The following is a 144,179-nucleotide window of genomic DNA, read 5'->3' on the forward strand; positions in this document are numbered from 1 at the left end:
TGCTCTTTGTTTCTCTTAGCAAAACATCATTGACATTCTTTGTCAGGCCACTGGGAAGGGAGAAGGTGTGTTTCAATTTCCGAACAGCTGTACAGATATATAGACATCAGCCGGTGGACTTAATGTACAGGCAATCGCCGAAAACAAGACACTAGACATGTACACACTCGCTGTATGTGCCCTGTGCCCAATTCTGGTTTTGCTTTATATATTTAAGAACAGAATATGGAAAGTGGAAACACTGACTTTAAGTCAGCGTCATGAAGGACCTGTGTCACTGTAAATTTCCCAAAACTTCCTTCAAAACCAGAGATAACCAGGTTCATTTTAGAGATGATAGTTTTCTGTCCCTTTTTAATTTGCCATTGATTCCTGTTGTCTTGATACATTCAGGATAATTTACATTCCCACAGCTTCATTTGCATCAGTAAAACAACATTATCATATCCTGCTCACCAATGTGTTGCCCTGGGTTTCTGCTTTCAATTGAAATACTGTGCTCACTCACTAATTATTTGCTGCTGGTTTCACATTAAAAACCTTCCAGCAACTCAAAGGGCATCATTTTTACCTTTCCTAGGAGGCCTTTAATGTAAAAAGTCTGCAAGAAGTATTCAGTTTCACTGAGAGTATAGCTTTCAACCACATTTGTAGTCAACTATTTGTATACCAGCTTTTATTTGAGAATTTATGGTAAATTTGATTGGCATGAGCACTGGTCAGTAAGTGGGAGAAATACATATTGACACACTAAACACAACCCGTTTTTTAAAGAGCTTATCGTGTACTATCTTGCTTCTGCTAGTGTTTATCTAAAACGGGGTTCTTTACTTCCTGCGATAATGCCACTTTCTCTTTAAATTAACTTTATGTTACTAAATCAGACTTTCTGCACCTGGGTCTCCCTGTGTTTTTCACATAATGATTCTGCACTAAATCAACAAATACTGGCCAACGGCTGCTACGGAGACAACATGTGGAAATGTGCAGATTTTAATGCATGACAGCTAGACAACAGGGATGTGTCTGCTCTCAAGTCCTCGGCCAACACAAAGGGTCATTGTGTCACTGTAATCCAAACTGCAGCATAAACAAGGTAGACGGCGCAACACTCTGCGTCATCTGACCTCAGCCGCAATGTGATGTAATTGAATTTTCCTCGTCCCTTCCTAAAAAACATCCAGGAAAATAAAACACAGAAACATTGGAGTTAAATGGCACATCAACACCCTCCCTGTGTTTTCTTTCGTGCTTTATTGACTTCCTGTTTATTTTTTATTAGAAGAAAACAAAAATAAGTAAAGCTAAAAGTAGATGTCCATTTACACCCATTGTTGTAATAACTGTATTGTGTGGATTGTTTGTTGAGATCAGAGATTCCTGATTAACCTGTCTTTTAAGGTAACATGACTCTGTTAAAGCTGTATGGTAGCTGTGGTTGTGTAATGCTAACAGTACAATTACTCCTTTGTCTTTGTTTTTATCAAATGATGGAGTGTCCAAATTTGACTGTCCTGTACAGAAGCATAAAGCAGTTAAGCTCAGAATGTTCACTGAACATATTTCAGATGAGGTAGACCATATCCTTGTAAACCAGCACCTTAGGTTGTTTGTATCTAGCTGAAACTGATCTCTATAAGTAACTCTATTAGGACAAATAAAACACAACATACTTCTCAGGTTAGCAGAGGATGAGGTCTGAGCTTGTTGTATTGCGGCGCCACATGGCCTCCCTCAGCCTCCATAACATCCCAGCAATCTCCCCAAAATGCAGCTACCACACGCCAGGAAATGATTGGAGTCGTACAAGTTCAGGCAAGACCCGTCGCTCCTCAACAGCTGTTTCAGTCCCACACGCACACATAGATACAGATAGCTATGCATGGTCTGGAGCTTCCCATGCAAGTAAGGCTGAAGTATGGTAGGAATGCAGTAAACACTGGGAAAGGAAGGAGGCCCTGAAGCGGGGTGGGTAATGACCCCCCAGAGCTGGGGATGATGGGATGGCGAGCAGGATGAGGACTATTATGTGGTTGTTTGTTGTTGATTTGCTGGTTGTTGTGTGACCTTAAGTGAGGAGGCCCATGTAATTAGACCGCTATTGCAGTTATTATATGAGCATCTGGTTGGTGGGACCTGCATGAGGACTGAGTGCAGTTGGAAGTGGAGGTGCAGATGAATTTGAAATGAAGTCAAAGTCTGCAGTGCATTTCTTCCAAATACATCCATGTAGAATTATGCTGTCCCACAATACAAATAGGCAAACCTGTTTTAGTTCTACAGTTTTTTACAAGCCAGCATCCCATGTACCGAGGATGAGCCCTTGCTGCAGTGGCCCAGGGTTCGAATCTGACCTGTGGCCCTTTGCTGCGTGTCATCCCCCCTATCTCTGCCCCCCCTCCTGTCCGTTTTCAGCTGTCACTATCAAATAAAGGCAATAAAATACATAGCCTTAATTATTATACTCCCGCCAACACTGATTTCGAAAAACCCATGACCTCGGCCCTAAACATCCCCTTCGGGATGAACTAGAATGCTGAATACCAGCCAGGTTTCATTGCCTAACATTAGTGTTGGACCTCACTATTGCTCTTGTCCCTAAATGCGAACAAATCCCTGCAGCCACATTACAAAATCTTGTGGGGAGCCTTTCCAGAAAAGTGGAGGATTTTATAGCCACGTGTTAATGCCAATGTAGTATAGAAAGCAGAGTTGGGTTGCAACTGGTCTTTTATTGAAGGCACATTCAACTTTGTTTTTCAAAGATGGATAGTGTGAAGAATTCACATGAGTAAAGTTGTTTTGATTTTTTTAGATCCCTCTCAGACCCTTTGACACACATCACATTGTGTGCCTGCCAGCCAAAGGTGTGTGACGTCAAATCAACACAGTGGCAGCGTTTGTTGCAGCATGCAACATACCACACGTTGTAGCCTTTGGATTCATGGTCCTTGGGCTAAATAGGAGACACTAGATTTACCACTTCTAACTCGATGTATATTTCTCCTGCAAACATGTATAGCTCAGTGTTTCTTGCTATAAAGCAAAATGATTGCTCTATTATAAGAAAGGTTAGTTTAGCAGATACAAGCAAGACTGGAATCCTGGTTTGATAACATTTAGCCAAGGCCAGGCAAAGCTAGTTCATCTGTATAGCAAATTTAAACAAGGCAATTCAAAGTGCTTTACATAAAACATAAAAGGCACCAGACAAAATCTAAAAGCAACATAAGGCAACATTAAAGGACATTTAAATACAATAAAACAAGAGAGTAAAATGTACAGTGCAGTACCAGATATTAATCAAAATCCTTAAATTGTATTCAATAAAAGTCAGTGGAAACTTGAGAGAACTGAGAGTCATAGCAGACCTGCAGTTTTCTGGGAGTTTATTCCAGATATGTGGTGCACAAAAACTTAAAGCTGCCTCTCCATGTTGAGTTTTAACTCAGGGGACAGAAAACAGACCTGTCCCAGATGAGAGCTCTGGATGATTCAGAAGATCAGAAATATATTGTGGCCCTTCATTTAGTGCTTAATAAACCAACAGCAGTATTTTAAAATCAGTTCTCTGATGGATAGGAAGCTAGTGTAAAGACCTCAGAACTGGAGCAATGTGATCCCCTTTTTTGGTGTTAGTGAGGACAGGAGCAGCAGCATTCTGAATCAGCTGCAGCTGTCGAATACATTTTTTAGAGAGACCTGTAAAATCATATAGTTATAGTAGTCGAGTTGACGGAAGTACTACAAGACTACTTCAAGAAAGCACAGTATTCTCAAAATACTCCATTAATCATACTTAACAAAAAAAAAAAAAAATCAAACAGAAGTTTCTATCAACCATAACATTATGACCAGCATGGTGCAGCCCCATATGCACAAACTGTGGTGCACTGTGTGTTCTTTCTATCAGAACCAGCATTAACTTTTTAACCCCCCCACGTGCAAAGTGCTTTTCCTTCCTTGGATCACTTTTGATAGTTATTGACCACTGCCTACCGGGAACACCCCACAAGAGCTGCAGTTTCGCTCAAATCCTCACGCTAACCCATTTTTCCTGCTTCTAACACATCAACTTTGAGGACAAAATGTTTACTTGCTGCCTGATATAGCCAACCCACTGACACCTGCCATGATAACGAAATTCACTTCACCCGTCAGTGGTCATAATGTTATGGCTCATCGGTGTATATCATCTTTGTTGTTTGCAGCCAAACAAATGAAGGCCCGAAGCCTGCTCTCTTCTTATCAACCTTTTGCACACACTTGTGTTCCTATAAATTCTTCTTTTCAATTTTAAAATTTAAAAGCTGCGAAATCAGAAAATGCTGGGTTTTCATCACCAATAACCTAACATGACTCCTAAAAGCATGAAACAGTCAAATAGAGGCAGATCTCTTAAAGTAAACAGGGATGCAGGAGAGAAACTATACTTCAGAGATTCAGTTAAAGCTACAAAATTACTGAGAGCTGAACGTTCACCTGTACAGACATGAGCTGAGTCTCAGAACATGCTTGTTTGAGGGGGAGAAGGGGTTTATCATGGATTAACAGCAGTCAGCAAGACTTCACTAAAACCCACTTGGATAGTAATGGAAATGCAAATCAGTGTGGCATGGTTTGACTCAGCATGGTCAAAAGTGCCAATGTCCCGACCAAGATTTCTGGCTTGGTTTGTGGTTTTTAACATTACAAATATAATACAGCTGAGAGCCTTTAATCATTCTTTCCTGGCTCCAAAAACAATGACTTGATTTTATAGGAGCATGTCGATGTTGAAGACAGAAGAGGCCCCAGAATGGAGCTTTGGGGAACTCCACAGGTCAGTTTTGTCAGCTCAGATGTGTAATTACCTATAGACATAAAGTAGTTCCTGTCCTTGGAGTAGGATCCAGACCAGTTTAGTACTGTGCTAGAAAGTCCCATCCAGTTTCCCAGGAAGTCTAGCAATGTGTTGTGGTTCATTGTATCAAATGCAACACTGAGATCCAATAATACCAAGACTGAAATTCTGCCACCATTGGTGTTTAAGTTAATGTCATTGTAGACCTTTACAAACTCTCAACAAACAAAGTAATAAAACAACTGCAGCATAATGAAGAGGTTATGGTTAAAGGGACAGTTTACAAAATGAGTGTTCAGAAGACTTAATCATTTGTAACAGGATTTCCTCAAGCACATTGTTAGAAAGTTCAGCAGCTCTGACTGCAAATATTGGATTACCCTTTTGTGTTTGATCTCAGCTTTGGAACAGTTAAACAGAGACCACATCCTTTTCACTTAACCAGTCTCTTCAAAAACCCTAGTTACTGTTTATCTTTAGAAGCATATAAGACTGCTGACTTTGTTTTCTCCCATGTTCCTCAGAGCTAATTTCTTCCCCACCACTCAGTCGGTCAGAGGTCATCCCTTTTGCTAATTGTTTAAAAGGGGATGGAGTAGAGCAAGGCCTGTTCACCTGGACCGACTCCAGACATCTGAACAATGGTGACCCACTGTGTGTGTGTGTGTGTGAGTGAGTGACAGCCTGGGTGGCCCAAAGCTACACTACATAAGGGGGTAGTGGGGTCAAGTAAAGCAGAATGAGTTCTTGTTTTGCTGTATAGAGCAAACCCCCTACCCCTTGCTATCATTTGCAGAGCACCCAAAACCCTCCAAAGAGTCGAGTCAGGGGCACACTGACTGAGAATTCACCAAGGCATGAAAGGCTTGGAGTGGGGAGAGGAAGCCTGAAGTAGACCATATACATCACACATACACATCCGAGGTCTCATTAAGTCACAGAGTCAAAGTCAAATTTGTCTTTGATTTAAACTAAAGTTTTAAGTCTCCCTAATCAATAAGATGTAACAAAATTGTTACATGTCATTGCTAAAACCTACAAATAAACCAAAATGTTTTTCAAGTTAAATTTAAATTTCAAATTCAACGGAAAAAGAGGGAAACAAGTTTATTATACAACTTTATTGATCTGTTGAACACACTCAGTTCGTTGAATGCTGAGGTGATTATTGGTGGTCCAAAAGGAGCTAAGAGAGCCAGCAGATTATTGGCACTGAACACAGCTCTCGGCTGCATGTACCATCCATTTAGTGAACTTTATTGACAATTTCAACTTTTTCTGGGACCGCAGATATACTGTTAATCTCTTATCTATTTTACTTCCTGCGTCACCCATCTGTTCTCTCTGCCAAGGACACAAGAGACAAGAGGAATCAAAACAAGAAGACATAACAATACACAGGTCTGGAAGGAGAGGCACCTCAGGCCCTGCCGGAAGAGAGCTTTAATCTTAAAATACATTAGAGCTGAGTCTCCGCCCACCTCACCAACAGCCACTTGTAAGAATACACCTTATCCTGAGTCTGCTCTTAGCTCTTATTAATGGTCTTTAATGGTTTAATGGTTTTTCGGCTACGGCTATCACCAGCGAAAGGCATCATGTTTCCGGGTTGTCCATCCATCCCATTCTTAGGAATCTCAGGAACGCTTTGAGGGAATTTCTTCAAATCTGGCACAAATGTCCACTTGGATTCAAGAATGAACTGATTAGAACTTGGTGGTCAAAGGTCATGGTCACTGTTGCATCACAAAACACATTTTGGACAATGAATTGGTGACACCTTTGACTCAAAGGTCAACCTGTGACTTCAAAATGAGCTTGAAAAAAAAAACGTTATACCTTTTATATAATTACTTTAAACTACAAGTAAACTGAATTATATTCAGTATAATTCTAATTATATTATTCCTCTGCATATTTCTTCAATAAGTGACAACATTTTGAATATTATATATATGAGGTGGGTTTTTGAGGACATTAGAAGTGACAAACTTTAATCTTGGTTTGTTTTTGTATTAAATATTTTTTAACATACTGTAGCTAATACAGATATGTTCATCATATCAAAATCGCAGAAATGATAGAAAACAATGTTGACTTGAAATTGAGACTGAAAAGCCTATCAAAAAGGTTTAGACCTAATCCAAAACTTCCAACTTACATTTTACACCTGGTGTAAACAAAAGGGATTACTTGGATGGGATTTCTAGAATAATTTTGCAGCAAGAAGCCTGTTTAACACAGACACAGTGTAATAACCAGAGAGTCAGAATTATTGCTGAAATACTGGGATGTCCCAGTGGCTCAATTAGCTGTAGCACACACATTAGTGTAATTGTGTAACCGAACCACAATGCACAGGGGTCCGTATCTGTAAAGTGCAGACAAATGTGATTGCGTTGTTAATACCTCTTTAAATGTTGGTGTTTTTTTATTGAATTTTTTATTCTTTAGAAACTTTTTGAAAATAGATCTAAACTGCATTAAATTGGCATAAAACTATATTAAACTATGTCCTGAACAACCTAATGTCATGTTTAAGTCACCTGGCCACAGAATAATCCTACTTTGTGTCACTTTTATCAATTGAGACCTACAGTACATGTTAATCTGTAAAGACATGGTGTGTTTAAATCCACTGACAGCAGATTTCCTTTCTGCCTTCCAGCAGCTGTGACAGTGACACACAAAAACAGTGAGCAGACGGCCACTTTACGCTAAGAGTCGACAGCCATTAGCCAAATGCCCGAGCTGCAACGATTAGCACTGTCACTGCTCGGCAACCTGGGCCACCAACTGTCACCACACTGAGCCACATCACACACACACACAAGGTGGGCCGGCACGTGGGCACACACACACAAATCGGGTACAGACAAATGAAATAAACCAGCCATCATTGTCATTATGTACATTTATCTTATAGTGCACACAATCATTCATTCCACTCCATGAATAACATCCTTTATAGTTATTTATATGTCATATTCATCAGTCCAAGGACATACATGCATTTTCGTTCCCACTGTGGCTGAGAAGCCTAATCCTCTGCGTCGGCGCACCATGTCCAATCCCACCCCTGCACCGGTTATATCTGGGATTTGAACCAGGCCAGAGTTGGCCATGCTGGCATATCAAGTCTTGCCAGCCCTCCCACTTTCTCACCTCACCCCCCCTCCCATATGCCTGTGCGACCTGACTCCTGGCATAACCATCACGCCCTGGCTCCTTCAATCCCATCAGCCCCGCATAGGGCCAGCTGCCCACAGGTCTCGTGCATGGCCGCCACATCTTAAAGGATCTCCCTGCCACTAATGCACTTAAGCACAAAGCGCTTCAGCCGAGGAGGGCTCAGCGCTGATGGTGCCTCCCTGAAGATCAAACGTCACCATCCCACGGCCGGCTGCTCGCTGGCTGGCCCTTTGCCCACTCAGCACACTACAGCAAGCTGCCAAAAAAGGAGGGGTGGGGGTTACTATACCACAGCCAGAGATGACTGTATGTGCTATAGGAGGCTGTCAGGAAACAAAACCAGGCAAACAATACTGAGGGGTGATGGGCGGTGATGCTGAGGATATCAGAGATTCTATAGCCTGTGTTTTTACCTACTTTTTAAAAATTTTTCTGGCCTATGTAAACTTCAGATTCAAGTTATAAAAGGATTGAATTGTTAATGGCTTACCGTTTCCACTTTATGTTTCTCTAAGGGAAATGGTGATTCACACAAAGTTAACTGAGTAAATAGCATTTTCTCTCCAAAGACAAAAGATTGCATTTACATTTACTGTACCTTTTACATTTGTACAAAGATGGATACATTCAGAAAACAGTCGGGCAGAATATTTTACCTTTGCTGGATAATAAGGCCAAGACAGACGCACCACTACTAGGGACTGATCCCTGGTCTCTGATGTAGTGAAGTGTGTAGTGAATGAGTGTTTCCCCTCTACCCTCCAAGCAAACGGACATTCATAAACCTTTGGGTACACATGTCGACTTAATACTTACATTTTTTGAATGAATTATGAGGCAATTGGAAGCCAATTGAGTTTAACAACATTTGGCTAATGTGTTCTCTTAGTTCCAGTTGAAAGCCAACCATCTGCAAATGATTGTGATGGCCCTCCAGTTTGCCTCTTCCTTTTTGTTTGTTGTTTTGCAGATAATTGGTTGGCAGGGATCTTCATTCAGTGCAACTAGGAGCACCTGAGCCCATTAAAATCCACAATAAAAGTTGTCTCAGTTTCCTGAGAGAAGCGTCCTCTGTGTGCTGCCTTTGGTTTCTTTATTATTTTTTTTCTACAGTGAGTTACGTAACTTTCAAGATAATGTTTTGGGCTTGGCTGGGTACTCACAGTGCCTACAGCCCATCAAAACTGTTGAGTGGGCACTGTTACATGCTTATCATTTTTATTGTGTATGTTTATGTGCTTCATGTGAACAAACAGTTCTGCATCTTGCTTGAAAGTGCTGAATCTTTGGTGTTTATGTGAAAATTCACTTCCTGCCTTCCTGGCGCCTGATCACGACTTAGCCACAACACAGGCCTCTTTCCCATTTCCCCATTCTGTTCAGGAAGACCGGCTGCGAGGTCATGAGGTTACAGCCTGTTTAGCAAAGAGGGAAACGGCATGGTGAGACATGGCCAGGCACTCTGGGTAAGACAGGACCAGAGGCCCCCGATAAAAAATAAGAAATTGTTCATAAGTCTTTCATTAAATAAAGGGAGGAAACTGGGTCTGTACTAAAGGCTCACCGAACTAATACTCCAGGACATTTTACCTGGAGACACAACAATCTTTCTGTAAGTTGTATATTTTTGCTATGACAGTCTCAGTCTGGATTGAAAACATTTGTATGGTGACACTAAGGAAAGCGAAGACAATCTCATCACATCAATGGACACTTGTGCTGTCCTGCTATTACATTAACAAGTATAGAGACAGATGTTGGAGTTATACAACAAGTTTTTAAAGACAAAATACCTTTCTGGAAAACCAGAACAATCTGGAAACATCAGAGAGTCCATGGATCAAACATCCAGATGAAAATAAGATATCCTGGTAATAAAATCTCCACAAGGACGACCAATGAAAGGGGGGGGAAGAATGCGGTTATCTTGGGAATGAGAGAGGAAGAGACCTAATCAAATCAATCAATTCACTGAGGAGGGATTCCCCTCCTTTGGTCATGGTATTGATGGCTTTACAAACACGTGGAATCCGCTTTGTGCTATCAATCACTGATTGATCTCTGGTCCAGTGGGACCTCTTTGATGTAAAGAACAAAGGGTTCCTATTGGGTTACACAGGTCAGGATTGATGATGCATGAAATCAAGGCCTCTGAGGGGGAAAACGGGGGAAGACACTTATCTTCCCATGGGAAGATCACCATTTCTCCAAAACATGCCTTTTCGCAAAAGCTCTTTGGAAAACCATTTATGTCTACAACGGCTGGCAAACCATTAGATGAAAGTGAACTTCAAAGCAGGACTTGAGGTTTAGGGTGTTATGTTGTTGGCGTAGCAAGGATAAAGGTGGCTGGCTCCTTTCCTGCATTAAAGTCACCTGACATGGGGCGTTCACTTCCTGAGCGAATAAAAATTCCTGCTTTTAAAATTCAGGGAGATAGGAGCCATTTTTGTTAGAGACAGCCTTCTCATCTGAGCCCTTTGGCTGCTCCTCTCGCTTTTTCTCGTCTATCATCTCCTTCCTCTCTCCCCTCCCTTTCACCAGTCTAGGGATAGACACGCTGACAGATGGACCTAGGACATCCGGACCCATGAGTGGGGAGGGTGGAGTGCCGAATAGAGCGAGAGGAGGGTGAGAAGGGTGGACCTGGAGGGAAAGAAGCCAGAAGAGAGAGAACAACAACAGCGGTTGCCAGATGCAAAGTGTTTCTTCACAGCTGAGGGGGACATGTCCAATTCCGGGAATGGAGGGATGATGAAGTGGTGGAAGGAGGAGAGGGCTGAGAGGGTAGAGGGTGGCGGTGTGCAGGCTTGAATTCACTAACACCTGGTGAGGATTATAGGGAGTAGGATGGGTGGAAGATAGGGGGAAATGTAGATTAGAGGCTTGGAGTGGATGTTGAGGAAGTCTGGCTTTTCCAAAACAGTTGCACACACAAACAAAAACATCAGGGTTATTAACAGTGATGTAGTTCAGAGAAAGATTATTGCTTCATTGTACATTTCATTGTAAATTGTCATTAAAGGACCAGTGTGTAGGATTAGCGGGACCTAGTGGTAAAATAGCAGATAACAACTCTCCTCTACCCTTCCCAACACGAAGGAGAAACTATGGGGACAGTGAAATGCACGAAAAACGCTAACCCCCCTATCTATACCCAGTGTTTGGTTTGCCCCTTCTGGGCTACTGTAGAAACATGGCGGCCCAACATGGCGTCCTCCACGGAAGGCAACCAGCGGCATCTGTAGATATGAACTTCTCATTCTACAGTAACAAAAACATAACGATTCCTAATACACTAATGAAAACATAACTATGAATTTTATATTACATTCTGATTACAGAGCTTCCTAAATGATACACACTGGACCTTTAGAAGATGAGACAGGTATTATTCTATATTTTTCTTTTCAACAAATCCCATTGAAACCTAAAACTGCCAATGTGTTAGCTGTCTCCCAACACTTTAAGACTTCCCTACCCTGTCTGTGGCACTTTTAATCAAATAATCTGGATATTTATTAAATTATTACACATTTTCATTTACTTGTAGTTGCCATGGTTGCATACTTTCACTCACCATTGTGGAGCAAATGATCCTGCAGGAACTCCTGATGGTTCTGTTACTAATTTTAGCAAAATCAGGGACTCTGACCAGAGCTTGACGTGGGGACAAGATGAGGTTATTTATGTTGGCGAGGGGACTTTCTAGGTTACAGCAGAAGATTGGGAGTGACTTTGCTATTCTGACATTCAGCGGAAAGGTCAACAAACCATTAGGGAGACGGGAAGTAGCAAGCTGTGGCCGTGACACCAAAACCGTGCTTATTAAAATCCATCCCTTGAGCACGAACCTCTGTCATTTTGCATCAAGCTAAAGCAGAACGTACATAGCTGTGTTTGAGATTTACAGCTCTGTTTTAGTGTGGACAGTTGGGCTTACAAAAAGTGCATTTTTGATAGTTGGTGACCTAGTAAGTACTGCAATGGAAAGTAACAGCCTAGTGGGGGAGTATCACCAAAGATTCAGCAGAACATTGCAGTTTTGGAGTCAAGATTTACTGTGTTTCACACCTTCTGCCAGCAACCTGCTTGGACCAAGTCATTTACACATGCTGCACACCCATGTTTTGCGTTCTTTTTATCATTTTAATGGGATGATTCACACCCACATTGAGCTCTACAAAAACACATCTAATTGCACAGCGGGAATGACAGCTGTATTCTTGGTTATGGCAGTGATGTACAGTAGGGCTGTTGACGTATAAAAATCCACAAAAAATGACTTCCCCCCCTCCCTGTTTACCCAAATTCATACTACTGTATACATCACAGTAAGTTGTAGCATGTATTTACAGTACTACATCGCTACAGCTAAAAGAGAAGTATGTTAAGAGGACAAACAATGAAAGGAGAATGAGAAAAGTGACAGTAAAGAAAAGTAGAAAAAGCATAAGAGCAGCAGGGAAGGACAGTGAAAGCGGTTCAGTAACAACAGAATGAAAGCAGGCAGGTGTCCTCTTAATCCAATCAGTGAAGGGAAGGAGGATGGAGGGATAAGACAAGTTGAACGAAACAAGGGATCAGGGCAGTCTGATGTCAGGAGACTCTACCGTCACGTACTGGGAAGTGGGCTATACCAGAGGTGCATTGTGGGAGCTGACCCAGAGGGACAAAAATGCTGAATAGAGGACTTAGTGCAGTGCTAAAAGTGGACAAACTGAACTGTAGCATTACTGCAGGCTGCTGGTGTAAAATTCTACTGACCATTATACACTATATCATTTATATACATTACATATTCATGTTGGGTGATAAACAAGAGCCTGTATTCATATATTCATGGTGAAAAAAACAAAACAATCACTTTTGTAGAATTAGTGTTAAGTTATTAGTATCAAAATAAGATGACTGTGCCCGCCCAAATGCCTTTATTTTGTATCCAAAAGGTTCAAGGTTACAATAACATTGTCATTTTTATATCCAGACATTTATTAAGTATATAAATATAGTCTGCTTGGAAGAATAATGTGTGTCTGATATGTTTTTTCTACAAAAATAGCATCATTTTCACAGCTATAAACAATATTTTAGGTTATATATTAGGTTTTATAGCAGACAAAGTTATCTTATAATGGTGAATTGTGGAGTTGTGTTAAAATTATTAACATTAAAAGCATTTTACTTTTTGACTCTTTCTAATAACACAATAACATCAGGATATTTGGACCTCTAATAATAACAGCACAACTGCATGTTTTTCATCCACTTTGGGAAGATATTTACTGGTACCTAATAAGAAAACTGCAATGAGATTAAATAAATCTATTTTTAAAAAGTCACCATTCTCTGGCTTCACCCTTCTAGCCTTCCTTTTTTTATAAATTGTCTTACTTTATTAACAGATTTTAGTACTGCCAACAACCACACTGAGTGAAACTGTCTACATCTTACTGCCCTTAACCTTTTAACATCATGAAGCAATTGTGATTCCTCAACATGCAGGTAAAGCCATGGCCCTGCTATCTTCACCTCAGAGGAGAACCACTCAGGGACAGGCTGTGACAGCAGGCTTAGAGAAAAACCATTAACCAGGAGAGGATCCTCGAGTCTGGAGCCAAACACATGACTGGACAGACACATGGAGGCCGGATGAGGGAGGGAGGAAAGGGATGGGAGAAAGCAAAGAAGAGACAGAGGGACAGAGATGATCCAAGTGACACAGTTACTCACAGAGAGAGTATCACACTTTCAAGATCTGTCAGGCTGTCTGTCAGTCACATAGCAGAAGACTACGTGTGAGAGGTCTGTTGTTGATATCCAGATACAAGCATAGACAAATTAGATTGGTAAACTAGTTCGTCATATCATCAGCCAGGTTAGAAATGTTGGTCTGTATAGTTTATTAAATTATTTTCTGCTTCTGGCACAGGGCCTACACGTACCAGCATGCACTATTCCTGATACTCTCTGTGAGTCACTATAGGGCTGCATCTAGTGATTATTTTTTATTATCAGTTCATCTCTATATTATTGTTCAACCAGTCTATGAATCTGCCCATCACAGCGACCCAGAGCCAAAGGTGACATTTTCAGATGCCTTGTTTTGTCTGACCAACTGTCCCAAATATATTACATTTACAATTAAAACAGCAACAGATCTTCACATTTGGGAAGATGGAAGGAGAGAGTGTTGGCATTTTGGATAAATTATTATAATGGTCCCCTTTTTTAAGAATAATAAGTTTCCCTATGTTTACCACATCCACACAACAGCACAGAGGTTGAAAATGTTGGAAAAGCCGCAGCAAACAGGATGCATTTTCACAAGTGTAGATGAAGGAGAGAGGAAAGAAAGAAGAAAATTAAACTTACTTCAGCCAAACTCTTCATGTAGTTCCTCTGGCATCATTGACGTCAGAAGAATAAATCACGGTGGAAGTAAACTGGCTGGTGCAGTTGGCTACAGAAAACACTGGCAGATATTACAGACATGCTATGCCAATGACTAGTACAGAGAAACAACACTGAAGTTTGACAATGTCCATTTAAGGTAAAATTGTGAGTAAGTTTTGGCCCAATGTATGTGCAGTATTGGCAGCATTATTGTGCATTTGAATGTATCAACTGACAGTCTACGCAAGTCTAGTGAGTAAAATATTAAAGTCAAGTAATAACAAGTTGTATAGACGCTAAACTAACAGAGACAGAAAAGTGAAAGTGCTCAAGAGGCTGCATTTTTGATTCTATGATTGAAACAAATTCCAAGCTGCCTTCAGAAACACAAAGTAAATACACATGCAACATATAAAATGTTATTTTCTCAAGTCAAATTAATAAACTATGAATGCAATATACCTCAGATTGGAGTGTTTGACACAAAATAAATACAGAATGGAGGCCATGACAAGAGTCCCACTCATCAAACAGTTTGAGGATGGCTAGGAAGGAAGGATGTATGATCCACTAGAGTGACCTTCGACCTATATGACTCTGGACCAAAAACACACCAAGTTGCCAGGAAGTCCACCTCTTTCTTATCTGAGGAACGGAGACTGTTCCCACGTTTGGCCCCTTATTCTAGAGAACAAGGAACCAGATAAAACAACTGAAAACTGAGCCATGCCGGAAGCCCGGCAGCATTTATGGGAAGGGAGTTGGAGGGATTTCTTTTTTCTTGGGAATAAGTCACAAAGCTGTTGAGCTCAGTCTTAGCTCTGCCAGTTTTTGTAGGCAAAATGCAGGTCAAACTGCATTTCAGGCCTCACAATGTTCTTTAAAATGGCACTGGAACATTTTTCTTTCAATATTGTCTTTTACATAACTAAAACACCTTAAAATGCATATGCCTAATAAATATTCAAAACATGCAGCTATACTAGGCTCTAGTTTCTTTTGTTTTTTTGCAGGACTGGGTCAAAACTTGAGGCTTGAATGTTTTTAATTTTGAAGTCATCTGAGTCAAGTCTCAAGTAAGTGTTTCAAGTGCTCTATTTTGTAACTTATGTCTGAATGGACCCATTCTCCAGCCTCTAATTTTGAATTTACTACTTAAGTTGAGGGCGCAAACTGTCACTCCAAAATCTGAAAACGCAGCCTTGTTGATATCTGTACTATAGTTATAGTAGCTGTGATTGATATTTTGAAGTTTCAGTGTTGTAGTGTCAAAGCTTTTAACAAAGTGAGCAACATTACGGATGTCTCTATATCCAAATCTTCCCAGGACCAAAATGAGTAAAACTGTAAATATAATCATGTTATGAGCTCCAAATACAGTGTATGGGTGAACATTCAGGTTCTAATTCCATCAGTTTTAAGAAAATAGCCCTCTATACAGCCAAAAGGTAGATAGAAATTAGAGCTAATGTAAATCCTACTTATTTACAGGATAGACAGTATAATAAGTGGAAGAAGCTTCCGGATCTGAAAAGTGAAGCCAGTGCGGAAGTGCCTTAAAACTGCATTATTTTTAATGATCAGCAGGGGGCGACTCAACTGGTTGCAAAAAGAAGTCAAATTGTATGTAAGCTTATGAAAAATAACACTTGATTGATTTATTACCTAAGTAAACAGTTTCCTTGTGAGTTTATGGTCTCAATCGTTAGTTTCAAGTCTTCTTCAATACAGCATGATGTTCATTTAGAAAATTGTGATTGACAAAACGCAACCACAGCATATCCACAGGTTCTTAGTCAGATCCAATCAGGATAGAGTATGGAGCGCGTATCCTCCCTCATCAAAATGTGGCCACCTCTGGCTCTAAAAAACAAAGATATAGCCAATCTCAAGGCTTCAAAATGGCAGTCTACAAACCAATGTGTCCTCTGTTCACTTTTCTGTGGTTTACAGTTGTTTTATGGTACGGTACATTCCCCAGTGAGCACTGATATGGTGATTTCCAGGTCAAAAGTTGTCTAGATTTTATCCAGGCTAATTTTGAAAGTAAAAGTTCTTGACACATTACTGTCTCTTCCTCGACTGAAATCAAGTACTCAAAAGCAGTTAGTTGTATGTTCTCTGTAGTAGCACAAACCGTTTGCTGACAGCAAAAAGCATACAGAAAACATTCCATGGTCACTGGACCTGTTATGTAATCTTAAACAAAGGTATGCAAGTAGGAAAAGGCATCCTGTGCTTAATACAGTTAATTAGTTTTACCTAGAAAACGACCAAGGATTGGTAAAGGATTGCGAGTAAAAAGCACTATATTGTTGCCTTTTTGGGGCTTACTGGACTGTAAGACAGTTATGAACATTAGCTGGTTATATGTTATGGAAGTAAAACTATTTAGGGTTCAGTACACTGTGTGTCCAGGATACAGGAAGTTTGAAAAGAAACACATGACATTTTATTGGCCCCACAAAGGAAGGGAACGGGTGAACCTGCTGCCAGAGGCCTTGTGTACACGCATCTCTCCGTTTCCTGTGAGTGAAAGAGAGGAACAGGAAGGCAGAGAGAGAGAGATAGAAAATCAACTCGGGGGATCAAATGACAACAAACAGATCACACAGGACTGGAGGTCCCTTTGAACCTTCCCTGTGCGGAAGTCAGCTTTTTTTTTTTTTCCCTGTGCTCGCTCCCTCTTTCCCCTCACTTTTTTCTTTTAATCCACCGCTCCCCCTTCAAACCGGAGATAAGCTTTCAACACGCTAAGCCCTGTAAAAACAGGCCACGAGTGTTTAAGCTGAGACCAGCCTGCAAAGATGTCCCAGCATGCTATGCAGCATCAGGCTATTGCTGCTCAGGTCAGCCTGTCCCTGAAAGAATGAGTTTCCTCTGGTTGTGTGTCATCGATTAGTCCTCATTGTGTGCTTTGTTGTTGCAGCAGTTATTATGGGAGGATGCAGCGTGTAAAGTTGACTAATGAAGAGACATGATGTTTGCAAGTTGAAAAGGTCACAGGCAGGTATAATTATAAAATGGACCTCAAACAAATGGGCAGACCTGCTGTCTACCCACTGGGCCAGAGTTGTGTAGATTGCTGGTTCCCAGTCCCAGTAAGGTCGCAGCAAAAGAATAGTGGTCACAAGACAAGGTTATAAAGCTGAAAAAAGATTTCTGCTACACAAATTGTGTATTTATGTTTGTTTTTCAAGACATTTTTTCTTGTGAACTACTGGATTGACTGAATTCATCTGAATTTGACCATTTTAGGCCTCTAAAAATAGACCTAGCTTTGGTTTAACAGAGATTCCCCAATTCTAGTGTTGTAGATCACTAGTTTTTGGTATGTTTCATTACTATTGATAAAGAATGTGATATTTCAATAATATTATGTTATTATATATTATAAAGTACAACTGATGCATCAACATTTTCAAAGCTAACTAATGCCAAATTTTTATATTGACATTACCAAAAATTTAAATGATTTGTGACAGGTGCTTGGATGCTGCTTATAGGTCACTGTGGGATACATTTGCTAACTGTTTGTACAGTAAGTCAGTTCCGGATGCAGGCCATAAAATACTGCCTTCTAACTGTTACAATTTGCACCACAAGATGTATACTGTGCATATTTGCCTCCTCTTTGTAAAGAGCAGGGATTGTATTTTACCAGATCAGCACTAATAACTTTAACTGCCAATCATGTAAAAAGGGAAACCTGTTTTGTTTTTTATGAGCGGGGCAACGGAAGCAGGCTGTTAAACCATTCTGGCAAACGGGCGTCTTTTTTCCGGCTGAGGAAAACTCAAACAGAGATATAAAAAACAAACAGAGGAGCCACTAGTTGAACAGTGTGCGGGTTGCACTATTTACCTGCCCCCTTCTGCACCTATTTGAACAGGTGTCACTGTGAGTGTGAAAAGGTGTGCACATTAGATAAACTACAATCGATTACTGTTGAGGTCATATTGTGAGTTCAGTGACACTCACCGTAACTCAATAGGCGTGAGTCTTCCTCTCCTGCCTGTCTTCCTCCTCTTCTTGTTCTTTTTGCTCGTTCCACCCCCGTCCTCCCTTGTCCCTGGCCTCCGTTTACTGCCTCATCCCCTAAGGGGGTCAAGGGGGAATTTCCGGAAAAGATAATCAGCGGAAAAGGGAAGAGGGGAAAGAGGAGGAAGATGAGGACGAAGAAGAGGAGGGTCTGTTGATTCAGTTGGGAGCAGAAGGCAATGTTTACCTTCCGTCGGCTATTAGGCAACAACTTTACCATTTTGAGTAAAATGGTGGTAGAAAGGTTGTGGACAGTTATTAGCTTCTGAATGCTAGCATTAAGAAGCCAGAATTTACTTGTCAGAAAACCTGAAGCAACCTCGAGAACCCTGGGGGACACTGACACTTTCCACTGAAACGCAGACTAACAAAATTCTTCTAGAATGAGCAACTCTTTGAAAGAAGGGTGACTTGTCTGATTTATTACGCTCAACTTTTAAACGAACCGTAGACATTGTTCAACAATTAAAGAGCCGGTACACCCTAAATCATTACAGATAAAACTGTTGATTGTGCAATCCGTAGAGTATTGTTTCTTTACTGTTAACTTTTTGAATGTAATTTTTCAAAGAACCACAAGCAAATTCCCAATTACCTTCATTGTGTTGGGGTGAGGGCTGATGTCTCAAATCCTTGACAAATAAAACCAAAACAATTTGCAGTGGAAGATACCATAGAGGTATGAGAGAAAATGTTTTTTTATTTTGTAATTTTGGTGAACTGACCCTTTAAATGAACAAATCTGAAAGAAATTAATATATCTATGCAGACAAAGACCAGAAGAAGAATGATATCTAATAAAAGGTAAACATCATCTTGATAAATCAATATATATCTCTCTAACACTAACAGATATCAGAACATTGCTTCCACGAATACTTCCACAGTCTGTAAACTCATGGACAAACAGGTAAAAACAAACAAACACAGTTCAGTAGGAAACTGTGAGCATGCATTCGCCCGAGGGCAAGTCAACAGCACCGGCTGTAAGAGCTCCTTCCTCAATATCAACAGGAAACCCCTTCTCCAGGAAGCTATTAACAGGTTATGGGATCATGTTCACAACGCACTAAAGAGACACAGACCCACGCACAAGGATTTACACCGCTCTGGTGTGTTAAACAAGGCCTGTGTGCACTTAATTAATGAGATTGAGTCTGAAGTGGAAGTGAAGGTGGAAATTGGTCATTAAATGTTCGCTCGTGTCTCTCTCTCCTGCTTTTGTACACAAAAAGTTCATTTGTGTGTTATTGAGTGGCCATGTGTATGGAAACAGTCTGAGGCCTTCAGGGGACATTGCTGCAAAGTGAGGTCATTCTGGCTGATTTTTAACCCTTCAAGGAGTCACTTTTGGTTTCACATACATATTGAGATAGCATCATTTTATGGTGTTTACTGTATTTCAAACTTTGAGGGCTTCTTGTTTGTGTTCTCTTTCTGGAGCTTTCAAGACAAATGAGTAAGTGGGGCTTGAGTCAAGCTCAATAACGACATTTTGTCATATAGTCTTGTCACTTTCCTTCTGATTGACATTTCTGAGTTCCATCTCTAAATAAAGGTTAGAATAAATCTTCAATAAGTTATTTCCTACTTTTGCCAGAATACTTTTAAGATAATTGGGGGGAAAATTGTATCATCTGTCTGAATACAAGTTTTGTGTATTTTGATGCATAATAGCAGAGCACAGGTACCTGAAATGGAAATGAAGCGGATTCTTTACTCTCACTTTACTCTTTAAAATTAAATTAATATTTGTAATTTGTTTAATATTGTTATTTAACAGAACAGACAATGGTCAATGGTAAATGATGTTTCAGTATCACTAAAATATTTGAAGTTTTGAAGTGATCAAATTAAAATAGCTGTGACAAATGTGGACATTTACATTTACGTCAGGCGAGTTGTCCAAAACTGCCTTTTTACTAGTGTTAAAGGTCCAATTTGCAATTTTCAATCATATAAATCTGATAAAAATCCAGGACCATAATTAGATCAGCATCAGAAAGGAGTAAGTAGCTAGAAACTTAGATTAAGTTTTTGTCTCATTGTTTTCCCAATTATAGGAAGAAAAATTTCCTCTATAAAACAACTGTGTGGATGTTGCTCAAAAATTATTCCGATTTTTATTCTGAAGTCAACGTTTCTGTGTTTGTTTTAACCCTTTAACCCCAGGTCTTCCACAAGCCTAAGAGAACTGGTCCCCTCTCTCAGCAGGCCGCACCACTTTATGTAACCGGGAGGGAGAGAAAAGATAGGAGGAGGAAAACCAGTAAAGCCAGAGAGGAAGCGAAGGATGTGGTGGGGAGAGCAAACGACAGCCAATGAAGAGCACCCCCTTTGTGTGGCTTTTTTACTGCTTCCTCCCGTCCTGGCCACATCGCTTACCACATCTCAGCCACTGGAAAAACACAAACGCTCAGCGAGCACAAGCCAAAACATTTCAGTCACTGGTGGAGACGAGATGGACACGTATCACATGAACAAGCATGACCACATAGGAAGCTATTATATGGTTCTATGGTTAGGGAGGATGAAAATTAGAATACTTAAATTTCAAGTTAAGAGATGAAACTTGAACATGTCACATAAAGTCTTTAGAAAGTAAATTACAATATTTCCCCTTGGCTTTCTATGTCAATTATGAGGCACTTAATCTTATACTAGACCAGAATTAACTTGCAAACTATTTGTGATGTCACAAATTACGTTTGTAGGCCCAGCCCCTTAAAAATCAGATTTTCAGTGAGCACAGAGAAACTTTCCATTTTCAGCAGATGGATGTGAAAACATCCTTCTAGTGTCAAACTCTGCACAGACAGCATTCTGCACAGTGAAGATAAAACATCCAACTGTAGGAACAAGAAGAAAACATATTTTTGAGTGGAGGAGACATTTTCTTGACCTGTGAATGCCGGGGATGTTATCAGCCTTCGTCAAAGATACAAGCAATACTAATAACAACAGTGAGATACAGCATCTAATTTATTCATATAAATAATATCCAATGTGTATTTGAGGCAATATGTAGCACCACTTGGTTTTAAAATGACATGGCATTATGTAAAAATGCAAACAGATTACAATGAAAGAAGTTATTGCAGAAGCAACTAACTGCTAAATAACATGGCAATACACAAATTTACACATGTAAACACACACACACACACACACACACACACACACACACACACACACACACACACACACACACACACACACACACACACACACACAGAGGTCATACAGCAGACAATCACCATCTGTTTTCATAGCTGCAGCTGTCCCGATTGGATGCAACATGTTTATCAACACACACACACACACACACACACACACACACACACACACACACACACACACACACACACACACACACACACACACACACACACACACACACACACACACACACACACACACACTGGAATGTCCCAGCCAGACTGTGCTTGGCTGTACAGCTGGATATCCTTGAGAGGTGATGAAATACATGGAGAATTGTTGCTATTACACACACACACAAAAACTCACTTTGACCCCGGCCCAAATCCTGATTAACCTACTGACCCCCGAGAGAGACCACCAAGGTGGAAATTTAGAATCACACACAGACACACATATTTACATAGACACATACACACACAAGCAGACACTCATGTCCAGCTGTCTTGGGGTCAACCAATACAACTCGGTCTGTGTGTTTGTGCTGCAGTCTGACAAAGGGTGAGGTCGTCCTCAAGTGAAGTGGACAGGTGATCCATCCGTCTCCTCGCTCTCAGTCCTCCGCCTCCCTCCCGATGATTGCACATCACTGAGAATGTGGGATTGGTGGAGGAGACACTCCTTCAGCTTGTCCTCAGTCAGGGTGAGACGCTCCTCCAGCACTGAAACAGTCTGTGTGCATGTAGAGGTGTGATGGGAGGGGGGTACAATAATTATAAAGCTGACATGGAATAATTATAGAAGTAGAAAATCAGAAGAGGAGAGATCAGTCTGAGTTGACATTATGGACAAATAAGTTCTTAGTTAGTTCTTTAGACACATCAGGGCAGCAATATTTTGGCCTGCAGAGAGTAGCTCAGCAGCACTGTTCTGATTCTAAAATTCTACCAAGCCTTTTTAAAGAAAATATTTAGAATGTCTAGATAGTTTTAAAGTTAATTATGTTTTTGTTTTTTTTAAGGAATTATCACTTTTTTTAAAGATGGGAAGCAGAAAATCCACAAAATATTTATCAAATATAAACTACAGCAGCAAATTGATTTGATTTTTCTGGGGAAAATACATCTATTTCTTAATGGGCTTACCATTTTATGTTTGTTGTTGATAAAGACATTCAATGTAAAATATGAAAACATTAAAACAGAGCATCAGAAGTTTTTTTGTATAGGTCAAATTCTGCACTACAGTTACTCTATAAAGAAGATACTTTGCATTTTATACTCATTCATTTTCCCCCCAATTCATCATTTCTTTCCCACACCTCAAGCAAATTGTGTATGGATATTTAAAGAAAGAAAGAACATAAAAAGTTAAACACCAGCCACAAACAATGCTTCATCAAGCTAAATCATTAGCCTACTATATCTCTGTTCTGCTACTAGTGGCACCTGTTCAAACAGGTGCAGAGGAGGACAGGTAAACCATAAAATCTACCTCTGGTGGCTTCTGTGTTTGTTTTTTATGTCTTTATTTGACTACGCCTCAGATGCTGTGAGTTTGGTGGAGGGGATTAATCACCTGCTTCAACCGACTTTCTCATTAATTAATCTACATCTAGCATCAAGGACATTTTGCTTGATACAGAGGACCTTTAACTTTTAACAGTAACCTGTTGGCCCGCCTCCCACACATTCATATTCATTTCTGCATTTTTATGATGTTTTCTGAGATTTCCCAACCTGCCAGTATCTTGAGTTGACAGTTTGGACCGTTACTAATAACTGACCTGCGTGAGGATATCCAGCTGTTGAACAATGTGCCGCAGGGTAGAGTCCAGACCCGATGGTTGACCGGAAAGAACTTCCAGTGGGTGCGTCTGCCCTCTCTCCTCTTCCTCTTCCTTTCTCCTTCCTCTTCCTCTCCCGTCGGCCCCAGTCTGGCTCCTGGCAGTCGCACCTGCCCTACTGGCACTTCCGTCTCCCATCCATCCTTCCACTCTGGAGCTGCCCACGTGCTGCGGGGGCAAACCGTTGGAGTGGTAACTGTTGGCGGCGGCCTGCGTGGGTGTTAATTGTGTCAGACCGGTTAAGAGCAGGAGATGAAAGCAATAGAGAAAGAAAGTAGTGCATTTTCTTTGACTTAAGTGCTCAGGTCTGTACAAATTTTGCTCTATCAAATGCATTATATTCCAGAAAAAAACCCACACTAAGTCACTTAATCACCACTGCGACACCCTGAAATGCCACTGAAAACAATGGGCTATCAAAATAATTCCCCATTAAAGCCGTCTGTAAGTGTCCAGCTTCAACACCCTGCTGGGAATGTACAGGAAGCAAATAGCTATAGGGAACTAGAAAAGGTAAGATCTTTCTGAAGAAAATGTCAGTGTGCGAGACATTTGAAACAGCTCGTAGGTCTTAAAATGTTGATTTTTTTTGGAGAATTTGAAATGTGTTTAACAACTGAAGTTGAAGAAATTTGTGTGGGAGCTGAAGTTAGAGTACTGAAAGAAGATGAAGTGATTCCTACAGTCAAAGTGCTGAATGTAATCAGCTGAAGAAAGGAAAAGGGTTAAAGAGTCACTTTCGGATTATGTTCTAAAAAGGAGTTTGACATGCAAGTTGAAGTGTAAGCGGTAAAATGAGCTGAAATAAATACCAATTCATCCCTTCTTACACAGTTAATGGTATTATTTTTTCAAGCCTCTTTCAGTGTGAACAGGCCAAAAACCATGGGAAATCTATAATGATAAAAAGATAGTTCTAGGAAATGCTCCCAGACCTCTACCAAGGAGCCAGCTCACTGAGGAGTGATGGGTAAAAACTGCAGAATGCAATCCTGATTGGAAGGAAATATTAATCAACTTTAAGCATTTATAGTGTATAGTATTTATTATGTAGCTGCACCGCTGTTGTGAATGTGACACCTGTAGTTACTGGTGGTAAATGTGGCTTAATACTACAGGTCACAGCCTCTTTCCATCATTCTGAGAGCAACCGTGATCTGATTTTATGCTGCATACGGAATTAGTTGGTGAAAGGTCTGGTTACCTGGCTGAGAAATTAGAGGCGTGCAGCGTCTTGCCCTATAATGATAATGTTAACACACCATAAATGGAGCACGAAACATGTAGCCAACTTTATTGCCCTGTTTGAAAAGTACAGGAATCATCGTTGGAGGGAGAATATAGCATTCAAGTATTAATTAGCCAGGCTAATATGAAATAGTGATACATAACTCTGTGCACGATTCGCCAACATCCTTCCTGTCTCATTGTTCTGTCAGTGGAGAAGGCCTTGAGCCTGTTGTAACTTGGCAGACTGAGGGAGGTGGATGACTCACGCTGCTGGATTACTGACTGAACGACAAACTCTGAGACTGACGGACTAACTTGCTGTCTAAAGACAAGTTCACGAGGTCATTTGCGCTCCAAGGCAAGGAGAGCCATAGCCTCAGAGCAAAACAGAGAAGATCTACTTTTTTATGACAGTTTCCCTTTATTGAGTGTTCTTGACAAAATGATTTTCCTTTTCATGGGTAAAGAAAAATACATGTTTAGCCAGACTGAATAAAGAGAGAGGACATAATGTTCAGTTTAACCAGGGAAACATTTCCCTCGTTCATCATCTATTCAGACAACTGAGCATGACTTCACATTTAAATAGTTTTGCACATGCACAGCGGCAGCTTTACAGAACAGCCAGTCTTCTATTGTTGTTGCTGAAGGACACATATACCAACATTTGGGAGTTTGCCAGTCAAACTACAGACTTTCTAGTCAAAAGACTTCTGCTCCAGCTTTGAATAACTTGACAGAGATTTTCAACCAACGTGACAAGCAAGTGAAAAGGAAAGAAAATCAAAAAGTTTCAAAAGGTAAAGTGTATTATATATTGACAAACTGACAGTTAAAAGTCAGCTATAGTAGGTCTAGAAGAGATACACAATTTGTTCTTACCAGAGCCATCTAGCTCTCCCTAGCATTGTTTTTTTTTTTTTGTTGACGGCTGTACTCAGGTCAGTGTCTACAATCTACCCACAGCACAAAAATAATAGTAGGGTCTTGAGGGAAAGGTGGTACATGGAGTGTACAAAGAGGAGCAGAAGGGGGGAATTAAATGAGGGATGTGTCAGGAGGATGGAGGAGGAAGGAAGAGGAGGGTGAAGAGGAGGAGGGTGTCACACATTCCTGGCCTAATGCATGGAGCAATCGATTCCCGCTTGCTTCCTGCGCACTGTCTTCACTTCAAAGAGAGCGTGGAGGGAGGCAGGAGAGGAAGGAGGGATGAAAGGAGGAGTTCATGAGTGTGTGTGTGTGTAAAGAAAGGAGGAGGAAGGGTTACTCTTAACTCCTGAGTAGAGGTGAACAAAGCCGTCAGTGTGCGGATGGCGAGCTTCTCTTGCTATCTATGCTTGTTTCTCTCTTTATTTTTCTTCTCTCTTTATCCCTCCAATCCCCTCCTTCATGGCCACATCTGGCCAACATCTGCTCAGCTCATTTACGCTCAGCAGATGCAGACCTCCATCCCTCTGTAGCTCCCCCCCCGGCCGCCCCGCCAGGAAGTTTGGGTGCAATCAAACATTTAACAGGCAGGGTACCCCGGCTGGCCTTAGTGTCAAATCAATGCACACACATACACATACACACACACACACACACACACACACACACACACACACACACACACACACACACACACACACACACACACAGTAGTCAAAAGACACACTGTAGATAATATGACACTAATGATCCCTGCAGCAGCAGAGAACTGGGAAAATGAAGAGTAGTAAGCATAGCATCTGATTACAGCGAAATGTTAAAAATGATGCAACAAACTCTCATCTAATATAATCTAAATTCTCTACATCTACATCTAAAGATCCAATTGGTAACTTTGGTAAGGTGATACTAGCTCACTTAATCAAATGTACTGACTAAAGCCCCTTTAGGCCAGCACGTTAGACAGAAGCTCTGTAAGGATACTGTGCAAGTAATATAAAAAGAAGTGTAATGGGAAATCAATTATAATACTTTCACGGCACATAAAGCTAAAGCATATCTAAAACCAGAAGCTCATAATTATGAGGGTCATTTCTGAGATAAAATCATTTCTGCTAAGATCTGGAATGTCAGGGTTAGCATGGTCAGTAGTGGCGGGAATGCGGCGATGGCATGCTGCCAGCCAGGGGTTTTTTTGCATGGTGGGAGATGAGTGGGTGGTTAGGTCGGGGTGGCAGAGAACAACAGAGTAGAAACTAGCCGCTGTGGTAATAAGGGGGCAGTGGGAGTGACGTGACTGTGCCCCTGTGATGACAGTGAGGCAACAATATCCACGTTGTCTCTACGTGGCTTTGGGAACGAAAGGTTGTTGTGTATTCTGTGGGATACAGAGGCTTGGTGAAAGGTTACCGGGGCTGGTGGAGGGAAAAAGACAAAAAACTAATATATTTGTTTCAAAATAATGGGTACGCTTTGTGTAGTAGTAAATTATCATGGAAATACAAGAATTGTTTCCACATTTTGCTGCAGTTCTTGTCTTTGCTTTGAAATGTTACTACATGGCAGATAATGGCATGTAAAGTGAGTGATGTCAATTGCTGACGACTCATTGATAACATTGTTGATAACCCTGTGTTACTGGAGCAAATTTACCTAACATGGCAATGTCATTAGAAGAGCAGCCCATGTTAAAATGTTAACAGTGGCTGTGATACTTCACGATCAAAAGGATTCTCAAGAGAAAACAGATCAAAATAAGCCTCCCATCCATTTCTGAATCAAATCACAGATGTCTGATCAAAAACACGATTAGCATGAGTACCAGAATTAGCTGCACTCTCTTTTTTGGCAGCAAACCTCAGATCCTGTGACCCTTACATAAAAAAGCTGTTTGATCTTAATTGAAGGACCTCTCTGATGTTGCGCCTCCCCTCCCCTCACACCCCCACCCCCCCATCCATCCCCTACCTGAAGCCACATACTCATCTTCAAAAAACTGCCTGATCTTTATTACTTAGTATTGAAAATCCTCCTTATGACATTACATCAATAATCCTTCTGTCAGATGTCAGTGCCGTTTAAAAATGACCAAAAATGGTGCATGTTTCTAGTTAAGAAAAACAGTTCTGTTCAAAATCCTCAGCACTCATTTATGTTCAACAACACAGATAGAAGATTTTATCAATAGATGTGACTATTATGCTTCAGGCTTGCTGCAGGTGAGGCTTACTTTTTGAGTAACACTAAATGGCTAAAATCTAAACTGTAAATAGAAATCAGCAGGGTGAGCACTGGGCTGTAAATTGGGAAGAATCTGGCAATACAATGTATATAATGATACAGGGGTTTCTATATATTCAATATATATATATATATATAGATATATTGCAATACAGTAAGCAAGACAACATGTTGCGATTTGAAAAAAAATTAAATTTGAGAAAAGAATGTTAAAAAAAGTTTTTTTTTTATGAAACCAGAACAGTGGGATCTGCATTTGTTCATCATTCATCACAGTCTCTGTAACATCCAACATTATAGCTCCCCATATAGCTTACATTTACAACACTGCTATCAAGACGTCAGGGGTCTAAACACAAAAGTCGATAAGTGTTTTTGAGAATCGATACAATATCACAGAACAAAATATTGCGATAATCAAGTGCATCAATATCTTCTTACACCCCTAGTGAGCACACCTCATGAGGTGGTCCGTCATGTTGGTCAGAGCACCCTGTCCCTGTCCCTGTCCATTGGAGAGGACACAAATGGGCTCTCAAGCATCGTGATGTTTAGTATTCACACTGAGCTTCCTGCCCTCATGATGCCAAACACTTGCAAACACTTGTTTACATGCGGACCACAATGCGACAAACATTATAAGCACTACTTAAGACAAGAGCGTGACCGCACAATTTCTATGAAGTGACACTTGACATAATCTATGTGACAAGGGGATTAATGGAGACATTCAAATGGAAATGATGAATAAAATAACCTCTTGCAACAACAGCTGTTCAAGGTTCAAAGATAGCATACAGGTTAAAGGCATGGGCAAGTGATAAACCATAAAAGGCAAAAATCTGGTAAAAGATTTGTAAATTTGTTACCATAAATCCTTGGTTTGGAGCTGCCTTTCTTTACTGTAATAAGCAGTGTAATGATGGACTGGGCCACATTACACACACTATTTCAGAGTACAGCAATAATATAAAGGGGCTTCAGAGACTATTCTTTTTTTTATAATCAATTCTACACAGAACAACCCATAATGACGAAACAAAAAAATGTTTTAATTGTTTTACTAATTTGTAAAAAAAAATCACCAAGTGATATCCCTCAATTAAAGAATCAGGATGCTTTCTGAGGTCACTGTGTGTATCTGCTGGAGTTTGATAGAATTTCTATAACTTCATGACTAGTAATTGGTCAGGTGTCTGTAATTCTGACTTTTAAATCTCCCATTCTGGCATGTTTTTTGGAATAACATATACATTCAGTACTCAGATCTTTAAGCATAGCTACGCTACATGATGTTTGCATGTTTATTGCCTAACTTATAGTTGTAGTACTGTCAAATTCTCACATTTTACCAATCAAATGTGTGAATACACATATGCACACACACACACACACACACACACACACACACACACACACACACACACACACACACACACACACACACACACGCACATCTATTTTCATCTCTTCACAGTTGAATTAGTAAAATTTGTGGGCTCTTCAAAACAAAGTAGCGTGAGCTCTTCAAACAATCAGCCAATCAAACAGGTCTGCGGGTAGTTCACTTTGCTCGCTGTGGTGCACACAGGAAATGGACTATTAGCAACTGTCAAGCTCCATCTGTTAAGAGAGTAGTAAATAAACCACTGCTTTACTTCCTCCTGAGCCTTTTTATCCAGCATTTCATGATCTGACATTGCAGCATGGCTTTATCTTGGAGGCTATGAATGCTGAGAGACGAATAAGAACGAATGAAATAAAAAATCTACTTCATTAAAGTGAATCTTAATTCAGTTCTAACAGAGGAGAACAGGTGAATAAGTGCAGTGTGTGAGCAAAAATCTGATACTGAGCGCTCTGTGTCATCTATGTTTATGCACTGGATATGATTCAGTTTACTAATTATGCAATGTCTTGAACTGATTATAATGTAACACTCTTATAAAAATGAATAATAATACAAACATTAAGAACTTCTGTTTTGATGTTTCAAAGCCTTTCCACCCTGCGGTCATTTAGAACATACCGGACACAGAATTTTGGCATCTGTCTTTGAAACTTTTGAGTAACTCTAGTGTGAACCCATTAAGTAACCTCGCCACTACTTTCCTTTATTAAACAGTTGGTGTGGTTGCTGAAATCGGTCCTGTGATGGTAAGGGAGCGTTTCCTGGTCACAGGATGCCATGTAATGTTGTTAATAAATCAGGCTCCATGGAGGGAGGAAATCCGTGTTAAGAATCAAAGAAGACATTATCTGGTGCTGGTTTTACTTTTCTGTTTTTGCAGACCAACACACTTAGACACGCGACGAAATGCTGCCATCCGTATCAGAAGACACACACACACAAACAATTATTTACTCAACAACCACCATCACACACCCAAACTCACACAGCTGGAGTTACTCTCCAGAATCCCTCCCTGTATTATTAACAGCAGTCAGGGCCATACTCTTCTCGACACACAATCACAAGGAGGCAGCCCTCGAGAACTTGGGGAGACTACAAGCTGCTGGTCAGACCAAAAATAGCACTGCATTGTGCACACTGTTTCAGGTACCAGTGAGACGAGGGAATATGATCCAGGGTGGCCAGTTTAACTAACACTTTCTTGAATCTGACAATTTAAATTCTTTAACAACACTCAGCAATCATTTTATCCTCAGCTAGGTCCACAGACAACCCTGTGTTTTTATGCCATTTACCTCCAGAGCAGGAACTGTGTGTAAAGGTGAGCCCGAAATATTTCTAATAGATATCCCTCTAGCTCCTTATCCAGAGAAGTGAGGCTACACGTCCAAAAAGTCAGCTTTTGTAAACAGTCAGTTTGCCAAGGCCCGTGACTTGAGGGTGGTGAGGCCCACATTGCTGTGAGAGAACATAGGAAATAAGATACATCAACATTACAATGTACCGTCACATCTCTATAATTCATGCCTTTTGTTTATGTAATACATGTTTGAAGCAGCAACAACAGTGTTTAGGCCATCATTATGATCATGACAATGAGGCCACTCCAATGATGCCGAAGAGGTGCCAACACATTCCCTGGGCAAAAAAAACACAAACAAAAAAAAAACATTCAGGATTGAACCTCACTCAACGTTTGCCGCAAGGCAATGCAACATCCCGCAAGGCATTGTGCTTGCCACTCAAATACACACAAACACACATCCCTGGTAGATTACTTTTGAACATGAATCCTGTACTGTTTACCTCACTTTTCTGTTTTTCACTTTAAGAAATTGGAAAATCCTTTTACTATTCAAACTCTGTGACAGGTTTTGGCATAGATGAAAATAAAACATATGGATTTATCACTCAGACCAGCCTTCCTGGATCAGATTTCATTTTCTCACCAGGACTTTAAACAATATGCCCCAACCTACACAGCCCCCATTTATTTATTGCAGGACTTTTTTGGTCTGAATGTCCACTTCAACATAGTAGTACTAGTATTAGTAATAGTAGTAGTGCATGTTTTTTTTTTTTTTTTTTTTTTTTTAAAGCCTGTAGCTGAGAGACAAGGGGTGAGGAGTTTCATGTGGCTTTGAGGAAGTGGCTACATCCTCTTTATTTCTCACCCTCCCTCCTTCTCCAACCCCTATCTGTCTGTGTCTGACATCCGCACAGCAGCCACCCACACACTAAGATGAAAATACCCTGCTTGGCGGTGAATTGCCATTAAATACAGTGTGTTTTCTGACCGCATCACACACACGACAGTACACCAGGACAGTAAACACCTCAACCACGGGCAGTAAAACAAAAAAACAGCACCAGCCTGGCTTGGTTCAATGGCAGCTGGACCGGATATCTCTACCACTGATTTACACATGCACACACACAAAACAGAATACAAAAGCCCTTTTAAACAATTACGAACATTAAAACACACATAGAAAGTAAAATAAAAATACACTCTCACATTTAGGCTTGCAAACACACACTACATACAATTCTCTGAGGCTTGCAATCGTACATGGAAGCACAAACAAAATCACATCCTGCATCTCCTCTCTCAGACAAACACAGTTGCATGCATAATAACACATACTGTAGAACTGCAACAACAGAATTATGCATACATAGGAGCCTGAAATCGCACTCAAAGACACCTTTACAGAAACACATGACATAACACGCACACACGCGTCAACCCAATAATACAATGTCTTAAGGACACATGCAAGCAATGAAATGTATTATGAGAAACCATGTCTGTGCCAAAACACACATACTACAACAACAACAACAATAATACAAAAATTCTATTAAATGAATGCAGTGCCGCAGCCATTCATTTATAACAAATCAATCACTCACTCTGAGGATTTATGTAACAAGTGTTCTCGTTGGCTCTGCTGTTGTATGACAGTGCCAGCATTTATTTGATAAGTTAGGTATAATTGCCGCTTCTGGACGGAAGGTTTGGATTCAATCCCAATGGCGGACATGTTCCTGAAAATGTGTGGACACCGCCAGATAGAGACAGAAAAAGTGAAAGAGCAAGGAAAGGAGACAGGATTTTATTATATAATAGATAAATAATTATATATTACATCATAATCTACAACCAGACAATAAATAATTACATTGTAGACTGAATGTCTTTTGGTTGTAAAAATGCATCTCCTGCACACTGCCATGGCAACAAGTAGGTTTTTACACTAGAGATATCATGAGCAGATCTTACATAGATATTTTAATGGATTGGTATCAGCTAAAATAAAGCCAATTAAAATGTGATTCTTCCTTTTCTGTACCCTGCTATGTTTTGTCCATGTCAGCCTGCTGCAGCACTGCTATTCTTAATAACAGCCAGGCTCTGCACAGCCATAGACTGTACACCGATCAGCCATAACATTGCGACCACCTTGGCCACCCTGGTTATACACAGTGTGTTGTGACACCTTTCTATCAGAAGCAGCATTAACTTTTTCAGCAGTTTGAGCTACAGTAGCTCGTCTGTTGGATCGGACCACATGGGCCAGCCTTCACTCCCGACGTGCACGTGACCCTGTATCCAGTTCACTGCTTTTCCTTCCTTGGGGCACTTTTGATAGGTACTGACCACTGCAGACCGGGAGCACCCCACAAGAGCTGCAGTTCTGGAGATGCTCTGACCCAGTCGTCTAGCCATCATATCAACTTTGAGGACAAAATGTTCACTTGCTCCAGTTTTTGTATTTCTTGACAATGCATCGGGATATAAGAAACTGGGTCCAGAAAGTGAGAAATATTTAGTGAGACAGACAAATTAAAATGATCTGAGTGAGACAAGAGACTGAAAAAGAAAGAGAAAGAGGAGGAATGCTGTATATTAGTGTGACGATGAACTCAGCACTCTGACCCACTTCTGTAAGATGAATGAGTGAGCATCTGTCGCCGAATCCCACCAAGAATGAAGATGACTCATCGCCAGGCACTGCTTTACTCACAGACAGAAAGGGAGAGAGAGGTAATGAAGAGATGGAGAGAGAGGTGCAACATCATCCCTCTAATCAATCCTATCACTCACACCGAAGAGCGGGATGTTCATAATGTTATCAGACGATGAATGTGTAGATAGGTGGGACCCTCCTAAAAATCAAAAAACACTCATTGCTAAAGAAAAAAAATGCAACTGAGAGTGCACTCAACAGCACACATCTCACTCGACATAACAGCTACCAGTATGAACCAAAAATACTCTTACTAAACACTATGTTGTTTTTTTTATGATGTATTTATAACAGAGTAGTTCTTAATAGAATTATCAGGATATTTCCTCAAAAACTTTAAAGAAGCATAAACATTAACAATTTACAAATATTAACTACTGCAATAATGTTGTCATTTAGAATTTGTAGATAATGTATCTGCAGTTTTAGATACTGTACAAAGGTTTCCGATCCTTTGTAGCTTAATGGATGGCTACAGGTTCTCACTCATTCTAAAAATGGATGCAGTGTTGACAATAGAGGGCTGAGGTTGAAAGCACCCTCCAAAAAAGGCGGGTCAGTGTTCATTAAATATGGTCAAGCACTTGCAGTGTTTGTGTGGAAACAGGCTTTGTTGGCCATGAAGTGGATTGTTTAGGGACCACAAGACAGCAAAAGCTATTCTACTCTCTCTTCATTTCCCACTACTGGTCTGAAGACGCCTTCAATTTATCCCCCCACCCCCACCCGCTTCAAGTGGAATGACTCACACTGGAGCACAAGTCGTGATCTGGACCACTGCTTGATAGTTTCAATTCAAGACATGATCTAAAGAAAAAGGCTGCTAATGTTCAAATATTGATAGCAGACTTGTGAAAGTGGTTAGATGCAGTCCTTTGGTAAAATAATGCTTAGAGTGGAAACAGACAACTTTTCGTTCCAAGGGCTATTATTGATTGCGCCACTGACGTAAAGACAACCATGCACTTTTCATTTTCCTCAGAGTCTAAGTTGGAGGGAGAGAAGCATTGACAGTATATATAATTTTCAGAGCTTCCGTATTAGTAGGAGGAGACTGATAACTGATATTTGGAACAGATTATGAGCAATTATTTTTCATTTATTAGGACAAAACTACTTTGGAAAGCCCTTAGTTGGTTCGAATTATTTAAATTATATTGTTATAAAACATGTGATAGCAGCACATCATTCAAAACCAGGCTACTTCATTACTAATGATTACTGATTATGCAATCAATGTACTGTATGGATTAACCATTGGTGGAAGAGGCACTCAGATCTTTTACTTTCGTAAGAGTTGCGATACCAGTGTAAAAACACTCGTAAAATCCCTGTATTCAAAGTCCTGACATTGTGTTGTTTTTGCAACTCCAGCGTAGAGGATTGTGATGTTCACAACTCTAAAATATCTACTGTAGCTCCAGTATGACAGCCTCCCTCTGGCCTGTGTCTGTAACACAGTAGCAGGCTTCAGTGTTGACTACTAGTAGTGATAGGTAACCAATCAGATAGTATTGTTGGCAGGACATTGAGTGAGACCACAGAGAGAAGTAGCTGCATTAGAGCCAAAGTAGTACATCTATTATCAATTTATTTTATCTGTGATAGGCTTAAAAAATATTGATTCTGAATACTGGATCCGACAATTGGCCCAGCTGATAAACGGTCACCTCTCTCACTTCTATCGTCATTCTGTTTTGCGTCAATGCTTCAGCAAAGCCTTTTTCACTCATTTTACAAATATCTGCGATGGACTACCTAGTGGACAATCTCCCCTTGCTCTGCCCTTCCTGTAGGCCTACAATCTACTGACAGTGACACTGCAGAGACACAGAGAGAGATGCTCTCTTTATTACATTCATTATTTTACACAGGCAGACTTACCTGTTTATAACTGCTCATTTAAAATCATAATAAAGTTTTGGGGCGGCAGACGCACTGTTTGGAACAATAATGTGCATCTGATATGTTTTTCCGTAAAAGCAAAAAAAAAAAAAAAAAAAACAAAATACAAAAGAAATTATATATATATATAATTTCCACTTTAAAGTTCTTAAAAAAGGATCTACTCCTTCTACCTCATTAAAAGTTTAATTTGTTCTATGAAGTTTTCCTGCCGGACACAAGATGTCTCCGACATCCCTGCATGGAGGCCATTCTTGGTGTATGCACTGATGGCTTCAGTGTTAATACATCTCAAGTTTCTACATACTGTATGAGCAGAGAACAATTTTCCACTTTCAGCAGATGAATGTGGAAACATCCTTCTAATGTCAAACTCTGCTCATACATCATTCTGTGTCTGACTGTAGGAACAAAAAATCATGGAGGAGGACTTTAAATGTAGGCAGCACATATTTCAACTGAAATAAGCTCAGAATTGACGGACCATACAATATATGCAGATGGTCTAGTGAATCTGTAATCAGATCTCAGTTCCAGTCAGCCAGGTGTTAGTAGTCAGCTTTGTAGTCTCGCCTGCCTTCCTATAAAAGTTGGCTGCTTATGATGTTGTGTCCCTGTGCCAGATTTTAAGAGTACACATTCGCTTACATAATAACATCATGTTAAAGATGAGTCAGTGTCATGGGACATAGGGGTTAACCTTCATGTAGCTCCTATGAAAGGCAGCAATGCTTTCATTTTATGGATGTTACAGAAAAAAAACACACAAGAACACAGAACTGCATACACAGACACAGATTCACACAAACACAGATGCTCAAACATACAAAAGCACACCAACTAGTTGATGATGGAAGTAATAAATTAAAAAACTTAAATGTAATGAATTAGAGTTTTTTACCGTATAAGTTAGTACATGTTATATGAGCAACGAAGTGCATTCATCATTTTTGTAATGTCTCAATTATAAACAGAATGCTTTATGGTGAGAAACAATGAAAACCTCCATTGTGCAAGTTCAACAAGTGTTCAGACTTTCTTGGAAACTACAACAAATATGAAGACTGCAGGGACACAACTACAGCAAGCACAGAATTTCAAATCTAAACTACAAAGTATATCTGCAAAATGAAGTTTGGTTGATGAACTCTACATTTACCCACACGGTAGATAATTGTGATCTTCAAAAGCAATTGAATAGCTTGGCATAATCTTGATGATGATTAGAACTAAATCATAAAAATGTTGTGTTTGTTTGTTTGTACATTTCAGTGCTGAAAACAGGTCATTCATGTAACAGGGAGATTAGGCAGCAGGAAATAAACAAGCATGTGTAGTGTGGCTATAATGCATGAGAGCAGGAAGCTATTAACATGGCATTACCAGACCAACAAGGGGCAGGAAATTAAATTTGGCTGACTCTGAGAAGGTTGTGTCCCAGCCCTCCCTTGTGGCGGGTAATTGATTATTATGGCTTTCCACAGCTCCTGTGTGCATATATATTTTCCACTCAAAGATTCCACATGTTCTACATTTTTAGACGGCAAAAAGTTATCACTCAGCTTCTTCTTCTTTTTTTCATTTTTAGGTTTTAGCATGCTTGACTGACCTGGACAAGCATTTGGAAAATGGGTCATACAGTGTGACAAATGAAATAAACTGGGGAGTTATGCTGTTTACTTAGTAATATCAGCAATATTGTAAACTCTGTACTGTATCACGTTGCATATTTTGTGAAAACAGAACTGCTTAAGAACTGACATCTGAAGAGCAGGAAAATATCTTTAATCATGAGATCATGAACAGTAAAATATACAATAATGATCACTCTACCTCTGAAACTGTATTAAGAGACAATTTTGTAGCTCCAGCGAAGACATACTTTACAGCAGCTCTCTCTAACTGGCAGTAAATATTACCTGACACAAAGCTTGTTGATCATTAACGCCAAACACTACTCAGGTCCAGTCACGACTTTCTTTACACCCAGATAAGAGGACAAAGCAAACATAACCTACACTCACATGGATTATGATGATGACAACAAAAGGGCACTGACATTTCTACACCAAACAAGGTGTTGATTATACGTAAGATTAAATGTACCGAGTCAAGGTCGCAACAAGACAAATAGAGTAGGTCAGTTGTAGTGCTGAAAGGCCTATGAAATCTGTGGGACAAATGTCCTTTAGGTCCCTCTGCAGTTGTTACTTTGATCTGACATTTTGGTTACTGTTCGCTATAAGTTAGTTAGGGTTCCACTATCATCAGAGACATTGATGACGAGGTTGAGACAAAAAGCAATAGAAAGTGGAAGAGATAGAGAAAAATAAGCCTGCCATTTAACAAAAGTATGGCGGGGGTGGGCGAAAATGTTTTTCCTGACAAGTTTGTATTTTACTCTGTAAACACCCACAGAGCAAATACACTCATCCTAAAGCAGACATGTGCTTTAGACAGCCTTAACCCCAATGGATCCACACACAGTCACACCTGGAACATTGGTGTACACACATGCATGATCACACCTATGCAAATACACCCACAGGCAACTCTAGCTTTTGTCCTGATGCTGTTAATCGTGTTTTACCATGAGGTACGGAGCCACTGTTTAACTTAAGCCATTTTTTTATTTGCACATTTCCCTTCACCTGTTACTCTGGACTGTGGCCATGACCAAGAGGGATTGACTCTGCCTTCAATATATCTTTATTTCAGAGTCTAGAGTCTTGTTAAGCCTCTGGTAGTCTGGGTGCTCTGTGAAACCAGCTCATTTATTGTCAGTTTGTTGGCTGTAAATTAAGTATCAGACAGCCTCCTCTACATTGAATTATAACCCATATCCTCCTGTATTATGGCCCTAACCTACCAAACTGACCTCAAATTGGTAACCCTGCAAAGGCAGACCAATCAAACATCTTCATCACATCCCATCTTCATTTAAAAGTTGGACATGAACACACTGCAAAGACTACAGTCAGCATCCAGCTAATGAGTGATATACTGAAGGTTGTGAGCCTGAACGACACAAAAAAGCAAGTGTATAGTCTGTGTTAGTATACTATAAATAAAACCTAAAGGGCCAAGATCACAAAGACTAACCAACTATTTTAATGTACTGAGTATACAGTCATATTCTTGGAATATAAAACGTAAAAATGTACCGTTGCAACTGGCATTGTGAGGTTTTTGCATGAGGTGTAAACCTAGTATAGACACTTAAGTAGAAGTCCCTTTTATGCATTCCTGTCGGGTATCTGGAGAACTGTGAAAATGACATGCAATTTTGCGTTCAGGAAGTCGTCTGCAAAACCTGTTTATAATATCAAAAAAACATTACAAGATACAAGTGGCATACAGTGCTTCCTTCAGCTGTGAATGAAGCTTGTTTCACATATTTGGCTGAAAGTTACCCTTTAAGGGCCAACTAGTGCCAACGTTGCTGGACACTATGCATAATCTACAGCTGATGGTCAATGTTCAATGACAGCCTAACAGCCATCAATGGCCTTGGTGTGTCATGGTTTTTATGTCCTCATTCAGCCTCTAATAAAATGCCAAAATGGAACACAGAAACCATTTCAACTTCTCTTTAGCTCTTACTTAATGTAATATTTTGTACAAGCGAAATTATTTTGAAAGGGGAAATCCTCTTTTAAACTGCTCCCCAGGGAGGTCAGAGGTCAGGGTTAGCAGGAGAACAGTACCCCTGAAATAATCAGTTTTGCTCAAGGACACTTCTGCAGGATGTTTACTGTCATGGAGACCTGAACATGAAACATGGCACTCCATGCTCACTTGTTGAGTGAATAGATTTAATCAATGTTGCACATGTGGATAAGACTTAAGATAGCTGTTTGCAAAAACGTGAACAAAAAACCCTACACTGAGCAAAGCATTACTTCAAGCACACACATTTAACAAAGCTAAATAAAGACCAACAATTTAAGTCATCAACCCAGACACCGGAGAACAGGATTATTTTTTTGCTTTTCCCTGTAACTTTCTGTTCCTTTTTTCTTTGGACATCCTATGAGTCAGTCAGCAACTCTGGTTCCTCTTGTTTCATCACGCCCTCATTTTCTCCCTCCTGTCTTCTACTATACTTCCCCTTTATACTTCCACTTTTCTCTCTGTTACGTGCCAAGTGGCAGTGGCACTTTAGGTTATCTGATTCCCTGTATCAGTGGGTACGCCCTAACCGCTTACTAATCATCCACATAGGACGCCTCTGACAAAACAACTGCAACAAAGTTAAACCATATTTAGAAAGTTGTAAAATCCTATGTGTGTTATGATTCATTACACTACAGTTCATACACTTCTTGCCACCTTAAACTTTTTAGATTTCTCATGTTGGGGTAGCAAGCCGAGTTTTGCGGTGAATGTCTTTTTGTTTCAAAGACACCACTATTTTTCAGGTTCTGATCATGAAAAAGAAAGACAAAGACTGAGTGGTTTAACTGTCTTAAGAAAAGAAAGCAGGGTCACTCTAATGCTATATGAGTCATTAGCTACACAGGAAAACTACTTTATATCTAACCAATCTGAACAGCATCGGTGTTGACGATTTACGCCTATAGCTTTAGTATAGCATTCCTTTAGATGAGCTTTGAATGGATTGAAATCACAAAGTAGAGATTCCTGAGAAAAGTCTCTTATTAAAGAGGAAATTAGCTTTTCGCTGAGAAGTTCAGTAACTCATATCCCAACCAGAGGTTTCTGCGGTTTCTTTCCCACCAAGTCTCAAGTGGAGGCGAGTCCTTTCACAATGAGGAAGTGAATGAGCGTCATTGTGGCTTTGCATGGGATTAGCCCATTTTAAAGCCCCTTAGTAAGATTTACCCACATTATTCACATTTTAATGGACATTCCCACCCCCACATACACATGTTGGCGAAAATCAAAATCCATGGCAATGAAATAAGGCTTAATGCAAGGAAAGACATTTCAAGGTTCACTGACCTCTCTCAAGTGTAAGTATACAATGAGAGTATTGGAATTATTAAAATGGTGAAAGCATAGGTGTTTTCTCTCTTTGGATGAGTGAACATGTACACATAAAAAGTAATTGTAACTCTTAAATGCCAAACAATCTTTCAGGGAAACAACATAAAATGAACTAACCAAAACATGGAGGTGAGAACAAGCCAGGCACACTAGCACGGCTCCACATGGACACACCGATACGGAATAACAGGAAGCCTCCCCACAAATTCCCACTAAGGCAGTGGGCCTTCTTTTTAGTACAGGCAAACTTGGTAATGTGGCATATAAAGGAAATATAGTATAACTATGTGAAGCAAGTCCTAACTATATGTTAAAATATAGTAAGTGAAATGTTGTGCTTGCTCATGGTGGGAACTGTTGGGTCTCTATAAATAATTTTATAAGGAGTACAGTCTACACTCACCCTATTTGAAAAGTGTCCTGAGATCATTTTTGTTATGAATTGGCGCTATACAAATTTAATTGATAATGCCTGAAAATTTAAATTTAAAAACTGTTAAAACAATGGTTATATTCATCCTTGACATCTACGAAACTATATATTTATGTGCCTCCTTAAAAAAAAGTTCTAGGCTGTCTGATTGGCAGATGGAGCAGTGGGGGGTTAGAGGTCATACTGTGCCTCTGCCCTTCACAGTGCAGGTAGGAGGGAGCAGAGAGAGCTACCCCAGGACCTGGCAGCCACAGGTGGGCTTTGTGATCTGTTATCATTGGTCCTGTAGCACCAAGCTGCCTCTCAGACCTCAGAGAGACCAGCAACAAGCAGGCTTATCTGTCCATTTCCATATATGCACGTGTGCACCTTTACGGCTGTGCTCCAGTTAATATTAGAAATAGCATAGCATCAGTGCAGTGGCAAGTTATGACAGAATGTGCTTTAAGTGCTTTAATGTGTACAAATGGTAAACATGTGTGTAGCCTTTCATTGTCTTGTATGGTTTTATGCCTAACTGTTTTTGGCTTTTACATAACTTTCAAGTTCCATGTTGTCTCTATGACTATGAATGGAGCTGAAATGCACAACACAAGAACTTGTTTACTGCAACATGCCACTTTCCTGTCTTGTCATCTCATCCTAACTAAGGGGTCCTTTTTCAAACATGGCAACATCTTGGTACTTTTGATATTTTGTTTGTTCTCTTCATTTTGAGCCTCATCTTCTTGAACATCCTACTCAGGGGTCAGATTAGACCTCAACTGGAAGAGCTAAATTAGGCTGACATCTGCTGCTAAGACCTTACATATCAAACAATGGGATGCATGAGGACCGTGATAGATTTCCTGAGAATGGGAAGTACCATGTAGAGTGTGTGTGTGTGTGTGTGTGTGTGTGTGTGTGTGTGTGTGTGTGTGTGTGTGTGTGTGTATAAGGCAGTGTTCACAGAAACTGTAGTTGACAACGGACAAGTGAAAAAACAAACACAAATGAAGGTCCAAGGTTTTTTGGGTCTGGGATCTGTGTTTCTGAAGAGTTGTATTTCAAAGAGTTGCGTTAACACGTGTAATGCAATGGGCACTACATTTGTGACAAATCAGGCACAATGTGACCCAAAATCAATTGCTGCAAAGCTTTAAGATGCAGATCTCAGTTTGAACAAAGCTCCTCCTCTGAGATGTTAAACAACATTTAAAGATTTGCTCCTGATTAAATTGTCTGTAGTTTTAAATGAAGTCCTGTCTGTAAACTGGTAAGCCTGCATACTATGTGCTTTACAACATTGCCAAAAACAGAAAGGTTAGCAATTCAGTGTTGTGCCAAAGCTAATTAATCCAAAAGCCATGCTCAGCCCATTTCTCTAAGCAGAACATTGCCACGATGTAGACTAGGACTTGACTTGAATTGACAATACAAAAAACTTAACCATGAAGCAAGAGTTATCTTTTAAAGATGCCATATGTGAGATTCTGAAGCCTTTTACATTTATTTTTATTTATTAACCACTTTTTATCACCAATGAGAAAACGGTTTGTAACATAACTTAAAAAACACAACCTCACACCTTGCATGTTGGATTTTCTGCAAAAATCCAAAGGATGTGACATTTATGTCTTCTTACACTGCTTCACTACAGTGTCGACAAACAACCAGAACACACCACAACACAGTCAACATCAGTCAAAGCTAATCGCTTACAAAGCTAGTTACTGCAAGGCTTGTGAAATACTACACTACACTAGTGTCACTATTAACATTGTTTTTGTAAAAGTTACACATAGAAAATTGAATCAGTCAAAAGAAGAGGCAGTGCCACGGTTGTGTAGACCAGTGGTTCTCAACCTGTGGTCCTTGAGGAGGTTTCAGGGTCCCCAAAAAATCTCCCAATCTACAGTATAGACAGTTATGGAATAACTAAATCCTATCAGACGGGGATACCTGAGACTACATCTTAGCAAATACAGGTCCATGGCCTGATCAATTCGGGGGTACTTGCCACCAAAAAGGTTTACAACAGAGTGTGTACATAATTGTATAGGTGTGCTCAGAGCCGAGTTGAGATAGAAATGGGTGGTAGGGGTGGGTGATTTTAGGAAGAAGAATCTTCTTATTGAATTTCTGGAGATGTGATGAGATTAGCCGGCAGAGGAGGTGTTTTTTTTTTTTTTTTTTGGTAACCCCAGTGACATTCCTGCGCTCATCCACCTCCTCTAACATCAAAGCCAGGTTTCTATGTAGGCGTTCAGTCTAAATAGCACAGGGGATGGTTACATCAGATGCTGTGTGTATTCATAAAATATCTCATTCATTTCTCCCTTCAAGCCCTGGACAAGAGCATCTAGGTTCTCTAGGTTTACCTGGTTTGCCCTGTGCAAATCTAATTCTTGGCACTATCAAAATTCCATTATTTGGACGCTAAATTGCTCCTTTGATAGTAGAAGTAATGTAGTTGGTTCACCAGTCACAAGATACCTGTCCTTGAATTTTAGCAAAATCTGACAATGCAGGACTGATGAGATGAAGGTATTTCCAGGTTTATGGTTCTTTCCTTCTTTGACTAACTATTGAAAGACAGTCCATTGCATGCATCCTCTACATCTGCCCCACACACATAAGTCAAAATAGACACATCGCAAGCCTGACTCTGCATCAATTAATTTCTGCAGCAACTCTGAGTCACTTTACATTCAAACAATATTAATATGATTGCTTATATAGGCTATATAATCAGCAAGTCTGTGGCTGGACACGTGTTTCAATAGAGTGGCCCACTCAACCACACATAAATGCAAACTGAAAAAACGATTTCAGCTGTGTTCACATTGGTCTGTTTGGAATGGGTGGGGGATAGGGGGGTGTCCACAGACAAAATCATTCAGACCAGTAATGTATGATATATTGTATTCACTTATTATTTTAAGGAGGGAGAAATGCATACTACAGACTCCAGAGGTAGGAGAGGTATTTCTGAGAAGCAGAGAAAAAACTTTAGACACAAAAAAAACATTTCAAACAGTGGAGCCTTTCTTGTCATTTTCATTGTACCACCTCCACAGGGGCAAGGGGTTAATGTCAAACAAGCCAAACATTCAAGCCCACTCTGTCCTGAAACAGGTGGATCAACAGACTGTCAAGTGTTTCCTCTTGAGCACTTCAAAACACCAAGGCTATTGTGCTGTACAATGACTGCTAGGAGCAGAGGAAATGTGGTTTATCATTAAGGCAGCAAAGTCCCACTGCTTCAGACCATAGACAGTAAGAGAGAGGTTCTGGAGGAGGAAACAGAGCTTTCCATAAGCGCATGCTGCCGGCCAAACAGCCGACTATTCATTTAAGTCCAGCCGGCTACTTTTATTAAAATTTAAACTTTCCTATTAGCTGTTCACAGAATAATGGAAAAAGGCCAATTATTGCCTGACTTCTTTATTAAAATGACAATAGTTTGTTTTTCTGATCCCAGAATAGTCCCCCTATTTAACAATGTAGGACACATTTTTTTTAAATATTGAAATCCAATCACTTCGTCTTCTTGTAAAACAAAGAGTGCTTAGGTAATCACAAACTAACCAATTTCAACCAATGACAGCATGACATTCGCCGCATCGATCTTCAACTTTCAGCGATACAGAGCAAAGATTCATTAGTTTAAAGTTAAAGGCAAAAGTGGTTTGGGGGGCCGGACCTCACTGATAACAGTACAAAAACACAACTTTATCAGTGATTGGGGTGAAACTGGATCATATTCCTCCAGCTGCTTTGCCTCAACTCAGCTAACTGCTGCTGCAGCTGCCACTCGCGTACAAGCGAACAGGGCTCAGCAGCCTCCCAGTGGACACAACCTCTGAGACAGACAGAGGCCAGTTTGAGGCCAACAGCGGCACTGAGGTGATTCACAGAGTTTCCTGTTCCTGTTGTTGTTAAAAGAAGCTAACTTCAGAATGTTAGCTGTCGTTAGCTAGTTAGCTCGCACAGCTGCCCCGGAGTGCCAAGAGGCAAAACAGGCGAAAAAACCAAAACACCTTGGTACTTTATTCCCTGCCGTCAAACTGTCCTTCGTCGTCATCGGACACTGCATTCAGTCCTGGTCTGGCCATGCTGTTCACTGGGAGCTACCAGCCCTACCACAGTCAGCTAATGGGTCCGCTACAGCTGCTTGACAGGGGGGGACGTAACACCCAGTGCTATTGGCTACCGAGACATGTCCCTCCCTAGCTGCCTTTTACAGGAAATACCTATATGCAGAGGCAAATAGCCCTCTGATTTCCATTTCAGGTGGAATTTAAAGATAATTAATGTTTCCTGCATTCTGTAGGTACGTTTCCAGAATTACAGATTTGAACCATCATTCATCAGTGAGCTGCTTCCTAGGTAGAGGAGCTATCTACTTATCATTAGGGATTCCCATGTTTTTTAGGACTCTAGTTGTAAGTAATAAAATTGTCTAATTAGGCTTAAATTATTTTTATTTTTCATTTCAAAGTCCGACCCCACAGTGTCTGCTTAGAAACATTATGGCTCTTGGACAAATGTAGTTTATTACCTCTGATATAGGCTATGCCTCAGCCTCACATTGTCACTTTACAGTTTAAAATGTCCTATAACACTTTTTTTATTGTGTTTTTTGCCATTGACTAATTATGCAAACTAATGTCAGATAAATGGAACAAATCAGCAAACATTCCCAACCAAAGATCAAAAAGCTTTACTTGTTGCTAAAGTAAGTTAACTGCTAGCCTCAGTTAGCCATGCTGCCCCACTGGGAGCCCATGTACAGCTAACAAATATCAAATCTTACATAGTGTTGCTTTAAAACAACAACTACTGCAGAAACTTAAGAAATAACATAAAACAGCATGTTACTGTCTCCATCTGCTAAACTCTGGATAAGAAGTAAAGGTCTACCACATACTGCTCTTCACAAACAATCTGTTGAAGAAGTAAACAGACAGTTTTCATGGGAACATATAGCATGACACCATATGAATTCAAAGAAAACATTTTGAGTAACTGGAATCCTGATACCTAATCCAATTGCCAATGCCACAGTAATGGACATCAATGTTTCACTTGTTGACCACACCTCTTGTCAATTGCTCTCACATGAGCCATTCCAAACATAGCTCCTGTTGTGTAAAACAAGATTAGTGGATGTTTCTTGACAAGGGCCACGGCTGTCAGTTCAGACCTTTGAAGTGGTGCAACTGATTCATCAGCGCAGCAAAGGGACTTTCTAAGAATAACTAACTGTAGAGAGGGAAATAAATGGGTGACTTCCTTTCATTAGGCTCACTTAAGTGTTCAAATATAGCTGGTCACAAGGGCACTTGCAGCACAAAGGTGGTATGTGGACATATTTACAAAGAGAATGGTGGTGGGTCAGAGTGAGGACATTTATGATGAGCTTTTCCCATTTATACATGTGATTTTTTGATTGGCTCGTTTTAAAACATCATTCTGTCACAGCTTAACACAGTAGTTAAATGTTTATACTGTAAAACTGAAGGAATTTGAGGATGTCAGAAGCACTGTTATCCAATGTTACGGTTATATTACGTCTATAAAGATGGTGCTATAATCTGATATATTTTCTTTGTTCCCCGACAGAAATTATACTTTAATTACTCTACTACTCTCAGTGTTGGAAAAGTTACTTTGAAAGCATAGCTTTGTAAACTAATAATTACTTCACACCATTTATGGCTCACAATTTCCATTGTCGTTTCAGTAGTTAATTATACAAAAAAGTAATTTAACATATCAATCAGACATTATTTGTATAGAAAGTAAGATTTAACATTTTACTTAAATCACTATGTAAATATGAATGTAGTTGAACTACCAGCAAGCTACTGCAAAATGTAGTTAAACTACTAGTTCAATTAGTTTAATGTAGATTAATAGTTCCCAACACAAACTACTCTTTTATAGAACGTGATTTTAACTGATAGTCTTTAAAAAAAAAGAATTATGGTTTCCAAATTCAAAATGTTTGTAAGAAGATAAATAAAATATGATGAGAATCTTTATTTACAAAAGATTCAAGCAGCTACAGACAGTAATTTGACATAAATGAAAAGAGGATTCTGAGCTTGAACATAAATAGCTGAATGGTGGGTAATAAAGAGAAGTCTAAGTCTAAGTCTAATTTTACACTTGTTTTCACATAAACTGGAGGTGCTGGCTGACTCTGGGAAATTCTGACTCTGACATTGAAATGTCTGTATTCTTACACCACGCTGCAGGAAATGAAGCAAATATTGCAATTATTAGATTTTGTTGCATCACTAGCTTTACACATGTAGCCGAAACTAACTTTTACTAATAAATATGTGGAAACCAAAAGCACATTTCTAAGTCCTGTTTCTTCTTTTACGCTGCATTAATTTAGATCCAGGTCGCATAAGCCAAACTTTACAATAAGGACATTCCACATCTGGTGAATTAAATACCATATTTAAATATATAATCAAATGGGACAAAATACAAGTTCTATCATTCTACAATGTTAAAATTAAGCATTCTCAATAATGTTTAACATTTTTCCCAGCAACACCACATTCATGTGTGAACTGTTAGGCAATAGTAACAAGAAGCCAACCAGACCATTCACAAGTTGAACTGTTCTTCTGAATGGAAGTTACATAATGCTATACAGATAAAGAGAGAGTTAATATCTAAAGAACTGTGTTGGGATCAAGAACATAAAAACATGGGTGAATGAATCGATGCCAGGATACAGAGAAAACCCTAACAGGAAAGTGAAGTAACATGGCATAAAAAAGCTAAATAAAATAACTTTTTTGTGTGTCTTTTGAGGTGAGAATTATTTAACCTTCTGTGGAATTTTTAGTGCTCTCTTAAAAACATTTGTAATATAATTAAAAATAAATACTATTTATACTATTTAAACTAAAACTGAACTAAAAGACGTTCAGGATTTCTATTCAAGGAAGAAATGTGTTGCCATATGGGGGCTTAGGTGTATGTAGGACAGCAGGAGGTTAATCTTCCCATGTAATCTTGACACATATCCAACCTTAAGCATGACTCATATCCTTTTATCTCTGAGAAAGCCAACCTGGAAATTACTAGACAGGTAAACAACTCAAATGAATTCAGTGAAAGGGTAACAGAGAGGATGGACAAACAGTAAACATGGAGACTTTCATGGAAAGTCCTGTATTTTGAAGTTCATCTGCTGAAAAATCACATGAAAGGTAGAGCAAGGTAGTACAAAAAGAGAAAACAAAAACATCTGAATGGGTTTGAATTCAGTCACTACAAAAGCACTAAATGCAAAAAAACAGCAAGATCTTCACACAAATATTAAACCTCCCATTTCAAAGACGGTGGCTCTCATAGGAAATTGCCCAAACAGGCGTCCATAAGGGAGATTAGATTGAGCTGCATTGCCGCGCAAATGCCTGCTAATCAGCTTTAGCACTTAAGCTAATACCAAAAGGACTGCAAAGCACCTGTGGGAAACTCAGTTGCCATTCAGTATAACCCCACTGCTAATTGCTAATTGTCCCATTGTAAGACAATGTGGGCTCAAGGCTAGACCTGATCCCACTCTAAGACTTATGCTAGTGAACTAACCTTTTCTATGTTCCCACGAATACTGGGCTCACAGCCACTGCAAACCACTTAAGCGTCTTGAAACGTGAACATTAAAACCTGAACCTTGACAAACAATCAAACAAAAAACAATACTAATATAACGTAAAGTTATTCCTACTCTGAATCTAACAATTTGAAAATGTTGTATGGACACCATAATCACAGCTTTTGGCATGAAAATTTTATTTCTTTTTTGACTAAGTCTGATCAACCTTCTCAAAAGATCAAAAAAGGTATCATAGATGGGATTGGGTGGCAGGTTAACGTAAGGCTGAGTTCACGACTGACCATAAAGTCTGTCTGGGAATGTGTGCTTGCATGTATTTGACTGGCCGACAAAGTGGGTAGCCAGATGTTGTTGGACTGCACTAAAGCAAAGGTCAAGTTAGGATCATCTTCACTGCTGGATAAGCCTGCAGCAGCAACCCACTTGCAGTAGTAGTGGTAAATGAGGATTCAGCATCTTTGTAATTTACAATATGGGACACTGTAATGAGGTCCCCGATCCTAGAAGATATTTTAAAAAGAAGTCTGGAGTTCTGAAGGTTTCACTATGCAATCAAACTCGGTTCCTTTAAATAGTACATTAAAATCAAATCAGCCTTTCTAAATCACACCCCTTGTACTCTCCAATCTCTGACTCCTCTCAGAGAATTACTATCTAGTTCAGTCACTGTCATTTTCTTGCCAATGCTGGTTCATTCTTTAGTCTCTGGAATCTCTTTTTCAGAGCACCCCTGATTCCAACACTTTTATGTAGTGACTTGTACTCTGGGTGATGAAAGAATTTATGCTCTTTGACTTTTTGTGATTGGATAGCAGTCATAAATATGGAAATATATGCATGGTGGGGACTTAATAATGTAAGAAAGATTGTTGATTGGCCTATAGGTCAGAGACCGTCCTTGAACTAAAAACTAAAATCTTAATGATTGCTGCAACAGAACCATGTCCCACTGTAATGCTTCATATGTGAAACACAAAAGACAAAACTTAAGCTAGAAGTTAAGGCATGAGCAGATAATGTAAAGAGGTGTAAAGAGAGTCAATTCGATTTGGAAAAGAAAGAGGAAGAGAGTGGATACATCAAACAATAAAAGTCCATTAAAGCCATCCATCAGTGCGGCTGTGGTCAGAGGTGGGAGATCCGGCTATCCCTCTCCGGGGAACAGAGAGATGAATGACTTCCTAACAGGTGGACTATGAGCTTAACAGGAGGGGGGTAGCAGCAAGAGGACGTGGGGTTTAACCTGGGACTGAGGCAGTGTTGGGTTACAACTGCTCCTCCGGAGAGTAACCGTGACCCTGTGGCTGTCTCAACTCACAGGAAGTGGATTTATTTTTCCTAGCCTTTTCCCAGTAATCCTCCTTTCACAGACACACGTACAGGCGTGTGGACACAAACACGAGGATTCACACATTCAGAGTGGCACACATACACAGGTGGAAAAAAGATGAATGTACATATGCTTATAGAGTCATATTAAAATGCTCAAGCACGAGCATTAATATGGATTTGGGGGTTTCATATAACTAGCCTTGGCAGTATAATCTATAGAAGAGCGGTTCCACAAACAGCTCAAACACAGATTAAAAGAAAAATGAGCCAGTGCTCACAGATGAGACAGACATAACTATTTCCAACCTTCCAGCTAGCTAAACATGGCATAAAAAAATCCATTCCTAAATGTTCTGAAGGTCCACTAAAAGTACAATTCTGTCTTGGCTAACCTTCGGGCAATCACTCAAGGTCTGCAGGTAGATGCTTCTCAATGAGAGGAAAAAAGAAGACATGAAAAAATGTTCAGGGAAAATCAATAACTTGTTTTTCTGCGAGCCTGGAGGAGCTGTACAGAAATAAGCCCAGCCAGCAACACAACCATGAGGTGTCTGATCAACCTACGCAGTTCACCGTGCCACATCCTCCCTGCCTCCACTCAGGGAGAAAATAGCATCAGCGAGCAACAATGCCAGATATCAAGGTAGCCTGTTATTTCCACACACATACACACTAGAAGTTCCTTTATAATGGTGTAGCTGCAGTTGTCCACCAGTTAGACAAACTTAAATACAGTCAAAACAATAATTTGGCCTTAATGTGTTAGTCAGTCCACCTTTAAAACAACTAGATTTTCTGTTACAGACATGTAGAACTTTCCAAATAAACATCACTCCTAAATAGAGCGCATACTGCAACAGTGGGAAATACAGTTGGTAACAAATACTGGGAAAAGGAATCAGAGATTGGAATTGTGTGTTTTTGCCAGCAGGAGAGAACAACAAAAATGCCAAACATATTTTAGTTTAATGTTGCCCTAATGGCAAATATAGAAAATCACAGAATATGACGCAGGATGTTTTCCTTTTTTGGCTCATATGAAGGGGCGGCAGTTAACAAAGCCAACTCAACATGAAAAGGGTGTATTTTATTAGAAGAATTTTTAAGTCTTTTTAGTTTGTTTGTATAGCAGCATATTAATCTTACAAGTAGAGACAATACATGTAAAACATATAATTATTATCAGTTTCAACAACCTTTGAATGGAGAGAATGGAGAAGGCAAATGGAGAAGAAAGACTCAATCCTGATTCCTGGCACAAGGAGAACACAGAATCAACAATCATTAAAAACATGAGCTGATCACAAGGGGAAGGCAGAGTACCATGAATGTTTTTGGTTGTCTTCTCTCTCCCTCTCTCTCTCTCTCTCTCTCTCTCTCTCTCTCTCTCTCTCTCTCTCTATCTGGACGAAAATTTGTTTTATCTCATTGCTCTATTTTGCTCTCTCACCCTAGCTCTCCCAATTTCTCCAGGCAAGGGTAACAGCAAGTGGGGAAGAAAAACACAACACATCCTCATTTGCCTTTCAGGTGTCACTGGTACCTGTAATAGACCTGGCTGGCTATTTTTAGCCTCCTACACGGACTGACTGTCAGCATGTTCCCACTAGAGGCCCCTGAGGATACAAGCTGTACCCTTGAGAGAGCACATTCAGAGAGCTGAGGGTTAGTCAAATGTGGAAGGATGGCGGAGGTGACATGGAAGGAGGGAAGCCCTTAAGAGTATCAGGAACAGAGGTAAACAGCTCAGAAATAATAATGATGTGTCACAGTGAGAAAAACTGCGGTAAACTTGAAAATATGATGACAGGCTTATTACTGACATCACATGAATTTTACACCATATCACCCCTAAAACATTTAAATAGGACTGCATATAAAACAAAGATTTAGTGATACTGACATCTGGAGTCAAGGGGGCTAGTTTTGTTCCTGTTGGTATTTTACTTTAAAAAAGCTACCCCCTTAAAAACAGATCCTGATCCAGGTCATACCAGTACCATATCGTCATCCAGTCACAAGCTTCCACGTGTCTCACCTTCGTTCTACACATTCAGAACAAAGCAGGTCTTCAGGGACTCCAATGTCCTTCAACAGTGTAAAATACAGTACTGCTATTTAGTCGTTTTAGAGTAGGTATGCAACAAATTTTCATTATTGATTAATTTGTTAATTACTTTATCCATAAATCAATATTTTTTTAGTCTTTACAGTGCCAGAAAACAGAGAGTCCAAGATGACACTTTCAAATATTTTTTTTCTGTCCATCCAATATTAGAAAACAAATAATTGTATAACACAGAATAGCAAGTAGCCATATTTGAGAAGGCCGAACCAGTAAATGTTTTTAATAAATTGATGATTATTTTGTTAATTGACTAATCAACCAATCATTTCAGCACTATTAAAATCCCTGTGCTTTATTTGTGCTGAATAAGTAGTTAAACAGAGAAGAAACACTGTTTTTATACCCAACAATCCAAGGGGAACACAAAGTGAGAGTCACGTAAAGTTGAGATAAAAGATACGAGTGACAAGAGAAGAGACAGGAGGGGTAAGAGAGGTGAGGGGAGGGGCAGGTGGGAATCCGAAACAGAGATTCCCATCTTGAATTAGTGATAAGGCTTGCCCTCCTCTTGTATTTTTGATGAGGAAGATCAGGTTTTTGAGCACTTACATGCAAGGCGCCAAGGAGACTGGAGCCACCACAGGGAGTCTTGCAGCACAGCAGAGCATTACGGGACATGTGCGGTGTCCCGAGACGAGTTTCCGCTTTGACTCCGCTTTCACTGGGGCAATCAACTGGTCGGGACTCGTCACGTAATATTATGTTACGTAAGGTCTAATCAAATACTTACTGCTGCATTAAGCGCTTTCTGCCCATAGAAGGAGAAACTCATCTGCCAGACTTTATGCAAAACAACAGCCTATTTACACATCCAGCAACCTCGGAGCAACATGAGCATCGCACTGAAATTGTCTCCAGTGGGCACTTTTAGCTGCTAGCATCCCAATACAAAGTTGTTCTCCACAATGCAATGCAATATCACATTGCACAGCGCAATCAAACACTTGCAATCGATATTGCTGGTAGAATATTTTGTATCATGTCAACCATTTTCCAAGACAAAGGATGACAGGATTGTCGCCATAATAATTTTCCAGAGTTGTGATAGTTCATAAACCACAGTGCTGTGTTTAGGTGTCTGACAAGCTTTGGATGGATCACTTAAACTGGACATGCTGGATTGTTTTGCCATCTTCTTCCACCCACATCAACACAGTGCCTACCTTTTTTTTTTTTAAACACAGTGTTATTTTAGATCTGAATGTTGCCTACATGCATGCTGGGAAGCCAAAACAATAAGCGAAGAGGCTAAAAGCTGCGCAGACCTGTAAAGTTGGTTGTTGATTGTAAGTGTGTCCAGCACTACCACTGATCCTCTTACAATAAATACTCACTTAAAGTAAATTCAACCCCATTAAAATTGCCATATCAGGCGTATAACATGCTCTGTATGCCTGCATGTTTATTACATTAGGGCCTACATGAGAATAAATAAGCAAGAGTCAGTTATTCTAACAGGGTATGAGAGAATGAATTCACATGTTTGATTGTGCTTTCACTGCGTGTGCACAAGTGTTTTTCCCTGAATGTAACACTATGTTTGTGTGGACATGTGTGTGAGTGTGAGGATGTTATGCAGCCTCTGGGAGCCCTTGTCCTGATGGAAAGTGAACCCCCCTCCCCCCTCGAGCTGTTACTATCTTTAGCTCGTTTCCGTCGTGTCTTGTCACTCGTGTTCTCCTCTACAGCACTTAAATCGGGTATCTAAACCTCCCGGTCATCCAATATCCTTTACTTCCCCTGCACAGGAAGCTAGAGAGGAGTGGGAGTGGGGCCATCTGTGTAAATGTAGACAGCAGTACACACTGCAATTACACAAACATGCATGTCCTTATATATTCACAGTTGATGCATGTACCTGAAAAGTCACTACAAATGACAGCAGAACACAGGAAATTCACTACACACACTATGATTATTAAGGATAGTGCACTTATTCACACAAGATGGAAGGCCATACAACCCCAACGTAAACACACACACACAGGTCTATGATAGGAGGCATGTTGGTAGAGGACACCTTGTCTGGTCAAAGTGGCGTCACAGCTAACGTCTGCAGGGACACGAGAGATGGCGTAAGTAACCAAATCTAACCTTCTGCTATCTAATCGCCTCTTAAATCGCACAGACTAAAACACACACACACCCATACTTGCACAGCCAAAGCTTTGAGGACAGTTTATCAGCAGAATTATTAAAAACCTTCCACAAAACTATATAGCTAACCTTGATTAACTAGATGACCCCAACCTTGACTCTAAACTGCACAACAAACTCCACTTCAAACCAACCCTCTGTACAAGTAACAACTAGCAACCTGCTCTCCTTTTTATGAACATACCGATGTGGACATTTCAGTCCTTATGAAGATAGATAGACCATGCACGCATGCACACACGCGCACACACACGCGCGCACACACGCGCGCACACACACACACACTCATTATAACACTTTGCTGTCTTCCTTGGCCTCATTTCACGCTTGCCATTCTTCATGTGTTTCACAGCTGACTTGATATCTGTTCAGTGCAATGGGTTTGACACTCTCCGTGTCGCCACCTACTCTCTGCTGCCACTCAACTACAGGAGAGACTCAAGCAGCCGAAACACTGTACTACATTTTGAGAGATGCCTGGTGGAATAATTCAAGGTATACTTGCTGCTCACACTACACACTCTGTAAGTTATATACTATAAGTGCATAACAAACTACTTTTGTTAAGGATAATTTTTTATGTAGTTCTGCTTATTTCAAAATGGTATATCTAATCAAATTTGAGTTTAAGAAAGCAGTGAAGGCAGTTATAGTAAGAATGGCAAGAATGACTTCATCAAATTAACAGTTGAATTAGTTCAAATTAAATTTTATGTTATTCAGTCTCAGAACTGCCTAGCCAGAGACAAGTAGAAAACTATTTAGCTAGCACCTGGTGCTCCTAGAGGCCCCTCATTGACATCTGGGGATCCTTGAAACCTGAATTCGGGTGCACTGTCTCAATCATATGAGGATATTTAAACACATTAAAACAAATGTACAACAGTGTGAAAAGACTTAACTTTAATGCCATTGAAGTCAAAGGAAAAAGTAAGTAAGAGGAGATGGCCCTAAATTAAGGACATGAAGGTCACCAATGGCAGCAGGAACTACGAGTGCAGGAACCTCCTCATCCAGCCACCCACGTACCCAACCTCAGGCCATTTGCATCTCCCATCCCTTCCCTCACTCCATTTCCGCCAACGCTCGGACCCATTAGGGCGATGGGGGGGGGGAAACACGGATCCAGGGCGGAAGGGAAAGCACTCTGAGGACATCAACAAGCGGAGAAGGGGGAGGAAAAGAGTAGGAAATGACCAGCGGGGAAGAGAAGAGGAGAGCAGAGGAGAGTTCCTCAGTGATGTAAATCAGAGCTGACAGGAGGAGTAGCACTGGGGGCTCCCTGCTCTGAACCGTCCTAAGCAGGAATGACTCTCACACACACACATTCACACTCCAGCGCTCAGTGACTCATGTACACACACAAACAGACCCCCAAGTATCCACACTCACTTATACACACAACGTTTCTGCTGACACATGTGCGCACACTACGTAAACACACATGCAGGCTCGTTCACTCACATGCCCACTGACATAACTGCTCTCACAGAGGGTACGACATGCTGCAGGAGGCACAGAGAAGGGATGGATGTGCATGAATGAGCCAGGAACCATCTGTGTGTGTGTGTGTGTGTGTGTGTGTGTGTGTGTGTGTGTGTGTGTGTGTGTGTGTATGCCTGCATATTTAAAATTTGGACACATTTTACCACATTTAGCTGAAATTAAAACGGTGAGAAAGCATGTAAGGGCATTCATCGTGCCATTTATGGCAAGGATAAAACTGATGTATATGTATTAAATGTGTGTGACACCAGTGTGCAGTGAGTAAGTCAGTGAGTTAAAAAGGCAGGCACAACTCCAGCTAGTCTATTATTAGAGCTGCGGCTGCTGCTCCCGCTGCTCCCTGGTTGGGGCCCCCGGGGGCCAGGGCACCGGCACGTGGATTCCTGCTCTCTCCCCATCTCTCTGATCTCTATTCCTCCTCATCTCTCTCTCTCTTTCTCTCTCTCTCGCTCTCTCTCTCGCTCTCTGATCTCTCACGGGTCTTTTCATTCAGATTCGTACAGGGAGCAAAGACGAGCTCCTTCAGCAACGCAGAGAAGGAAGAGGAGATGGGGAGGAGGAGGAAGATGCAGAGAGGAAAAGAAGGAGAAGGAGAAAAGTCCCTGAGAGAGACCCTGCTGCTGATTACACAGCAGTCTTAGATTAAACAGTAAATAAAGAGGTTTAAAACGCACATGACAGCAGAATAAGAACCAGAAAGTGTATATTATACTATACTATTGCATACAACTATTTGCACGCAAATGTAAAAGCTTTGCATTGTGTAAAAGCTGAATTACTAATCCAATCGAAATATCAATATGTGAATCACAACTACGGCATAGAGAAACATACATTAAAATACATATTTTGTGGAGATTTACTTTAAATGGTCCATTTAATGTCTTTCCTGCATTTGACAATTTGTTAGAAATTATCCGTAACGATAAACCTATCCATCTGATACTCCAAGCAGGTCAAAACTAGTGCGTTCTTCCACCCATTCATCCACATACGTCCCTGATAACATCAGAACATTTTGAGTCATGAATGGCTGTTGTGTGTTTACTGAAGTCTTGAACCAAAGCCACTTATCTAACTTGGCCATCCAGACTCTAAATGACTTCCAAATGGCTTGGTCCATTCGTGTCTTTCCTCCCACACAGCAGCCAACAGCAGGGAAGGAGACACAAAGACAAGTATGGCAGCCCACTGAAGAAAAATGACTACCGCTGCAAAAGGAGCTATCATTCACGTTGACTGAGTTTTTCAACATTTCTTTTAAGGGATTGTAAAGGGATAAGGAGATCATTAAAGGCAAATACATTCTGTCGTTCTGTCAAAGTATAAAGTACTGCTTTTTTTTGTAAGAGCACAACAACCCCAGTACATTAAACCTGTAAATAGAAACCACATCTCTGCAGCTCTATCCCTCAAATGTGCCTTCACACTACTTGACTTTTAGGCTAAGAGTTTCAAAACAGTCACAGCCCTAAAGGAAAAAGATTTCTCTTTTGAAATGATATCCATCATCTGTTTATGAATAAACATGAACAAAGATGAGCACATTTCCATGTGCATGCAGAGGAACAGGGCATACAATACAAATATTACTAGGGACACAAATGCTACTTTCAGTATTTCATTTGCAATGATACCCACACCTGACTCAATTTCCTTTTTTATCATTTATTAAAGGTCCATGTAAGAATTAGGAGGCAGACATAGAATATAATATGCATAGTTATAGTAGTATGTAACTAACTGATGAATCCTGTTTGTTACCTTAGAATGAGACGTTTATATCTACAGATGCTGCGGGTCGCCTTCCATGGAGTCCGCCATGTTGAACCGCCATGTTACTATTACTATAGTATCTGAGAAGGGACAAACCAAATACTGGCTCTAGATAGGGCTGTTTTTTTTTTTTACCATAGTACTGTACCATTCTAGCGTGCTACTGTAGTTTCTCTTTTGCGCTTGGAAGGGGAGGGTGAAGCGACATAGCTGCTATCTGCAATTATAGTGCTAGATTATTTATTGTTGTTTTTACTGTATATGTGGATGGAGGTTTCAAGCTTTTTGTGTGAGTGATAGCTGGCTATAACACAGTGAGAGCTGAACTACCTTTGCTCATGTTTATGTATTTGCATGCAGTTAACATTACTAAATAATGATGGATGGGTGGATAAAGCCTCAAAGAAGGCCAAACATATACATGGGTATGTTTTTTGTCATCACAAAAGACTCTCCAGACTTATCATTTAATGCACTGTGGTTCTTCTTTAAAACAGAGGGGGGCAGTAATTACCTGTGACCTCTCTGAGATGCTGTGTGGGGGACAGACTATTACTCGGGGACCACACTAGAGACCTACAGAATGTTAACTGTGATGCTGTAATGAATGCATCTTTAGGATCTAGGCTATGGAATCAGAGGAGTCAGGATGGGATTTTTTTCTTACATGCCAGCCTTGAAACAAAATGTCATGCAGTGAACTTTTATAGTAGAAATACACAACAAACAATGGAAAGGTTTACAGCAACCATGGGCAAATGAAAGATCTAGCACGGGATATCAAACTGCTGGCTCAGGGGACATTTCCTCCCTCTGGCCTGTCATTCATGATGTCAAAAATATAATCTGCAAGATTATTATTATTTTTCTAGTTGCATCATCAGAATGAATCAGAATCAGAAGGAGATTTATTGCCAGGTAGGTTTTTACACATACGAGGAATTTATCTTGGTGCAATGGTGCTTAAAATATACAATCACACAAAAATATGTAAATCACACAAAAATATACAAGTCAAACAATCATAGCATATCAATCATATCAATCCAACTGCCCTTTCATATACAATTAAAATGAAAATTCTATTTTGAACAATGTATTTCGCTTGGTGGAAAATGATGGCAAAGGTCAAAGGTGCCCACAAATGCATGCAAAGGGTTGATATAAGGAGAGCAGGCTGCGAACAACAAAGATGATATAAAATAATATCAAAATGTATAGAAACTGCTGCATTTGTGTGTTAAGTATGATAATAATGGAGATATTTTCACAATATTGCACTATTCTTGTTGAAGGTTGAAGTCGCCTTCCTATGAGATGATAATACCAGCAATGGCCCCAAGCCAGACACCTGATTTACAGCTACCATGAGCAAATTAAAGATCTAGCACTTTAACATGGCAGATATTTCACCACACAACATAAGATCTAAACCAGCCATCCTCACTTCTCTGAGAGCATGTTGTTTTCCTAATACTCTTTAAACCTGCACATTAAGACCAACTGACATCAATCTCATGTTTCTACCCGTTTAGCAGGGATCAGCATTTGTGGAGTAAGCGGATAGCACTAATTCACATGTAGGATTTTACCTTGCGACATAGTGTGAACTTGCTATTCAAGTTCGAGGCCAGGTTAGGGTTGGGTCCTGCCCTGTCGCCCCAGATGAACAACAAGAAAAACCACAGAAAGGAATGATCTGGAAAACACAACATTTACCAGGTTGTTGTCAAAAAAACCTTACAAGAAGGCAGCTGAAAAAGATGGAGAAAAAGTCTTGTAATGGGAAAGCCCTGAAGCTAGAAATATATTGCTCTGCTACTCTGACAGAGCCGCTCAGTGGCTAGCTCTGGTTGTATTTGGCAATAGTGACAACATCAAAAGTCACTTAGGTCAACAAAAAGTCCACTGTTTCATTTCAAAGTCAAACTATACTTTTATACAGTCAAATCTGAAAACAAATTGAAATATATATATATATATATATATATATATTATATATATATATATATAAGGCTCAATCCAGGACAAATGTTGAACTAGGACATTTCAACTTGAATTTCACTCTTACTGAACTGTAGCGTAGCTTTAAAAGAGGAAAAAGCTTCATTTAAGCTGCATTACCATTTAAAATAGAATATTTTATCAACGTAATCACTGAATTATAGTTGTAGTTCTGATGTGTGAATAGACAGGATTGTATACTTAGAGTAGTAGTATGTCTCTGAATGATGCTGAACAAAGGATGAAAACAACAACAAGTGCAAAGACAGATAGCAGAGTGCTGGTATCACCGCATCTCTGTCAAGTGAACGGGCTGTTGTCCTTTGAGGCAGGTGTCAGTACTGCAGCAGGATGGCAAAACTAAAGACTGGTCTGCACTGCCACCTGGTGGTCATTGGAACACTTCCCCCCATGCCCCCCAAATGTTTCATTTCAGCCTCTAAAATGCTGCAATGTAATTCTTTTTATATGGTGAATAGAAGCTGGATATTGCTGCTTCTGTACATTTTCTTTACGTTCAGTGGCGGCCATTTGTCATGCCGTGTGTTATTGTGTCTAAGGGAAATCCACACATCTAAGGCAACTTTATCAAATGTAACAATCCACACAGACGCTGAGTCACTTCAGGATCCCCAGCATTTTTTTACACTCCTTTTTGGGGGCACGTGCTCAGTAAAAAGTAAAAGAATAAAAGAGAACAGACTAATCTTCACAAACAGCTGTATAAATCACTCAAATCTCGCACTGTTTAAATGGTGTGAACTTATTTACCATTGTCATGGCTTACCATTAATATATATTGACATCAATATCAAGGCCCCCAGTTTCACAATGAAATGAAAACAAAGGTATTTTCTTCTTTATGCTGCACATTAAGCCTACTTGAAAATGTTCGTTGAGGCCATTCTCAGACCTCTCGGCCCCTCAAGAGCTGTGCTGCTGAAAACAGCTGCTTCTGAGGGCAGTAATAGGTTGGAGTCCATGTGGATAGAACGGACTGATGCATCAGTAGTTGCCACTTATATCTCACTTATGATGTGGATTCCCAGTAAACATTTCTGTAGACCTCTATGTACTTCTTTCATTGTTGTATGGTGCCGTTCATATGTTTTTTGCTATTCAGTCTTTTTAATCAAGAAATTGTAATAGATATTTCCAGTTTAGTAACATGATTTCTAGGAATGCACGATATGGGTTTTTTTCAGCTGATACAATAACCAATAATTACCTTCTTCTCACTGCCGATACCGATAATTTCACATTTTTGTATTCTAAATAAAAGTTCACAACCTGTAGTTGATGCACGCCTGATGGTAAGAAAGGCTAAAATGTAGTGAGCTTAGATGGATGATTTCATAGTTCTGACCTAACCAAACTGACATCACTATTGTTAAAACAACAAAAACAAAAAACAGTTCTGAAGTGTTCATGCATTTCTTCTTGTCAAGTACATCAAAAACTTTACAAACATACTTTGGCTTTCATAGATACAACAGAGTATTAGGGCCATACTAAGAAAAAAAGATTTATTTTTTGGGGAAATTATGAGAATAAAGTCATAATATTACGAGCATAAAGTCATAATATTACGAGCATAAAGTCATAATATTAGGTCTAAGAGAATAAAGTCGTAACATTACGAGAATAAAGTCATAATAAAGTCCGAGAATTTATCGCCTATAATTTAATTATCAGAATAATACATAATAATATAAATTTCGCATTATAGGTGCATCCCTAGTTCAACCCCTGTGTGACTGTAGATGTATTATGCCAGCTTACCGTGGTGCTGTGAACAGATTGGCCCAGCTCTATGACATGTGGATCAGTGGACTGTGTATCTGCCACTGTTGGACTGATCTGTGGAGAGAAAGAAAAGTCATATATCGCTGCTCCCCTTATAACCTTCAAAAAATATCTCTTTATTTCTCACTTGTATAAGCTGAACACACAGATATTATGTGTGGAACTGCAAACCAGGTCGTTTTCTCTTGATATTTCTTGTCTATGCAGTGAAGCTATATGAACAGTTTTGAAGCCTGAACATTGGTCAGTTTTAATAAAACTGCTATGATGACTGCTTGATTTTATTCCTGGTCCTGTCAAGTCGTATCATCTTCATGTTAGTTTATATGGTAGACGATAAAAATACACCATTAAACTTGTATATTACTATGATTTTATTAAAGCGTAACTACCACCTCATAATTATAGAACCCAGCCTTGAATAATTTACTAAAAATAGTTAGGTAATAGTTAGGTCAGTTAGGTAAAACTGACCTGAATGGCTGTGGGCTGCGGGTGGTGAAGGTGGGGTCCTCTGGGGTGGATGTCAGTCACATGGGGTGGGGGATCAGGGGTGGATCTCCGGCTGTGTTGTTGCAGGACGTCCTGGTAGGATTTGGTGTCAAAGTTTGTCCTCCACATCAGCACCTAGGGGATCGAGGGACCAACACAACTTCTATGACCCAAGTTCTTTAAACTTTTTAGCACAGAAAGTAAAAAAGATAACCTTTAAGTTACAACCTATTGAGAGTATAGGGGACACAGGGTTCTTTTATGTAGTCATGAAACACCAACCTGACTATCAGCACCCCCTGAGGCAAAGAGATCCCCAGCCCTGGAAAAGGATACTGTGATTACGGCGCCCTGAAAAACAAAGTAAACCATGTAGGTAAATTGAAAAAGCAAAATATTCTGAATATATTTCCATTATTAACAAAATACTTAACAAAAAATGCCGAAAAAGTTTCTATACATTTTTATATCATCAATATATATCATCTTTGTTGACAAACATAAAAAATGAAGCCCTGAAACCTGCTCTTCTTATCAACTGATTGTGGGCACCTTTGACCAACAAAATTAATTTCTTGAAATAGATTTTTTTTTTTTTTTTTTTAAATTGTATATTAAGGGGGAGGTTTAAATTCATATAAATAATCATTTCAAAAATAATCATTTAGAATGAAATATTGCAGGCCGTATTATATTATATTTTTTCTATCATGTCAAGGGCCAGAGTTAGAAGGATGGTGGGACGGAAATGGCCCCTGGGACAGCAGTTTGAGATCCCTGGCCAATAGTGTCTGATGACTGCGGGTGAACTGAGTTGTGCTGTAATATCACCTTGTGTCCATGGAGGGTGTAGATGAGGCGTCCCTCCAGCAGGTCCAGGATCTTAACAGTGCTGTCACTGGAGCCACTGATCAGGTAGTTGTTGGATGGGTGAAAGGAAAAGCTGTTGATTCCTGCACTGTGGACTGATCCAAAAGGTACAAAAATGAGCCACACACAAAAAGCACATTAACGGCAATTCACACTAAGCAAAGCAAAAAAACTCTAAGTAGCTTTAGTACACTGCAGGAGAATAGGTAAGCAGAGTCTTTAACTGACAATTACAGTCTTCTGCATTTTAGAGACACTGGCAAGGATATTCCAGGCTATTACTTGATTTTCCAAACTGGATATATATAGCATTATTATAGCTCTGACATTTTGACATACCTTGATAATGCTGAATCAGCTTGTTGGTCCGTAGATCCCAGATTTTTAGTGAACTGTCAGCTCCTGAGGATGCAATACAGGTGCCGCTTGAGTAGAAGTCAACAAACGTTGCTGATCTGGAATATCAAAAACACTCAGTGGAGTCAGTGACCAGCAGCAGTTTAACAGTCTGGTGTTTAAATAATTAGGGATGTCCTGATCAAGCTTTTTTAACACCAGAGTATTTTATTTTGTTAGATAATACACTGCGCAGTGCACATTTCAAGTACATTAAGGTTATTAAAATCAGTCCAGTGTATATGTCTGACAATTAAATTGCTCTGTATTGTATCAAGAACAAAAATGCCTGCATCTAAGCTTCTCCTTAATGTTTTTTTTTTTTCACAATAGAGTGTAAAATAACAAATCCTCTATAATCTTTTTGGTCTTGTCGTTGTCTGATGGGAGTTTCTCCCTGCAGTGTTGGTGCTTTGGTGCAGCCTTTGCCAAAGTTACCTGAATGAGCAGTCTGTATTTTACTGAGTGTTTATTTCTGTTGTCTCTACATCTTGTGTTCACAGGACTTTTGTTGCAGTGGCGTGTTAAGTGTGGTTGTGTCAGATCTCTACCGCTGTCTCTGCTCTCGCACTGACACGGAGCTTAGAGTGAGACAGAGAGAGTTGACGGTGGCTACAACGTGCATGAAAGCTTTGCGTGTAAAAACATAAACAAAAAAGATCCAATAAATAAGGCTTAATATAGCGGATACCGATCAGTTAAAAAGTGCTTTGATTAGCGCTGATACCGATTGTTGAGATCGGCTCGGAACATCCCTATAAAAATTACAAAACAATGCCATCTATGGGAGAGACAAAGCAATGACTACACACAATTAATTTAGTTTTTTGAAACGTTTTAACACTTCACCTCTTTGAATCTCTTTGATGCATTACAAAAACATAATGTCCAGGGGTTGTGCCAATTAGAAAGACAAAAAAATAAAGACTATTTGATTAAGTGGCTCAAACTAACAGAACTTTAGTCACAATGCTATAATTAAAATAAAACCCAAAGTGATGGCAAAATTAAAGCCAAGAAGAATAAGCTGGTTTTAGGACTTACCCTCCATAGTCAGTGAAACAGTTGATGCAGTGTTTGGTGGACGTGTCCCACAGCCGGACGGTACGGTCGTCTCCGCAGGAAGCTATCAGACGGCCATCAGGAGAAAATCTGTCGTAAGGAAAAGACAAAATACGCTACTTATACCAATGAGGCCAAATTAACTTTTTAGCAGTTCTCTGCTTCAGACTCATCCAGTTCCATGCACTTACAGTGAACACTTCAGCCAATCTTGACCACTGAATTTTAACTACTTATCTCAATCAGATGTTTCACATAGAGCCCGATTCAAAACACCTAAAAAGAAATGACTAGGAGAGTGCAAGATGTTAAGAAAAAGCGCATGGCTATTATCTTGGTTTGTAAAAAGTAACGCGTAACTCTGTTTGCTCTTGGACAAATCCTTTGCGAGCAGATAAAATATTATTTCAGAAAGTGGCCAAGTTGTTAAATCTTCATGTAACCTACAAGACACACACACACAAACACGCTAGAGCAAGTTACATTAGGATGTGGTGCTTGGTACCTGGCACAGCGCACCCAGTTGGTGTGCTGGTTGAGAGAGTAGACAAAGCACTGCCGGTGAACGCTCCACACTTTGACAGACTTGTCGTCGGACGCCGTCACCAGTCTCTGGCTGTCATGGGAGAAAGCAACACTGCGTACAGGGGCCGTGTGGGCTTTGAACACTGTTGACTCTCCTTTCCTGTGGAATACAGACACGCAACATTAAATGCAACTGATTCCAAACCAAGCCTCTTCCAGTCACACATGTCGTGCAACCTCAGTCTGCGTGGTATGTGTGACCCTCTTGCTAGTTTACTGTGTTACAGTTAAGTTTCCAGTATAATAATAGACCTAACTGTGCAGCAGACCATTTGTTTTACATTTCATATTACAGTCCACTTATCTTACTCGGTAAACAAAAAGTTCCTGATTAAAACAGCAGAAGTGAACATACATGGAAGGTGTCCACAGTCTGACCGTTCTGTCCTTAGAGGAAGTGGCCACCAGGTTACCAGAGGGGGAGAACTGCAACCCAGTGATGACGTCTTGGTGGCCAACAAAGCGGAAAGCCCTCGCCTTTGGAGCTAGATTCCAGATCATCAGGCTCATATCCACTGACCCTGAGGCTAGAGGGAGACAAAGGAAAGATGAAGGTAGGACTTACACAATAAACTGTATAGATTTCCTGCTGGAGGATTGCAGTAGATTTAATTATTGGTGTTTGGAAAGGTATTGTTAACTTTTAATTGCGTCTCATATGAAAGAAGAGCCTAATGTGTCCACAAATATTCTGGTAGGTGATAATGATTATTTCATTAAATACTACAGTCATGATGGCCACGCTACTACATAATTGTACATCAATTTAACTGGTCCAGGTCATAGCGAAGCACAAAATAAATGTTTCAACAGTGATGTGAAACCAATGTTTGATCTTTTTTATGAAAACCAAAAGTGTGACATATCATTAGAGGAAGCTATCTGCGCACTGCCAAAGAACATCTGAACCATAATAATAATGTGTATCTGTGAAGCAGCTTACCCAGTTGTTTGCGGTTTGGATTGAAGTCTGTACAGGTGACGGCATCTTTATGTCCCTTGAAGTGTCTCTCTAGGGTTGGATCCTCCTGCAATGACAATGCACCAGTCAGTGAGGAAGACTCTGCCCTTTAAACAATAGTTTGCTCAAAATGTTGTTTTACAACAGGTTTGGAAACTATGTGGTAGAGGAGGAAGTGTTCCCATGGCTAGCACAGACATGAAAAAATAGCTCTTCTAACTGATTAGACTGATGGAAATCCACCAACTCTGTTTTCTGTCAGAACTATACTGAGCACTGACAGAGCACTGTTGCTGTGTTGTTAGTAGTGGCGGGCTGGGCAAGGAATCCCTATGGGACAGTGTCTGACTGAGCAGACCAAACATGGCTGCGTTTAGGGAAAACAGCCAACAGACTGAGCAAAAACTCCAAGAGCTGAAGACCGTTATTTGCCAACAAGCAAGTCTACTATGTTATAACAATTTGGACCCTCTGTGTGTTTGACAGCCCCACAGCAAATCCTCTTAGCAGAGAAGCAGCTAGCAAACTCGCCGACTCAGCTAACCTACCATTAGCACCAGTGTACGTTATCAAAGTACACACTTGTGCTCATTGGCCTTTAGGTACGTAATAACAACATACTTACCAAAACAGACGCCATAGTAGGCATTTGGTAAAAGAGCCAATGTTGTCAGAGGGAAAGTTGAACCGCCCGCTGCTCAACGTTAACGTTACTTCCATGAACTGTCAAACAGTGCGCCTTCAGCAGCAGTGTCAGACCTGACCTGTCGAAGTCAGATAATACTCTGTTCCAAAAGTCTTTGAGCAACCTTAGTTGTTTCTGGATGAGTTTTTTTTAACTCTGAATGAAAATTTGGCTTTGAGTTTGCCTAAGCAGCCGAATAACCCGTTATTTCTACAGCTAAATATCTTAGCCACTTGTGGCTTGATCTTGTGGCAACGAAGAGAGTGGTGCTGCATTCAGGAAACATATCAAAACAGGGAGATAAGAAAATCCACTATTAAAATACCATTCTCCACATGAAAGTACCATTCGCCACAATGGTAACTTACTGGGAAATTCAGAATTAACAGTACATTCAATTAATCAAGGCTCTGTATACTGACTCGAAAGAATTGGCACGCAGCAAGTGAACATCAAATTAAAAACGTAAAATGATCAAAACATGAATAAAAAGTAACGTAAAGTAAAGCAAGCGTTTGTTGGCTGAAACGAGCATTAGATGTAAACCTCCAAGGCACTGCCAACGGGCAAAAAACCTTGTTTTATTAAGTTTATATCGTTATTACCCAAAACGTCATGGTTATTTCTATGTTACATGAATGCAGCAGGCCATTAAGGTGGAGCGTCTTCCGCTGCTAAGCAACTAGCGATATCATATGAAACTGCTCTATAGGTGATGGCGCAGTATCAGCTTCTCTGATTGGCCCGTGATACAGCACTGACAAATCAACGCCGAGGTTGTTAACCTTGGACAATTGATGTTTGGCATTTCGGTTTGAAAAGATGTCGCTCAATCGAGGCATCGGTAATGTGGAGGTAACGTTCCTTAAATGTCCGCATTGTTTGTTTTATTTACCCGCTGACTGCTAATATTGCACTGTCTATAACGTCATGTCCTGTGAATACAGCGTGGGCCAACAAAAACAAATGTATAGCTATCTTAGCAAGCTAGCTAGCTAGCTGTGATGAGGGTTAAGTTACCATATCAACGACAGTGCACCTGACAGGGCAACAATCCTAACGCTGGCCGCTAGCGCTTTCTAAAGCTCCAGGCTCACTTCACGAAGCTTCACCAACTAATACTAAAGCCAGCGTTTGCTCCTCAGTCTTTGTTTCTGGTCAGTCAGCTAACGAAAACCCTTTTGTCTTTTCCTTCTAGTACATGAAGAAAAGGATACCGAAAAACGCGAAGTATCAAAATGTCAAAACAAGGCTGGACACAGGTATCCTGTCAATACATACGTTAGGTGTACTACAGTGTCAGAAGTTAGTTGCATTTATTTTTGTCTGAAATAATTTACTAACTCACTTTAATTTTGCCTCTGTACTGTCATTTTTATACAATAGGATGCAGCCTTTCAAAGTATATGGAAAAACTGGAGGAGATTAAAAAAAGTGAGTAACTATATTGAAGAGGAATCGGTGTGAATCGTGTTTTATCTTTCTACTCTACTACATGCACTTAGTTCCATGTACTCATACATGTCACATGTTTTGTGTTATGTCTTCAGCTGTGGTTTTCATGTGAAAACACAACCTTGAAAGCAAGAGGTGTTTGATTGTGGCTGGATTTTTTTCCATTACCAAACCCACCACCTCCAAGTCTTTTAACTCTTAGTCTCTGAGATTCACAATTCACAATGGGTTCCTTTATACATAGGAACAGCTTCAATGTCTTCCTAAAGGACACTTCCACAAGCTTGGATCAAAGTTTTGACCCTGTAAGGCTGCTAGATTGCTTCCCTAGACTGTGGGACCAGTGACATTAGTTCAGTCCACTGGCGTATTATAAACACTTTCCATTCTGCCCAAATGCAAATAGGTGGATCAAATATCCCAGTTTGGCAGGATTGTGTAAAACTCACACATGATCCAACTCCAGCTAAATAAGCCCTCCTAAGGGTCTTTTTCTTAGTCGTGTGGATGAGAACTATTTACTGTTCACTTAAGGTAAGATTTGCCAACTTTGCACTTCATTTTCCCAAGGATCTGTGGGTTTCTCTTCTCTGTCTGCCCGTGTACTTCAAGAGGTAAACTGGAGAAGTCCTGACCCACTGATATTTCCCAGTTAAATAAGTTCTTTGTGGACAGTGGTCGTTTTGTGCTGACCCGTCCTCTGATTTCTCAGGGATAAGTGACACTGATTCCTTCCCTCTCCAATGGAGGATTGTGCTGCCGTCCACAATAATTCCTGTGTGAGTGGACACAAACTATCGGGACATGCTGTTCAGGTGCCAGCAAGGAGTCTTTGAGAAAGTGTGCGCTAGTGAGGTCACACTGTGGATAATACCAGTATCAGTAGCGCAGATAAAGCTGCCTGAGTGGCCTGATTTGGGCGTAGTAGTGGCAGCTTTGGCTGGAAGGTAGCATGGGAACAGAACGGGTAGATCTAAAGTTTAGTGAGGCTTTAGAAGGGGATGAGGAAAAGGAGGATGTGCAAGACCCAGGTGAGTTGTGTGCAATGGCGTATCACAGTTGTTTAACTAGGTTCTGTAATTATCAATCACAGTGTTAGACCAGCGGTTACTGTGCTCTCTTCAGCTACAGCGGCCATTCTCATTGAGATATTTCAAGACTGCTGTCAGAGCTCTGAGGCTCCTTCCTCCTCTAACCTTTCCTAGATACATTTGTTTTTTGATGATTTCTTTTTCCTTTTTTTCAGATTACAGGTATCGAAAAGATGAAATCTTCAAGCGGTTAAAGGTTACAACATTTGCACAATTGGTAAGCATTAATGTTAATTTCCTTGCTGTGCTGTAACATCCTGCAAGATTTATGCCGAACACACTGGAAACAGCAACAGTTATTTTCGTGGCCTATAGTATGGAGGTGAGGGAATGAATGCAGTGAGAATACCTGATCCATTTACAGTGCTTAATAATTCACAGACTACTTGTGTGAATAGTTTTGGACAGACAGCTCTGAATTCATTTAGCTTGGTTTGTTACCTTCAGTTACAGACTCCAGGATACCATTTCCTTTGCACTTTTACTTAAAATGTATTTGCTGTTATCCCTCCTAGTACAAGTATGTTTGATTTCCAATCTTGTTTTTCACACCAGGTACTTCAGGTGGCCTCTGTATCAGACCTGAATGAAAGTGATGATGGCGAATCACATGGGCCAGAGGGTAATGGCAAAATTACTTATTCCCTTAACACTGTGAATGTTAATTTATCTCCAGCGTCATACCAAGAAGGTCATTAGCATTTTAAAACAAATACCTCACTGTTGATTTCCCACTCCCGCTGATTTGCAGACAGTCTGTCAGTGGTGTCTGATGCAGACCTCGAGTGTCTGTCTGAACACATCAACGGCTCCCCACAGGCGTCACCTCTTTCAGATCGGCAGGATGACGGATACACCCGGGAAATGTGCTACTCTGCCAGGTCAACGCTGCTAAGGTACCGTACACCACCCTATTGAATCTCTCATACTGCACACAACACCCCGTATTACTCATAGTTTGGTGGACAACATTTATGCAAAGTACTTAGTATAATTCTGAATACTTGCATTGTGTGTTTGCGCTGGAGAGACCTGTACCTCTGTCCCAGGTGTTAGTGCCATGCTGTGCTCTCTGAGCTGTGCTGAAACCTGCAGAGTACCCTGTAGGTGCAGCTGCAACCTTCCCTGGTTGACTTATGTGTCCTGGACCAAACTGATATTGAAAACAAATTAGGAACTCCAGTTAGTGGATTGCTGTTGTCTCAGTAGATTTATCAGCACTAGATGGGTGTTTAAGGACCAACTCTCTTTAATTACATTAGCTCTAGTGATATCTTGAGCATCCAACGTCCATGTGGAATAATATTATATATAATATCATATTAATATAAACACAAGATGATACAGTGCCTTGATCATGTGAGATCTAATTCCGTATATTCAAACATTTTCAAGTTGTCATTTCATATATTAATTAATTCACTTAATATATATAACTTAATATTCAAACTTTATATTGTAATAATTTCCTAAACAGGATGCCATATTTATACTACTGAAATTACAGAGCGCAATGAAAAAACTAATATTTTTTATAACAATAGTGCAATTTAAACTGAGCTTTATAGTGGCAGAGCAGTCACACTACCACCTTCATTCACTCCCAGCATCCAACAATCACAACTCCAAACCACAAGCACACCTGTAACCCTATACCCACCATACTTTACCTCCACCTTTTTTCCCCTTAAGCTGTCACACTCCCCCACCCTCCTGTATACTGCACAATAACCTCCCTCAATATGTTCTTAGCATCCCCTCCTCTCACCTGCGTCCTCCACCTCAAACAGGAACCCCAGGAGAGTAACTCTATCTGTGGTCTCTCCGGGGGCCACACACTGAGCCTCTGTAACAGCAGAGCTTTTAGGTCACCTTCACCTTGTAGGGAGGGCAGATGGAGAGGGAAAGTAGGGCAGTGCTGGGGTAAACCTATACAAGGGGAAAGTGGCGTCCTTCTACAGTGCTGTTTGGCTCAGCTCCATACTTACATTTGCTACAGTGAGTCATTTTCCTGTAGGCTCTGGTTTCACATTAACGGATTCGAAACTTGCCAGATCAACCCCTCCCTGCTTTAAGAAACAAAATCAGTACCGTCCTGGACTGAATCATCATTGACTGTTACAGACATAGTAGCAGGGAATGTAGAAGTGGTACTTCCACCATTGTCTACATGGAAAACATGCGTATCTTACCAGCTGGCAGGTGTCAATATACATCATATTCTGGGATTGATGAAGAGTTCTACCTTTCAACATTCTAAATCATCTCCAATTCCAAGTCATTTTTAAAAATGTATCATACATACATACATAAAACAAAATGTGTTAGTGTAGTTCAACAGAATATATGCTTTTTATATTTTGTATAGAAAAAAATACCAGAAACCACATAGGTTAAATAAAATGACATGACCGCACTGATGCAAAACTATCCTACTACTATGTAATTAAAAATACAAATATAGCCTCAAGCTGCAATGATTGGCTGAAATCAGTGTTATGTTGTTTTTCTTTTGTTTGTTTGTGTTTGCGAAATAGAGGCAGTTTTGAATTGTGAATGAAACCTGAAGGTTTGAGGATAAAAATACAGTTAAACATAAAAATGTTCAAGTTTAATTGTCTTATATACTCATACAGGTACTGTCATATTGTAATGTGAGAGAGTTGCCAAAAAAAGGAAAAACTTTAATTAAGTTAAATAAGTCAGTGAAGGGTATTGCAGCTCCTAACATTTTACCACCTACAGCGTTATTAGTGGTGTGGGAGAGCTGAACCTCGACAGGAACAACCAGAAGATGAAGAATGAGTCTGTGTTCAGCCCCGAACCAGCTGACAGGCCCTATCCCGACTGCCCTTACCTGCTGCTGGACGTACGCGACAGGGACCAATACGACCGCTGCCACATCATCAGCGGTAGGTGGCAAGAACACGATGCTAGGTCATCATGCTTCGTGTTCCAAAAATGTCTATTGTTGTTTTAATTCTCTCTCTCTCTCTCTCTCTCTCTCTCTCTCTCTCTCTCTCTCTCTCTCTCTCTCTCTCTCTCTCTCTCTCTCTCTCTCTCTCTCTCTCTCCTGCAGCACACAGTTTCCCCATAGCCACGCTCTCTCGAACAATGAACCCCTACACCAAAGAAGTGCTGGAATATGTATCCTTCATCACAGACTACACAAAAAATATTTACATGCCCTGATTTTTCTGATTTTTCTTTTTTGAAATGCAGTTACAGCTGACTGTTGGTTTGTCTGACCTTAACACACAAACTGTGTAGAAAAATGCCGCAGGGAAGATCCTCATTGTGTATGATGAGGATGAGAGAATAGCCAGCCAGGCAGCCACTGTCATGTGCGAACGAGGGTTTGAGAATCTGTTTATGCTGTCTGGAGGTAAGATATATCTCTGAAGTTGTCTAGTCTGCTTCCTTTAAAAGTAATCTAATCCATAGTAAAAAAATCTGAGTGATGGAGGATTTTAAGGGGAAAATTAATATAGAAAATGCTGCTTTACATGCCCATTAGTTGACAATTGATCATTTAAAGTTAGTCAAAGCAGGTGACATGTATTTTATTGTATTTTTACTAGTGCTGTCTAACGATTAAAATATATAATCGTGATTTATCGCATTAATGTCATAGTTAATTCACAATTAATCGCAATTAATCGCACATTTTTATCTATTCCAAATGTCCCTTTATTTATTTTTTTCCCATTATTTTTTCTCATTTTAATGCTCTTATCAACATGGAAAAGTGGATCGGCTTGCTTTGTGCAAATGTTTTTTTTTATTGAAAACAACATTGGCATATACTGTAGTGTTCAATTTCACACTAACATTCTCACTTGGAGCAAATAATCTCTCACACAATGTAATCAAGTGCTATTTCAGACTGGACGTGCTGCGATGATAGCTCAGTTCACAACGACAATACACACAGATCACTTTGGTCTTGTCAATGGAACCATTTGGCAACTTTTTAAAAGTAAACTTTCCATTCAGAATATTATTGGCAATCATTTTGGCGTCTCGCGCTCACCATCCACTCAAAACGTAACGTCTAATACTCTTAAACAAGTATGTGAGACGTGCCTGTTGTTTTGTTTCCGGTCTAGCTAGATCCGGTGTGGTGTTGTAGTTTTTCTAACGTTACTAGTTGTTGCAACAGCATGTGAAAAAAAACTACAACGCGTGCAAGGCCAAAAATAATGTTAATCTCGCGCTAAAAAAATTTACGCTGTTAAAATGGCGCCGTAAATAACGTGTTTAACTGACAGCACTAATTTTTACTTATCTATAATGCCTTATTAATCTAATACAAATAATAAAATGTTTAAAGGCAGCACTGTTGCAGGTTCCATATTTGAAAAGGGTTATCACCCCACTCTGCCGTCCTCTCCCAGGTCTCAAGGTAATCGCTCAGAAGTTTCCAGAAGGGATGACGACAGGCTCCATCCCGACCTCATGCCTGTCCTCTCCTACGTCATCGAAGGTCAAGAAGAGTTCTTTGCCGCACCAGCCGTCGCTGGCCGCAGAGAGGAAGTGGCGGTTTACATCAGACGAGCTGGCCAAGATCCAGGAGCAGCTGGAGGAGATACTCATCCCCAGTAACTCCAACTGTAAGAGCAATTTACAATTCCATTTTCCACTTTGAAATTAGAGTATTGCTTTAGGCGTCCATCATTTCCCAATGAATGGTAATTTCTAAGAAAGCGTCCTTGGGAAGAACTATGTAATTTGGTACATAAGTATGGGGGAAATAGAAGCAAAGTTCTGCAGCAGGTATTTCGGTTTAGTTGGTTGTGTTGAGTTGTTGATTTCCTTGAGAAAAAAACTCTCATCTCATCTTCATCCACTTATCCGGCATCGGGTCGTGGGGGTAGCAAGTCCAGCAGAGGACCCCAAACTTCCATTTCCCTAGCAGAATTGGCCAACTCTGACTGGGGGATCCCGAGGCATTCCCAGGCCAGTGTTGAGATATAATCTCTCCACCTGGTCCACGGTCTGCCCTGTGGCCTCCTCCCAGCTGGACGTGCCAGGAACACCTCCCTTGGGAGGCGCCCTGGAGGCCTCCTCACCAGATGCACGAACCATCTCAGCTGGCTCCTTTCTAGGCACAGGAGAAGCGGCTCTACTCCGAGTCCCTGGCGGATGACCCCTAAGGGAGACGCCAGCCACCCTCCTGAGGAAACCCAAGGCCGCTTGTAACGCAATCTCGTTCTTTCGGTCATGACCCATCTCTCATGACCACAGGTGAGGGTAGGAACAAAGACCGGTAGATCGAGAGTTTCGCCTTTCGGCTCAACTTTCTTTTCGTGACTGTGCTGATCCTCATCCCAGCTGCGAACCGATCCAGTGAGTGCTGAAGGTCACAGGCTGATGATGCCATTAGGACCACATCATCCGCCTAAAGCAACAATGCAATCCTCAGCCCACCAAACAGCAACCCCTCCCCCCCACGACTGCGCCACGATATCTTGTCCACGAAAGTCACAAACAGGATTGGTGACAAAGTGCCGCCCTAGCGGAGGCCAGCACCCACTGGAAACGAGTCCGACTTACGACCAAGAATCCGGACACAACTCTCGCTTTGGAAATACAGGTATTGGATGGCCCTGAGAAGTGACCCCCTCACTGCATACTCCCGCAGCACTTCCCACAGGATATCCTGGGGAACCCGGTCATATGCCTTCTCCAAATGCACAAAGCACGTGTAGACCGGATGGGCATATTCCCAGGCCCCTTCCAGGACACCTGCGAGAGTGAAGAGTTGGTCCGTTGTTCCACGACCAGGACGGAACGGTACTGTTCCTCTTTAATCAAAGGTTTGACAATCAACCGGACCCTCCTTTCCAGCACCTTAGAGTAAACTTTCCCAGGGAGGCTGAGTAGTGTGATGCCTCTGTAGTTTACACACACACCCTCTGGTCCCCCTTTTTAAATAGGGGAACCATCACCCCAGTCCGCAGCTCCTTTGGCGCTAGGGGTGGGAAAAATAATCGATTCTTCGATGCATCGCGATTCTCTCTAGAGCGATTCCGTCTTGATGCAGATAAGTTAATAATCGGAATCTTGAAAATTAAATTAGTTCGCGTGCTGCAACATTCTGTTCACCTGCTGCAGAGCTCTACAGAAAACTCTCTTTTCTGCCTGCCAGTTCTCCGCCAACACGCAAAACCACATTTCTGGACACCACTCAGAGTTGGGGGAAAAGCAACCCGTTCCTGATGGCAGCCAGAGGACTTCTTATAATTGACTAAGAGCAGCTTTTTCTTAAATGACATAGAAAAGAAAGATTAGAAAGAAAATAAAAATGAATAGTTTTTCTACTTCCATATTGTGTTAAAATGCAATCTGCATTGTTCATAGAAAGTCATATTTGTGACAAGAAAATCTTTTTCTCTAATAAAATATAGAGAAGGTAATTCATCTGTTGATTGTCTTTAATGAATATCACAAAAGTAGTAGGAAGTGATTAGCAAACTCAGATGTATATATATATATATTTTAAAATCACGCATGAAAATGTACATTAAAAAATTGTTGCATCGAGATGCATCGATAATCGGTTTAGAATCGAATCGTTGACCTCTGAATCGTAATCAAATCGAATCGTGAGGTGGCGAAAGATTCCCACCCCTATTCGGTCCTGCCCTGACTTCCACGCAATGTTGATAAGGCGTGTCAACCAAGACAGCCCCTCAACAGAGCCTTGAAGCCTTTCTGGGCGAATCTCATCAATCCCTGGGGCTTTGCCACTGTGGAGTTGTTTGACTAACTCAGTGACCTCCCGCAGGGAAATTTATGCAGATCCCCCATCATACTCCAGCCCTTCCTCTATCACAGAGGGTGGGTTTGTTGGTCTAGTTGGGTTCAGGAGTTCCCCAAAGTGTTCCTTCCACCGCCCAATTACCTCCTCAGTTGAGGTCAACAGTGTCCCATCCCCACTGTACACAGCTTGAATGATTCCTCGCCTTAGGTGTTGGATGGTTTTCCAGAACCGCCTGGATGCCGTCTGAAAGTCCTTCTCCATGGCTTCTCCGAACTCCTCCCACACCCACTGTTTTGCTTCCCTCACAGCTGTGGCTGCAGTCCTTCGGGCCTGTCAATACCCTGCAACTGCCTTGGGAGTCCCCCGGGATAACATATCCCGGAAGGCCTCCTTCTTCAGTCGGACGGCTTCCCTGACCACCGGTGTCCACCACCGTGTTCGAGGGTTACCGCCCCTTGAGGCGCCCAAGACCTTAAGACTACAGCTCACACCAACCACTCTGGTTCGATGTCCCCAGCCTCCACAGGAATGCCGGAGAAGCTCCGCCGGAGGTGGGAGTTGAAGGTCTCTTGGACAGGGGCCGCCTCCAGACGTTCCCAGTTCACCCGTACTACACGTTTGGGTTTACCAGGTCTGTCACCAGATGGTGATCAGTTGACAGCTCCGCCCCTCTCTTTACCTGAGTGTCCAATACATGCGGCCTCAGGTCTGATGATACGATCACAAAATCAATCATAGACCTTTGGCCTAGGGTGCTCTGGTACCACGTACACTTTTGAGCATCCCTATGTACGAACATGGTGTTCGTTATGGACAATCCATGACTAGCACAGAAGCCCAGTAACAAAACACCACTCGGGTTCAAACCGGGGAGGCCGATCCTCCCAACCACGCCGTTCCTCCCAATCACGCCCCTCCAAGTGTCTCCATCATTGCCCACATGTGCGTTGAAGTCTCCCAGGAGAACAATAGAGTCCCCTACTGGAGCCCTATACAGGACTTCATTCAGGGTCTCCAAGAAGGCCGAATGCTGTTTGGTGCATAGGCACAAACAACACAGATCGTAGGCGTAGGGAGGCGACCCTCTCGTCCACCGGGGTGAACTTCAACATAGCGGAATTATTTTACATTATTATACACTAGTGAAAACATAACTCTGAATATTATATTCTGTTTTTGCTAATAGATCCTCTTAAATCTTACACATTGGACCATTAATTTAATGGAAGTGTATCAATTGAACACTTTTGACATTTTTCGCTATAGTTAATATTGAATATACATAGTTGCTTCCAGAAACTTTCCCATTAATTTTAGGGCCTGTCCTCACGAATACGCCGCCTCACCCAATACAATGTCGTTTTGAAAAAAATCTCCGTAAACACGGAGTTTTCAGAAATATCTGCGTCCACACGGATTCACTTAAACGACCCAAAACGCTGTAGTACATATGCCAGGCCTGTATGTGGCGCTGCCACACCAATACACTAAAACCGGAAGAGAAGCCATGGAGCATGCTCTGTTTACAAACAAGTAGTAGTAGTCCGCCCTTGTTGTTGTTTTTATGACGCGTCTTGCGGCGGCGGCTACAGTTAAAGGCTAGAGAGGCGGGGCTAATCCGTTATCGCTGTCCAGACGACTCCGGGAAATCCGGCGTTTTCGGATTTTCCCACTCTGGGACCGTTTCCAAAAAATACCGTTTTCACACCCAAAAAACGCCTGTATCCGTCTGGACGCGAGGCCGATACGATAAAGTATTTCGAGATTCGAGAAAAACTTATTCGTGAGGACAGGCCCTAAAGTTGCAGATCATGTCCATCTTATACAATTATACAAACATATAGTACCCATAAAATAAAGCATTACAGACCAGGCTTATCAGATATTTATTCAGAGTGACACATCCCTTCTGATTGAGATCCTATCTTTGTGCTCCATTTACTCCATGAAATTCTGGCATTGGGCAGATTGGAGTCCTGAATCAAAATTATAAAAGATTATAATATTTTATTAACAAAATTTCACCAAGAGAAAGTTAGCATCACAAGTGTCATTTTTTCCCTGTCTCATCACTGTTAACCTTCACTACTGTTTGCCTTTGTTCACTGCAGCCCGCATGTCCAGCCGCATGTCATCCAGCAGCTCCCAGTCTAAAGCAACCAGCGCTCAGAGTCGACGCAGTTCCTCTACAGCTGGGGGAGGGGACAGCGCCAGGATTCAGAGCTGTAGACCCTGGAAATAAAACCATCACCCACTCAACCACACAGATACTAACAAACATACCTCCAACAGAAAGTCCATTTATTTCAGGGTGCATTTTTCCGCTCCATAATTGTAAAGAAACACACCTCCGGTCCCAGTCTGCAAAATAATCCACAATACTGCTTCAGTCAGAAGTGGAAAGGACACCACATCTACTTTATTAAAGCAACTTTGTTACGTACCCATGTATACTTGTGTTTCTGGCGCCCGCTAGCATCTTTTATTCCAGAATTTCCTCTGACACAGATGCTGAATCTAGGTTTTGTGTTTTTCAGTTTAGGAAACTGCACACACCGGGGTAAAGTAATTGACACTACACAAAACCTAATTAACTAACTAATTAAGACTGGAGAACAGTATGAAATTTACAAATAAAAAAATCTATAGGAACAGAACAAAGAAGACTCATCGGTAATCAGTGTAATACTGCACTGTCAAACTGTAGCATTTTCCCATTAACGTTTTCTGTATATGTATTTTTGAATGTCTGCACAGTGATGAATCTTTTTGCACTCAGAATAAATTTTCATGTAACACTATTCTCATTATGGCTTTCCTAAAAGATTTTCTTTCCCTGGATTAAATGTGGACATGACATGAAGGATGTGCTGGGAATGTACAGTATGTATTCCATGAGATGTAATTTACAGTATATAGATAGTGTTACAGAGGTTGATCCATTTTGTAAAATGAAGAAAAGCTGCGCTGTATTTTTGTAATTTTCTCCATATTGTCAGGATGTCTTATTGTGATTTCTAAACCGGCGATGCACCAAAAGCCTTTATGTGCAACTTCGTCCGCTTATGCTGTTACCTGACTCTGTGTGTGTGTGTGTGTGTGTGTGTGTGTGTGTGTGTGTGTGTGTGTGTGTGTGTGTGTGTGTGTGTGTGTGTGTGTGTGTGTGTGTGTGTGTGTGTGTGTGTGTGTCAATCAAAGTACTGTAATTTGCAATCACACTTACTGATTAGTTCAAGCCAATCATCACAAAATCGCAGTTTCACTAGAGGAACACAATGGGCTTTTTGTCATGGCTGTAACAGAATTACATGTAGCACTTCAGCACCCACAAATGCATTCGTAAAACAGTATTGTTGACTTGTGGCCTTTTGTTTTGTTGGCATTGTAGTGACGTGTTGCATGGTTCTTGGTTCATTTTAATGAAATCACAGACTACACTCCACAGCCCTTTTTTGTGACAAGTAATTTGTTTTCACCATCAGTCTTAACTCACATGAACCATTTGATCACATGATTTTGCTTGTAAATGGATTTCAAATAAAGTGTATAATTGTTTGATGTGTTGGAATTGTTTGCTTGCATTAACCAAGCAGTTATGAAATGTTGACAGACCAAATAGCAAAAGTGAATAAGTGATTTATTTTGTTCTATAACTTTCAATTAAATCTACTTGAATAATGTACTGTTTAGAGAGGGATTGATCTAATTCAGTAGTTTATAGAGCTAACCATCTCTCACACTGGTCACATCTAGGTAAAAATAGAAACATTTAAACAAAAAATGAACATGACATATTCTTCGAACAAGCCCAGAGTAAAGACTTTGACATTTTTATTTATATATATATTATATATATATTTTGGCATTTTGCTATATTTTGATAGTGGCAGTAGAGAGAGACAAGAAAAGTGGGGGGAGAGAGGGGATGACATGTAGCAAAGGGCCTGGGACCAGATTTGTTTCACTCTGTGCTATGCAATACCCGAATATGCTATCTATTCATTTATAGTTCAAAATATTTCTAAAAAAGGCAGGTGAAGATTGATTGATGATAGTGAAGCAGACACAGGAATGAAAGAGCAATGTGCATAAATGTGTGTCCAACATGCACCCAATTTAAAAGGCCTTAAAATCGTAAAGAAATGGAAAGTGCCATTTTCCAGTGTGTTCATTTATTTGCCTGTTTGTGTTTTTTACTAGGTCTAAGGAGACATGAAGTATGATCATGATGGTGATGATAAAGATGACATTTTACAGGTGACATTTGCCAACAATATCCTCTTTGGGATTTCCACACATTAGTAGGGGTTCTTGTAGGTGTGATCCATGATGGCCATCAGAGCCAGCCAAGTCTCTGTGGCGGTGGGGATGATCTGGTTGGCTGGCAGGATGAAGCCGTAGCGGCCGGTGTCCCTCAGCTCGAAGGTGTAGGAGTACTTGATGCCCTGGTTGTAGGTCCAGTCGATGGTGCCACCGCTAGCTTGGTCTACAGCAAAACAGGTATTGTTCAGGGCATTTTCTATAAAATACAGTCCTTCAGGTGGCAGTCATAATGGAGGTTGTCAACTGTGAAGCATTAGTTGTGAACATCTGATTCCTTAATGTACAACTTGGCTGACTGCCTCAATGAAATCACCACTGGTTTCCAATGGGTATGATTTATTACACAGTTAAAACCAGTGTGTAGAATTTAAATTCATGACTTTGGCATCCCCCAGTGTTAGTATGAAAGAAGAAACATTGCACATTTGGTTTACAAAATGACCCAGCTGGTTAGTTTACTATCAAATCCTTAATCCAGTAATCTTTGTTTAGACTGAGAACATGTTTACCAAGCTGCGTAGATCTGAAGGGGCTGAAAATGACTTTGTACTACTTAATGTTACTGATATATATAAAGAGAAAAAACTTGGCTGCATGTTGGTTGGATACCTAATTTTTCAGGTGGCATTGGCCATTTGAATAAAGTCAAATGAATCTATATTATAAGCAGTTTTGCTGAAACTTACAGATGGTGTTGATGATGCTGCCGTATCTGTATCTGGTACCATACAGGGAGGCCAGGTCAGTGATAGCCTTCTTAGCCAGATTGTGCTGTGGGAAGACATTACCATGATCACATATGAACTTCTATTCATAGTATCTCATATTGCTTCTGCATATTCTTACATTTCTAACATTACAGGCAAACATTCACCGGGACAGCAAAACAGATGAGCCCAGAGAAGAAATCTACAATCAGTTTTACCATTCTCAGTTTCCAGGTTCTCTGTAAAGAATTCATAAAAGGAAAAGAGTGTGATTTATACCAGCTCATTCTGGTCCCTGACTGGAGTCTTGGTGTAGCCGTAGGGGTACAGGAGCATCTGGGAGTAAGAATGGATGGAGACGAATGACTTGAAGTTACCGTGGGACTTCACAAAGTCCACAATGGACCTGACCTCAGACTCAGAGTGAGCACTGGGTCCATGATAGGTCTCTGAGCAGGGATTTCTGCTGGCACCAGGTCCTGCACAGGGATGACAACAGAAAGTGCATAAAAAATGGATGCCACCATGTTTCTATAAACAACCTTTCCGTACTTGGTTCCTTAGATACTAATACTCATGGTACAAGTGTCTCCATAAACTGCAAAGAGATTAAACATCATGTACTAACCATAATGACTCAACCACCAAAACATGCGTGTTACTTATTTTATAAAATTTACATTGTGTCCTCTGCATGTCGAAGAGCAATTTGTGACAAATCTGTTTAACTTACCTTGTATAGCTTCCTGTTTAGCGACACAGTGTGAAGGTAATAAGAATGTGCTACTTTGGCATCATCTGGTGGAAGTATTAAAAATGGCACTGGCAAACAGCAATGCACCTCACTAATATCCTACATGCAGTAATTTATAAATACGAGTCCCCTGTACCAGTACCCTGCAAACATTTGCACCTAAACCTAAGGGTGTTACAGACTATTTTTATATGCAACCTAAAAGTTAAGTTTGCACAATAACCGATATGACATTAAATAGAATTACAGTAATATATATATAATGATTGCTGTATTGTAATCGATTATTTGACCTTGAAAAGTTCATCTGAACAGAAGCTGTGCCCAGGATTTCTTGAATATTGAGTGGTTGTCTTTAGCCCTGATGTCAAAATATCAGTGAAATTATTTTATTTTATAAGACATTTATTCACAAAACATGTGAGGATGTAGAGATTGAATAGTTGAAGACTGCATGTTGGGAAGTCTCTGTTGTGACCTGACCTCGAAGTGGCGACCTGACATCTGTTCAGTTTTTCATTTGGGCTTTCAGTTTTTCGACCCCCTGATGTTTCAACATTGAAATTTTTGCAGGAATAGGTTTGCAGTATCAAAAGTAATTCTTGATAATGGCATGTGGTGCCTTGGTACATTTCGGGTACAAGGCAAAGACCTTACCTCCAAAACCAGCATCCCAGTTCCTGTTGGGATCGACTCCCACACAGCTTGAGCCAGGGTTGGGTTTCCTGGTCTTACGCCACATACGGTTCTGGTAACATCAGAATAACTCATCACTTTTATATTACAGGTTCCTTTCTTTTTCATACCTTTTATTTATCTATTGATTATTAGATGGGTTTTATTATTTTAACACCAGTTCCTGTCTTTATGTAGCTTTAGTGAGCATATGTTACATTTGAACCTGAAAGGATCTAGTATCACCTACACAACTCATGAACTTACCCATGTCTAAAAAAATCACTGTATACAGTAGTTAGTGAGAGTAATACAGGGATTGCATGTATTTATTCATGTCCTTGAAAATGGAATACGAAACATAACATGCTCAAATTCACATAGAAATTAGACAACACTGTCTAATTGAGAGATATGACACCTTTGAACCTAAACAGGGGCGGGAAACCCTGTAGAAGCCTTGAATAAATATTGTCAATCAAAAACCTAAATGTGGCAGGAAATAATAATCAGATAGTACAAAATCTTAGCAATGAGAGACTCACGCTGTTGTGGGTGTAGTAGTACCCATCAGGATTGGTCACAATCTCCAAGAAGATGTCCATCTTGTTAAGGATGGCGGTGAGAGCAGGGTCACGTCCATAATCAGTCACAATCTACTCGCAGAAATGTAAAGAACATAATATTCAGTGCAGCAGGTTAGTGGTCAGAAGCTGGGGAGACGGGGAAGAAGAAACAGAAACAGGAGAAATATCTAAGCACCTTTTTGGCAAACCAGGTGCCACTGGCCTGAGTGACCCACTCTCTGGAATGGATTCCAGTGTCAATCCAGATGGCGGGACGGTTGGTTCCACCAGTACTGAACTAAGACACAGAAATGGAAAGGAAGAGTCAAACAAAATGAGAATTAATGAGTGAACATACATTCTTTTATAATTATAGTCTTAATTTGCTAGACTCAGCCTGTTTGTTTTATTTACCTTGAGCACATTCAGGGGACGACCCTGGTAGCTCTGACCGATCACGATCTTGCTGACCATATTGGGATTCTCAGCCACCAGCATGTCCTGGAAACTGTAGATCTAAACCAAAGACAGAATCCTGGTCTTTGATTTCATGTGCATCAACTGCGAAGGACATCATTCTGTATAGCGCTGTCTGGTCTTAAGTGAGTTTAAATCATTTGCTGAAGTCGGCATTACGTTTCCCTCAAAAATGTATTTGCTGCAAATTAGTTAAACATAATTTTTAAGAGACAAGGCAGGTTACAAGGAGTCAGCTGAGTAGAGGTTCTCCAGGTACATCAAACTGGTAGGAGACCAAGGGGTAGGGCCAGAACATGGTGGAGAGATTATAGACCTAACTATATTCTACTATGTCCCGGCCCCAGATAAGCTTCAGAAAATGGATGGATAGGCTTTTAAATTTTATATATATTTGTTTTCAAAATTTACTGGATATACAGAAAATTATATTTTAGTTTTGGTGAAATCATTATTTTAGTTAGAGGGTTATTGCCACACTTGAGGGAAAAGTCAACTGGCATGCTTGACTCTACACAAACAAAGTCTTGAAAAAAACATTTTATAAATTGAGCCTAAAAAGGTTTTCATCAAAAAAATAAAATTAAATTAAACATAATCAAATCCATGGATTACAATCACTGGATTTTTTATCAGAATCAGAATCAGAATCAGAAATACTTTAATAATCCCCGTGGGAAATTACTTCAGACATTATATCAAATTATTACTATTCAATGTATGATCACTACAAATAACATACTTCCTTTATGCATTAGAACCTAGAATTAAGATTAAGGGAAGCCAGTGGCCAGAGTGAGTTTGTGTACTAACCTCGTTGATGGGGTGGTACCTGGAGTAGTCATAGCTGTCAGTGTTTCTGGGCTCAGCAACACGAGCAGCAGACTCCATCTCTTCCTGCTCATAATCCAGCATCACCTACAGGACAGTGACATCATTCATATTTGAGTTACATTTCTTTATTAAATCCATTGAGGTTGAGTTTTGGCCCCAAATCTGACATCTGAAGAACTATAAACCGAGTGCAGTAAATTCAGCTTTGTTCTAATTCAAGCGTGGCTATTTGCAGGTCTCGCACCTGCAGGTCTTCGATCATGATGGAGTACACAATGTCCTGAGTCTCGAGGTAAATTTTGACCGACTGCAGGCTGTGGAAGGGAACTCTGACATCCACAGGTGTGGCCACATCAGTCACACCCCTCCAGAAGTCCAGCTGAAAGAAAACACAGATAGCTTTCATAAGTCTAATCAAATTCCAATGTATTCACTGAGTTCTTGGATCAAATAACCTGAGTTATTAAATGAAATAGATGAAAATTCTTTTGAATTATTGTTGGTGGATGATGAATGACCTCGAACTCAATACTGTCCTCCAGGTCCTTGATAAGAGACAGCTGGACATCGTCTTTTGGAATAATGCGAAGCACCTGGTGCCTGCAAAAAGAGTACCACAAAGTTTTACATCGTTTTACTCAAGTTCACTGACCAAAGATTGGCACACATGGTATGAAGTAAGATTTCTGAAGGCTGGATGGTTCTGCTTAGTTTTGTTGTTGCAACTGTTTGATTGGCAGAGCAAAAGGACTTCCCAGGGTGCCAGGTTCGATTTCCAGATTGGCTTTTATCTACTTGTTTTACATGGGATGACTTACATGTGTGGAATATGTGAAGGATTTAATAATAATAATAAAATATTGATATTTATTATCCAGATAAATGATGTCCAAATTAACCAAATTTCCTAATATCTGATCGGGGTGTAGATTAATAGAAGTATGCAGAGAGGGGCTCTGGCTGGCCCACTTACCCCTCATATGTCTCCTTGCCGAGAACGGCCACAAACAGCGCGGCAAATGCGAGCAACCCCCTCATCATGACCAGCAATGTGAACCTGGCAGGGCCGAACCCGGGCTTATATGGCTGAGTGTGCCAGGTCACGTGTCCAAACCTCAACCTTGCTTAAGGTGATGGAGGTGTGTCAGCAGCTGTTCTCTTTCTCACACCAGCCTGGAGATATCAGAGCAAAAGTTGCGTCATGTTTTCGACATATCTGCAGTTGTGTTCAGTTTAAAAGAAAAAGGAATGTCCTGTTTGTCTGGTTCCTTAAGTTAATTACATGTTATGTGCACAAAGAGGAGCAAATTAAAGAATCCTAAAGAGTTAAAACTGAAGTTGAATTATCTGCTGTATCAATTCATCTGTCAGGTATTTTTGGATGAATTGTTTACTCAACTCAATGATATAAAACAGAAAAAAGCAAGAAAATCTCACATTATTATTAGTTATGTATGTGTTATTATACATACCATGTCATCAACATTCTTTTATAAAAAGGTTTCTCTATAGCACCTGAAAGGATTCTGCTAATTATTCATGATAAATAAATTCTTCTTCTTGCTGTAATATTTAGTTTTAAACATTTTATTTATAATTTTCTTTTTTAAAGAAATGTCGTGAATGTGAATGTGGCTGTATGACACATCACTGACACGTTTCAATGATTCTTTTATTGTTTGGGTCATCTGAACTTCGCAATAAGCCTTTATCTCGCCATTATATTTTGCCACTATATCCTATTTCCTTTTTCCTGTTGAAATGAATGAGTAGAAACAATAAAGTGAAACTAGACATGAAGTGCTCAAGCTCACGATGGAATATCCCCGCTCAACAGGAAGTTGTGGCTGTCCGCTGTGTATCTTTCAGCTTCCTCGCAGTTACTCTTGGGGCAAGACTGCTCACAGCAAGCAGCTTAAATGTGCTGAATTTAAACCAGCTGCTGGGATACATGTGCTGTGAACTCTGCATGTTAGCAGAGAAATACTTCCAGACATTAGACAACTTGAGATTTCAGCATGCAAACATTCACATCTGGTGCTTTTGCAGGCTTTTATTGCAAAATGAGATATCCACTAAAAAATGTGACACCAGCACTAAGTAACAGAACACCCACATCAAAGTAACACTCATCATTAACAATATTAGCCAGCTTTTGCCTTCTACTTCTAAAACGATCACATTTGAGTGTCGTTGAGTTTAAATATTGAGCAATGAACATCAGATAACACTTTCAGCATTTTTGAATTACTCTAAAATCCACTTCTTTCCTCATACAGACAACTTTGTATGTGCTTAACTCAAAGTATTTACCACACACTTAAGCAATGTAATCATTTAAGGCCAGTTCATATGATCGCAAAGTAAAGATCCTTGACATTACTCACTAATGCGACTTCTCTCCAATGTACATGTCCCACCAATCTGAAAGTTTGTGTTATGCAACCCAGCTGATAAGGACATTGCAGAGGAAAAGTAAAGAGACACAAGGCAAGACAGAGCTGGGTGTGGAAAACACCTGCAGGAAGGTTTCTGATTCACAGAGACTCACAGTAAAGCAGACAGCTTGTTTGTCCGGATCCATGTGTCCTGCTGAAGTGTCCTTGAGCAAGACACTGAGCTCAAGCCATCAGCTGCAGAAGTGTCTAAGTTCTGTTATCATCACAGTGAAACAGCATTTTGAGCATGTCTGACTTCCTTATTTTGGTGAAGCCTTTTCTTATCTGGTGGTAAAATGTAGTCAAGAAATATTTTTTGCACTGGACTCCCAGAATGAAAATTAGTTCTATATATCGCTTATGATACCAGCAAGTAAAAACAGAATGATTTTATACAAGAAAATGTGTATCTATTTAGTTAGTAGATCTATATGAACATATCTATATGAAGGCATGAGCTATATTTTTGTTTCCATAGAACAACAGCAACTTCTAATTGCAACTGAATGATGACTATGCAGTGTACCAGAGAAGTAAGACCACCCAGTTAGATGAACAACAGTGGTCAGTGGTCCAGCTTTAAAGTGCCCTTTTATGTTTTAAAGCTGCAGTCCATAACTGTAACTACAGCAAAACTAATGGAGACTCTAATGAACATTTGGGAATGTCTTCAGACAAGTTGTTGGTATGCAATTAAAATATATGGAAAATATTTAAATTTGAAACCAAATATTAAAAAGGACACATAAGTTATAAAGTCAGAGAGCCAATATAGACACTAGGGGGCCAGGGTGCTGTACACTGGTGGATTCCAGGTCCTCCTAAATAGTTAATAGTTCCTCATGCATTTCATTGAAGAGGTGGAGTAGTTATACTCACATAATAAAACTATTTGATCCTTATCCAGGGTTTGTAACTGTTTCACCATAAATGCATCAGAACTTTCTGCGTGCTCGTGCCTTTATTATTTTATTCACCCCTGCCCCTCAAATAAACACTGTTGATACTGTATGCTAAATATGCTAGTTATAATAATGAGGGCACAAACACTCTGAACATGGCTGTAGAGAAGCACTAGTAAGAGCTAAAATGGGTAGGGGAGGGTGAAGAGCAAATTACCCGACTCACATGTTGTCAACTTGTCTTTGGTGCCATCACAATGTTACAGTTGTTCATGGTGATTCAATAAGTCCCCAGAACTAGGCTACCTCAAAATAGATGGTCAGTGAGTGTTTTGTTTGCAACCTCCACCATACAGGTAGATAAAATGATAATATGTAATTATTTTAAAGGTAAAAATTTTACCTTTACTTTTTTTAGACTGTGCAGACTGAAATCCAGTGCCTGTACACTCACACTGTTGCAGCCACACTGCGTGGTTTCAAGCTGATAAGGTGGGTTTATTTTTAGGTGTCATATGATTGTTGTTAAGGCTAACTTTAAAGTGTATTTTGATCCATCTGTCCATTTTCTAACCCCACCCATTTTTGCTCAGGGTCACACAAGGCATTAGTGGCCATCTTTCTGAGTCATTTACTTTCTACATGTTAAAGGCTCATTAAAGTTCATAGCTTCGTCCAGCTTCGCAACACATGATGAGGTTGTTTTATGTTTTGGATACTGCAGAAGAAATGACAACATCTCTGGAAACGAGGGGAAAACAGCTGTCTGAGAGTTTATAGAAGCTAAAACACTTGTATTACAGATGTTCATACCAGACAACATAGATCAGACATCACAGTGAAGCTGTTCCTGAAAAACAGCATCCACACTCGTTCAACATCTTGACAGAACAGAATCTACAATCTGACCTGTCAGGGTGTGACAGTGTGTGTCATTGGAAAAGGCCAGCAGCAGTTCACAGAGGAAGTTGCTCACCACATTGTTTCCTGTGACTGAGGCAACACTGCAGCTGTTTGACAGGCGTTTCTGTACGAACCACGAAATATCAGATCACTGAACCAACCAGCTGTGGTGTGTGGTTTGTGTCACTGTGTGTGTGTGTGTGTGTGTGTGTGTGTGTCTGTGTGTTTATTCCAAGGTGTATCCTACTAGGCTACTGCATTCAAAAATGCAAAAAAAAAAAAGACAAAAATTTACCACATTTATTGATTTTTTTTTTCTTTTTTAATAATATCAGTATGAGGGAAATAAAAAACAAACTCTTTGGAAGAAAAAAATCAGAGCTACTGCAGGTTGAATCTGTCAAAACACCATAACGTCCTTTGTTACGACAAGAACACGCCTCTGCTGCTCTCTGATTGGTTGTCCTGTCCATTAGTGCCCTCTTTCTCCATTCCTATTGGTCACAATGAAGATCTATCATAGCGGAAGTGCCGCCTAGAAAATCAATGAAAAGTGAACGGAGACCTGCGGAGTTAAACCCGCGTCAAGCTAGAGAGAGGATGTAAACATGTTTACGAAAGTGGGAAAACTTCATCTTCAAAATAAAAGGCAAAACAAAATGACAGCAACGCAACACATCTGTATTCTGGTTTTTAGACTGAATATGTTTTCCAATACGTTTCATGAATATGAGCCCATTTTGCACCTCCCATAGGACTAATGCTAATGCTTCATTTAGCCACAGAAGTACTCATGTAAATGCATATCATGTTACCTTTTACTAATTCCACTTATTATATCTGTATATGATAAGTCTAAAAGTCTTAATCTTTCTGTTTCTTTTATTTTACATACAACTATTTTAAATTTTCATTACTTTTTTTTGTGACTCAAAATATTGTTTGTTTGCTACTTATTTACATCTACTGTATGTACATATGTAGATAGACCATCGATGTGAGAGCTATGCCTTTCGAACAACGGTCTTATTTTGAAAACCCTGACCGGAAACCGTTCAGTTGATTCGGTGTAACTTGGCAGCTGTGCGGAGTAGGACCTCCGAAGAGAAAACGGAGAGTGAACCGGGTCGCTGTATCATTTCTCGGGTCCGTTTCCTGTCAGTTTTTGGTTTTGACAGCAGTTTTAGTTGCTCTGTTCGCGTCGTCTGGACCGAGTAAACCCCGAGCTGACAGACACAAAAATGGAGATAGAGAAGGAAGTGAAGAAGGTAAGCTTTCCCCCCCCAGCGTACTCTCAGACTCAGACTGACCGGGGAACGCCCTGAGAAGGTGTGCCGAACGAGGGGCAGGTGGCGACAAAAGTTTCTGTATCATAGGCAGACTTTATTTCTTTGCTTTCACTTCAAGTGTGTTTCAAGTCATCTTTTTTTTGCGTTTTCGTTGATGAAATTGGAATTAAATTATATAAATAACGAGCTAACGTAACAATAAATTCCAGTTGATAGATATTCGCGAGCACTTGTGTTGTTTATTGGTCTGAAAAAGTAACCCAGTACCCTCCTTTAGTAGGGAGCTTACTTCCTTTTTTAAAATATCACATCCGAAAGATCTGAAATAAAACTGTAGTGGTAGTGTCACCCTGTCTATCAGCAAAACTCACAACCTCTGTTAGCAAAATAATTGAAGATATTAAAAAGTTCTGCACGGATATTGTGAACAGTTTTGTTGACATATCATTGATGTTCAACAACTCTATTATTCTTATTTTCGAGGGCTAAAACAAGTGCTGCTGTTTCAGTTGCTACTCTCAAAGATATCAAGAATGTATACCTCTTTGTACTTAAGATATAAACTGAAGGGAGGTTTCAATGGGATTTGGTCATACAAGGGAGGAGGGGAAGCTATGTAGTCTGTTCTGGGACTTGAAGATGTTAAGGATGGTCTCTGAAAGTGTGCGATTTACTGTCCCAGACATTAAGAACAGACTGCAGAGCTAGTCCAATAGATGTTCATTCATTTCAGATCAGAGAGTTTATTTTAGATGCACATCCTTGCTTGGCACGCTGCATTCTTTGGGCTTCCTGCATGCACCAGATTCCTCCTGCTTAGTCTACTTCTGACCCATGGATGATCACAGTGTAACTAATTGGAAGTTTATGCATTGCTGGGATTGTTCAGTGTATACTTCAGTCTGTAATAATGTACAGCGCAATCCAAAACCTATCATCAGTAGCTGAACTGTAAGTAAATTGTGAGTGAGAGAAAACTTCAAATTAGTAGTTTAAAACCTCTCTTTTAGTGACCTGGGGGGCCCTTTCTGGGGGTCATTTTCTCTGCAGGGGTTGTTGGTAAGCCATGCTGTTAAAACATCTTATATGTGTTCTCCTGAGCTACGGGATCCTTATGTAAACCTGCAGATAGCTGGCAGCAGTGGAAGGGCAGAACAAGTTGCTGCAGGGGTAAACCGTGGTTTGTGTGATGGGATGCACGTAGCAGGCAAGTTGCAGCACCAGTCATTCAATACGTTATTGTATTTGTCATCACTTTGGCTGTACAAGTCACTTTAAACTACATTTAAAATCGTGTCTGCATTGGGAGTCTGTGTGTACCAAACACCAGTATGTCTCCAGAATAATTCATGTAATTCTTGCTTTACATGCAGCAACAAACTGTGAATTAAAATGATGTAAAGCATATGATGATACTCATACTGCGTGTGTGGCATTAAAGTGATGTATAGTTTGCTGATCACAATGTCTGCTATCCCATGATTCACCAGTTACTGTGTCTTTCTGCGAGGTCTTATTTGAGTCTCTCTTTCTTTTTATTTTGGCACTCCCTCTGTAATAGAGCCGACATTTATTCATCAATTTACCAGTTGCTGATCATTGAGACTTGAAACAAAGTCAACTCCATTAAGGCACAGGAAACTCCTTTATACAGTATATACAGTAAGCTTCTGCTGTGAAGTGGGTCTGAGCAGCTGGATGACCCAGACAGCCCCAGTCTGACATCTGCTATTAATCCCTGGAGGAGATACGTCTGCAGAGGCTACAGGCCACTGAGCCTGGTGTAATTACTGTCAAACTATAACTGCCCTTTTTAAGAAATGCAGCTTATGTGTTTAGGTAATATTATGCTCAATTTAGCTCATGCAGTCTTCCAAAAAGACCACTGAGGTAGTAAGTTGTAACTGTGAGCACACTGTGTACAGGCTAGGAAATCATCATCACTGCAATTTCTGGTGATCTCTCTCTGTAATTTTCTTCTCTAAACACCTAAATGGTTGTTGAGTTTAAGGAAACATTTTGAACAGAGAAGAGTTACGTAATCCCGGGTTTGCTCAAATACATTTTATATTTCTCGGTTATGGACTGACAAGCAGTCATACAAGTACCACCTGCAGAACAAAACAGAAAACTGATATAAAAATAATAACAATATTAGATAGCTGAGCATCAGAGGAATGTGCGTTGTTATTTCGGTGTCATTGTACCGCCTGCAGAGTCACCAGCCAGTAGTTGACCTTAATTGATGTTTTGCTTATTTAATTTCAAGGGATGTGTCCCTACCACACCCTACTAGCCAATCCTTGCTTTCCCCATGCTTTGTCCTTTCTCTGCAGCCAGAGCCAGAAGCTTCAGTGGGTCAATGTTCCAGTGTGGCCTGTGCAACCACTTTCCACTGGATAGGTGAACTCCCTCCAGCCTGCTTGTGAGCCCACAGCTGCTAGGCAGCCGCCATTCCTCTTACCATGGAACAGTTAATTTGTGATGGCCGTCATAATACAGGGGCACAAGGGCACGATATCTGGTCGGTTGGATGTTGTGGTGATCTATTGATATTGGAGAAGCAAGATGTCCTGGTCTGAGAGCAGGTGGCCTGCTGAAGTTAAAATGGCTCCATGGCGAGTGACTACTATCATTACAGCTGCCACTGGTCTGCAGTGCAGGCCTGCTGCAACCAAATGACTCATGAATATGACTCACTGGACCTGAACTGTATACTCTGTGTCTGAACAACCTCTTGGAGTGTTGTCATCGGAATTATTCACCCTGCAGGCTTAGTCATAATACAAAGTCACTGATTAACATAAACTTTTAACAAAGTTTGTAAAGGAAAGATGCACACATACACACACACACACACACACACACACACACACACACACACACACACACACACACACACACACACACACACTGAATGACATCAGAAAAGAAATGGCCTGTCGTCCTCACTATGCCCAAGACAAATATTTAGACTCCCACAAGTAGTGAACACTTAGCTTGGTTCATTTTGAATCCCCACACTTACTTTTGCATTTGAGGTATTTGGCTGATGATTTTATCCCGAATGTCTTAAAGGAACACCGTAGATTATCTGAAAGTGACAGATCACAAACTTTGCATGCAAGATGGAGTGCAAGTATGTAGTTCATACAGCACTCTGAGGGGAGTCAGTGGATCTAACTACAATATATGCCTTAGTAGATAGCTTTGTAATCTTGTTCAATCATATTCCTTGTTTATGGAATGTTGTTTAACAGCTATCAACGTGCTTCCACTTTTAGCAGGATTCTGTAAGGCGAGGCAAAGTGAAAGTGCAAGAATCTTAAGTGGCGTGTGCAACTATACAAAGATTCACTGATGTGTTTGCCGCTTTAATTATCATCACAAATCATACTGTTAAACTCCATTCTTCTGCTCCTCAGTGGTTCCCAGGGGAGGAAAGTCTCGCTAGTGTGGAAGGTGTAATGGAAGCTAAAATATTGGCAAACAGGAGTCACTGTCTGCATTCCTCAGCAGTGAGTGTCTTTTGGGTCAAAAACAAATCCCCGACAAAAGGGTTCCTGCTGGGATCCCACGAGGCTTTCAGCAACATTGAATAGCTGTCCATAAATGGTCATAAACAGCATTAATGGCTTAAGGTAGACATGAGCTTTGTTTGACACAGAAGCCAAAGCAGCACAGACTCACCAGCAAGAAAACTGGAGAGGATTCAGATTTCTGAGTGCAGTTATGGTGATTTAAGAGAAATGTTGCCGAAATATTTCTAAAGGCAAAAAGAAAAGTATTCGCTCGGTTCACAGTTCACATGAATTCCAACAAGAAGCCGGAGAGTGACATTAAAACAGGGGTTTTCCCCAAACTAAGGTTATATTGTCAAAAATGATGTTGTTTATTTATCCCGAGTAGTGTGTCCTGGTCCTGTGACTTCTGCTGTTGCTAGTCCTGTCCCTTCCAGCTTCCCAAAAGAGTCTGGGTCCCTTGAGAATTCCCAATTTGATATTGGGCGTGCCGCACCAGAACACATTTTGGAATGCCCTGCCCTAAGGAAGCTTTTCTGTGGTTAAAACAAAACTGTGATAAAACTTGTAATCTCCCTCTTGTGCTCTGTTCACAGATGACCCTCGGCCATGAGTTTGGCGCTGGAGCGGCCTGTTTGAAATGCAAGGACAAGTGTGAAGGCTTCGAGCTGCATTTCTGGAGGTTTGTACAGCTTCTGTCAAGCAGCATAGAACCATCACACAAATAGGTTTGACAGTCGCAAGTCAGTCACTCTCAATCCATTGGCCTCCTGTGTCTACACTAGAGACATTTGGGTAATTAAAGTAAATGAGCAGCAACAGTAGTCAAAGGTGGTCAGTTGAGCAAATCACCGAACCCTCTGGTGGAGCCGCTTAGTGGCTCACAGTGAAATACTAACGTGATTTATGAAGTAGAACAAGAAAAACATGCTTATTCAGCACATTGTTTCTGGAGTAATACAATAAAAGCAAATACAACTTCCATTCATGGGCCACACTGGGCAATAAAATCACTTTCCACTTTGCTTAATTAAAAATATCTGACAGCAGCAGGAATCATGGCCTAAGGGGAGCATGCTGTTCCTGAGTACAGCTGCTCTTCATGTTGGTCTTTGAACACAGAGTCCCACGTCCCATCAGCTTATTGTTAACAAAAACGATGGAGAGAGTGGAAATATCGGGCCAGCGTGAGTCTACAGTAGATGATTTTAGGTCTGATTAGTGCTGAGAGTGGGAGGGTGGTCCTTCTGGTCCTGATTTTTTTTTTTTTAAATAACTGTAATTGGAGGCTGAGAACTGCCCTCTAACCCACAAAGATGCTCACAATAGTTATAGTGTAGACACAGTATTTAAAAAAACATAGCACAGTCTGCAAGCAGTCTGACTACCCAGGGTTCTCTGTCTCGCTTCCCATCACAATATATGCATTTGTTTGGACCAGTGGCTTATGAAATACTGTTCTGTCTGGACAATCGTCTACACATGGCTAGTTTTCCTGAAGACAGCAACAGGTGCCCTGATACCCACTGCGGCACCAGCACAAAGGCCACTAACTGGCACTAACAGTGGTTTTCCTGTGTCTGACATTCAGCTAGGAATGTTGTGCTGTTACAGCCGGGCAGTGGCTTTAATTGGCATGTTGAATGTGTAGGGATCTACAGTGTACTGTAGTGTATATGCATATAAAGGCGGTGTTTGCATACTGTTCACATGGAAGGGTTTTCCACCGAGTTTAAGGCATATTCATAATTTGAATATATTTAATTACCATCAAAGGTTATCAAAGACAGAGGAGAAGGAGATGACAAGGAAATGCACTCAACACAGCTGTTAGACCTCAAGGATACACACAGTGTGTTTTGATGAGTAACACTAAATGTATACGTGATGTATGATAAAAGTTCACCAGACTGAAAGATAAGGTTTTTAGTTTAAGAATCAATCTTTCTGAGTTAATAGGTGATCCTTGGTTATAAAATATCTGTTGTACAGAATGATCTTTTTACCTAAACTTTGTTCTTCAACAGTACTTTAGGTTGTTTTTTCCCTCAGCTTTTACTAAAGACGAAGTCATGCACCACTTCAAAATGATGGTATTGAGAAGTTTAGACTTTTCCTGAATATAAACTCTTTCATTATTGCTGTTTGTTCTCACCTATAAGAATCAAACTTCAACTTTAGCTGTTTAAACAGCTTGACACTGCTGAGAGAAATCCAGGTCATGCTGAAGCGTGCCCAGCAGTCATAAATTATGTCATAGGTACTCTACAAATATGAAGCTAGTTGTGTTGAGGCATGTGAAAAGTGCTTTTTTTTTTAGACTGAGCTTTGGAGAACTGGTATAGTGTTGTAACAAAGTTGTGGTAGATTTTAATTGTTGTATTCTTCAGTTTGTTTACTAAATATAATCTAATCAGTTAAGAGAGTATAAGGAATGTAAAGCTTATTTATACGGTGGCCCAGAGGTGTCGAACAAACTACAAAAGCCACAATACGAATAAATCACTTTTTATAAATTAAATGTTAAACATGAGGCTGTGTACATCTACAACACATACATAAACAATCTTTCCCTCTCTCACACTAAAAATGAATTATAAATACTTTTGAAAAGTCCTAAATGTTTTCCTCTCCTTCTCCTCTGCAGAAAAATCTGCCGAAACTGTAAATGTGGTCTCACAGAGCACAATGTGCAGATGAACTCGGAGGAGAACAAGAAGGTAGGCAAGCTGTTCGAGGACACCAAGTACACTGGCCTCATCGCCAAGCTGAAGACAGATGGCATCCCCAGCTACAAGGGCAACATGATGACCATCACTCTTCCCAGCCCAGCTACTGCTCACGTTGTAATGCCGAGTGCTTCTTCCACTGTGGTGCCCCCCTCTGCCACATCTGGTTCTGTACAGCCTGCTGGAGCCACTGCAGGTACAGCACCCAGCGGCGCTCAGGCACAGGCTCAGGCTCAGGCTCAGGCTCAGGCTCAGGCTCAGGCCCAGGCTCAGGCCCAGGCCCAGGCTCAGGCTCAGGCTCAGGCTCGGCCTGTACCAGCCAACGTCACACCCGTCAAGGCTAACAAAGTGCCGGTGGCTGTCAGCACCACATCAGCCAATGTGGTACCAGTCCCCAAAGATGTGCCAATGAAGTCTGTCACCTATGAGTGGGCACCGCCAGTAGCCAATAAGTATCTGGTAAGTGTTCAAACTAGTGCTAAATGACTGTAAGTTTTCAGAATCAGGAATACTTTATTGATGCTCACACTAATTAACACTAACATTAAAGAATAGAAATAATAATTATATTACAATATCTAACAATATATAGAAATACAAATAGAAATATATATATCGGTATATACATATAAAATAAAAATAGAAAATAGAAAAAAATGGAAAATAGTCAAAAATAATAAAAGTGTATATATATATATATATGTTATAATACAATATGAAGAAGATAATCGATTAACTATTTAATCAATCAGAAATACCAACGATTTTCTTTTTCAAGCTTCTCAAATGTGATTATTTCCTTATGTTTTATATCATTGTAAATTGAATATATTTGGGTTGTTGACTGTTGGTTTGACAGAAATGTGAAAACAAGGCTCTGGGAACTTGTGATAGACTAAACTATTAATGGACAAAACAAACAAAAATCATTATTAGCTGCCTAGTTGAACCACAAGGAGAGTTTGTAGGGATTATATTGTTTATTGTGTGTTAAGTGGCAATTAGGATCAGCTAAAGCTTGAATCTACATCTACATTTTTTGTGGGGGATGCAGTTTTCATCACCCAAAACGTAACTTTTGCCTTTACTCACTGGTAGCCTGTGCCTTCAGTTTGTCCCAATCAGCCAAAGACAGCTCTCTGCTGTGACTATTGAAGTGACATCATGTGGGTGTATGTTCCATTTAAAGGCTTTGTAATCAATTATTGATTGCCGTATGTTTAGTGTGTTAGTGTTTAGTACACTGTGGTCACAGGAAAACTTTGGCATTTTGCCTAGCCCTAATTAAAACCAGACGGTCAATGCCTTTTATTAATTCTAAAACATAGCCTGTTGTCTTATTACGTTTATAAACTGTTTACAATAATGACAGCAAATATTAACTGAATCTTACCTGCTCACTTGTTTAAAAGGTGGACCACATTATATTCCTCTCAAATTCTTAACCTTAAAATGACTTGCTATTCACGAATCTGGATTCAGCCGGTGTGTTGCCCTGGCTTTAAACTTGACTCAGCTGTTCATAAGTAAAGACTGAGACCGACCATGTGCATAATCATTTTAGTACAGGAAATGAATTGCAAGGATACATTTAACTGCTATCTGTGAATCTGCTTTCTGCTTTTTCTTATGTGATGTGTACAAGGTATGTTTCGTTTGCACGGCACAATGATAAAGTTTTACAACACTTTTGAGGAACTTTGGGGCTTCCCATAAAGGTCTTTGTCCAAAAGAGGCCCCAATAACAGACAATTTAGTCCTTATAATTTATGTAATAATAAAAAATGATTTATGTCAAGAGCTCTAACCATTTCAATCATTTCCTGCTTGGACTTACTACAGAACTTTAAAACTCTGGAAGTAAGTCATGTATCTGTTTGTTTAGACTACTACTGTATCTCTAGGACCTTTGTTTTGCATGTCTTTCTCACCACACACCTCTGTTTCTAAAGTTTTTTCCAAGAATTCCCCTTACTCTATTTCTGATTGGTCCTTTACTTCTCTTTATGCACTCTTCACATCTCTGTCCTTCACACTACCTGTCTTTATCCCATCTCAATGGCTTCTTCAAAAATGTTCTCTGACTTCCAGGCGGTGCGCTACATTGAGCTGCTCCCGCCAGAGAAACGTCCGGTGGCCGGTACAGAGGGAGCTGCCTACCGTCGGCAGCAGATGGCCCGCCAGCTGCCTGAGCATGACCAGGACCCGTCCATGTGCCATGAGCTGACCCCGGCAGAGGTCAAGCAAATGCAGCAATACGTCCGCAAGTACAAGGACGAGGCCTTGGGGGTTGGAGATGTTATGCTGCCCGAAGAGATGGCTCTGGTTCAGGCCGGAAGGCAGGGTGCAGCTGGGGAAGGGGCTGGAGGTGCACCGGGTGCTGGAGGGGCAGGGTTTGGTACACCTGGAGCTGCTGGTGGTGGAGCTGGAGGGGCTGGGTTTAGACCAGGTGTTGGTGGTGCTGGGGTTGGAGCTGGTGCTGGAGCTGGTTCTGGGCCAGGGGGTGCAGGTCCTGGTGTTGGGGCTATGGTCGGAGCTGGAGCTGGTTCTGGCTTTGGACCTGGAGCAGGGCGTAGCGGAGCTGGAGCTGGCGCTGGAGCTAGACCTGGTGGTGCTGGAACACTTTCAGGTCCAGGTGTTGGACCATCCGACCATGGAGGAGCAATGGGTACTACTGCCACTGCTGGAGCCATGGGCGTCCCTGGAGCTCAGCAAGCTGGACTGCCACAGCAGAGCTTTGTAAGCACTTTATATTCATTGATCAATCTGGCTGTTTATCAGTCTGTCACTTTGCTGTACATCTACACTCTGTCGGCATCCAGGCCAGTAAACAAACATCGATTGATTCATTTTAATAATAAAAGGGTCTTTTGCAAATGGTTTTAGAAATGTAATGACCAAAGAAAGGGAAAAAAATGATGCCATTTTTCTTTGGTATAATATACTGTGCATTAACGAATGAAAATATATTGCAAGAACACAGTCATATGTTGTAGCTACAATTTAGTAGGTAGCAGAGTGGAACATTTGGCAGAAGCTCCCTCACTGAGAAGACCCAGGTTCAGGCTCCCATAATAGCAGGCATCCAGTCGGCAGAAATGTCTTTGTACAATTACAGTAAAATCCTCTAGGGGCACTAGAGGACTAATAAAGGATAGTAAATCAATGCAATAGTCCTTAAACTTGAGTTCAAAAAATTATTTATTATTACTTCTCAACTTTGGCAACAATCTGCACCAGTTTTTGTTTAATGACAGTAACAGTTCTCACAGAGAGGATTACACCCGGTACTGTTTTAATGCTTTACAACAGAATAATGCTTCTGGTTCTCAACCACCATCTACTTGCATCCCCTCATCACAGATCATTTTGAATGTCCACCAAGTAATATTTTACTCCTTTTCTCCTCTTTTTTAAAAAAGGAAAGTAAATGTATATAGCAGAACTATATTTTTATGCTCCCTTGTAACATTAATCATCTCACGACCCATCAGATTTATCTGACGGTTGCAAAGTCTCTCATGAAGCTGTGATTATCTCCTCTCATTACACCAGTTAATCATGTAAGTGCTAGTAAGTTCATAGTTTAGGTAAAATGAATGTATGTGATGTATGTACAACCAGATGACTAAATTATAGTAATAAGGTAGATTTACCCTGTTTTTCAACACTGCATTCATTACTGTTGGTAATGATTACAAACAATGTGTTAGTCCTAGACAGGACACTAGGTGGAGCCATAAGACCAAGCAAGACTCGGCCTTCTCCATTCAAGATGATGGATAGTGATTTCATTATAATTTACGTCCTGAGTCACAACTTGAGTTTTTTTTTCTGCATCTGTTCATCACCATGTGCAGTCAGTTAATGCTTGCTGTATGGAGTCTTATGATTTATTCCTGTTTTTAGTTCTGCTGTGACTCATGTATTAAGAGAGGGTTTGATACTGAAACAAGAAGAAGGTTATGGAAGAGTAACAGTGGGCATATGTCCAACATCTCTTTTTTTTTTCTTTTCTCCTGTATTTTTCTCCATGTTGCCGTCCTCTTTCCCTTCTGTTACAAGCTCCTTGTCTTTTTCAAGCTGTTCTTATATTCTCTTTCTCGCTCTCTTACCTGTATCCTCCCTCTTAATTCCTCATAGTATCCATGGCTGCGCAATGTCAAGAACACAGTCTTCTCTAAAGGCAGGGAGTGTTTAACAACTTTATATTTCCTTATCTCTACCTTCGCCCCAACTCCAACAGTGGTCATCTCATCTTAATTGACAACACCAGGGTCAGGTCACAGTGGCTGTGCCTCTGTGTTATGAAGGGGAATTCCACACATTTTCTGCAGTAAAATGTGTCATTCAGGGTGATCTAAGACAGAAAGTTCAAATGTTTCCTTTGTCAGATCAAAGGAGACCCTACTTGACTTTGAAATTAACTCAAAGTGAAGGATATTACCCTTTGTGTAAACCTCTGGGAGAAGTACTGGAAGTACATAATAATTGTTTGTTAGAACCAAAGGGTCTATAAGAAATATTTTCTGGACAGGATGTAACTGACTGTTCTGACACAGTTTTGTTTCACATATCCATATAATGGCACACATCATCACATTTGGCTCTGGGAACTCACAATGGGCGTAGTCTGAATGATTAATTAGAAGAAATCCATAGGTTATTGGAAAACGAAGATTATCATTAGTTGTAAGCCAATTATAAACCAACAAAGGACAAAATTGAATTAGATGATTATTGAGTTTCACATCACCTGCCAACGTTGGTAAGAAAATCCAAATGCACCACCAAACCAACCTTCTCTCCTTTACCTTCAAGTCGTGCCATCACTGCCAGCAGCCAATGCGTCTGGGCGAGCCAGCCGTCTATGCTGAGCGGGCCGGCTATGACAAGCTGTGGCACCCAGCATGCTTTGTGTGTTGTACCTGCAGCGAGTTACTGGTGGACATGATCTACTTCTTCAAGAAAGGCAAGCTGTACTGTGGACGCCACTACGGAGACAGTGAGAAGCCGCGCTGTGGAGGCTGTGATGAGGTGAGAGACGATATGATTATTTAAATTATTTGAACAGTATTTTGGAAGTTATTCATTGTTTTGTTTCATTAATTAATGAATGTCTATATCCACAGTTGATCTTCAGTAATGAGTACACTCAGGCTGAGGGCCAGAACTGGCATCTGAAGCACTTCTGCTGTTTTGACTGTGACTGCATTCTTGCTGGAGAGACGTATGTCATGGAGAAGGACAAGCCTGTCTGCAAGCCCTGCTACATGAAGAACTACGCTGTGGTGAGACAGACGTTCTTTCTTTCTCTGGGTTTCTGTTTGTTCAAATAGTTGAACCTTTACTAATTATTTGTTATAATATAAACCACAATTCAGATCCCTGACTACGTGCATTTTTAGCTTGAGTGGCCCTAATGAGGGTCACAGCCCAACCCTAGAAATCCTGTCCTGTTCTCAGGCACTGTTCTGTTCAGCCTGTTCAAGGCAAAGCAAGACACTTTTATTGGTATAACTACTTTCAACAACACAGCAGTTTGTTTTACACAAGACATGAAAGGTATAAAGAATGTAACATAAAAAGACAATATAGAAAGACTTAGAAGGGCCAGTTCACCCAAAAATTTAAATCTGTCCTCTTACCTGTAGTGCTATTTTTCCATCTATTTTCTTTCTACGTATCACGGCGCAGAAGGAAGTGTACATCTGCTCATGGACGAGAGGCTTGTGACAGCACAAGATGTATTCATTAATGCCGTCCTCCTGAGCTGAGCTGTAAAGCTGTGAGATGGTTGCTGGGTGTAGTTCGGTGGAAAGAAATTAGTTCCTATATGAAAATGATCACAAGAAGGTCTGTGGGTTATCTTGAGTAACTGGGTCATGACTTCTGGAAAGAAACGTTGTAGAGGTAGTAGTACAGAACCTACTGAACATAAACACATGGACAGGTTTTTCTAAATCCCCCCTGTGACTGAAGTCCTCTAACTCTGGATATATTCTCAATTCGATTTGATTTCTGGCTTGGCTTGGGGTCTGTTTACGGCTGAAGCTGTAAAACGGAGGAAAGAGAGTGATTGTAAATGAACGCTGGCCACCCGAAGTCAAGAATGTGAAGCACTCTACATGTGTTTGCATGATTTATCCAACATAATCTCCTGCAAAGCCACTGTTTTCTAACTCTGTAACTTCATCCTTCACTTCTGACTGCGTCATTCTAAATGTTAAGAACTATGTGCTCTGCTTCCTTTAAGTATTTCATGGTTGACATTAGGGCTGGGTATTGTTAAGAACCTCACGATTCGATTAGATTTTGATTCTTTAGGTCACAATTGGATTCAATTTCGATTCGATATTGATTTAAATGCTTCGATATCGTTTCAGTAATAAGTTGCTGCCATAATAAGTTTGGCGGCAGTTTGCAAAGGAAGGATCTGTCGACTTGTGTCTGTTTTGAATCCACAGGTTTAGCCGCAGGTTGCTGCAGAGCATCTGCATGGTGTCGGCTTAAGTGGTTGCGCAAATTTGTTGTGTTTTTGCAGTATTTTAGTACTGCCTGGCACAGCTTACACACTACCTTACTTTGGTCTATTTCCTGTGTTCCGGGTTTACACTGGAATCCAAAATGACTCCCAACGTCTGCTTTTAAAGTTGAAGGCGCTGGTTTAACACTGCTGCTACCTGCTTCGGTCGTCATGTTGTTGTTGTTGTGTGGTCGAGTGCGGCCTCCGCAAATCACACAAAGGTGTTGCTCACCGCGCCCCCACTGGCCGGGGGCTTGAATCGATTCAGAGGATTTAATGAATCGATATTGAATTGGGAAAAAATATATTGCAATGCAATGATGAATCGATATTTTTACCCACCCCTAGTTGACATTCCGCTGGGTTACGAGGCAATTGTTCAATAGTTTGTTGCAGATACAACACATGAAACATGCCAATATCATTTACCAGCTAATTCTGGCTTTAAAGGAAAAGTTCTCTCGAAACACTTTTCTCTGAGAACTGCTCTCTCTAATATTTGTTACATTTCTGAACACACTGTGGTTTTTTTACTTTGTGTTCATGCTTGTCTCATGTTAATACTTACAGTGCAGCTACAGTGGAGTTTAGTTGAATTTTTTGTATTGTGTACTAAGAAAAGGTTTGAAAGTTTGAAAAACATTCTGAAAATGAATGATGAAATCTGTAAAATGTCGAAGTAAAAAACTGTCTATCTGCCCTGACACCATTATATCCTCCCTCATCCTAGAAATGCTCAGCCTGCCAGAATGCGGTGGAGCCCGAGGCCCAGAGGGTTTCCTATGGAGAGAACCACTGGCACGCCGAGCCGCAGTGCTTCAAGTGCTCCGGATGCTCCAAGTGCCTGATCGGCCAGCGCTTCATGGCAATGCAGGGCTTCCTCTTCTGCTCTGCGGAGTGCAAAAAGAAAACCATGGCTTAGAGGGCCAAAACAATTCCCTCCATCTACTGCACAACCACTTGTGAAACCAGGACAGATTGAGATTAAACTAGAACCAGAGCAGGGAAACAAACACTGGTGCAGCTGGATGAGGGCAGAGAAAACAAAAACCTAGTGCCTGATAACTCGCTGTACAATAATATTACCATTTGCATTAGGGTGCTCTTTTCTTTCTGTCAATGGAAGACCATGGTATAAATCTGTCTCAACTAGTCACTTGAACAACCTTTCAGTCTGTCCTCTGCCTTAAAATCAGCCTTCTTTCAACATGTTTTTCTTACTGATGAGATTAGTTTTGTATTGGTTCAATGTGGCAATTCAGTTTTTTAACCTTAAACCTGTGTCTGTTTAGCGGTATTGGCGCTGTTGTACCCCAAAGAAGTGTTACTGTTGATTTATCATGCCACCTTGAACTGCTTCCTTCATACGAAAACTACTGATACTCACTGTCCTCTATGCAGCAGTATGATGAGCAATATTAGCCAGGTTTGGGGTTGATCTGCTTCCAGTGCACTGTATTCCAGATCAAACTGAAATCAAATAATAATATTATTCTCAGTCAAATGATTATGCAGCAGTTTTTTTTTTTTCTTTGATTGACAGTAAGAATTTCAACTGCCTGAATTTATATTGTATTTTAGGGCAACGAAACAATGTGAAAACTTTCCAGTATACACCACCAGTTACCAGTTTATGAGTTACACCTGTACAAACTATTACTATCATCCTCCTTGTGTATGTTAATGTGGATAAACAACATGAACAAAGAATGTGGATTAATGCAAGGATTTTGGATTGCATTAGCATTTATCTAATGAACTGATAACCCTGCACTTAAATCCAGTACAATAACACCACTAACCATATCCTAAGAAAATGCTTTAGAATTGATTAAACAACTCTCCGATGCAGTCTCAACATGATCTTCACAAATATTAAGCTACTGTATTAGATTGTGCAGATTGTTCATTATTTATATAAAAAATTAAGAACCACTGAATAAAATTCTTTTTTGCATCTCCATTAGTGGTCTTTCATCTTCGTTCCACATAAAAATACTAGATTTAAGTATATGATGATTATTTTATATCATTTGGTATAAATAAAAGGAAAAACATTGGAGCAAATCAGTCATGATGTGCAGGAACAATGTATTCTACCTCCACAGTTACTGGCAGAGAAGTTAACATGTTTTTATCCTGTAGTCTACTTGGATCATCTGCTGGGTGAACACTGTAAAGTTGTTGTAGAGGAATGATGGCAGGTTTGATGCAGTACCCAAGGACTTGATGAAATCAGGGGGAAAAAAACACTGGAAATTGCTTCAGATAACACTGTTTTGTGTCACTCTATTTTTGTTCTTTTAAGTATATTTTTCTGGGCTTTTATTACCTTTATGACAGAGACAGCTGAAGACAGACAGGAAAGGGGGGCAGAGAGAGGGGGTGACACGCAGCAAAGGGCCGCAGGTCGGATTTGAACCCTGGGCTGCTCAGCCTCGGTACATGGGTCGCCAGCTCTACCCACTGAGCTAACCAGGCGCCTTATTTGTGTTCTTTTTGAGCCATGTACTTTCCTTTTCAAGAAATAAACTGCACTTTAAATTACTAATTCCAATAAATTGATACCTACCAACTCCTGGAGCATAAGCTCAATCCCTGAAAGTTAATGCAGGTGAGTTTTTCACTTAACAGCTAAATAATGCCCCTACACACATTGGTGTTTTCTCTTATGCTTCATTAGAAGAAGAAGAAGAAGAAGAAGAAGACATACTTTTATTGATCCCCTAGGGGAAATTGTTCTTTTCACTTTTTTTATATACAAACGCACACACACAGGCTGAAATGCACACTTCATGCACTTGTGGACATGCAAAGGGGAGAGAGATGGAGGAGTGATGGGGCTGCAACGTTACCGCCGCCCCATGAGCAGGTTTTCTACCAGTCCACTCCATATTTTCTGGTCTGTTGGACCAAGCCAAGTCCCTACACACCGAGCTAAATTAGTCCTCCTCTCAGTACTGTGTGTGTCAGACAGTACCTGTTGCAGCAGCAGAGCCTATTTTCCTGGTCTAGTGGACGCTGCCAGGGCTCTCTGGTTTGATGTAGCCAGTGAAGGTTTGCAGCTGCAGTGATGTGGCAGCTCAGCTGATCACACGCTCCACAACATCCAGCCATGGAGAAAATCATGGAAAAAGTTAACCTTTTTTTATTGACATTTTTGACTGGCCATAGCAGGAAAAGCATAGGTGAAACTGAAAACATTAACGGTGCCTCCATTCATTCCATTAAATGTCCCAGTGAAGCATTACAGTGAACCAGTATGCAAAATACCTGGACACTACAGCAGGGTAACTCAAATTGAAGTCAGCCATCGTTAATGTTATTAATTATACCTGTGCTGTTAATACTATGACATGTCTTCCATGAAAAGACATAGTACATTGAGTGTGGTGATCTCATGTAATTCCCATCATGGCTTCAACCTGAGCAGAGCTCTAATCAGTGTAACTGAAAACATCTGTGTGGATATGCAGGGCCTTGATCCTGCTAATTGAGAAATAAACTGAATTACAAATTCATATTACAAACACATGTACTGTATACATATTGCCATAGTATTCAGACTATATATTGCCGTTTTGTACGGGGACAGGAAATGATGCAAACTTGTGCCAGCGGACATCGATTAAACCGAAACTTTAAATGCCATGGCTAATTAAACTTAACAAAGACAAGGCAAAATGTTTTTCCACGTACTTTTCTGTCTTCCTAAGGAGTCTTGGAGCTGATTGTTAACCATCCATCAAGCAGACACATTCTTGCATTTTACATTCTAGATACATTTGTTTTTATTTCATGCATCATCAAACTCAAAAATCAAGTGGATTCAATATGCAAAATTAAGTTTACACACCTTTAATTATCAGTACAGCCCAGTGTGAGCTCTCTCTGACGTATCAGCTGTTACACTCTGATGGGAACTCTGTAGCAGGCCGGCCATGATGGAAAAAACACCTCTGAGGAGCTTGTGTTTTCATTCACCATGTGGAAACAGCGCACAATTCAAGGAAGCTCCATCCCTGAGAAGCCCCATTGTCTTAAATGGCAGTCGGCCCAAAGCTGTGCTGCTACTTCCCCTCTTTCAACCACAATTCTGCCAGACCTGATGTGACCGAATCGCCTGGCCAGCTCCAGGATCACCCAGTCATAACCCCTCTCCAACATCATCCTGTGTCCTATCTCTGATTTTCTTTTGTCATAAATTCCTTGCTTTTCCTGTTCTTCTGTCACAGGAAGTCTGGCCATGTTTGGCATTAGACTTGGAATATCTGTTGCAGTGTTAAAACTCTATAAAACAAACTGCATAGAGCATGGTGGGGTCTTCTTCCTGTAATATTGTGTGCTTGTTGGAATTTGCATGTGATTTGTTTCATGCTTGAATTTGCATTGTGCTGCAGTCTACTACGTGATTCATTTCATTTTGCATCGTATTAAGTTCACTAGAATCCTGCCTTGACTCCATCACACATACCACCTCCTGTGCTGGTCTCCTCGCTGGAGTGGAACTTGTTTTGCTCTTCAGCTCCATGCTGGCTCATGGAAAATGGAGCTGAGATGCTGAAGTGTTGATTGGCTTGTGGTTTTCCTCACCAACACCATATGATGATTAATGTTTCTGGTTCTCTTGAGGGAGCTGCATTATGCTGATGTGTAGCAAAGAATTGATGGGCCTGGATCCACATATCCTCCTTGGAGGATAGGAAATGTCGACAGTGATCGGAAAGTCAGTGAGGTTTTTAACCGTGTAGTAAACTCCGCCTACTTAGCACTGCCTGCGTTCTTGGAAAAAAGTTATTTACATATTTCAGTTAAACTTGAAAAGCTCTGCCATCTTTCCAACATGATGTTTGACTGTTTCTTGGTGCCACCCTGTGGCTATTTTTAAAGCACTTTTTTGCTCACATAATTTGAACAGTGAAGTGCAGTTGCAAAAATGTCCTTGGTTCCTGATATTTAAGCTCATCTTCACCACGACACAAGTGGATGACAAATTCTTTAGGTGTCGCCTAATTAATATAAACTAGCTTGTGGCACTACAGTAGCATAATACATTTGAAATGACTATAACTTAGTGATCATCAGAATAACTATCTTGACATTTTTCACAAACCATCATATTACAAAGCCCCAATGTTAGCTGAGTTTTTTCTATCATAATATGTATTTATTGTGGATCCATGTGGGTTAATATAATTTTATACAATTTCTGTTAATTCAATTTCAAGGGTTGTAGATCCTTTATTATATTATATTATCCATTCTTTGAGTCTTTTGTTTGTATGCCACTTTGCTGTCCTCAGAGTCATTCTTGCAACAAGTTTCACCACCTCCCATCAGTGTCAATGCAGCGGCATGATGACACTCTACTGCCATTGTATGTTGCCTGATATGTTCAAACTTAGAGTTGTTGCCTATAAAAAATTGGCATGACTCTCTATGAGTCAAGTCTGCAGAAGGCCTGATCTTCATAAATCATATCCAGAGCTTGCACTCAGAGAATCCATCTCGTAAATCACAGTCATAACGGCATGAACGTAGGACAGCAAGCTGTATCTAATGTATAAGCAGTGAGTCAGAGTCACATGAAGACGGATGAAAGATTAAACCAAGATGATATTTTGTAAGTTACTTGGAATTTGAATTTTCTGTTTCCACAGCCCTCAGCTGCAAAGTGGAGACACCACATCAGACACGGACTTCACAACCGAGCAGAAGTCTGTTTCAAGGTTTAATGCGTGGATCACTACACAATGTAGCCTACTGTTGATCAGCACAAACAGATTTTTATTAAAACTTTGAAGCATCTGTATTTGCTCTGTTTGAATAAATCAATCTTTGTATAGAACAAGTCCTGTGTAACAAAGACCACCAACAGACTAGTTAAGTATTTTGTGTGTAGTCTAAATACTGCGTGGACACATCCTTACAGTAAAGGCTGCAGGGCAAGGATTACATGGAATCTGAATTTGCTTATCACGACCATCTACTTCTGAGACACTGCAGATGTGGGCTGACTGTTTTTGTCAAAAATCACCTTGGTTGTAAATCCTAAGAAACAAAACATTTACTTGTGTTTTGTTTTTTCACCACATTGTTGTGACGAGGTTAAAGATTCATATCATCATCAACCTTTTTGTCAAAGTTCTATAGTGTCTTTGCTGGTAGAGTAATCTGATATTTTCTACACAAAAGAGTTTGAAGGTCATCTTCAACTCATAAGGGGGAAAACTACAAAAAATACTAACTTTAAAGCTGCTATAATCGATACTGTTATTGTTCAAACAACTATGTGCAAAGTGGTCGCTCATATGATGAACCCACAGAGAATTACTACCCAACTTCCCCTCAAACTGATCATTTTAGCATCTTTCAGCTCATTGTTTTAGTTTTATCCATCAGTATCAGCAGCAGCAGGCAGCTATTAAGCTGTGATAAACTCACTGTACACTGCCAGCATCAAACAGCTTGCAGACAAAGTGTAGCAGCTAGTACACATTTATCTGCTAAAGGGACAGATATATTCCTCAGGAGAGTGAATATTGGACTTGAATTCATCAGGTGGACTAAAATACGACTCCAAATTAATATTAATGTTGCTATGTGTCTGAATAAGCCATTTTGTTTGCTAGTTAGCCATTTTAACCTTATAAATATCAATGCAACATTTTACACTTTCCCATACAGTGTCAAAAGATCAATGCAGTTTTCAAGAGAAGTTAGGAAGTTTGTACAGCAGTAAAGATCAGGGTTTAAACTTGTTTGGGACTGTGTTATGTGTGGTTGACAGTCCTGGATGATCTCCATGGAAAAGCCAAGGGAAGTGGATGTGTACTGCTCTTTATCAAAGGTTCGGAAGTTAACCAGACATGCATTTGCAAACCAAGCAGTTCGTTTTCATTCTTTTCTTTTCCTTTTTCTCGTAAATTTGAAAAATACTGTTTTAAAACACGTCTGATAAAGGATAAATCTCTGTGTCGCTTACCCAAGTATGCTTTCTAGTCTTTGCCTCTTCTTCAGTTCATGAGGTGTGCCAAACTGTACAGGGCTCATTATTGCTTCCTGAGGCTGGAGGGCCGAAAACACATCATGGTACCAAACTCTAAAACAATCTTTGACAATCAACAAAAAGGCGAGATTAATGCCGTATCAGAAGTGTTTCCGAACTTTATTTTTCTGTATAGGTTTTTCTGTGCTTTTTCATCCAAGATGATAAAACCGTCCCAAACGGGCTAAATGACGCCTGAAGATAATCTCAACTCACACTGTTCAGTTCCTGTACCGGCTGAAAAATCAAAACCAGTTATTATACTTAACTTAAGAATATGTTTCAGCTTCTTGAAGGAACGAACAGTACAGAGTAAGAGCACCCTGATAACATACTTGTAATACTAGAAACATAATGTAGGAGAGAAGTTCAGGCACGTAAAAAGAAAAGTGGACAGGATTTTTTTTAATTACTATGATAAAACCAGACCTAAGGACGAGGAGAACCATCAGCCATTGGAGGCACCTCAACACAAGTGGTATAAATGCCAACTCTCTGATAACTCACCCCCCACATTCCTGCAGAGAGGGTGGAGGAAGTGAGCAGGAGCAATTCATTTTATGGAATGTCATAGAGGAGGCCTAGTATTACAGGCTGTGATCCAGCCAACAGGAGCAATCATGTTCAATGATACAGTCAAACAAGCTGTGTGCATCTGTTTTTAAAAACTGATTCTTGCTCTTCATCTCACCCAGTTGAAGTACTTTTCCAGTACTGTGGTAGAGGATTGCTAGTCATCAGGTTAAAGGGTCAGCTCACCAAAAAACATTAAACTCAATAATTGTGGTTTAAAATCACTTAAGGTTAGGTGACCTTCATGGTTACAATAATAACCACTTGGTTAGAACTAGGGAATGAGACTCAACTAAGTATCTTTCTTGGCTCTGATTGGTTGCCAGAGGAACCTGAGTTACCTATAAGTTACTTAATGCAGCTTTAAGGTGGACATTTTGTTGACCAAACCACATCCAACCACCCTGACTTCCTCCCTTTGTGGACTTACTGCAAGAGCCATAACTCCTACAACCACTAGAGGGCTATGCCACTTGACTGTAAACACAGTTTTGGAGCTAGAGATGGGATTTATGGCTCTTTGAAGGGAGCCGGATCTTGAGGAGCCGCTCCTTTCAAAGAGCCGTTGAAAAGACTGGCTCATTTTTATATTTATTTTTTTTTTAAATAAAAAACTCAGTTCCCATCGTTCATGTTAAAGAGCTGTCCAATAGATTCGGTTCGTTCGTGAACGTCACAACTCTATTTGGAGCATTTATGGTGGGAACCAGGGTGCGAACTACAGGGCAAGCTTTTTTCTATTAACAATTTCATTATATAGTAACTATTTTTCTACATCTTCATCGTCATGGATCATGCATAAACTACGGCTACTATTGATTTAGGATTTGTACATTAGGGCAAAATAGTAGAAAACGTGAGTTCCCCCAAAAGCCATGGTACAGTTTGCACAATGTGAACAGCTTGCTTGACGTTGTTTTTCTTAGGAGGACAGTCTCAATCTCAGTGCTTCCCGCCCCCATCATCAAACCATCCAACAAGGGAACATTTTTTGGAAGTTCACTGCATCCATTATAGTTCAGGGACCTGTAGAATCTATCATATGAAATATTTGTTCCATTTAGTGTAGCAGAGCCTTTCCAGTGAGCCAGCATGCACAACAGCAGCACCTGGCTCTGTTTTAAGGAACAGAACCTTAATTAGAGTTATTGGTAACATCTGTGTTTATCCTACTATTTCATGTCAGAGAGACTGCTGTGAAAAGGTCTGCACTGAAGCTGTTCTGGGGGCTTGTGGTTGACCAACACTTTACCAAGACTGCCAATCAAGCAGATTTAGCACTTGCTAAAGAGGCTGACTTATTTTGTATTTGTTAAGTGCAGTCACATAACTTACATCAGTTATGACTTGAAGCAGGGAGTCATTTTGAAGCACACCATTGTTCAACCGCTAGAACTGGTTTCAAAAGCTGCTACATGATAATTATTGAAATGCTGCATTAGTTCTCTCGCCAGAGGCTTTCAGAAAGGAGTCATTTCAGGTAGCTGAGTGCTGACTGTTAAGTCTGCTCTGTTCTTTAACTCGTTCCACCACTCTCTTTGAAATCCTCTTCCTTTCTGATCATCCAATTCCTCCTTTAGCCTCTTCATCATCCTCTCTATTTTCCTCCTCCCGTTCCCTCTTTGCTGTGGTTTATCCCCCATTTTTTAATAACTCCTCTACCTACTCCTCCATGTCAGAGATGCTCTTCTTGATCATTTATCTGTTCTTCACTCTCCATATTCTCCTCTGCTTCATCATCCTCCCACCTACACCTTTTTATGATCCTCCCTCCACATCGTCCTCCTTATTTTTTCACAACGGAGAGCTTTGATATAAATTACATCTTCCCATTTCACTGTGTTGTTTTTCCTTCAGCACCATTACCTCCTGTCTGAAACAATTTGCTTTCTCATATTCCATCTGATCCCTCCCTTTACCAGTGCCCAAAGGCTTGACACTTGTTGATGTGCCCGATACCTGTTGATGCGTGGATCGTGTGGCATACAGACTTTTACTTTCTTCTCCATGTTGACATCATCCAGTGGAGGCCAACAGAGCAAAGTGATCCCAGTTTTGGCATTACAATCTCTTTCACACTGTACTTGTTTCTCAGACTGGCAAAATATTGATACATGTAGTAAAGGCAATGCTAACAGATACTGTAAAAGTACTGAAAATTCAAATATCAAGGGTAAAAATATGGTAAGGTAGAGGATATAGAGCTTTGTACTACTTGTGAAAGTACCATCACGCTTTTATATCAGGGGAAGATGTAAAACAGAAGAGAAATAAATGTGGAACGAAGTAAGGAAAGAATTAAAGACTAAGATCAGAAGAACAGGAAAGAAGGAACAAAGGATAGAAAAGGAAATTAATTGAAGGAGTAAGGGAAAGAAGAAAAGGAAACAAAGACAAGAATAAATAAAAGATGGAGGGTAAAAGGGAAACCAAAATACAATTATTATAAGATTATTTCAAGGTTGTTGTATTTTTTGTTCGAGTGTAGAATGGCTTCAATGTGGCCGTTGTGGGGAAACAGCTGCAAAGTAACTCTGCCTTTCAAATATAGTGTATAAGTAAAACATACATTATATTTCCTCCCATTAGAGGCATTGGTTGTAGTCCATCACGTGATACATTTTTATAGTGTTTGATACATCCAGTAGGAGTCACTCTTTCCTATGAGCATGTCCTCTATAAATTAGAGGACTAAATGGGCTTTAAAGTCTGCAGGAAGGCTTTGAGGGTTTAAAAACTTCTGCCTGACAGTGTGGAAGCACCTGTTGAGCAAATGTCTAACAGATCACACATCTTTAGCTCTGCCTGTTCAGCTAAAGTATGTCCCTGCACTGACTAAGGGCTTTCATTCTGTGTCTTCTAAGAAGAAAAAAAGTCCATAGCTCATATTTCAAAAATGCAGATGGCAGCACTACTTAAAAAACATTTCAAATTAGGCACATTAGCTCAGTTTTCCTTCCAGTTTTCAGTGTGCTGTTTTTCTCACTTTATAAAAATGTACTCACTCCACTGAAAACCAATACTGATATTATCAGCTTAGACAGAGAGGTGACTCCACAGTTCTTGAAAACACTGGTCAGTATTTGAAGGCATTCATTAATTAGTCAGCACCCTTGATTGAGGAATCCAAAGCAATCTGCCAGGAAGCTAGTGTTATCATAGCAGCTCAGACAGGCTCAAACATCTTGATTGTGTTTACTTCTGGAGGGGTAGATTAGTGGTTAGAGAACATTCAGATACTGTTCGATCCCTGCAGCAGTTGATGACAAGTCAAGTCACGTTTATTTGTAGGCCTATATAACCCAATATCAAATACAATATCTCATTGGGCTTTACAGGACCCTGCAACAATGGCTCCCAGCACAGCCAAAATTCTCTGAGGAAATATAAGGTAACACAACATAATGCTGCATTTGAAATCAACACAAACATGGCAGAATAACGTTACCATTATCTGCTTATTTATTACAATTAAACAGGCTAAACATAAGTACATAAGTACAGTTTTGACTGATGAAAGGTGAGTTAAGTCTGTTAAGAGCTGAACCCCACAAGCTCATTTTGAAATTTCCAAGATTTGCCAAAGGAGTATTAAACCATGAAGGAATAGTTCAACATTTTGGGAAATACATTTATTCTCTTTCTTGCCATGAGTGGGATGAGAAGATTAACACTACTCTCATGTCTGTGTGTTATATTTTGAGCCAGGAGGTGTTTATCAAAGGAGAAAAATGTCTTTCAGTACAAAAAGCATTTTCACATAGACTGCCAAAAGCATGCTTAAAACTCAAACGAACTACAAACAAGGTCAATAATGTCTCCCTAGCATTTTCAAATTATGAAGGTTTAATATTTGTAAAACTCTCACAAAGCCTAGAAAAGCAATTCTTAAGCGATTCAATATAAAGTTTCTAGGACAAGCAGTGGGGCCAAGAGACAGTAATAAATATAAAACAGGAGCAACCTCCACTGGAATGAATTGGGAACATTGCAGTTCAGCATGGTTGGTCTTCTCTCGTGTTGATTTTGTTGTTTTTTATGTCTTGGAGTTTTAAGAATAGCAAAGTTGTCTTTTTAATTTTCACCCATCCGACAGTTTGGTTTCTAGTGTATTGGACATTGTAATGAGTATTTACAGTGCCACCAGCATGGCAGTAGACTGTTTGTCTCTAAGTTTCATGGCACCCATAGACTTGAATTGATGACTGATTCTCATCTAGAAATATTTACACAAAGCTTAATGTTGACAAGAACAGATGGTCACTGGTTTTAACAGTATTTTATTGACCTAAGCCTACTGTGTATTGACTTGTGTCTCCTGGTTACTGTCTGCATTTCCCGATAAGTTCACCAGTTAATGACTAGCATTTCTTTCCTTTAGACATGCTGGAACTGCTGCGGGTTGTGTGTGTTTAAAGTCATCTGAAACATGAATACACCTCTTTGCAATGTTTTTATCACTCTAGTGCCTATCTGATTACAGAAACTTAGAGTTTCCATACTTTCCTAGACTGAATTTATATCTCATGCTGACAAAAGTTCAGTCATCCATTAAGTGAAGTCATGCTGTAAAACAGGTGTAAGTGATCCTGAGTTAAACAGGTTGCTGTGGAAACAATCTAGACATTTAGGATGTTGACATAACATCAGAGAACACCATTATTTTGTTCTCACTGCTTTCATTTGGAACTAGACTAAATCATATTCAACTAAATTTAATTATACTTGCACTAACGATATAATTGCAGCAACAAAGAATCAGGTATATAATCAGACTAAAAGTATTACTATTACTACCAGCATCATAGTACAAATTTTAAAAAGCGACATATTGTTTTTGCATGGCATCCAAATGTTTTATGTTATGAAGGATATGCCTGCACTGTCGCAAATCATTTCCCTGCTACCTACAAGTGTCCCGACCACTAACGTTGTGGCCACAGCCAAACTTCTCATTACAAGTTTCCCTTTCCTGCCATTGTCAACCACAGTCTTCCTCTTTTTAACGCTGCAAGCTGGAAAAAGCTGCATTCTCTGAATTCTCACAGAGGTAATCAGTGGACCTCTCAAGGTTACAGTATGAAATGATGGTGATACTCTGCCATATTTGGATTAGAGGGCACTCAACAAGATGGTAATTTAAAAGGTTTAATTGTACAGCGTCATAGTTCATTTTTTCCACAACGACTTTAATGTACGTAACCCTTTCCTCAAATACTGAATATCACTGTTGGAATTTGTTACCACCCCTGGATAACAACAGCAGCATTCGAAAGACAAAGGGAGTAGTATCCGGTCCTGAATGCATCATTACTTTATGAGTCATTCCAACCACTTACGCATTCAATGTCCTTTTTTTCCCTTAAAGCTGAATTTAAATTCACTTCGAAGTGGCAGTTTGCTTAAAATGAACAGTGGTTGTCTTGAAAACCTGTGACAAAAGTGCATATTTATTGTGGAACCAAGATACCGATAAGTAAACCGAGGAGTAACTGGAAGAAAGGTATGAAAATTACATCTCACATGCGAGGGCCAAAAACAGAAAAAACAGACAAAACATATTCATTTGTAAAGAACCTCAAGCCTGCACGAGGTACTTATATTCACTACGATGCAACGATAAGTTACTCTGAGCTTCTCTTTTACTCTTTCTCCGACTTGAGTAATTAAAGTAGCAGACCTTGAGTTCAGAATCTCAGCTTTTTCCACCTCTGCTGAGAAGGCCCATAATAAACTGGAGTCACATGTCGGTGAAGAGGTGGACAGTTTAGTGCTTCTGATTCAAGTGTGCTATGTGTTTAAAATTCTGACTCTCAGAGAAACACAGCCTCAAAACTACATTCGTTCTTTTTTTCTTGATCATCCACCCTGAGCCCAAAATGCCAGCAACATGAATAAGTCATCAGAAGTTAATTTATTTTCCAAAGACCTGATGACCTTTGAAATATTCTGGCTACTGCACTGATGGTCAACAAGCTTGTCAGCTGAGAAAATCTGGCCATTGCTAAACATTCTGTGGTCATCAGCTTTCCAACATCCAATCAGATATGTGCTTCCCTGTTTTCTCTACAATTTTCCTTTTCTTGAACAATAATTTTGTTTCAGTCAAGACTCTCAGTCAAGAATCTCAAGATTTGAACTATTTATTACATGAGTTCGGCTCATTTGATTCTCCAGAGCAAATGTGATCAAACTTGCTTACAATGCCCTTTTGGCCACTTGGAGGCAGAAAAACTCCACAAGAAGCTGACAAACACACACAATAGACACATTTTTGTGTCATAAAATGAAGGCGGCCATAATTAGAATAATTCTAATAACATCAGATTTCAATTTGAAAACAATTTGACAATATGAAAGATGTTGCTCATATGAACCTAGTGAGAATTATCACCGGAACCTGCAGGCCCCCTCGGCTTTTATATTGAGTTTCAGCAGCTCCTTGTTTAGCTGTCTGGCCCACAACTTTACTGGTTTGGTTCACTCTCACTGCATCTTTTCAGCTATAGCAGGCAGTTGTTTTAGCTAAAATGTTAAATGAGTGATAATGTTGCTCCTGGATTTGTAATTAAGCAGCCGTTGGTAATAAATTCACCATATCAACTTAAAAGGTGATGATATGTAAGTATTGCGTTCATAACTTGTTTCCACTGCCCCCAAGTGGCCAAACAAATCAGTTATTGCCTGCATCCAACTGACACAGAGCAACATTAGTGGTTATTTGGACTTGGGTTTCTGGCCACCTGGCCCATGTAATTGTAATATTCACTGTCCTTTTAGCACAAGCTTGATCTCCAACTCTTGAGAAAAATATCTGGCTACTTATAAGTGTTATACCTTTTCCATTTTCTTCACCAACTAGTCACCAACTGTCATTCTGCTGTTTGGTGGAGCTAAATGAGAATACTGAGACTGAACTACACAGTAAAGGTGCCATAAAACCAACACAATGAGCTAAAAGAGGCAAACAATCTGCAGAGTTTCTGTTTTGGGTGATAAGATATTTTGATCAAATCTTGAGACACATTTTGAATTTCATACACCGAAATGAGAGGCAGCCAGGGTTGGATGGAGTTAAATTCACTGGGAAGCAGGCAATGGGAGGAATACTAAGCACTGATGATAAAGTCAGATTTTTGTAAGTAAAGGCCAGGCATACCCACATAAAACATAAAACCTCTGCTGGCTATTACATAAGGTCAGAAAACTCAGCAAACGTAAAGACTAGCAAAGGTGTACAGTTTCTTGCCATAACAGGTGCATCAGGAGAGTTGAAAAGATGCCAATCAAGCACAGACTGTACACACCCATATCCCAATAAACCCAATCCTGAGAAGCAGTCTAATCAGACATTTATGATCAGTAGTAAGAATGTTTGTATTAGCGTATTTCATCAAACACACTGTAGGTGCATACTTGCCAGTTTCACACATAAATGCTTTCGTGTGTGTGTCAGTATGAAAGCCTGTCTCTTCTTACATCTGGTTTTAATGAGGGGATTCCACTGCTGTGCCAGGCAGAGCAGAACAGAGCAGTGGAAAATCATTCAAACACACACACACATACATACACCTCTTCAGTATCAGAAGAGTACTGTTCCATGTCATGAGTTAAAAGTATCTTGTGTGTGTGTGTGTGTGTGTGTGTGTGTGTGTGTGTGTGTGTGTGTGTGTGTGTGTGTGTGTGTGTGGGAGCTTAGGCTGACATACCAACATCTCTCTTTAAACTAACATGGATTGAACTGAACCACATATATGAAATCATGACCTTTTTGACATCATTAAAAAAGCCACAACTAACAAGTGTTTGAGCCCAGAGTGATACAGTCACTATAGATTAAAAGAAAGTTATTTTCATGGGAAAATATGCAGTTGGATTTGGGAAATATGGAAAATGGAGATGCTTTGACTGGAGAGGTGTAATTGGAATTTTGATAAATCTTGTCTGGATGATATCAAGACTTGTAGGCTTCTAGCAACACCCAATAAATGCTCAATCATATCATTAACTGTAACACAAATTTCAACACTTTCTGTGTATTCAAATATAGTCTATCTAATCACTCTGTGCAAATTTAGTGCCTCGAGTCCATGTTCTGGGCTACAGACCATTGAGACAATCCTTCTCCAAACCTAAATTCGAAACAACAATTTTACTTTTAACTTTTACTTACTTTTAAAGGCATTGTGTTTGCACTGAACCCAATCAGTAGCCCTTTTAGAGGAAACCTCTCATTCCAGACTTACACTCCCATACATCTATTTAACCTCATTTTCTCTCCACCCTTATTTGCTCCCATTAACCTTTTACACACACACACACACACCCTTCTTCCACCACTCATCATGCTCCCATAACTAAAAAAATAAATAAATGTCTCTTGTACTGTAGCTAGATAAGAATTCCTCCCCAGAGTTTTGGCAAGCACCAGGAGTTTAAGAGCCTGTAAATGTCCGAGGCAGGAATGTGAGGCTGCCTTGTATGGTCATAAGAATTGACTGCTAGTTCTTTTTTTATACTCACTCATGTCTTTGTTTCCCTGTGAGGATCAAGGCTAGTTTTCATGCACTTTCACAGAGGAGGGCAGAAGGAGGGTAGAGACGAGGAGGTGGGGAAGGAGGTGAAGTTAATGGGAGGGTTCCCTGACCACGCCCATGCATTAAGGTTTATAAGTTGGGCTAATGGTAACGGGATATGGAAGACACATTTGTTCTTACCATTCTTCATTCTCATCGTGTGAACACATTCATCTGGGTCATTTCTTTATAACAGGAAGTGGCTTTTTTGGCTTCATGCGCCAGGGAGCAACTTTCATAGGAACAAATGGAGCGTCGGCTCCAACGCTGTAACCAGTTTTACCTTAGTACAGCAGCCTCTGCCAGTTGCTCCACAACACAGTTACTGCTTTTGAATGAATTGTGTTAGCTTATTGTCAGGCTCTCTAACTGTTAGTTTGCTAACTTGTAGCAATCCAGCTGACTTTGCAAATTAGCTATTACCAGCATTACTACCTCTCATATTAGTGGTTGACTGACCAACCACAAACTCAACTAGCCACTACGTCACCAATCATATTTCACCAGGTCACATGAATTTCTGGTGTGAAACTCACTCGCTGGGTAAATTGGGCTTGCATTTGAGCACCAAAGACCACTGAATGTTGCATCACAACAGAGACTAACAGAGGAGCATCATGTTCATTGCCCAATGCTTAACCCAGTTCCTGGTGGTCATCTTCCTCCCTTGCCTATTGTCCAAAATCATCGTGCACATTGTGTTGTCTACCCTGCCTTGTCCCTCTGGTAGCACAACTGCTGTAGAAATGATGAATTCCCACACACTGTCTAACTTGCAATACAAACATTTATTTGCAACGTTTCAGTACTAGACCTTCATTGCCTGATGAATTTATCTTTTCAAATGCCTCATGAAATAGATATGCGGAATTTTTGTATCTATATTTAATGCAACTGTTGTGACAGCTGGTGGAGTACGTTATCTAATGGTTTTGTTCTGAAAGTTTCCCGGTCACGGTCCAACATAAGCCTGTGCTGTGATTCTGATGAGTTGGCCGCAAGAGTGGGCCGTCCTTGTAGCTGGGGTCGGTGGTTATAAGTCCTCCCAACCTGCACTTCACTGGTCCATAATTCTCTGTGTGTGGTAATTAATACACTTGTTTTTCACAATTTGCGCTTTTTTTTTGCAGTGTGTGTGACTAGGTTATGGGCACATGCATGTGGTGAGTAACATACTGTGTATGCACTCTGGGAGTGCAGTGTTCGAGTAGGGTATGAGGTACTATGAGCTCTTTAAGATGTGATGATGCCTGACCACAAAGAGCTTTGTAGGTAAGGAGGAGAATTTTAAATTCCATTCTGTCAGTGACTTATATTTCCACTGAACTAAACAAAATGATACAGATCATCAAGCACCTGGTGTCAAGTGGTCAGTTTCACTGAACTGTGAAAATGTTTTCAGTCTGAACACATTCCTAACTCCCACAGGAATAAAGAGCACCATGTGTTCATGTCATAACAACATAATTAGTGGAATTCTGGCATTGCTAAACAGAAAGCTGGGGAGAGATTACAGAGATGGGTGCCAGTTAATCTCTAGTTTGGACTTAAAGAAAAAAAAAACCTGTTCAGATTTACATTAACACACACATAGACATGTACTGTATACTCTTTCTGTCTTGTCTGAATAAACGTCTTCACATGCCTCATCAACCCACCCACAGATCAGTGAGTAGCTGCATCTGGTCCCAGGCCAAGCCATTTAACCCAGGCTATGTGTAGTATGTGTGTGCAGGAAGCCGGGTGGTAAGGAGGGTGTGATGTTTACAGATCTGTTCAAGATCATTGCTCTGTAACTCTCACACTTCTCTGCTTTCGCTCTTTCTCTTCTGCATCTCCTCCCTGCACACACACACAAACACTTCTCGTCTCACGCTCTATATGGGGCCTTACCTTTAATCATTTAAAGGTCCAGTGTGTTACATTTGGGAGGGTATATTCGCAGAAATGGAATATAATATTCATAACTCATTAGTGGATAGTCACCTGAAAATAAGAGTCCTCCATGTTGATCCGCCATGTTTCTACAGTAGCCCAAAACAGCCAAAACCAAACACTGGCTCTAAATAGGACCTTTATGTTTTTCATGACTTTCGTGTGGTTAAGTCTGCATGTCCCTTTCGAACTTGATGAATTGTGGATTTCGATTACTTTGCAGCATTTACTTCAATCTCATTCATCTCCATCTTTTATTCATCTACTTCCACCTTCCTATAGGAAACTGTTTATTTGGACAGTAATGAGGAATTTCCAAGTTTAAACAACTGCTTGTATTCATAGGGATGTGTTTACATAGAGTGTAAAACCATGTATATTGATCAAATTTATCTTCATAACTTAGACAAGTATACACAATTTACCTTGATAATGATCTCTTTTCGGTGTTGGTATTAACAGATTGTATTAGATTTATATTTTCTGACAACATGAAACCCACAAAAATATAACATTTACATTTTTAAAAAGGTAATTTAAATGCAGTTAGTAAGCACTTTGTACAGTTTGTATAAAGAAGGCAAATGTGTTAACAGGAATGTTATTGTGTTTTTTTATATATGGTGTTAAGTGTTAAGTATATGTACACTGCTTTAATACTTACCATGGAAAGTGTCCTTCGGGCCTAAACAAAATAAACTACTGTGTGGAAGCATCCGTTACATCCTTCTTGCTTTCATTACTCTCAGTAATATCCAGCCCTCTATTTGATTAGGTCATCTTCTGACAGCAGAAATGGAGTAAAAACGAAAGCGAGAACTATGAAAACAAACTCTGTCATCATTCCACACTCTCTCACGAATTCCATGAGTGATTGGCAAGGTCTGGAGTCAGCCCTGCTCTCACCTTGTGACTTTTGGTCCTTGACACACCCACCCTCCTAGGCAACGGTCAGTGCCAAAATCCACACTTCTCCTGTTTGAATGAGGGAGCATTTCCATGGACAGGCCCGCATTGCTGCCTTTGATAGATAGCTGCAGGAAACTCACATACACAGAGTCAAAGAAAACAAATGCACAATACTTCATTCATTCATTCATCAAGGATTTGTTGGCATGTCGAGAGAACTGCAGAAGCAGATAAGAAGACATAGATTAAACACTCATCTTACTCAACCCTTGAAAGAAACTTCAGAGCTGTAATTACATTGTGTCCCTGTGGGGTGGCCCATTTTCTGTGTGATTAATTTTTCATGATTACATGACTGCTTGCTGAACATCTCATCATGTAATCCTGATACATTATCCCATTAACTTCAACTTGTTTCAGCACTGCTTATCTTCATGACGTCATGCAAACACCAGCGTCTGGGTCTGACTTGTTCTGTGTGTTTTTTGGTGCGCCGTCGATACTTGTTGAAAGAATGTGTTCATGGAATGTTGTTATTGCACACATTGGCCCTTCCTTTTGTATTAAATATCCGGAAAACAAAGACCTATTTCAATAAGAAATTAACTGGGTACTTGAACTCTGACTGTCAATAAGTACTGTAGAAGTGGATGACATAGCTCATCTTTTCTTGACAGAGGAGTAAAAGTCTGTGTGGCTCTTGGATGAATGAAAATTCAGGATGGTAAATCAAACTACCAAGCAAACTAATGCTAGCCCTAACCAATACCCTAGTATTGCAAAACCTGACCCATTAAGGTCACTCCAAACATTTTAAATTAGATTAATTACTTGTCCCCCTCATCTAACAATACATGTTGACTGACCAAAAAGAGAAAGAGGAGGATGACTGTGATAAAAACTAGCTGATTTGAATCAGCCAAAGGATGCACAATTTGTAGAAATTTAGTGCAAAAAATTGTGTTATAGAATCTCAAATCTCTTTTGAACCAGCTTTAAAAATCAAATACTGTAAGGTGCATGCTGGTTATAAACCTACAATCTCCCTGTTACCCCACCTACATTTTGACCAGCTGAGCTATGACAGGTTTCTGAGCTACATCTGCTCTCGCACAGGATATTCTTACGGAAGATAGGTGAGAACATCATGGATCATATCGTTCATCAGTGTTGTGATAATACATAGAAACACTGTCATGTCCAGTTTTTTTCTCTTTTCACCTACAATCAAAGAATACTTTAAGAAAACAAAGATTTTATTTTAGCATGAATATGTTTCAAACTCAAAATCTTTACTAAACATCCTTAACGCCTGACTGCTTGACTACATCCTTAATCAAGGTTTTGTGATATAAAAAATAATAAAGTTAAGTCACAGAATACTTATGTTGACAAAAAAAAACACTATCAATGATGATAATAAGAGTAAATATAAGGTACATTTTATTATCATAAACTATAAACCAAACATAAATAATACACAATGAATCTACATGACGTAAATATAACTCAATGTGCACCTGTTTTTCTCAGCTGCCATTCTTGCATGCTTCATGTTTAAAAGTGTCCTACATATTCGTGTGATGATCACTGGCTCTCTGTACATCTCGACCAACCTGCTCTGCATCATCTGTCAGTGCTGTGATGCCAAATGCTGGCTTCCTCTTGCATAGCTTTCATACTCAAGAGGTGAAGGAGGTCTGTTAGAGCTCTCTGGAGTGAAAGCAGGGTTTTGTAATGCATAGTGGTGCTGATGTCAAGTTGAGTTTGACCTCTGAGCTTCCTGAAAAGAGGTGAGACATGCCAGGGAAGTATATTTTAGTTAAGTTTAATCAGAAACTAAAAACGCTGCTGAGCTCAGGCCAAATCTCTGAGAGAAGAGGTGGTTAATCCTTGAGGCTCTGCTGAGACTTGCCTAGCTTTGATCTTTTTGATAGTGTCTTGAGAATTGTTTTTCTGATAAAAGTGAAAGGTATCAAAAGCTTTCTCTTGGCAGCGATTTTTACCCTACCTCTCGTTCTTTGTGAGTTAGGTAATCGTCAGGACACATTCAGGCTTGATGGGCAGAACTGAGCTTGTCTCTTCTTTTCAGTCTCTGCTGCATAACTTCCTCAAGGCATTAAGAGTTTGGTGTAGTATTATCTGCTCTTGTGAAATCCCTGGGCATGATTTTTAAGCAGATTATGCTTTTTGAGTGATATTAGATGCGTCTTAGGTTCCCTGTATGTTACTAGAATAAATATATACTATTATTGATTGTTAAGTTTTAAGTATTGCTACCCTACCACTATTTATTTTACTCTTAAAGAAAGGAATTAAAGGACAAGTGTGATTTAGTGACATCTAGCGGTGAAGTTGCAGATAGAAACCTTTTAAATACAGCTCAGCCTTCCAAGCGTGTAGGAGAAACTACGGTGGCCGCGAAACTCACGAAAAACGTGAAATGTTCAATCTAGAGCCAGTATTTGATTTGTCCGTTGTGGGCTACTGTAGAAACATGGTGTTTGAAGATGATTGACTCTCCCCATAGATTAAAAAACAGCTGATTCTAAGATAATGAAAACACGATTCTTATTTTTAGGGTGGTTATACACTAATGAAAACATACCTATGAATATTATTTTCCATTTCTGCCAATAGATTCTCCTACATGTTACACACTGGACCTTCTGCTCTATTTTACTGTCTGGAGCTTGTTTTCATAGTATAGCCCAGCATTACAATCAGTTATGATAAAATATTAGATACAAGTTCAAATAAATATTGAATTTACTCAGCTGAATACTCAGCTATGTCTTTTCAACACTATGTTTGAAGGAAAGCAACACAAGCAGCACGACAGGCCTTAAAGACATCCCCCAGTCTAATCTAAAGGACATATCTCTTATAAGCAAGATTTCATAAGAATTTTATGAATAACTGTAACTGTGGTTTTGCTCTCATGCAGTTTTACTGCGCAATGGGTTATTTTAATGGACCGTTCGCATCCACTTGCTGTGCTTTCACTTTCACAGAAGTGGTTAAGATAATTGGGTTCAGCAGGAAACTTGTTTTCAAAGGTAAGGACTTGATCTATAATTGCTTATGAAATAAAAATAAAGGCCAGAACTGCACTAATAAGACCCAAATTGTAAAAAAAACAGAATTTACCGTAATAATGTATTTGCACTTTTTTGTATTTATGTTTAAAGACGTTTCCCCTTTCTAAATAGATCTCACTCAATTTGACAAATTGCCTCACATGTTGATCTGGAGCCCAGATCAGCTTTAAGGCGACTCTGGCAGACTCCTGCGCTGACTGGGTCATGTGTTTCCCAACCAGCCGTCCAGACAGACAGTGCTCAGAGGCCTGTTACAACCCCCCGGCGTCCCTGAAAACAGGCGTCTATTGAGCCGGCCAACACACTTTCCACAATGTCATGGACTAATTCATGTCAAAGTGGGGCTCTCCCTCTATGATTGGACTCAATTAAAGCCACTGAGGCATGAAAGCACAGCTCCAAGAGCATGGAAATCACACATGTACACCTATAGTAGTAATATGTGTGTGCATATGTTGAGCCATTACACACATGCAAGTAAAAACAGAAAAATGCCGTCATTGTAGAATTTCCACCTTTTGCAGTATGTTGGGTAAATTACAGCTGTTCTTTGGCTCCGTCTGCAAGAGAAATTGTTGGGCAAAATATGTTGATCTCTCTCTGTGATCGCACATATATATATATAATGCATACATACATTCATATAACTAGTGTTTTGTGCAGGAAAGTTTCTCTGTAATCCCTCTGTAACTTTAAAAGGTATTCCCCACATATATGTATGCATCCAAAACCATGCAAAACATAATTCACACAACTTCACAATATCATCAATACCAAGGAATTTAAACCCCCGCCGTGCCATTGGCTTGCCCCCTCCCTCATCCCCCTGTCTCCAGGTGGTACTGTATGTTCCACGTGCTGGTTAAGGGATGGTCTGGGCAGAATAGGAATGTACTAACATATCACTATCAGTAGGTGGATGGCCGTGGTGATGAAGAGAGACAGCTGTTGTTTGACAGTGTGGACTAATGAGAAGACTGCTCTAGTACTTTTGGTATGGAAATATTCCATTTACATGATGGAATAAATAAGTTGCAATACATGAGATTGTAACATAACAATATGAAGTAATAGAACGGTCAAACCTGTGTCTTTTTGACATTTATACACTTCCCTAAGACTGGTACCAATGTCATTCGACACTGCAGTGGTTAATGCCACAAATGTATTCAGACATAGAGGTTATTTGTGAAAAGAGCATGCAGAGCTGTAACTGTAGCAGAGAAAAAAGAGGGAAATGCCTTTCAGAAAAGCAAAGACTCTCCAAATAGGCTGCATACAGAGCCTTTGTGAAATCACTGATCTTATCCTTCTAAAATTTGCTTTGCTGTCAGTATGAACACTCTTTAAGTTAATCAAGCAAACACCACAGACTTAATCTTATTTGAAGGCCCTGAAAACAGCAAGCATGCACACAGGTGTTTTTGTTTATTCTGCTTAACTATACTTCTGCTCAAGTACAAGGTGGGCAAAGCTAGAAAGTAAACGAGGTCACCAAACTTCATCAACTTCAAAGATTACGATTAACCACATGAAGGACATGTTAATCACGCACAAGCTGTACCTCACACTCCTGAGAAGGGGTCTAATCAGGCAAAAATAAGTGACATCTGTGTGCAGGCTGTGGGTCCAGATATCTTCTCAATCCATCAGTCATCTTCACTTCACAGTACATTCAGTTACTTGGGCAACTTTAGCACACAAAACATATGACTGAACAATCATCAAACAGAAACAACTGGTTTAACTGAGTTAACCAGCATGCTATCAACTGACTTTTCACCTTGGTAAGATCCTGCTGTATTGGGCCAAACAAGATACATATAAATTATATGTCACCATAGATCTTAACTTTTTGACCCCTAGGATGGCTGCTTAGTGGCAACAGTGGAGGATCTTTGATGGAAAAATGTACATAACTAGTTGGCACTCTTTGTGGGATGGTCCCTCACTCTGTGTTTTTCCCACCATTTATGCTTGTGTGTGTGTATGTGTGTGTGTGTGTGTGTGTGTGTGTGTGTGTGTGTGTGTGTGTGTGTGTGTGTGTGTGTGCGTGCATGCTTGCATGTGATGGATTTGTTATGAGCTCCACTGTAAAGCCCCTGCCATTTCTCTTCCAACAGGACACATGAATAGCAGCCTCACTGTTTCTGTGTGACTTTTGGAGAATACACTTGGCCCCTCTCGCTATAATAAATCGTATCTGCTCACAGTGTGCAGCACCATGGAGCCGTGGAAGGAATTAACGCTCGTAGCTCTTCTTTCGGTTGCTGAGGTCATCAAGGCTTCTGACTGTGAACAATCTGTGTTAGTGTGTGTGAATAGTGTGTATGTGTCTTTGTTCCTGCTTAAGTATCCTGAATACGTGAATGAATGCTTGTGTCTTCTGTAAATGCTTTTCATCTATTCTGTGTGTATGTGTGTGTTTGTGACACACCCACCTGTGCCAACCTTTCCAGATGAACAGACTGAAGCTGGTAAATGTGATGTGATATTATCTCCACTCTATTGTTTGAGCTGTTTATACTTTCACCAGTTGAGGGCATTCTCTGCATTCCATCACATGAGGTTCGTGTCAGGTACGTTTGCTCATCTAACACGGAAAGTTTACACTGTCTGACAGCTTCTCCACTGCCCCCCACTAAGTAACCTACAGGGAACTCTTTGCATGTGTGTAATAGTTTCATAATTTATCATAGATGCATGACAAAGATCAGTGAAAGGATATATATTATTATGTTATTGATATTCGATATTTACTTTATCTTTCTTCAATTTTTCCATTGCTCAATTTGAATGTAGTTTTAGCCACAGTATACTTTATATTTAGTTTCAGTTCTTCTGTTACTGTTTTTGCTACGATTTTGCTTCACAGAGCATCTAGCATGGCTGTATTGGTGGAATTAAAGGTCCAGTGTTTGAGGATGTATTGGCAGAAATTGAATAAGGAAATAAGAGTCATTGTGTTTCCATTCCCTTAGAATGAGACGTTTTGTCTACAAAGTGAGCTGGTTCTCTTCTACACCATTTCGAATGTTTGTACTGTAGCACAGAATGGACAACCCAAACAATAGCTGTAGATAGGGCCTTTCACGTTTTTCATGAGGTTTGCGTCCACCACAGTTTCTCATACACGCTTGGAAGACGAGGGGTATGTAGCTGGTTGTAATCTGCAATTTTATCTCTAAATGCCATTAAATCCTGCACACTCATCGTTTAAGGTTTGGATTTTGACAAAGCGTATAATAAACTTGTATTCTTTACATCAGCAATATGTATTGAGAGAAATGCGAACAGTAAGACATACAATCAGATTCCGATTTTTCCCTTTCACATAAGCAGAAGTATAATTTCTCTGGGTACATATCATGATAGCATGATACAAATTAAATACCAGTGAATGACATGACATAAGTAGCCAAACTGACTTAAAAACGAATAACATTCATCAAAATAAATGGTGGACTTTTTGATTATTTCAATTATTTCTGGACCAGCAAACACACATTTAAGTTATGGTTTAATTTATGGTAGAAGGAAGGTAAGACTTTTCATTTCCTATACCCTGCACTTACACAAAAAAACAGGCATTATCCAGCAATGGAAACCTCCAAATTGACTCCAGAAGTTGGATCGTTAACTGTGGAAGAACATTTGGTAAATGAGTGGGTCAACTGGGGACAGTAGGCCACACTTTGATCATAAGCAGAACAAGATTAACTCAGTAAGTGAATTAATTAGAAACCAAGACCAACCTGGGCTTGAGGCCAGCTACCCCACTAACAAGAGAGAGAGACAAGACCTAGACCACATGTGGGCACACCCACATCTGATGCTGCCATATCACAGACTGCTTCCCAACTCTTAACCTTTGTTTATCCAGGGAAAATTCACTGTGTACTATAATCTCTTGTAGCTACATCCTTCTTGATAGTCATAAAATTTTAAGTATTCGTTTGTTTACCTGCCAGCTGCCTTAACAACTCATTGATCTAGAGCTTATTACTGGTAAACATCTTCCGCGGTAGATTTTAGCTGTAGCTGTACACAAACCAAGTTTTACCAAACTTATTTTTATGAGGGAAACAGTGGCAAACATAAAAAATCTAATTTTTCAACTTTCATCTACTGTACATAGCGTAGGAAACAGAAACAGAAAAATACCCTTACAGACTCCTGATCGTAAAAAAAACAAGCAACGCAACCTACTTACCCATGAAGTATACATACACCTTTCTAATGTTGGAATTGCGTGGATGTGCCTAAATCAGCAATCCGATAAGCAATCTCACATTACAGTCTTTGGCCAGGTGTGCGGAGGGAAGAAAGTAAGCAGGGTTAAACTTCCTTTTTTCATTATTTACACAACTAATTCTGTCACTTTCCATGTGCAACCAAGTACAGCACTATGAATGCCTTCCAAGAAAGATTTAGAAGGTATCCCCATAATTAAACAATTATCACCCCTCTCTCTGACAGCCAGCTTTTCACTCCACCCACGAGTGTGACCATTTGAAACAGCCATAAACACTTTTGCCTTCCATTGGGGTTGAGCAACACATTGTATGAACTAGTTCTTTTCAAGCATGCCCTTGCCTTCTCCCATTTATTTTAGACTTCACACCAATTTGTCTCATCAGGATTTTGAACTTTCAATCGTGTGCTTCCAAGATTATTTCTTTAATCTTTTTGACTCCTGATAAAAAAGCAAAAAGCCTTACTGAGCCTTACTTATAATGAATAAAGCATGAACCTCATGGAGCCCAAACCAAAAACTAATTTAAGCACTAACCCTTCAGAGAAACCCTGCATGGCGTCACCTATGTCAGGACACAGATTGTTCTGTGATGACTGTTTCCAGACATAAGGAAACCCTGTCCAATCACATCAACCTAGCAATCCATGACACAGCTTCCCCTGTCAGCTCAAAGGAAAGTGTACACAGTGTAGTTTACGCCCTCTGGGATCATTTCCCCTACCATGTTTTGATATTTTCCCTCCTGATTAAGTTGTTGAAGAGAATCCGATGGGGGAGTCCTTGCCAAGCTCTTTCTACTGTACCCCCCCCCCCTCCTCCTCCACCCCCTATTGCGACAATACACGGAAGTAGCCAGCTGAGGCCTATTTGGGTAACAAGAGAACACTCTCTAGGGTATCGTTTTCACATCCCCAGCTCCAAAACATGGCGTCGCTGCTACCGGGCGGCATACAATACTCTGACATGAGACATGGTGAGCCAGAGGATGAGGGTGTGTGCCTGCATGACCAGGCTCATGAACAGGTTTACACACATCAACTGAAGCCCCATTAGCGAAGCAGTGTTCCACTAACAGGCTGAGGAAATCCCTGCTCCTGACCCCATACGTGTGCAGCCACACAAAATATATTCAGCTTACTCGCCCTTCTGGACTGCACCACGTGTCCATAGGGGAGTCCTGAGACATGTGGAAATGCTGACGTTCCCATTCACTCATCGGCTGCCTCGATCTGGTCTTTTTTTCCATGGGTTTTCCCTCCTTAGTAGCATGTGGTTCGCCTCAATTCTATTGTGTGTACTTGTGAGTGTGAGAGTGTGTGTGTGTGTGTGTGTATGTGTGTGTATTGTGTGTGTGTGTGTGTGTGTGTGTGTGTGTGTGTGTGTGTGTGAGGCCTCCTGAATGCATATCTTTGTACATTTCAGCATGTGTATGCCTGTGTGCGTGTGTGCGTGAGTGTGTTTGTGTGTGTCGGTGTGTGTGGTGAGAGGCTTTGGAAGGAATTTTATGGGATGATAGGGTTTCCCTGTCAGGCTTTTGAGAAACTCTCCTACATCCTACGGAATTCCCTCCTCACATGTGGCAGATGACATCGCTAGTCTTTCCTGCCTCATGCCTTTTTCCTGTGGAGTTCCTGATACACAAACATCCTAAATTTTATCCGTAGGAGTCCTTCAGGGGATTTGACTGATTACTCATGGATAAAATATTTCACAAAATAAAAGACTAGTAAAAGATGTTCTCATGTCGTACTCATTTATCCTTTTCTGTTCGGAAGTCTACACAGTTGGTATGATCATTAAAATCAAAAACCTTAAAATCTTTAACTGTCCAAGACAAAAATGTAAGACTTTATTTGAAACCTACTTTAGCGTATTGAACATGTTTCAGGTGGTATGTCTGTCAGGTTTTCCTTTCTCTTTAAAAGTTCACAAAAGCACAATGCTGTAAGGACAATCTGTTGCAGTACAGTAACTTTCATACAGGGTTCCTGTGATGACTCTGAATTACTAATGGCTCAAAATTAAGCTAGTGAGCAATAAATGAAGATTGCAGACTTACTTAACATCATTCTCCGTACAGTGAATATGCCATGGACACTACTATGTTCCACTGTGGAGTCTGTGCGCCACAGTTTGCAAACCTCTCGTGTCTTCTCGGTTTTACAATTGTCACACCATTTGTCCAACAAACGTATTGCTCATTTTGGAATCAGCCTCTGTTAAAAATACCATTCAGGCCAGTGTAAATCAAGCCTGCAAACCATAAAACAGCTTGTCATTTACTCTCTGTGGAACTTTTTCTCCCTCTGATGTGTTATTTTGGATCAGAACTCGTCTGGCGTGAGTCGGCCATGTGTAGTGCCCAGTACAGTGTCCAAACCCACAGAATCAGCAGGGGAGGGTGGGGGGGCAGTTATCCCTCAGTTATGTAACCGCCTTACCAGTGTTGTCACGGCAACCTAGAGTTGTCATAGCAACCTGCCGCCAACAGGTTACAACTAGAGGAAAAAGGGGAGACACCAGTGTTGACAGAAAAGGAGCTTAGACGGGTATTCGTGGCAGGGCAGGATGTACGTCATCTGCAGAGTATTCTGGCTCACTGCATTGTGGTTTTACAGTGATTGTGTCAGTATGTGTGTATGTGAGCTTGTGAATGTGTGTCTGTGTCTACAAGTTGCTCTCTGAGTTATTTAGTTTTCTTATGAGGCAAATTTTGAGTACGCATTTTTGTGTGCTTTTGACTAGTTTTGTTATTGGTTGTCCTTGTGTCTGCAGTTTTTAGAAACAAAGTTTGGACCAAGGTCTTGTGGTTTTTGTGGCATGGGCAGTGAGGAAGCCCTGTTGGCATCATAGGCAAAAAGGGAGAAGATGGCCGCTGCTGGATAGCTGATTGAGGGCCACTTCCAGCATCACCAAAGCCCTCCCCGTTAATAGTAATTCTGTCTTTCAAACTCTTGTAGGCATGTTTTTCTATTTTTTTAAACAGGCTCTAGCATTTAAAAAATGAGATTCTATGCATCTTAACTAACTAAAATCTTCTGATCAGTAAGCCTGTATTTCTCTTTTTGCCCCATGTATGTAGGATCCATGTAGTAGGTACTAACATAATCTCACAGCTAATTGTGTATCTTCCTACCTTCATCCCATGATGCTAATACAATGTGTTTGTCTTTTACTTTTCCCAATAAACCACCATTATCCATTTGGAAAGATAGATAAAGATACATGGAAATAAGTTTAAATGTGATTCTATGTGAAATTTGCTAGCATGTTTAGTGCAAGCCATCTATTAATATAATGGTAAGAAACATCCAATCATGGCTCTTTAGCAGTGCAAAGTAAAGCCTCTGTCACACACTGCCGTTTGTGTTTCTCCCTTTTGAGAGATCTGGAGGTAGTGTGCGCACACACAGAGAAGGACATACTGTATTGGCCGGTTCTACAGAGAGGAAGAAGGGAACTGTGTTATTCAAAGGCAAGACTGAGTCACCAGAACTGAGGAACACCAGAGAAGAAAAACACAATTCTTCTTTCACTAAAGGAATAATGAGAAAGGTTAGAGAGAGAGGGAAGGAGAGGAGGGACAGCGGAGGGGAAACAGGAAAGGAAAGTGACGTGACATGCAGGTGAGAGTAGAAGACAGAGATGTGAGAAAGAGGCAACAAAAAAACATTACTACATTACATTAGAAAAGAAGAAGAAGGGAAAGAGGGACGGATGCAATGTGATTGCAACCCTGTTGGTCTCAGGTAAAAAAACAAAATCAAATGTCACTTTTAACTTTTCTTCACTGCCATATTGTAAGTTCATAGGTAGCAGAGTTATAACTAATAAAAAAGGACATTGGTGATAGAATGAGATCAATTGAGAAGCAGGGGCAAGCATTTCTCGTTGTCACAGCCCGTGCTTGTTAACCCCATAGCATTAAATATGAATCCAGTTTGTGAGCACTCATTATCCCTAATATTTTTTCTTTACAACTCACCGCTGTTCTCCGACTGTGCTACTGCTCCCTCTCGCGCACCAGGTGCCAAATATTGCACTAATATTGCATCCCTGGTTGTATCCCTACATTTTCAGCCCTGGATGGAGCCGGAACATTTATGTTACCAAAAATAAATAACTCATATCTGAAACGGGCTACAGAGAAGAGTAATAAAGGGAATTAGAGAGGAGGGCAAGAATAGGGCACAGAGTTAAGAAGAGAGAAATAGAGAGAAACACCCCCAAAATTTTGCCTTTCCTTCCCTCGTTCATTTAATGGACTAGATTTTCCCACACTATGTCCTGATAAAAGAGGCATCCAGACAGTTTGCCTGATTACAAAGGCAGCCAGTGTGCATTTCACTCTTTGAATGTGTGCGTGAGTGTGTGAGTGTGTGTTTGTGTGTGTTTTATTATTGTATCCAAGGCAAAACAGCCGTCTCTAAGTTTCCATCCTCCTCCTCCTCCTCCTCCTCCTCCTCCTCCTCCTCCTCCTTCTTTGGAGCGGCAATTTCCTGAACCAAGGCCAGGAAACTCTGCGTCGGTCGGTTAGGCTGAGAGGCAGAGGGGATTGTGGGAAGAAAGGGGAGGTGGGGCTGGGTGTGGGGTGAGGGAGGCTTTATACAGTCACTTCGATGCGGTCCACTGATGTTAGCTGCATGTAAAGATGGAAGGGGATATTTGTTTAAAAATGGCAGGAGAAAGAAAAGGGGAAAAGAAAGGAGATAAAAAAGCGAGCGTGCAAGAGAGAGTGTGTGAAAAGAAACGAGTGTCTGAGAAGTGGTGTGAAAGGGTGATGAGGGACGGAAGGTGACCGGGTGTAGAGCAGAGCAATGACGCTTACAAATGACAGAAGAACAAAACAAGTGCAGAGACAGATTGACAGTTAATGAAGCACAGACTGACAGGCTGCACAAAGAAAAACATGGAGGGCCATTACTGTCCCTCAGCCACCCATGGGTGAATGAGACCACCTGAACCTCCACCACCCACAGCACAGTGAGAAGGGAAACTTGATTTGACCACCCACTTCATTGCACAACCACAAGGGATATATATATATATATATGTTTGCACTGAAATCGTATCTGTTGAAATACATAGATTTTTTTTATGCCTTTATTTGATAGACTAGGTGAAATAGGTGAAAAATGGGAGATGACATGCAGCAAAGGGCCACAGGTTGGAACCAAACCCAGGTCCCTGAGGTAAGGACTACATGGGGCACATGTTTTGACCAGGCACCCCATGATTTTGCTGTGTCATAACAAAGTCATTTATAAGATAAAACAACTTGCATTAACACTATAATAAGCGATGAACATTTCTTAAACATAAGTAATATCTATTATTTAAAGCTGCAGTAATACATTTCCAACCACTAGAGGGCAGAAGAATAAGGAATTACCTGCTAGTCGCTACTACTTATTTTGAGGCGCATTTTGATGTACTAGAAAAGACGTCCTCAACTTCCCTTATGAGAGATGGAATAAGTCAAATAAGTTCTGATGTATAGCGAACATTTAACTCACATGACCGATCAGCTGTTTCCACTCCGACAGTCACATGATGTAACCTTTCTCACATTAATACATGGAACAAGCCCTTGTCAGTCTCTTCTCCATTTTTACCATTTTTATGGCAATTTTCAGAATTGTCAGAATTCTTCAGCGATGTGTCTAGGTAGGTTTAGCTAGCTCAGTAGGAAGCTTCCCATTGTCCCACCTACAAAGCTGTAATTGGTCAGACCAATTGCGAAACAAATCTGAGATGTGGGCGGTGACTCACCTAACAACTCTATGTTAGTTTTTGAACATCAACTTTTCACTACCTATAAACTGTCATCACTCCCTGACACCACTGAAGTGCACTGAGCTCCACAGTTGTTGTTCCACAGACTGACCTCTGACCTGAGTTTTCCTACAGGGATCAATTAAAACATGGTGACCGGGGGCCTGAGGGGCCGAGATAACGCCTCTAATTTCATGTTCAGCTGCACAAAGAAAACAAATCTCACACTTCCTGGTTGTTATTAATTAGCCTTAGCTTGGCCACTTGCGTTGCTTATCCAAGATTTTATGGCTGATGTGCACACAGATACAAGTGCACGCACACTCAACTACACACTGCTCCCCTTCCCATTTTGCTCGTTATCTGCCTCACACCACTTCCTGAGTGGAATGTTGAGGAAGGCTTGTCTTGCTCAGGCACAATGTTGACATCCCTGGCACAGTGAGATGCTGTGCGAGTGTGTGTGTGTTTGTTTCGGTTTGAGAGTGAGACAGACTGAAAGAGAAGAGGTGAGATTCCTGAAGAGTGAGCTCATCCAAGCCTCAGACTGTGTTAACTACCTTACTGAACTGTAGGAAATCAAGTTTGAGCAGTGTGTACAGTGGGGATGCTGATTTGCAGCTGTTACTGAGCCACAAACCTGCATTGGTGTAACATTATGATAGTCAACATGGCCTTTGAGAGAGAATTTCTATATATGTTTTATGGCTATGGAAACTTTAAATTCCCAATGAACAATAACTGTGGATATCCCCAAATCACTTGTGTACAGTGATGTATCCTTTCCTTACATTCTGAGAGACTTTTTAGACACAATTTCCAAAATGGTTCCCAGCCGTCTTGTAAGATCAATCAACTAAAACATCAGTTAGAGCATTACTTAGTTTTATTTTGAAAACCTGTCACACTTACCTGTGAGATCTCCATATCTTCTTATTTGACGTGTGGTTTGGTCATATATTGTCCTTCCTCTCCCCTGCAGCTGGCCCTCAGACACCACAGGCTACCAGCTTCATAATAGCTAATATTAATAGTCCTTTCCTTCCTCCTCCTACCTTTACTTGATTTGGACGTCCAGATTAACAGACACAACACACATATTTGAAATTGAACTTGCATGCTTCATACTGAGGAGTTATTTATGGGCCTTTTTAAGTACTATCAGTCTTGTATCAGGCGGCACCAATCAAAAATACTTTGTTTTGGCATGTTCTTTGCAAAATGACATGCAGTACTTGCTGAGTGATTATGCTCAAGGGGGCAGCAGGCTAGTCTTGTGTTGAAGGAGTCTGTCTTGTAACCAAAATGTCTAACATAATGGTTCTGTTTGTGATTTCATAAGGTTGCCGTTATAATTTGTCTTTTGAGAACATTTAAGCCAAACAACATGATAGGATTGATGCCAACAGGCCCAAAGAGCCGTAAGAAAGCCTTTTGAAACTGTTGAAATTGCAGCAGGAGAATCAGTCACATTATGGCAAAAAACCTGGAGAATGTTGGTCTGATGTGTGCTGTTACTTGTAACTTTGCAGAATAGGTCTTAAATATATTACACGTACAGTCTGTCAGTACACAAAACAACAAATGAAAAGCTCAGAATGTAAAAACAGACCCAGAGGCGGTTATCCTCATGAAATGCCAGAAATGTGGAAGAAAATCATTGATTTGCATGAAAAATTAAGTTTGGACAACCTAAATGTAATAGTCTTTGGATGTGAACCAGTGTGTTTTTGTCTCGTCTGCCCAGAAAATGACAGATTGTGTTTCTTCTCCCAGCTCCGCCTGGTCCCATAAGGAGCCCAGATATATTTTTTTCTCTCTCTTTTTTGACCTTTTGGGTTAAAAGTGAAACTTAATTTGAGACAAGTGCAGACATTTACTCTAAAAATAGCTGACACCCAAAATAAACACACTCTCACACACAATTTGAAGTAGTTTGTCAGAGTCCATGTGCATTGTGTCTGCTGGAGTTAATTTTCATATGACAAAGGCCTAAAGAATGTCTTCTATAAAAGGAGCTGAATGTTTTAGTTTGCTGCCATTTTACATCTGCTCGTTAGAATACAATAATTCCTTTGAATAATGATCCACCAACAGTAAAACAAAATACTGGAGGAAATTAGAAGTGAAGGGATAATTTGTTTGTGATGGTTGTTTATTTACATACATGACACAATTCAAATATCAGAATTATCAAATAGAAGTTTTCAGCAAAGTTTCAAAGGAAATCTGAGTAGATTAATGTCTCAATAAAAGACTACAGACAAAAATTGGCTTTGATGCACACAAACACGCACATATAAACCCACAAAATGTCAACATGCACAAACAAAGCTCGCATGTATAAATTACAGTAAAGTGCTACTCGTGTCAGGACAAACGGTTGCATCTAATCAGTTTGACACTTTCCAGGCGTCAGCGACGTTACACAGCGAGGCAGCGCTGCACTGCTCCGGTGAACACTGAAACACAGATCAACAACATGGACGACGTGTGAGGAAAAGCCATCAGTCAAACCGAGCCGGGCTGCTGTACTGAGCAGAGGTCATCAGGTTCTCCTCTCTGTCTCTTTCAAATCGGCGACAACTTTATTTGCATCACATAGGTCATACACGAGGACATGCAAGGTGCTGTACTCAGAATGTACGCAGAAAACGACACCAAACTCACAGATGGTTTACAGCTCACTGTTTATTATGTGTTAATTGTCTTGGTGTTGTGTTATTCTGCTTCTCTCACTATTTGATTTATGTGGCTTAATAATGCCTGTTGCACCCACATAATATAATTTTTGTCCTTTTTTGTCTAAGCTATACTGAGGAAGATCTTTGTAAGTAGTAGTCTGTTGTATGCATTGGCTGCAAACTGCCAGTCCATTCAAACTAAATCAATATTTGGTTTGGACATGAAGGCCCAGTGGTGCTGTTCACACCCTAAAGAAAAATATGGAGCTTGAAGGGTTCTTACAACTGATCCAAACCATAACCCTATGCCTGACCCCAGTCTTTACCCTAACCTTAATCTAAATCTGATTTTATTTAAACTCACTGTCAAGGTCTAAAACTCAAACCCATCCCCACAAAGGCACACACACACATGCAGGAATAGACTCTGCACAGAGGAAACAAAAGTTTTCATTCAAAACAGGTTACAGTTCTCTCTCTCTTCTCTCTCTCTCTCTCTCTCTCTCTCTCTCTCTCTCTCTCTCTGTGTGTGTGTGTCTCTGCTCTTCTTTCCAGCATATGATTCTTTCTAGTTTTTCTCCACTAGAGGCACTGTTTACATCACATAAAAACCTCTCCTGATAAACTCAGAAGAAACAAATTGCCCACTGAAGCAATTTCCCCCCTTAGTCCAGCAGGCTTATCTGATAACCAACCATTATATAATCTACTTATTGTTCTTGTTTTTTTCAGCTGCTGTGTGTGGTATAAAAGTGTCTGTCTTCCATTTACGCAAACTATGGCTGCATAGTTTCCGTGGTAAACCATGATGATGTCCACCCAAATCTATATTAGGCAAGTGTATATTGTGGGTGGTGTCAGATTTGTCAAATTATCTTTTGTCAGTTGATTTATGTATAATACAGATTGTCTGTGTTGATCCATGACAAATTTGTGCACCACCAAAACATCATCCAAATAAAGTCATTTTAACAGCTGATTGTCATTTAAATGATAATATATTTGATTTACAAAATGCATTTCAGCATAAAAATCCAAGGCAGTGTCATGTCATCCGAATATTTATGTGACGGTCTTGGGTTTTAGTATGGTTATTTCCTGTTTTATGTTGAAAGAATCCTTCCTTATGTGTCTTTTACATTAACTACATTAACATTAAATTAGTGTCTCCTGTGTCTGCCTGATTAGTCTCACCTGTACGTCGTTATTCTTCAATCACTTGTCTTGTTTTTCCCTTGTTTCAACACCAGTCTGACAACACTTTCCATGTGTGAGGTGTTCTGCCTTCCTCGTGTTTTCCACAGTGTTTGAAAGAGCCAGTCTGCTGACTGCACTTGTATATGTTTATATGACAAATACAAAAGATTTTAATAACGATATAAAAGTTATTTCTCTAAATTACATAACCGACAGCTGTTTTTACGTTTAAGCATTTCATATAGTGCTTCAATAAATGACGTTTTTAAGAATTTCTGAGGACTGCAATTATCTACATATTCATTTTACAGGCATCTAAATATCAGCCTGTGGTGTAGTTGTGCTCTTTGAAAATCCTCTATGTAAATGACCCCACCCTGTCTGCCACTCCCAGATTTTGAGTTCACTCTCTTCCGTTTTACATTCTGTTTATCAGCACGTCTCTGCCAACTTGTCAGCACAGTTCTGCTAAATTGCCCATGTCCTTAGGCAATGAGTTTTCCACTTATAAGGCTCAACCACTGTGTCATTCTTTCACTGAAAACCTATGAAACGTGCCGACACAACAAAGCGGTGTGCCACAGCTTCCAGTGAGGCTTTTGTGGCACAGGAGCAGCAAACAGCAAAAATCCTTTTCATTCATCCTTTCATCTTTTTATCCTGCATTTTTTTCTCCTACTTCAAATACTGAGAGTTAGTTAGGCTGACTGATATGACTCTGACCACTGACTTTTGACTGGTTGCAATGTTCATGATCTGAGAGATGAAGCTTATACTACTGTTACATTCATTAGAAGTCCCTCTACCTGATAATGCCAGACATGTAAAATACATACAGAATATTTCTAAAATATAAAATGGTTGAGTTATTGATCACTATTAAGATTAAGGGGTTTACAAAAGCATATATATATATATCATATCTCAGTCATGCATGGATTCATCTTTGATATAAGGAGTATCAACTCTCTTTTATGATTAAACCAGAACTTCTAACCTATGGACCATAATTAATAAATAATATATTATGAATAATATAATAATGATAAAGAGCCACCAGTCCTTAACTTTGTGTTTAGAATTACTTCATTGCGGGAAAGAAAAGAAAAAAATATGGAAAGTTAAGGAAAATATTGGTATGTGTCATCATTTTTGCATTTTGTCATTCCTAAAAACATTTTCTTTCCTGTCTTGGCTCAAATATACTTACATACTTTGTACAACTAAGTGTTGCTTTTCTCAGATGGTAGGTGTGTCATTTTGAACAAGACATTTTTCTTGTCTTTGTCTTTTCCATTTGTCTCCTTCTTATCTCTACCTTCTGTCTCCAGACACCTTGCACGGCCCTGACCGGCTGCTCCTCTAAAGCAACGACTCCCTGTTCTGCTCCTCCTCCTTCTCATCCTCCTCCTTATTTTCCTCCTGTGAAGAGTCACTGGGTGCGGCCTTTAAACTCTGAGCCGAGCCTATCCTCCCACCAACACTGCAGGTTGCATTCCTAAACAGAGGAAATGTCCAGTCCTATATCTGTTGCTTTCTCTCACACTCCTATTTTTCCAAGAATGTTCCTTGGCTTCATGCACATAATGAGACCCACAAGGCCAGAGCCACGCCCTCCAACACAAAGGTTGGATGACAGTGAGGTGGAACACTGGCTGTGTGCACAATAGTTTAACCCATGACCTTTGACTGAGGTTAACACTGGATGTAACCAGTACATGCTGAATATCCAGTAAACCTTTTGACATTTAAAGCCCCATTATGTAACTTAAAATCTATCTTTATTTTAAAACAACAGCTTCAAAGTCATTTTGATGCTTAACTGAGTTGTAGGGTGAATAGTGCCACTTTGATTGCCACTCTGTGCCCCATACACCTGCACTATGTAAGTTTGTCTGGGTTGGTACCATGTCATAGCGCTTTATGGCACTGATTTTGCTAAAACAGGATCATACTTTACAACAGGTTTTCTGGTTTTCCCTCTGATGTCCTCCTCCTGCTGCGTCTCAGCTCTCTGCGATTCATAGTTTCCTGAGTGAAGTAACTGCTGCAAAATGTTAATGTTAATGTTGCCAGTTAGCTTAGCCGTACTGCCTTTGCATTAAGGTTCTGTTCTGTTTTTAATTTAAATTGCAACAGTGACATAGATATAAGTGATAGAACTGGTATGCCAAACACAATGAACCACAAAAGAAACACAACAAATATTTCAGGCCTTCAGGAGAAAGTATAAGAGTAGTAATCTCCATCAATGCGGCATGATGCATTATTTTCAATTAAATGTTTCAGTTCATTTTACTGATAATATTCAGAAATATTTACTTGAGTAATATTTTGAATGGAGGACTGTCATTTGTAATCAAACAGTTTTTACATTGTGGTATTGCTTCTTTGAATTAAATAAAGGATCTGAATACTTAATTTTTACCATGATATGTATGAGGAGTCAAAGCCTCATCAAATGGGGTTTAATGAAAAAATGTCTCTATCATACATGGCAGATGATGTGGATGCATGACCCTCCTTTTCTCTAACCAAATCTACTATCAAGACGTTGCAGGTTGACCCTTGAACTTAATCTACAGTTACTGAAACTCCAGTCGCTCTCAGAAAGAGCACCATCCTAAAAGTAAGACGCAAATTCAGTCCAAATAGTGGTGGATTCCCTTTAAACATGGCACCACACTGCTCTGATCTGCTCTTCATCTTGTCGCCTGTTGACGAAGACGGCAAAACAAACAGCTGCACTTGGTTCAGCGGCCTGAACTATGCATGCCAGATGAGGCCGTAATGACTGAGCGAATTGAGTTTTCCTCCGCCAGAAGTGGAGTGGAGTGCTTGTTTGTGGAACAAGGTGGAAAGAAAATGGGAGGGGGCGACCCCCTAAAAATATCGTCCAGGAGCTGTTTTGTCAAAGCGGTGTGCGAGTGGAGGGAACAGGAAAAGGCACAGAGAAGGTAACAGAGTGGGCAGTGTCTGTGCTTGGATGGTGTGGCTGAAGAGAGAGAGTGAGAGAAAAGTAGAGAGAGAAGGATAAGAGAGGAACTGAAAGTGAGCGAATAAGAAATCAGGCATAATTACAGACCAACAGCAAGTCAGGACCATTTTAGCAAGGGAACTCCGTGGACTGGTGGGAGGAGAGAGGGGGAGGGCTGCCTGTGACTCAGAGAAGGGATGTTTGTTTGACTGGCCCTGCGGTTGCTTCCCAACATGGCAACCGCCTGTTCGCAGCATAGCAACCACTCCTTCCTCTTGTCCGCCACAGGGAGATTCCTCAGCACATATCATTTCGATTAAATGGGAACCAGATACTTGTCCTTATCATCAGCGTTACCAGGGCAACCCTTTGGGCTTCCCAGGCCATGCAAATATACAAAACACAGGAGGTGTGCCGACAGTTGATAGTAAGTAGAACTTGTACAGTCCTGTTGCACCGTATTGTTTGATGCCATTCAGCAGAATTTTTGAGATTTTGAGATACATTTTTTCCATGAATCAAATGTAAATCCTTCTTTTTACTGTTCATTTTCAAATTGTTGTTGTACCAGCTCAAACCTCCATCACACCGTTTTCCTCAAAAGAGTACAAGAGGTATGGAATACATTTTGGTGCTAAAGTTTGATAAAAAAAAGTTTGAAGGCCATTTATTAATTTTCACTTTTTCCTGAATCTAAAGGTTGTATCTAAAAGATATGTAGAACACCAGATTATAGTATGAGCAGTGTAACCTGCAGAGCCCTCTCACTTTACAGGGAATTCCGTAAAAGTGTCACTGAACCTTCGATGCGATTTGACAAATCAAATATGGCACATTTTGGGAAAAGACAACATATTTCACTCATAAAATCCTAAAGAATCCTTCATTTCTATCATTTAACATAGTGTAGGTCTGAGCTATTACAGCAGCAATTTGAAGACAGAGTTTTTATCAGGATGTGAAGTGTTGATATTTGGATGAAGAGAAGTCATGAGTGAGGTGTATTGAAGAAATTTAATACGAAAGTATTGACACAGATTTGCTTATTTTCACAAACGTTTAAGGCCTTATTTTTTCCCCAACATCTACATACTGTAAATAGTTTTCATGGTCTGTAGAAACTCTTACCATACCATGAATGTATTAAAAACTGTGTCTTTGGCTCCATGCTGCCAAGGAAAATTCCTGCACATGGATTGACTGGATGAGTATCAAAGCAAAAGTATCTACCATTAAAAAAGTGAAGTACAGAGGATGAGTACGTGCAGACAGCTACCAACTATGCAGCGCTATATTTGAGAAAGTGGACTGCACCGCGTGCTCTGTCTTGAGGGGGAAACCCTGCCACAAAGTAGCATCATTAAAACCGGAGATTTCCCCCACAGTGTTAAAAGAAAGCTTTGTGCCATTTTGAAATTCTTCCAGCGGTGGCCATTTTGTGTGAAAGCATCATTCACGTCCCAGCTTTAGATTTCTGTGGAAAACTACCCGAGAGGCACTGTGTGTGTGTCAGCGAGCCAGTATGTCTATTGGCTCGTGGTTCCCCAATTCGCCACACCCTCCATGTGTGTGTCAGGTGTGGAAGTACCTCAGGAATGAGAATACCTCAGCAGACTGCGAGCAGGGAAACTTCACAGTGAATGATGAATGTGTTTTTAAAGATTTAGCTGCAGCATTGTTGACCTCTTAGACACTTTTGATATCAGCAGCATTGGTCAACTTTATATCTCCTTTAAGCTGATATGTATTAACCCAGTGAGGCACTCTTGTATGTTTATTATCACCATGGCAGCAATGTTCGTCATAACACAAAAAGAAAAAACAGTAACTCAATACATTTGTTATGTTAAGGGTGATGTTGCTTACAGACGTAATGCAGAACCTTATTCAGTCAGTCCAGTCTGTTTTCTAAAGGCTTATCTGCAGCTTTGTCTTTTTAACCCTGGGTTCCTCATGAGGACCCTGCTACATGTTTCCAACTCTTTGTATGGATGTAGCATGTAGCAGATAGCATGTAGTGTTTCATAACCATAGTCTTTCCCTAACCGTAACCAATTGTTTTTATTGCCTAACCTAATTTTTTTTAACTTCGCCAAAAACTATATAGTAGTTGGCACGCGCAGATATCGTAAAAAGTGGGAATTTTACAAAACTTTGGCAGTGAAAGTAAAAGAAAATGTAATCTGAGGTGTTCAAGAATCATATAACATCAATGTTCTTGCCTGGTGATAGGGTTGAGCAAACTGTGCAACTTGTTACCAAAATAATCTTTGACTGCACTGTGATTCACTGTGGCACACCTCTCTAATGTCCCCATTCAGCTCCATTGTGCAGCAGAATTCCTCAAAACAGCAAATATAAAGACTATCTGCATGACTACATACCACTAGATGAAAGTGAGAAAGATGTTGGGTGCTTTTTGTTGTTGTTTTGTTTTGTTTTTTGTAATTTAGGTGGAGTGACCCTTTTACTTTAGCAATTATGTTCTGCCTGTGTCTTTGTGGGTTTCCTCAAAGTGCTTCTATTTCGGTCTAAACACACACAGGACCAGTGAAATTAAAACTCAAATTGCACATAGATGTGAATGTCTGTGTGATACACCTGTCCAGGTTCCCAACTCCAGCCTCCCATGACCCCGAACCGGATTAGCAGTATTATATCAATGAAAGGATGTTATGTTCAGTTGCATTGAAAGCAACTCTGTTCTTTGCTCTTCTTGTTTGCTGTTCTGTGATGTTTATTGCATTAAAGGCACACTATGCAAGATTTTTACCTTAATATAACAGCTTTGAAGTCATTTCGATGGTAAACAAACTCGTAGTACAGCGAATCATCCCGATAGCAAAGCAGGAGAGGGACACCGTTGGCAGAATCAGCAATGCAAGTCTGAAAGGTGGCACCCCGCCAAATCTCGCGAGAATCACAAATTGCTTTACGGCGCGATGTCACATACATCAGCGACATAAGAAGCAACCTCAATGGAAGACACTAGCAGGCATTCACTCAGACGTTACCTGGTCAGTAGACATCTTCGGAGTCTATCTTTGCCTGTTCGATGTCCAACGCTTCCATCCTACTGAACATGTACCGCTATACAGGGGGGAGGGGATCAGGCCGTGAGTGCAGAGA

General features: G+C 40.3%; 4 protein-coding genes across 9 annotated transcripts; 2 read left to right on the forward strand and 2 right to left on the reverse strand.

Annotated features, from left to right (window-relative positions):
* Positions 1-21,436: 21,436 nt before the first annotated feature.
* On the reverse strand, positions 21,437-66,345 carry poc1b (POC1 centriolar protein B). 4 transcript variants are annotated; one of them, XM_051382192.1, is made up of 12 exons: positions 66,002-66,345; positions 65,359-65,443; positions 64,771-64,942; positions 64,336-64,515; positions 63,813-63,920; positions 62,712-62,827; positions 62,334-62,467; positions 61,785-61,853; positions 61,485-61,637; positions 60,987-61,064; positions 23,418-23,645; positions 21,437-22,363 (listed from the first exon to the last, which is right to left on the reverse strand). In XM_051382192.1, the coding sequence occupies exons 1-12, from the start codon at positions 66,023-66,025 to the stop codon at positions 22,205-22,207; spliced, it is 1,506 nt and encodes a 501-aa protein (XP_051238152.1). In that variant the 5' UTR covers positions 66,026-66,345; the 3' UTR covers positions 21,437-22,204. The 4 variants fall into 4 exon arrangements, with proteins under 4 accessions (XP_051238152.1, XP_051238151.1, XP_051238153.1 ...); XM_051382191.1 differs by having other exon boundaries at positions 23,418-23,687; XM_051382193.1 differs by lacking the exons at positions 21,437-22,363; positions 23,418-23,645 and adding an exon at positions 54,913-55,065.
* Positions 66,346-66,826: 481 nt separating this feature from the next.
* Positions 66,827-78,928, forward strand: cep41 (centrosomal protein 41). Of its 2 annotated transcripts, XM_051382204.1 has the most exons (11): positions 66,827-66,916; positions 67,260-67,323; positions 67,448-67,495; positions 68,763-68,824; positions 69,163-69,229; positions 69,359-69,503; positions 71,353-71,519; positions 71,687-71,754; positions 71,878-71,992; positions 73,005-73,220; positions 77,485-78,928. In XM_051382204.1, the coding sequence occupies exons 1-11, from the start codon at positions 66,884-66,886 to the stop codon at positions 77,613-77,615; spliced, it is 1,116 nt and encodes a 371-aa protein (XP_051238164.1). In that variant the 5' UTR covers positions 66,827-66,883; the 3' UTR covers positions 77,616-78,928. The 2 variants fall into 2 exon arrangements, with proteins under 2 accessions (XP_051238164.1, XP_051238165.1); XM_051382205.1 differs by lacking the exons at positions 66,827-66,916; positions 67,260-67,323; positions 67,448-67,495 and adding an exon at positions 67,525-68,547.
* Positions 78,929-79,528: 600 nt separating this feature from the next.
* On the reverse strand, positions 79,529-86,374 carry cpa5 (carboxypeptidase A5). Of its 2 annotated transcripts, none has more exons than XM_051382201.1 (12): positions 86,261-86,374; positions 84,683-84,882; positions 84,228-84,309; positions 83,954-84,088; positions 83,689-83,793; positions 82,813-82,914; positions 82,595-82,696; positions 82,378-82,488; positions 81,815-81,905; positions 80,683-80,882; positions 80,383-80,467; positions 79,529-79,859 (listed from the first exon to the last, which is right to left on the reverse strand). In XM_051382201.1, exons 2-12 carry the CDS (start codon positions 84,748-84,750, stop codon positions 79,672-79,674), a joined length of 1,269 nt encoding a protein of 422 aa, XP_051238161.1. In that variant the 5' UTR covers positions 84,751-84,882; positions 86,261-86,374; the 3' UTR covers positions 79,529-79,671. The 2 variants fall into 2 exon arrangements, with proteins under 2 accessions (XP_051238161.1, XP_051238160.1); XM_051382200.1 differs by lacking the exon at positions 86,261-86,374 and adding an exon at positions 86,097-86,129.
* Positions 86,375-89,012: 2,638 nt separating this feature from the next.
* On the forward strand, positions 89,013-103,980 carry tes (testis derived transcript (3 LIM domains)). The gene is made up of 7 exons (XM_051382188.1): positions 89,013-89,220; positions 93,359-93,444; positions 95,410-95,950; positions 97,583-98,230; positions 100,313-100,528; positions 100,624-100,782; positions 102,748-103,980. Exons 1-7 carry the CDS (start codon positions 89,194-89,196, stop codon positions 102,937-102,939), a joined length of 1,869 nt encoding a protein of 622 aa, XP_051238148.1. The 5' UTR covers positions 89,013-89,193; the 3' UTR covers positions 102,940-103,980.
* Positions 103,981-144,179: the final 40,199 nt, after the last annotated feature.

The sequence above is a fragment of the Dicentrarchus labrax genome, unplaced genomic scaffold (genome assembly GCF_905237075.1).
Source record: "Dicentrarchus labrax unplaced genomic scaffold, dlabrax2021, whole genome shotgun sequence".
Classification (NCBI taxonomy): domain Eukaryota; kingdom Metazoa; phylum Chordata; class Actinopteri; family Moronidae; genus Dicentrarchus; species Dicentrarchus labrax.

Bases quoted from the DNA above. Each gene is read 5' to 3' on its own strand.
- poc1b (XM_051382191.1), bottom strand. From the start codon at position 66,025: ATGCCTACTATGGCGTCTGTTTTG. The intron at 65,444-66,001 runs GTAAGTATGTTG...TTGTCATTGCAG, and splicing joins CTACTATGGCGTCTGTTTTG to GAGGATCCAACCCTAGAGAG. The intron at 64,516-64,770 runs GTATGTTCACTT...TGTATTCCACAG, and splicing joins AGACTGTGGACACCTTCCAT to GAAAGGAGAGTCAACAGTGT.
- cep41 (XM_051382204.1), top strand. From the start codon at position 66,884: ATGTCGCTCAATCGAGGCATCGGTAATGTGGAG. The intron at 67,324-67,447 runs GTATCCTGTCAA...TTTATACAATAG, and splicing joins CAAAACAAGGCTGGACACAG to GATGCAGCCTTTCAAAGTAT. The intron at 71,755-71,877 runs GTATCCTTCATC...CAAACTGTGTAG, and splicing joins CCAAAGAAGTGCTGGAATAT to AAAAATGCCGCAGGGAAGAT.
- cpa5 (XM_051382201.1), bottom strand. From the start codon at position 84,750: ATGATGAGGGGGTTGCTCGCATTTGCCGCGCTGTTTGTGGCCGTTCTC. The intron at 84,310-84,682 runs GTAAGTGGGCCA...CTCTTTTTGCAG, and splicing joins GGCAAGGAGACATATGAGGG to GCACCAGGTGCTTCGCATTA. The intron at 82,489-82,594 runs GTGCTTAGATAT...TTCTGCGAGTAG, and splicing joins GCACCTGGTTTGCCAAAAAG to ATTGTGACTGATTATGGACG.
- tes (XM_051382188.1), top strand. From the start codon at position 89,194: ATGGAGATAGAGAAGGAAGTGAAGAAG. The intron at 95,951-97,582 runs GTAAGTGTTCAA...TCTGACTTCCAG, and splicing joins CAGTAGCCAATAAGTATCTG to GCGGTGCGCTACATTGAGCT. The intron at 98,231-100,312 runs GTAAGCACTTTA...TTTACCTTCAAG, and splicing joins GACTGCCACAGCAGAGCTTT to TCGTGCCATCACTGCCAGCA.